This window comes from Dipteris shenzhenensis, chromosome 3 (genome assembly GCF_047967505.1).
Source record: "Dipteris shenzhenensis isolate YYH24624 ecotype China chromosome 3, Dip_SZ_1.0, whole genome shotgun sequence".
Taxonomy (NCBI): Eukaryota; Viridiplantae; Streptophyta; class Polypodiopsida; order Gleicheniales; family Dipteridaceae; genus Dipteris; species Dipteris shenzhenensis.
In genome coordinates this window covers 46,968,403-47,107,074 of record NC_141598.1, presented here as the reverse complement: position 1 = coordinate 47,107,074, position 138,672 = coordinate 46,968,403, and the positions used below count along the sequence as shown (strand labels likewise).

General features: G+C 43.4%; 1 protein-coding gene across 2 annotated transcripts; it reads left to right on the top strand.

Annotated features, from left to right (window-relative positions):
* The first annotated feature begins 33,452 nt into the window (after window positions 1-33,452).
* On the top strand, window positions 33,453-131,311 carry ATKRS-1 (lysyl-tRNA synthetase 1). 2 transcript variants are annotated; one of them, XM_087402000.1, is made up of 18 exons: window positions 33,453-33,511; window positions 33,694-33,906; window positions 35,835-35,910; window positions 60,438-60,509; window positions 60,759-60,924; window positions 61,109-61,202; window positions 61,324-61,409; window positions 85,627-85,748; window positions 93,290-93,370; window positions 93,568-93,693; window positions 93,822-94,104; window positions 94,187-94,283; window positions 94,470-94,626; window positions 109,263-109,406; window positions 109,772-109,840; window positions 110,856-110,999; window positions 111,134-111,208; window positions 131,086-131,310. In XM_087402000.1, exons 2-17 carry the CDS (start codon window positions 33,782-33,784, stop codon window positions 111,206-111,208), a joined length of 1,917 nt encoding a protein of 638 aa, XP_087258126.1. In that variant the 5' UTR covers window positions 33,453-33,511; window positions 33,694-33,781; the 3' UTR covers window positions 131,086-131,310. The 2 variants fall into 2 exon arrangements, with proteins under 2 accessions (XP_087258126.1, XP_087258134.1); XM_087402008.1 differs by having other exon boundaries at window positions 33,469-33,605; window positions 131,086-131,311.
* Window positions 131,312-138,672: the final 7,361 nt, after the last annotated feature.

Genomic DNA, 138,672 nt, shown 5'->3' with positions numbered 1-138,672 from the left:
TGGCTGAATCACCTATCCAATGGGATTCACAAGATAGGGATGTACATCCAAGACAGAGAAGTGTGCAACAAACTCAGCAAGAATTTGAGCAAATGGTACGCACTTGTATACAAGAGATGGAAAATCTCAGAAAGGATCCAAGGGCTCAGCATTTGTTTCAAGCAGAAGCTATGCCTAATGGAGCATATGACGTGCCAATGCCAGCGGCGCACTCTCGTGTACAGCCAGAGAAAGAGAGATCTCATAGGGGACGGTCTCATAGCAGGAAGAGATCGAGGCATCATTACCGATCTCCCAGTCCTTCACCGTCTCCTCGAGCTCGACTTCTGTATCTTCTTCTTTATCAGATAAACCATCCAGGAAAAGAAGGAAACACAAGAAGTCTAGGAAGAGTAAGTCTTCTAGAGAGACCAAGGAATTCAAAGAGGGAGGTAAATCTGTCAAGTTTATGACCTACAATGGACAATATGGTCATACAAACAAAGCATTGCAGTTCATCAGGCAGTTTGATGCTGCATTTGGTATAGAAAAGTTTTCAAAATTCTCCAAATTAAGAATGGTCAGTTTGCACTTGACAGCGACAGCTAGTGCATGGTGGAGTGCACAGACCACAGATGGATCAGCTCCAAAGAAGTGGAAGGACTTCAAGAAAGCCTTCTACCAATAGTTTATGCCTAAACAGTTTAGAGATCATGTTCTTCAAGATTGGGACAGTTTGCATATGGATGCAGGAGATACAGTGGATGTGTAAAACCAAAAGTTTTGGGATGCTTATTTGTAGGTTGCACCTTTCAAAAAGATCTCCAAAGGAACTCAAATGAGAAAGTACAGAGCAGGTCTCAGTACAAGAATCCAGGCAGTAGTGAATGCTTTGGGAGCAAAGAACATTCAAGACCTTATGCATTCAGCTTCAGTAGCTAGTCTTGTGCCGTTACAAGATCCATCTACAGTACTATCCTTGCATGCAGGACATGCTGAAAGAAAGAAAACTGATTTTTAAAAATCAAAAAAGAAAGAGTATCCCAAGGTTGAAAAGAAAGGGTTTCAGCCTCAGAAGCCGAGGGGTACTCAGTTTTCAAAGTCATATAAAGGCAAATCTCCATTCACCCCTGAACAGATAGCTGAATTCCGTAGAGATGGGAAATGCTTCAAGTGCGGCAAAGAGGGGCATGTGGCTGCCCAGTTCCCAGAAAAGCCTTCAACTTTGAAGGGAAAAGAGGCAGAGAAGCCATGGGGACCGCAAAAGCCAATGGCAGGAGAAATTCCTGATATACTGGGTCATGTTTCAAACCCAGAAGAACGAGAATTGTTGCTATCATGGGGCAAAGTCAGAGACCAGCAAGCGCTAATTTTATTTGATCCAGGGGCTATTGATAATTTCATATTAGAGGACCTAGCCCTGAGCCTGGGAATAAAGATGGAGGAGTTGGGCAGGGCTTTGGATGCCGATCAGATGTTCTATGGGAATCCTGTGCCAGTCACTCCCTTGATAGGGAAGCTCCATCTTCATGTACAGAGTTATGTGGATCAGGAAGACTTCTTCATTTCTCCACTGAAACATCATGATGTAGTCTTGGGAATGCCTTGGTTTCATCGCAAAGCAGTGAAGTTGACTCTTCCTGAAAGAGTGCTGGAGTTTGTGCATAGGGGGAAAAACCAGCGTTTAGTTGCCAAGAATAAAGGGGAGACTATCCCCATTGTATCTGATGTTACATGTGGTAAAGTTTGCAATTTTTGCGTATATGGTTTTTGTAAAAGAAAAAGAAAATGATATGCATGCTGAAATGAATGATGCAGACAAAGATAAATTTCAGTTTCTTGTAAACTTTAAAGATTGCTTTTTCGATGCTTTGCCAGGGGACTTACCCCCAGAGAGACCAGAAGATCATCAGATAGAGTTAATGCTTGGTAGTGAGCCACCAAACAGACCACCTTATAGAGTAAGTGTGACTCAGAGAGAGGAGATTATGGCTCAGGTACAGGACTTGCTGTCCAAAGGGTTGATTCAGCCCAGCTCGTCTCCTTTTTGTTCCCCTGTACTGCTAGTACAGAAGAAAGATGGCTCATTCCATATGTGCGTCGATTACCACGCACTGAACAAAATGACCATCAAGAATAGATTCCCTATTCCACGCATTGATGATGTGCTGGATCAGTTAAATGGAGCTTCAGTTTTCAGCAGGATAGACTTAAAGAGTGGCTATCATTAAGTCAGGATACAACCACAAGATGTGCATAAGACAGCTTTTCGTACTACATTCGGGTTGTATGAATACTTAGTGATGCCTTTTGGGTTGATAAATGCTCCAGCCACATTCAATAGAATGATGGATCGCATCTTTCGAAAGTATAGGCATTTCACGGGTACTTTCTTTGATGATATCCTAGTCTTTTCAAAGACAGAAGAAGAGCACAGGGAACATCTTTCTTTGGTATTTCAAGAACTTCGAAATCATCAACTTTTTACCAATAGCAAGAAAAGTAAATTTGGGGCATATAATATCCAAGAATGGGATACAAATGGATCCTGCAAAGATCCGAGCCATCCAAGAATGGCTTGAGTTGAAAACTGTGCATGAAGTCCGTAGTTTTTTGGGACTTTGCTCCTATTATAGGAGATTTATCAGGGATTTTGCTAATATCACAGCTCCATTACATGACCTTACTTAAAAAAATGCAGCCTTCACATGGGGAATATCATAGAAGAAAGCATTCAATACACTCAAGGAGAAGTTGACTACAGAGCCTATTCTTGTAGTCCTGGATCTTTATCAACCTTTTGATGTTGATTGCGATGCTTGTGGAGAGTGTGTTGGGGTTGCATTACATCAGAATGGTCATGTAGTGGCCTATGAGAGCAGGAGACTCCGGGATGCAGAGAGATATCTGGGAATCTATGAGAAAGAGTTATTGGCTGTAATTCATGCCATCCATACATGGAAGCATTATCTTTTGGGTGCAGATTTTACTGTTAAATCAGATCACCAAAGTCTGAGATACTTTTTGACTCAGACCAAACTTTCCGAGAAGCATACGAAATGGGCAAACATGCTGTCAATGTATCATTTTCATATTGTCCATATCCCAGGAATTCGGAACAGAGTGGCAGATGCCTTGTCCCGAAGACCCCAGGTCAATAATGAAACTATTGCTTATCATCAGGACCTAGAAGGCATGAGGAAGCAATATGCTAGTGATGCAGATTTTGGTCAGATTTTACAGCAAGTGCAAGAGGGGCAATCCACCAGTCACTATTCCCTGAAAGATGGGTATTTAATGAAAGATGATTGCCTATGCATCACCCAGGAGATGAGGAAAAAGATTTTGGAGGAATGCCATGCACCTCCCTATGCTGGACACAGAGGAATTACAGCAACAACTCTAGCACTAGAGAGGTATTTCTTTTGGCCAGGGATGCGAAAAGATATACATCAGTTTGTTACTGAATGCCTTACGTGTCAGAAAGTGAAGTATGATAGACGGAAGGCACCTAGCCTACTTATGCCTCTTCCCATGCCTCAGGCACCATGGGAAAGTATTACAATGAACTTTATTTTTGATTTGCCAAGATCAAAGTCAGGGAATGATGGGATTTGGACTATCATTGATAGATTCAGCAAGCAAGCTCATTTCATTCCGGTTCGCAAAACCATAAAGGAAGATCATATGGCTAATCTTTTCATGGCACAGATCTTTAAGCACCATGGTATGCCTAAGTCCATTGTCAGTGATCAAGATCAGAATGACCAGTCTATTCTGGAGAGCTTTATTTGATAACATGGGGACGAATTTGAATTTTTCTTCTTTCCATCCCCAGACAGATGGTCAAAGTGAAGTAGCAAATTCTACAGCATTGGATATGCTGAAATGCTACGTGGGTGACCAAGGTTCATACTAGGAAAAGTACCTACCATTGGTAGAGTTTGCTTACAATAATACAGTACACAGATCTACAGGGAAAGCCCCCTTTGAGGTCATTTATGGGACAGTATTTTGCCACCTATCCTAAGGACCAAGGATGAAATATTTACAGCCGATCAGTTTGTGAGAGACCTCCAGACAGCTTATAGCCAAGTCCGAACAGCAATCGAAAGGTCTCAAGAGAAACATAAAAGAGCTGCAGATAAGCATAGGAGATAGATCTCAAGGAAGGGGATTGGGTACTTTTGAAGTTTGAAAAAGCTAGGCTCCGTAAGTTTAAAGGCAAACGGAAAGTGTATGCAAAGTTATCTCCCAAATACTATGGCCCTTTCAGGGTTACAGAAAGAATAAATGAGGTTGCATACAGGTTATCATTGCCAGAGCATTGGAGGATTCACAATGCATTCCATGTGAGTCTTCTACTGAAATTCCAGGGGCCATACCCTACAGAGCCAGTATCAAAGGATCCACCAGAAGTGGATGAGCTGGAGGAGGTCCTTCAGCCAGAGCAAATTGTGTACCAAACTGTACGGAAAGGACCTCAAGGCAAGGAGTTTTACAGGTATCTTGTAAAATTCAAGAATTATATGGCATTAGATGCCAAGTGGATGGACGAAGACATGTTATCCGATCATCCACAGCTTTTGGATGTTTACAAGGAAGCTTTTCAGTTGAGGTCAACTGAATAGAAGCTGAGGGGATGTCACCACATTGTAAATATCCTAAGTCAAAGAGTTCTTTTAATGGTCAAAGAATTGACTACGGTTAAAGATACTTGACTCTAGTCAAGTAAACATGACTTCGGACAGGGAAGCTTGGTTTATTACCAAGAGGGTTAACTACATTTAACCAGAGAACTACAGAGCTAACTATGGTCAGAGAGTGTTGACTTCGGTCAACGAGACTTGGCATGCGCCAAGAGAGTTAACCACGGTTAACCAAGATGTGCCAACTTTGGTTGGAGAGTTGTGCCAACTTCGGTTGGAGAGACTTGGCTATAACTAAGGCGCCTCGACCCTTGGTCAAAGCCTCTTAATTATAATCAAGAGCGTTGACTTCGGTCAACCAGAGAATAAATATTTTTTTTTATATTTGTTATGTGTGCACATGTATTGAGTGGGGACGCCCATCGTGACTAGAATTAGTCCACAGTGTGTTATTTGCATGCAAAGCGCTAACAATTAATGGGTGCCATGGTGGTGCGCTTTAATTAATTGTTGCAGGTACTAGGAAGAGTTATTTTCCTAAGCGCTACGGAAGCCTAATCAGAGTCTAGGAGGCGGTTCGCGTGACCAAGTGCTTCGAAGACTCCAGAGTTGTCCTTAGTGGCATGTAATTAGGAAAGTAATGTAGAATTGATAAGTGGCTTGTTGCCAAGAAAGGGAGCCTAAGAGCTCATGTAATGATTCATTCATTCACGTTTTGGATTTTCATGTATGTACAGCTTCCACGTTGAACTCTTGTAACAGATTCTCTCTTCAAGAAATAAAATACCTTCCGGGGGGTCCAGCCCGACATGTTGTCTCGGGCCCTAGCTGTGTGTAGAGAGAGAGAGAGAGAGAGAGCTCTTATGAGTGTTTCTGCAGTAAATTATGAGCGTGAGGTTCCACGAGAGAGCTAGCGATTGCATAAAGAAATGAGAGTGTCTCTGCTGTCTTTTATGAGGGAGGATTACAAGTAGCATGACAATTTTTGTGTTCTAAGCTCTCTCGGTTTGGGCTCTGAGAATCTAGAGACAGTGTAGAGATTGTGCCATTGAAATAGGAGCATAGTCCCATGTTTTAGATCTGTCAATTTCTCCTACTTCACCTTCTAGAACACTCTGTTTACATTACTTTCTTTCGATGGGTAGGAGGCTTGAGCTCCACTTGAGAGTTTTTCCCGGAAAAAACTCACAACACTAGCATCACAAGTTAGCTTCTTTGAATTTACCTTCAATTGCTCATGTGCAAAAGCTCTCTTCACAACAGCCCCTGCCCCATCATACTCACCCTTTCCATGCCTAGAGCCACAAAATAATTCCATGCAATCTTCAAGCTAGTTATGAAAGGATACTTTGCGAAAAAGAAAAAAGGCCTCTTTGCTTTAAACTGAGAAGCTACACCGTTTGACCAAACCCAATGTTCCCTTGTCTCACCAACCAACTATGATGTAGCTTTAAAACAATGCTGAACAAATAGAGTGTCATGCACCTTATTAATCAGATATGTAGAAATGGATATCTTTTTGGATTTCACCTCATGTCCAAGTATATTTTATTTGAACAAGTATAGTGACTTGGTTTGAATGCCAGTGCATGGACTGTATCTCATTTTGTTCCTTGAATGAGTCGTTTTCAGCAAAATCCACCACAGACACAACTACATCTTGAGGAAACCTTTGCACACTCTCTTTAAATTGTTCATTTTGCCACTTGTATATGAATTTGTTCTTGATAAACTTCTTCAAGTGATTCTTAGACATCCATAACAAAGCACTGCAACTCATTTGCTTGATTGTAAGTACTTTTCTTCTCTCTGTCTCCCTCGTCTTACCAACATTTACAGACACATCCTCAAAAACCTTAACGAAAACACAGTGGGTAGAATCAACAATCTCTTGTGGACAAGCTTTCTTTTTTTTTTGCCCACAACTAGCACATTTCCCCATGAGACATTCCAATTAATGGAACACGCTTCCTGAAGGCATGCGACACAACACACTTTTCCACCACGATGTAATGCCACTGTATGTATGGTTAGAAGCATTGCAAACAGATCCATTATTGTCCCTTACACATAGTTTACATCTACATTTACAATTGCTCCATGCAAACCCTTGGTAGGATATGGAATTGATTGACTCTTTAAGGAAGGCCATTTGGACATGCAACATGTATATCTGTCACAAAAATGAGTCACTGCTATAACACTAATGCAGCACTAATCAAACGATGATTGACTCACCTGCCATAGGGATAACGCAACGACTCCTCACCTATTGCGCTAAAAATAAAGCCAGTCTCGCTCCCATAATAACACCACCTATTGCTTTATAGATAACACCCCCATCTCTAATGTTATGACATGCTATCCCATTAATGCTAGTCGTTGCTTTAATAAATCTACCCGTTGCTATATTAATGCTACCCATTGCTTTACTAATGTAGAATCACTACTATATTTCTCTACTAACGCCAGCTGCCGTCATTGCTTTATTGAAGCCAGTCGCTCCACCATTGCTAAAATTGACCCACTACTTTAACAGGTCCCCTATATAAATAGTCTACCTCATTCTCCAGGATCTTACTCTCGTACTGAAACTTTGTGGGATTTTTGTTTGAATTTCCATAGCCTTCAAAAGCTCCCAGATTCACTCTCGCACAGCATCAATCTACATTTCCACCATCTCCTCACACTCCCTAAGCGCTCACGACCTCTTCTCTACCGAGGAACTCTCCAAGGAAGTTTTCTTTGCTCTTCCTGATTCCATTACCCCTTCGGTGCCACTCTCCGATCAGATGGAGCAAGAGCAATTCCATGAGTGCAAGTCCTCCACTCAACAATCCACTACGCACACCCTCTACAAATGTCATATCTAGGACACAACAAAGGTCCTCAACTTCTCTAAACATGCAGTACAGGGCACAAGGCATTCTCCTCTTGGCTAAGAATGGCTAAAAAAGCTATAGGGGTTGGTGTTGCATTCGCAATTCAAATGCAATGCAAAAGACTACAAGCTTTACTACCATAATGCACCAACGTACAAGGTACTCCAAGACCCAGAGGTGGCACCCTACATCCAATCGATTGGCTTGCAGTCAGAGGTTCCCATGCCACCTCAACCTCCACCAAGCCGTAGAAATTATCGATCGCTCGCTACAATGAGGCAACCCACACCACGAGCTGGCTGCATGCAGATGAGCAATACCATTTCTACCAGTTTACGGTAGAAACAGTCCAATGGGCATTTAACCTCACAACTATCTCCCAACCTTTTGCGATTTTGCGGGCAATAGAAAAGCAGTTGGTAGTAGTGATTCCCTACAACTCAAAGATCCATCGAAGCGGGGTACCCATCAATAGTATAGATAGTAACCGCAGAATCAATCACTGGCCAAGGCAACATAGGCAATCACACTACTTGCCCAGATTCAAGTGTCAAAACACCATAGTGTGGTACTCCCCAACATCCTACCATGTCTCATGAAGCCTGAAGAAACAAACCGGCTTGGCTATTTCTACGAGGAGATACTCACAGTCTGTGAAAAGATTGGGAACCCCATGTTCTTGATGCTAGTAGGCATGACATGACAATTTATTTATGCATCAACCCTAAAGAGTCTTACATCCAATCCCTCCAAAATCTGGACACTTCACCTTTGCATGATTAGCTAACCTGATCTTATAGACCAAAGCACCATCTATGCCAAGACATAACCTCTCAACACATGATTGTATAACCACACATACTTGGGCTCCACTTCAATGTATGCCTCACTAATGGATTGTCCTTTATGCCAAGCATCAATACAAGATAGATATCTTGCAACTCTTCAAGTGAATGGGTCTTCACGTTTTAATTATTTTCGTACCTAGGTGGAGTAATCAATATTTTCCATTCTCCATTAGCTGCCCCATATGAGATATCCACCTTTTTTGTTAATCAAATCCTTTTAAAAAGTAAGTCCCTTCCTATGGCAAATCCCCTATCTAAAAGTGCCTCTGAGGCCTTGATTTCTTCTTATGGTGTAGAGTTTCCCTGTTGTTTATCTTTGGAGCACTAGGCCCATTCTCTAGCTCCTTCTCCCTAGCTCTCTTTACTGGCATAACTTCAGGCTCATCCAAATAGATAGGTGAGACTACAGGCTGTTCTTCACACACCTTTTGCTTCCCTTTCACTTTAGATGCCAGTCTACTTGTACTAGGTTTTTCCATGACCTCCATATCATAACCATCGGCCCTGTTATTCAGATTACATGGCAGTGGGAACATATCTCTTCCTCTCCGAAGTGTCTTGTCATGATTAGGGCAAGTATGACCTCATTCTCCACAATTGAAGCATTGATTTCTTGCAATTAGGGATCTCATAGAAGAAAAAAATTTATTTATGAAAACAAAGTCTGTGAAGTCTCCAGCAATGACCCACATGTCGTTGGGGATCTTGGGGGAATGCCATCAAAGCCTCTACTCTCGAACAACTCCTTGTGGAAGCTCTGTATGTACAAACCGTCCGCTTGTGTCACCCAAGCGTCTAACAAATCGTGTGCAAGTGATTCCACGAGGGGAGGGAAGAGAGAGGGGAAGGGAGGGAAAGGGGAATGAGAGCATGGGGAAGAGAAGATGGGTAGGGGGAGAGTGACAGTCACAAGACAACTTAGAAAGAAAGAACAAGAAGCCTCAATGCAAGAGAATGAGAAGAAGAGAGAGCTTTTATTGCAAATCTTGCAAGTACATAATGAAGACCAAAGTCAAACTTTTGGCCTTATATACACATCCACCTTTTGAAGGGAGGGCTAACCCTTATGCTCTCATGTACCTCTCTTCTTTCATTTTACAACCACTTGGTCCCATTCGGCTCAAAGGGAATTATCATCTGCTACTCCTCGTGCACTCTCCTACATTCTCGCTTTCTCATCATAGTACAAGAACTGTTAGCTAATGTGGCAGTTAACAGGCCCTCCTTCCTGTTCAGGATTGTGTACGGTGCATGATGTCAGAATTGAGTGCATTCGTTGGTCGAATGTTCTGTGGGAGATGCGATAAAATGGATGTAGCGGCTTCCAAAAATGTGTCTCGAAGATGTGTATTTAAAGGTCTGGATGTGATGACCATGAAGATTTCGGACACGTGCATATAACTGCATCACTTGAGGAAATAAGGGGCCCTCATTGAGGCCGCTGGTGATGCTCTTGCGCTGGCAGGTTGATAGCAGGCAGGTCCAACAGCAAAATGATGAGCAGTAAAAAAAAAATGCATGGTCACCACAACTGCTGGATCCACTGATGCGAATGTTGTGTTGAACTCTTCCATCTTGGCGGCCGGAGTGGGTGAAGAGCTAACTTCCAGGAAGTTGAAGGGAGGAAATTTGTATGCAATATTGGGATCTGCTTCCTTAATCTTCTCAAAATTTGGCCAACTCCATTATCGCCGATCATGTATGTGGGGTCGATCCGTCATTCGAGCCCTGCGCAGCAGTAAGTCCTCCAAAACACACTGTGTTTCAAAAATGGAACCCACCACTTTGGTTGGAGATTTGCATCACCATCGGCTTGGGGTACTTGGTCGTAGTCAGATCGTCTGTAACCTCCCTGTGTTCACCGATCATTCTCCTGTCGCCACTTGCGAAAACTTCGTTGGATGAGCTTAGTGAGAGCTCTCACTTCCATTATGTCCTTCTGGGTGAGATGAAAGCTCTACATCTTTCCTTTGAAGCAGCTTACATATGTGACATCCTCGACCGTCCTGAATGAAGTGATCACTTTGTACCAAGTGTCATGATCGGGAGTGGATTCCTGAGACGGTTGGTCTTCTTCATCTAGTGGATGCTGGGCGACTTCTTCTTCAGGTTCCTCTTCATTTGGTCACTCCGGGTCGGCAAAGAGCATGGGCTAAGGATGTTGTACCACTACTTGGTGCCCATGTCTTCCTATCCTTCTCGAGAGAGAGGCTGTTTGTTGCATGTCCCGGTGCCATGTTGTGAGGTGGAGGGCTGTGTGGTCGGGCCTGTGCTTGTGTGAGTGCTTGTGACTGTGGAGCTAGGGCCTATGCTAGATGCTGTGTCACGATATGAGGAGGGGGTGATTGTGGGGCTGGCCACACGCAGTAAAAGCACTCGGCATCGAGAACTACACAATCCTCAATCGGTCAAGTCTGCTCCAACAACCAATTTTCAATAACCGTGTCATAAACATAATGCCAGGGGAAGTGCCAACACACAACAAGTGATCGCAACAAGATAAATACTCTTTCCGCACAGAAAGTCCTCTACTATCTTTGTTTATACATTCTGTTTACATATAATTCTATCATAAATCAGTCCAAGAATTCCGTCCTGAATCATGTTTGTATACTAATACATGTACTCCGCCTCTCATGGCCTCATAACTCTAGTGTGATAAAGACTCTCCATTTTCGTATAGGCCAAATTATGCAAAAGCATTGTATAGATGAAAAACGCTCAAAAAATAAAGTGTGAATTTTTTGTGTGAAGAAGTGTTCATTCTCAACATACGTTTCAATTTTCTTCGTCTACGAGTACCGCACTGTTCATTTTTGAGATACGTTTCAACTTTCGAATCGCGCGACATCACCAAAAACGCCGAACATAAAGAATGACACCAATTTTTTTTTGTTCATTATTTAGTCGTTTCTCAGTAAACCACGGTTAGGAGGTTAAGTTAGGAATGGGACCCTCCATGTGCCCTCCACATGGGGGAAGAGTGGGATTTGGGGAAGGGGCTCCTGAAGGACAGACCTCGCAATATGGATCCCGATATGGTAGGGAAGGGCCTGCTTGAGGACTTTCGTGCTCGGAAAGTCCTCGCAATATGGCTCGCGATATGTAAGGGAAGGGCCTGCTGGAGGACTTTCCTAGTCGGAAAGACCCCGCCAGATCGTGAGCTATATTGCGAGGACTTTCCGACCCAAGAAAGTCCTCGAGTAGCCCCTTCCCTATAGATAAAATACCCTCAACAGTAGAAACAGTAATCGTGAAACTGATGGAAAGAAGATCAAACAAGGAATGAGAGAGCAAACTCCACGAAACTATACAATAGATCTGGGTCTTAGATCTGGGTCTGACGTTCGCCATCGAGGCTTTATCTTGGCCCAGAAATGTTTTGCAGACATGCAACGACAAGGTTTTCAGCCAGATGGTACAACTTATGGGATGATTCTCACAGCCTGCAGTCATGCAGGCAAAGTGGAGGAAGGGTATGAGTATTTCACATCTATGAAAGACATCCATGGCATTGAACCAACCAATGAGCATTTCAACTGTATGGTAGCTCTTCTCAGTAGGGTGGGACGTTTAAATGAGGCAGAGCGATTGCTTCAATCTATGCCAATGTCACCTGATCTTAGTGGGTGGATGTCATTGCTGACTGCTTGCAAAAAATATGGCAATGTACAGCTAGGGAGAATGCTTTGAACAAGCTGTCCTGTTGGATCCCATCATGGCAGTTGGGTATGTATTCATGTCAAACATTTATGTCAATGCTGAAATGTGGGGGCATGTTCGCAAAATACAAGAACTGAGGAAATGTGCAAGGGCATGGAAAAAGCCTGGGAGGGCTTGGATTGAGATTAACAGAATAGTGCATGATTTTACTGTAGGAGATAAAACTCGCTCACGTGGTGATGAAATATATGCCAAGCTGAAGAGGCGAAGAAGACTACTGAAGGAGGAAGGGTATGTGCCACAGTTGGATTCCATTGTGGAGCCAATGCCAGAGGAGGTCGAGGAAGATTGTGTTGTTTGGACACTGAGAGGTTGGCCAGACCTTTTAAGCTAATAACTATGCCAGGCAGGTACAACCATCAAAGTGACAAAGATTGAAAAGCGAGAGATATCATTAAGAGATTAACATTGCTTTCACTGTTTGTGGGTGATGCATGCTCTTGTGGGGACGATGGTTCATATGAATAGTTTCTTCTGTAGTGATTGCAAGTTCTGCTCAATGGTATAGTTGTTACAGGCTGCAGTCAGACTTGGTCTCTTGCAAGCTTTATCTGTGAGACCTACCTCTCTTGCTTTCCTGTGTATACCTGGAATGATACAACCTTCCCTAGATTACCAGTGTACAGGTTGCCCCTCAGTACCAATGGGCATGCATTGTGGTTACAGAACACTGCAAGCGGCAAGTAGCCCTCGCTTAGAACGAGATGACCTGTATATTAATTGGTCATTCTTTACTGCTTCCCTAGGTGATATGAAGGGGTGGGGCTAGCCATACGGGCTTGGGCTTTTCCAATGGGAATAAGTTAAGGGTGAGGGTTTTCCCAATGAGCATGGGAGGCAGCAGAGTAAGAGGGATGCAGAGCCGAGCAGGCAGGAATGCCACAGTGTTCCTGCAGGGGTGGTTTGTTGAGCAACTGTTTCTGTCACATCCTCTATCAGCGTATGGCTTTTTGCTTAACCCAAGGAGAACTACAGGACCTGCCAATAACCCAGATGGCAGCAGCTTCTCGGCAGCAGGTGCATGGGGACAGCTCTTCAGCCTGCCACATCAGCCAGGACTGGCAGCCACATGGTCTGCCATGTCAGCTCTGTTACAGCAGGCTGACACATTGGCAGCACCTGCAGTCTGCCACAGAGCGGCCATACAGGCCTTGCAGCAGATCAGCCAACAAGGGGGGCAGCTGATCCAGCAAGCCGCCATATGGCAGCACTTAGCGGGGTCAAAAACACTCACAGGCTTGTTGGCCAGCCTGTTACAGGTCAGCTGTTCTCACCGCGAGGTTGGCATGTATCGCGACGAAGAGCCTGTAAAAGGTCCTCCACGGCATCAATTTACTGATGAGCAGTCTAGCCTTTAATCCTTAGCATCAGCCGCCCCTTTCAGCAGCCTCTCCAGCCCTCAGCCTCAGCCCACCAGCCTTGGCCCATCATGTTGAATCTAGCCTCCTCTAGCTCCTACAGCCAGCCCTAGATTCAGCCTCTCCAGTGAGGACAGCTGAGATATATGCAGCCCCCTTAAGCGAGGTATGTGTACAGATGTATTCTTGCCCTTGGTGATTGCCAAGTCCACAAGCAATAACATAGAAGTAAGCACAGAAGTCTTCCGCTATGTACCAGTCTGTGTTTTTTATCATGAATCTTATATATGCACGGGAATTTTCTCTCTCTTTCTAGTTAGCACTCACGCTTCCATATTCAGTAGATAGCATTGTCAAACTAATGAGAGAAATTGGTGTTTCATGCCCGCTATATTGGATCAGAGCGTCAAAAACTTTCTTTTGGAGCAGTCGTCGTGTTGGGAGTGGAAGAGAGATTGGATCAGAGCGTCAAAAACTTTCTTCAGGAGCAGTCATCGTGTTGGGAGTGGAACCAAGACACCTCAGGTGTCCTCTACATCAGGTGGCCTCTCCATGACTCTGCCCCTTCAGCTATGGTGGGAGATCCATAATATCTAGTGGGACCAGTTAAGGTAAGGCAATGACATGCTCAAGCACGTCCACCATGAGCACTGAAATGAGAACACCAGCTAGGAGGAAGAGGGGTATCCACAGCGACAGGTTGACCAGCACCAAAAGCCCCATCACACTATCTGCCATGTTAGAAATGCTGCAAGCCATGATGCAGATGCAAGCCCAACAGTCAGAGATCCTTATCACACATGTTATAACTCCAACATGCCTGTGTCACAGGATAACATCGAGATCGGAGGCTAGAGAAGAACGCGCGGCATTGCCTAAGCAGTCAAGTAACATTGAGACCATGCTATCCGAGAGGTCAAGGAAAAGGAGGACTGCAGAATTCAGATAGAGAATGAGTCTGCACAGCTCAAAAGGCCAAAAAAGAATGAGATTGTCTAATGGGCCAACCTTCACACGTTCCGAATAAGAAGTCTCTTGACTGCATGCGCGGATGAACTTTAGAAGGAATCTTATCGAGTCTCTTCAAGATTACAATCCAAAGATAAGAAATAAGCTTGCGCTTTGTGGCAAGTAGGCTATCCAAGTGAGCTTGCAATCCATTGGCATTGTTCATAAGCTCAATGAACAAATTAGCTAAAATTACTATTAGTACCTTTATCACAAGGTCTATGTGTTTGTAAGAGGCTATGTTGATGAGATGGTTTTTTCGCTAATGTGAATGATCAAAGAATTGTGATCCTTGTAGACGAAAGTTGTAATTATAATCTTATTAGTGACCGAGTCATTAAAACACATCCATGCAAAACATCAAACATTGGATGGAGCATCAAAGTAATTTCTTATCATTTCCTACACACTGTCATCCTCATTTAGTGCATCCTCCTCTTTAATGCTTTTATTTTATTGCTTCTCCGGGTCTTCCTCTTCCCTTTGAGAATTTTGATAGCCTTGGGATAACATTTACTCTTGAGGACAATGATACAATGTGTGTGCTCTTAAACTTTTATTTTCCTACATTGAAAGAATATAGTAAATCAGCTCAAAGGAGTCACATACAAGAAGCATTGCAATCACAATTTCATACATAGCAAAAATGGATTTTGTACCTTATCATTTAACTCAACCTTACGTAAGGCTAGAAGTGACCATATTCTTTATGTGTTTCATTGGTATGGTGCATAGTCTCCTTATAACACCTTTACACTGTGCACAATCACACGAGACCTATTGATAAAGATAGCCTTTATTATTTTCTTCTTCACGAACCGATGACCTTGAAGACATCTCCAAAAAGAACACTAGACTTGTTACAATCTATCAAACCATCCTAGTTAAATGATTTAAAAATCCATAACATGAATCCAAACAGTGAAAAATACTAGTCTGTTCAATTGATATTTCCATCTGTAAGGTCTATGAAAAATTCAAAGAGTCAATTATGTTTTTCATACAATCATCAATAAAAGTGTTGATAAAATGGTTCACTATTTGGAAACTCTAATCATTCTTTACTGATCAAACACGTCAAATTACCTCATAAAACTAATAGGGAAACATAGCATATATATACTCACATAATTTGATGTAGATTGGATATCATTATGTTCTCCCTCAGCAGAAAAGGAATACGTTGATTGTTTTTCAACACGGCATCCTTGTGTGATTTGTGGGTTTTCTTTTGTGACATATTGTAAGAACAGTGCTTTAAGACCAAAACTTTATTCTTTCCAAACCTAATTTAGACCATTTCTCATTGAAAAATGGCATCCAAGAGCAGTTAGGCATAGAGATATACTTCATAAGCCAACAAAACTATAACAATATCTCAACATGATCTACCATGGTGAATTAATCCCCAAGGTTTATCTAACAACACCAAATGTAAGAAATGCCCTAAATAATGTTGGTACAAAGATTCATGCTAGGAGTTCTTGCAATTGGAGGAGATCAAGGCCTTGTTTTAGGGTGCTTATTCTTTCTCTTACTACACCCTAAGCTAATTAGTTCTCAAGAGGGTAACATTGAATCCATGGATGTATTCTTGTAAAATCAAACAAGACTTGGTGTGCTTCTAGGTCACTATGGGCCTAATCACCATGTCAAATCATGTTCCATACAAATATGAGAAACATATGCTAGAAGCACATCAATGAAAAGCATCATACCAATCGGAGACACACACAATGGCTAAAAGCACACCAATGCATTTTTTTAACACTGCGTGATGCACGGTAAGAAAGAAGGAAATATTGCATGCCAAACGATGCAAATGATATCCAATGGGTATGACACTTTACATAGGCCTTAATATTACTCACATTAAGGCCTATATAAAGTATCATGCCCATTGAAGACCCGCACATAAGCTAGAAGCATAACGATGCATATTTCTTAAAAATCATGCATGATGCATAGTAAGAAACAATGAAATATGCATGCCCAACTATGCAAATGATATCTCGTGGATATGATACTTTTCATTGGCCTTCAAATTATTCACGGTAAGTCATGTGCAAAGCACCATACCCGTTAGAGACACACACATAGGCTAGAAGCACATTGATGCTTTTTTGAAAAACACTAGAAAATAAGCATGTCAAACCATACAAAATAATGTCTAATTTAGATATTATACTTTTCATAGGCCTTAATCTTAGTTATTATTTAATATGTCAATGTTGGTAGAGGAGAGAGTGGAGAAGAGGATGAGCTTGAGGAGGCTAAGAAAAAGAAGAGGAGGCTGAGAAAACAGAGAGGAGGCTAAGTTCAAGAGGAGAGGAGGCCAAGTTTAAGCAGGGAGGAGGTTTCATAGAGTTAAAAAACATACATCAGTGTGCTTCTAGCCTATGTGTGTGTCTCTGATGGGTATGATACATTGCACAGGCCTTATGTGAATAAGATTAAGGTGTTTGCATGGCTAGGCATGCATATTTCCTTGTTTGTTACCACACATTATGCATGAGTGTTCAAAAATATGCATTATGCATTGGTGTGCTTCTAGGCTATGTGTGCATCTTTGATGGATATGATATTTTGCATAGGACTTAATGTAATTAAGGCTTGAGCAAGGAATCATACCCATTGATATCATTGTCAAGAATTTGCCATGGTATTCTAGGAGTTCTATCATGGAATTTGGGATGGAGGAGTGTATCGACAGCAAAGAGAAATATATATCAAAACATTGTGGATAGTATCCAATCTTGACAATGATATCCGATGGGTATGATTTTTTGCACAAGCCTTAATTACATTAATTCCTCTGCAAAATATCATATCCATCAGAGACGCACACATAGCCTAGAAGCATACCAATGCATAATGCATATTTTTGAACACTCATGCATAATGTGTGGTAACAAACAAGGAAATATGCATGCCTTACCATGCAAATACTTTGGAAACACCTTGATCTTACTCACATAAGGCCTGTGCAAAGTATCATACCCATGAGAGACACACACATAGGCTAGAAGCACACTGATTGTAGCAATGTAAACCCTCAAGAGAAGAAGGGGGGAGAAGAAGGAGAGAGGGAAGAGGGAGTGGGAGAGGAAGGGAAGAGGGAAGGGGAAGCATGAATCAAGAAGGGAGAAAGGGGCTAAGAGGCATCCACAAAGGCAAGAGCATGAGAAACATGAACAACACTCCTTTGAAAAAAAGAGAGAGCTTCTATTTCTCAACATTGCAAGTTTACAACTGAAGACTAAAGTCAAACTTTTAGCCTTTTATACATAGCACCTTTTGAAGGGAGGGCCAACCCTATTCCTCCTTACCACTCTCTCTATTTCTCATTTTACAAGCACTTAGACTGTATGCCAAGGTGAAATTCCATTGTTTTTCTCTCATCATTTCCTTCTTCTTCACTCTATCTTGCAAGATATCCTATGGAACGGCTCCACTGTCCCATGGGGTTAACGTGCCCCGCTTCCTCTAGTTGATCCATCCTTGGATCAATTGGTGTGGAGTAAGTCGGAAGTTTGCATGGTTTGTTGGACTAAAAAGTGTGGATCAAAAAGCTGCAAGATCAAAATCTGCATGGTTTGGACTAGGAATTTTTTATCAAAAAGCTACAAGATCCAACAGAATGGAGCGTGTCATGCATGTCCTCAAACATGCAAATATGATGGGCATGGAGATTGCAAATGCGAAGTTACATGCAAATGACCTGCTTGAAGGGGGGACCCTTATCCATATTAAAAATGAACTCGTGGCAGATGTTAAAGTGCCACTCTTCTAGGGTCAGCCACTATTGTCCCTTAGCCAAAATGATCAAGAGTCAGAAAAAATGGATAGAGGTCACGACTACTAGATCAAGGACTTTGGCATATCTGTCAATGGATTCTTGAAAATTTGTATATTATATTCGAGTCACTTAATGCAGAAAGAGGCTCCGATTCCATCAGTGAGGTAAGGGCATGTAGGTAAGATGGATCTAATGAAAGTGGCATGCATTACTGTAAGTGGTCCAGTAGTCAAGCTTTTTCAAAAATGGGATCTGCCAATCAGGCTACAGATTAGCATATACATCGATGTGAGGCACAGCTTGGGGATCTAGATCCATGTATCCTCCATGGGCCTTTAATTTGTTAGCTGCCTACCACTTCTGAAATGTTCGTTTGATAAAACATGGTTAGGGCACGGACCTCCATGATGTTGACCGCCTTGAGGTTAAAATTGTGCAACTTGCCTTTCCACAAGCTGAAATTTGTTAGGTCCTCAAATGGCCTGCACTTGTGAAATGTCCAATACCACCTCAGATCGTCGGCTAGTATTTCTTCAGCCTATTCATCTCCTTTGGTGGGGAAGTTGCCTAGTTCTGTGGAAGGCTAGTCCTCTGAAAGACTTTCTAAAGACAAAAATCTGGCCACAAAATCCTATGTACCTGCTTAGGGGTGAACTCATTGGGCAGGTCTTGAGCAGGTTGTCTCCATTGACCCTGTATGTGCAATGGCTAGGATAGTTGGGAACTGGAGGGCTATGTAGAGGAGAGGAGATGGTGGGATTAGGAAATTTTAAGTAAGTATTTAGAGGGAAAGCGGCTAGGTGGTTAGTATTAATGGAGGGGTGGGGAAGTTGAGAAATATCGGGATGGGCCATGGAATTAAAAATGGCAATGGTTGTATCAGCTTCTTCTTCAGATAAGAATCAGGGGTAAGCGACATGTTCGGTTTCAAAATGGCGGAAACCCTCCTCAAGCATATGTTGCATAGCTTCTAAAATTATATTATACAATAGCATGATGTTAGCCAGATGATACTGGGGGTAGCTTTGTTGGCAAGAAGGTAATTATAAGTATTGTGATCTTCCTCCTGATAGTGTTCTCACAATCACTTGAGGCCTTTGGCCACAAAATGTGGAGTGCAATCTCAAGTTGGGAGGTTGTTGGGCTCCGAAAGTTCCAAAATTTTAGCACCTACCTATTTTGCTGGAAAAAGTAAGGATTCAATAATGGACCTACACTAATTGTGGAAATTTAGGATAATAAGATGGAAGGCAAGTGCTAGATACAATGATCCTCAGCAAATTCGAGATCACCGCTAAAGAAAGACATGGCCGACATTGGGTGTGCATGGAGGAAATGGCGGCGCATGTCATCAAAAATATAAGTGGGAGGAAGAGGGTTAGTGAGGTCAAGGTGACACAAACTCTAGGATGTTAAAGTGGAAGGTATCTTCCAACGAGTAAGGCTCTAGATCATGTGTGCTAAGGTTAAGGGAGGCCTCCACAACCTGCTCATACTCGAATTCCTGACTATTGAGCTCACCTGGCTACTTGTGGGCCATTTCGAGATGGTGGTATACCTGGTTGTACTTGTACAAATGTTCGCAAAGAGCATTGTGGAGGGCCTCAATTTGCCTATGCATGGCTGCCTAGGTCTTTTCAACCTCCATCCTATACTATTCTAGGGCATGCTCGACTTCGGATAAATAGTGTATCAATCCTTGCCGTTTTGTTTGAGAGCTTCGTTGTGTCCTTGGAGTAAGGTGGCTAGTTCCCACTCCATTCTAGTGGCCTCTTCTAGGGGTTTCCCAATCGCTTGGATGCTTAATACATGGCCTCTCTCTAGCTCATGAGTGAGCTGATGGATCCTTTGTTGGTCTTGTGCCTTGGCTGCAACTTCTTCCGCAAGGGTCTCTTGAAGCCGTTTGAAAATATTGTGGGCCATGTGAGTGCCCTTCATTGAGGAAGTCCATGAACGTCTCCTCCATTCAAGGCAGATTCCATGGGTGCCTACTCCCTTAGTCACTTGTATTCTGCAGTAGCTGTGTTGTAGGTAAGGTGGCAGAATTCTTATACTTTGACCCAATTGGTGGAGGGTGGTTCCGATTTTGTTAGCAGAGCCTTGCCTTTGAAGGAGGACAACAGGGAGGCGAGTTGCTTTGAGAGGTCCGAAATATGTTGCTAGCTGAGTCATCAAAGTTGATAAAATATCATTGTAGAGCTTGTTCTCAATCGACTTGGACTGCCCTGGCCTGTGCTGCTACTATTGTTGCTGCTCTTGGGTCTATCTTGGTTGCTGATCCAGTACTCGAGTGGTCATGAGAGAGGAGGTGACCACTTGTGTTGTAGTGAGTGACACCATTAGGCCCTGCTATACTGCTATGGTGGACTTTTGCTTGGCTCTTTCTAGCTTGTGATCTGCCTAGATGGAGGCAGCACTAGACTCCTCCTATTGCCTTTGGTATTTCTCTTTTTAGTCAAGAGAGCTAGAGCTAGTACTGGCTAGACCTATCGTGAAGTGCAGTATGCTACTCCATAATGATTTGTCAGCTATTTTTTGGGCTTGATCATATATGTTTGATGATAGGCATGAAAAGCAGGGGGTTGCCTATCTTCTACTGTGGTTTATGGCACTAGAGATCAATCTCTTGGTAGAAGTAATCTTCCCAGTTGGTGCAAAACTAAACTGGCTTGAGAAGACATTGGACCGTAAGAGTAATAAATTGCAAAGAGGTCACTAAGAGAATTATTTGAGCTTTTAGAGCTGGTGGTACTCATGTAGATGGGGCAACTTGGGGGAGATGGGAGGTAGTTTTGGAAGCTCAAAGATTTCTAGAAAAATTTTGGAAGCATAGGACATCTTTTGCGAACACTACGTGGATTGCCACATGATTGTTGCAATTTTGGTGAGTTCACACCTATTTCTTGCATTTAAGCCTTTGTCAAGTCAACCAATTGCTTGCTCAAAGATGACCCAACACCTTTGCTATAAAAGTATACCATCATGCTAGCCATCCCAGGGCCACATCCTAATCTGATTCCTTTTAGGTATGCATTATATTTCACACTTTGAAGGATTGCCAAGGACAAATATGACCCTATAGCCTCAAACAAAGAAATTTGGTCCTTATATGCCACACTTTCCCTCATGCTTGCATGCTTAGCCTCAGAAAGATTTGGGTAAGGATAGATTCATCCTGTGAAACAAACTAAGAACCCATGTGAAAAGCTCTTATATCCCACCAAGCCACCATGTTTCCAACACTAGAATCTTGCCTTACATGGCATGGCCAGTATGCCCAAAATTTTTTAGCTTATTCTTGCAAACCTCGGTAGCATTTATAGATGAGACATTTCTCCATTTCCTACACAGCAACTTATAGTCCTCTTGAGAAGAAGATTGAATACATTTTTGAGTATGGTGCACCATGCTTTGCTCCCAATGGCGAACACAACTTCTTTCTTTATTTGGCATTGTCTTTTTTGCAACCTCAAAGTAGACAGTGGGCACCGCAAGCTAATTAGCACTAGCCTCATCAGCCCATAAAACCTCTAAACTCGTGATTTTCAAACCCTTTTTCCTACCACATCATTAAGCATTTTCCAAAATTCTGCTTGCGCAAACCTATCTTCAACCTTGAACTCACAAGTTGCTATAGTCAAAAGAACACAGACATAAGGGTCATACACATGCATTAACAGTGTGGGCCAACCAAGGACTCTATGAACTCACATTTCCTAAAAAATTTCCCCTTTCTCTCATGTTGTTAACCAAGTCCAATCCACTACCAAGATCCTTGATAGACATTTTGAACACATGGGGCTAGTGCTCAATACCCCATTGTCCTAGAAACAAGACATTGTGACTAAAAGGGTACCTACATTTCTTCTTGAGACCAAGAATAGCCTCAAGTCCCTTGGATTTCATGCTCTGGGCTGCCTTTGCATGCTCTAGACGTTTTTCAATTCATTTTCTATTGGATATTGTGATGCCGAAATTGGATATCTTTTATTTGGCATTGGTGTTGCTTTTCTTTATGTTTGATAAGAGTGTGAGTATCAAGTGATAGCCTAGTTACTCTCACTTATTTCCATTTTCTAAGGTATTGTATGGGATTGAGAAGATGAGTGGAATGGATCATTGTAAATACCATGTGTATGAATGATAAATACCTTGGTATGGGGTGAGAGTTATTTGTGTATGGGATATTATGGGATTTTTAGAAATAGGAAGAGAGTCATATACAAAGGTGGGTCTCATGTCCATGTGTGCTCAACAATGTAACAAAGAGCACATGCCAAGTGTGTGGAAGGCATGTGGGGGAGTGTGGAGTCAAGAGGAATCTTTCTAGAATTCCTATGTAGAATAAGGAGGATGTGAACAAATGGAAAAGAGAGGGTCCCTATGGGCTCCATGTGGGGAGACTCTTGATTTTCTCAATATTTTAAGAGTCTTGAGCATCTTTTGATGGGACACATGTCAAGAGTAGCCAAAAAGGACATGGATGGTGGCCTACTAGCTTATGTGATTGATAGGGAAAGGGCAGCAATTGTAAATGGGTGAAGGAGGGTGACAAAATCTCTATAAAGGAGCCCTCCTCTCCCTTGTTAAACCCCTGAGTCCATGTCTCTTTAGTTCCTTCTCTTTCTATGAGTAGTCTTGGAGCTTTAGGTCCCTCTTGTATGTATGAAACCTATTCTTCTCCCTTGTATTTGTAGTATTTTGAGTTGCATTTAAGTGGAGTCTCACTCTATTGGTAATGAAGGTTAATTCAAGTTCTCTCTCTTGAGTGTCTCTCCCCTTTTCCATTGCTCTTATTCGGCCGCCATCGTGCATACATGGTTTATCTATATCTCGATCCACGAAGGGGAGATCTTCCTTCTCTCATGACCTCTATGGGACTTGGATCATTGATGAAGTCTAAGCATGGAGGGAGTATTCTCCCATGTCGACATCAATAGAACGATTTGTAGAGTGTTTTGAGCTACTTGTAGAGGCATCTATGAAGGAGGAGCAATGTTTCCCTGGAACGTACCCATCCAACCCAATCAGTCCCTTTAAACACCTCGATACATATCAACTCATGTCATATTGAGCCACAAGATCTTCTTTCAACAATGTATCACTCTTCTCTTTGGTGCAGACCGCCTTGGTGAGATTATGGCCTCCACTGATCCTTTCCTTCTCCCTATGTTAGACTCTAATATCACTTGGGATGTTACCTCTTCATTCTCATCTAAGGAAAGAAAGGGAAGAATGTGGGGTGATCTCTTTGCATAAAAGTTTCTTTTTTATCTCCCCTTTCCCATGATGAAGATCTATGTCAATAGTTTGGAAGCAATAGGAAGCCAATAATTATCTCCAACTGCTTTGGAGTGGTAATAGGATTTAGCTTTGCACTTGAAACCCAATGTTTCCTCCACATTCGCTCTGATAAACTCTTCATAAGGATGGGAAAAGTTGCCAAGGTATATAGTGCATTGATCCTTGAGAATGAAGTAATAAATCATAGTTGGACATATAGACATACATTTAGGGGCTTTTCCACAATGGCATCAAGCAATATTATCCTTCCTTTCAACTATGTGTCATTCTAATAATGCTTTCTAAAATAATAAGAGCATTCCAAGTTGTTGCATTGCAAATGCCTAGCACATCTACTGAAACAAACCCCTACAAAACTAGCACTGCTACCTACAGGTGACATATTTGGTCCATGGATGACAATTATTCTTGCGCTCCATTCTAGACATAGAAAACTTTAAAGCAAAAGGGGGAAGCTCAAAAGCTACATACCCATCATAGGACTTCGAAAGCTGATCAACATGCAAGACGCTAGCAATGTTATGCAACAATATATGCAAACTAGCATTCAAAGGCAGAGCGTGAATCAAGTCGAACACACTAGTGAAAGAATGCTTGTTCTTACCACTATCATCCTTGAAAGTTAACTCCACTCTGGCACTTGTATGTTCTCTATAAGTTGTAGTATTTGTTCACATTGGGATCTAGCAAAAATCCAATCTCACCTCAAGATAGCTTCATAGGCTCAATCTTTATTTCAATAAGATTATCAAAGGCTTCAATGCCATAGACACACCTTGCAAGTTGAATGCTTCTTTCAAAGTATCTAGACTGAGCTCCTCAATGTCCTCTTTGAAAATCAGAATTATCTTTTGTTCAAGTTTAGGTGTGAAAATAGTTATCGGCTTGCTCATCTTACAAACAATAGGCAAGCAAATAGATGCTACAAGGAAAAGCACGCAAGGCAAAAGCATAGAATAGAACTAAGAATAGCAAGCTTCCAAAAGATAGCTAGAGAAGAGCTGCAGGAAGGAAAAGCATTTGGTTGAGGAGAACTCAAAGCTTTTGGTGTCCATCAGTTGGTCTCCACATGGCAATGCTTAAAACATTTGGCCAGCCTTGGGGTACTGGCTCCTTAACTATCATCCCATAAGTGCCACATGTCTGCATAATCATTTTTAATAAATTGGTGGCCATATCTTGCAAAAACAACAATCATGTAGCTGCATGGCCATCACACATCTCTCTCTCTCTCTCTCTCTCTCTCTCTCTCTCTCTCTCTCTCTCACACACACACACACACACACACATGCACATGTGCTACTCTCTTTTACTCCTACTCTTTCTCACCTTCTCTCTCCACTCTCTTACTCTGTCTCGTGTCTCATGTCTCTCTCCTTTCTTGTATGAGGTTGCCATTGGATTCTATGATGACTACATCAACCACATCAAGAAAAACAAGCACAATGTTGCATGTCTTCTTGATATACAAGGAAGGATATGATATTGATAAAGTGATTATGGGCCCTGGCACTTCTTGTCTTAGAGCTTACTTAGTCTATACAAAGAAGAAGAAAATTGTTTGATTGTGTCCCACGGTTTAACTAGATTTCCCTTTCTTTTTCTTGAAATGGCCTGGGCCCTACTTGCAAAAGAGATTAAGCCTATAGGAGGGTTTCCTCCTAGCTCTTCACTCCAAACTATTGATTTCCTAGAAGGTAGGCCTCTCCTCTCTATTCTTTCCTTGACCTCTATGGAAGGACCTTCATCCTTCTTGTTAACAACCTTCAGCTATTCATCAAAAGTTGAGGTATTTGTTACTAACTCAATAGAGCCATCCTCTAAATCCGAGTCCTTTTCATGCTTTGTAGAATGGATTCCTTGTTTCTATTACCTCTATCTCCAGTAGGAGAAGTGTTTCCCTTTATTTCCACTCCCTTAGCCTCCCCTCCCCTTGATTGATAGCTCTCTTTCTTCCCATCCCTTGTCTCCCTACTATATTGTATTTTCCAATCAAAGTGTGATGCTCGAGCAATAAGTATTTTGATAGTTGAAAATTTTTAATCAAAGTTTGTGCTACTCCTATGCATAACATTTGGCAACAAGTCTACCTTTGTGCTTATCACTTGAAGACCTTAATTCAATTTTACTCTATGATATGCACTCAATGGGTTTCATCTTTGCTAGAAGATCAGCAAGCTTGATGAGAGCATAACACCCTGGCATGCTGCCATTTAGGTATTTAATCTACTTCTTGGAAAGATGCAGGTTTATTCATAACTTTTGCCATGAAAACAAAATTAGTTATGTAAGTTCAACTTTTTTGTTATTTCATCTCATGGAAAGATCTTTTGAAATTTTGCACCATTTGAACTTTGTGGCATGTTAGTGATGATGACCATGGTGGCTGTCGATCATTTCTTGGATATTTTTCTTGCCTTTGCTTTGTGCATCCTTGAGCATTGTTTGATTGCATTGGCAAGGTGGTTCTTTGCATTGATGGAGTTTATAACAACAAAGCTACTGTGGCCTTGCATTAAATATATTTTGAGAGCATAATCTTCCATTGATGTAGTAGCCTCTACCACCTCTGTCTTTAGCGCTAAGCCCTTGTAGTTGCTGAAGACCTTGACTACATCTTTACTTTGTTGCAACCTATTTCTTTCATAGTCTTTTGTGTGTCATTCAAGTCTTAAAGCCTTTTCTTAAGGTGTCTAAGGTCTTAAAGAAAGCTTCATGTGTGTTGTGAGCTCTCTTGATCTCCATGCCATTCCTTTGCACTATGATGTGTCTAGAACAATGAGCTAAATACTCGAACTATTCCTTGGTAGTAGGTTTGGGAGCTTGGTGATATCCTTCCTAATGAGCATTCCTTCCTAAATGGCATGACTAGCATGCAGTTTAGAGTAGCTACATAGTGCAGAGTGGGTTGTTCATAGATAGAATGGGATTGAGTGCATCAGGAATCGCATTGATTTCAACGTTATTTTTGCAGCATCTATAGGTTTTCTTGTGTAGATTCATGTCAAAGAGTCAGATTTCATAGGCCAACATGGATACCAGAGCACTAAGGGATTCAAGGCTAAGGGCCATACCTTTGCAGGGCTTAAGGTTGTAGAAGTGAAGGGCCTTGAACAATCATCATAGTGCAAATGATGGAATTCTTTGAGATCTATATGGATGTCTGAAATCAAGTTCAGTGTTTTTCGAAGGCAAATGTGACAAAATTAGGTGCTCATGGTGGGTTTGGTAAAAGGAGTGGGCAACCATGGTATTCAAATTATTTTTTGAAAAATCTATGTTAATCGCGAAAAACAACAAAACTTTGGCAAACTATATCTTTCAATTGACAAAATCCAAATTGGCTCATGTGCATATTAAATCAAATACCAAGAAGTGATTCTGATAATTATCATGTTTTTTGTAGCATTTACTAAAGTAGCATGCATCAAAATAACCATTCAATGAAGTTATTGCTAATTTTTTCCTCCAAGTTTATATGAGGGTCACCCATTTTGGGATATCATTTCTCAAGGACAACGATAGTAAGATAGACCGCTTAGGTTCTCCTTTTTCAAGTGGGTCTTTGAAAAAATATATGTTGATCAAGTTAAGAAAGATCTAGTTTCAATTTAGACCTTCTGTCTCTTTGTTAATTAGTCTTTCCCATAAGGAAAAGACTAATTAACAAAGAGACAGAAGGTCTAAATTGCTTATGGAAAATTTAGACCTTCTCTCTCTTTGTTAATTAGTCTTTTCCTTGTGGAAAAAACAAAGAGTTATATATGACATAACTTTTTAATCCTCATACTATAGTACCTCACACTTGAACAAGACTTAAAATGGTTGTATGAAACATCAAACATTGAATAGCCTCCCCAAGATGATTTGGAAATCAAGGAAGAAAAAGATGATACCATGATTGTGGAACTCAAAGTAGAAGTTCGACAATTAAGAGACATTATTACCCTTGTAAATGCAAATCATCAATTGCAAGATGTGCTTGGGATCCCTCTTTCATCCTTGAGATGTGCTTGGGAACCCCTCTTTCATCTTTGAGATGTTTGTTGAGGAGAAAAGGGAGAATCATGCAAATTATGTAGAGTCATGGCTGAATTATTGGAAGAGTCACTTCGACTTTAATAAAGTTAATGACTAAAGGAGACTAGCTACCATGCAGGGGGCGGATTTGAAAGGCAAATCTCTTATTAGGTGGCAAGGTTTGAAAATAAAACCCCTCACATGGATGAAGAGTTCATCCAAGAAGGTCATGAGTTCAACTGTTTTAATAGGTTAACAAGCTTGCAAATGGAATCACAAGGTTTGGATCACTATATCCAACAATTTTGATACCTAAGTGATAAAGTTGCTAGTATGGATCCACTTAAGATTTGCACCATGTTCATAAGAGGTGTTCAATGGGACTGCCAAAATGAAGTCTAAAGAAACAAGATTTTATCATTAGAAGGTGCAATATGGTTTGTAAGCATATATATGATGACACGATTGCAACCATCGGCGGATAGAGAAAAAAATGGAAGCATTAAAAAGAAATGAAAGATTTTCTCTACCTTTAGGAAAGACAAGTTGAACCTACATGTCAAAACACAAATAAGGTTTATGTTTTTGATGTATGTAGCACAGCCACTTTAGTAAAGATTTCCCTATGAAGACTAGTAAGATAGTTCAAATGATGGAAGTCACATGTGACTCAGTGATTTCACTCTCCAAATTTTCCATTCGGAATCTTTCCAATGTTGTGATTATAAACTTAGCCTAGTCTGTTTGCATGATGGATTCCTGGCCTGATCTCTACTCGCACATGTAGTTGCACCATCTAATATGGCTAGATTTGGTATACATTCTGGTCCCTTTGCTTTGTATATGCAAGACCTACTGTGAATCATGTAGATCTCAAGACTTGTCTGCTCTAACAACTAGTGGATTGAAATTTTGTATAGCCTTATGGTCTTTGATATTTGCTCAAGACAATTGTGCAGTCTATTAGTTAGCCTCGATGACTCTAAATGACTTTTCAACCTAGTGTCTATTTCTCTCTTGTGATTAATAAGCACCTTAACAAAAGCAAAATGTCCCATAAACGAGGCGCACGACAACAACACAAAATAAAGGACTCACCTTTCATCATCTTTGCAATCACCTTCTAACAGCACAAAGTCTAAGATCCTGATAGCTCGGAGCTATCGCATGCAACCTCTATCTGCTCAAGGTCTTTGAGATTACAAATAGTTGGAGCTTACAATCTCTTATCTCTTCTCTTATAGGCAATTCAACTGCAATAAAGCTCTCCTTAGCCTATACAAAGCCTTCAAAAAGCCATAACTTTCTCCTTGAAAGCTTACAAAAGCTACATTTGTTTTTCGTCCTCCTCCTCAGCTTTTTCAAATCCTCACATAATGGAAGACTCTCTCTCTACCAAGAAAAAGAAACCAAAAGGCACCACAAAATTTTCTCAAAGCAAACACTATGACTAAGAAAACACAACCACTCATGAATCAAAAGCATCTTCGTTCCATCATGATTCTATGCAAAGATCTCTAGTGCCACTATGACAACTCTTATGCTGAGTCTGCTACTAAACTCATCTTCACTAAACCATAAACTATAAACTAAACTATAGAATGCTTCATCTGGAACTCATTACATAGCCATAGAGCAAAACTAACTCACCCATGACTAACCGAAGAGGTCATAGGGAAGACACATGGCATGACCCAGGGTCAATAGAACTCTACATTCCATACTAGGGAAGCCCCATCCACAAGGGATGTATCAACCTACCTTGTCAAGTACAATTGTGCCTCTAGTAGGAATTATTATCTAGGTTTTGATCAACCTCTTCAACATTGAGGCCCCTGAGACAATATGTGGCCATGGCGCATGGCTATTATTTGTTTATAAGTCCCATTACCTTCTAGACCTCCATGTACACATAACATTTTAGTTAGGAATGATGATTATTCATCTGAACCTCTATTGGGGTTTCCCTTGATGGTGAGTCACTAGTTAGTTGAGGTTAGCTAGGGATGTTACACATGTGGGTAGAGGAAAAGTATGCCACGAGGGTAGATTTGAGAGCAAATAGAGGGCCGCCATACATGGGCAACATGCAAGATGCCATATGGTGTAACAAGAATGGTAGATGTGCTTGATGCACTATTTATAGGCAACATAGGGCCTTGGACAAGGATTGAGGTACTTGTAGTAATCGGCTCCATAAGGGCATAGAGAGGCTGATGGTCATGAATTTTGAAAGAACTTCAAATTAAACAAATCTTATACTCACAAAGTTTTATAAGAATTGTACATGATTTGTATGGTGGACATGCAAACTTTCTCATTTTCAACCATGTATGGTACACTCATGGTACATAACTATCAAAGCATTGTGCACAATATGCTTATACACCGTACCTCTATGTGTTTCATGGTCATAAAAATTTGCAAACAACTTCAAGATTTTAAGGTCCTTAAAATGATAAATTTTCATAAGGATTGGACATCACTTGTATGGTGGCACATGCACATTTTTCCAGCTTCAACCATGCATGGCACATAATTGCCATAACATTGTGCATCAATATGCTTATACCATACCTCTATGTGTTAGTCACATGAAACTATATAAAAACATTGAAACAAGATAGTCCATTACATTGAGTTTCAGAAGTATCAAACATGAATTGTATGGTGGAACATGCCTATAACAAGGGCTATCAGGGCCCAGTTATAGGGCATGCAATGTGTCCTAGTAGAGGTTAGAGTAGGTTGACAAAGCTTGGATCAGGATAGTAAGGATAGGGGACATTTGGCAATTTGCATATAAGTGCAGCAAGAGCTTTCAAAATTGAGAGCAAGGGCGATGGGAGCCTCACTCATGAAGAAGGCCAGAAGGGTAAAAAGTTTGGGGACAAGTGGTTGTAGATTGAGGACGTAAGGTAGAGAAGTCCAATAGAAACATAGTGATCGAGGAAGACACTTTGTGGAAAATTTGGCTCTTCATGTGAGATCCTTTCATGCCTGGTGATTAGATGTTGCTGCCTATTTTGATGCCATATGGGATAGTTTCCCTGCCAAAAACTATGTCACAGAAGAGTTATATGACTTTAAGATCAAGAAAAATTCATTATTGTGCTGCTTAGGAGAAATTATATTACTAGACCTGGATCCCTGCCTCCCTCAAATTGTTTTCAGCTGGTGAAAAGTGAAGCTATTCAAAGCCAAAGCAACCGGGGTTGCATAGCCATCTTGCAAAGTCACATATTGTTGCCGCTTGGTGAATGAATATTATCTTGTGCGATAGATGGGAGAGATGACAGTCACACAAGCTTACGGAATTGAATCATAAGATTGATTTTGCTAGCGGAGCGCTCACATGACAATCGATCAAGGGAAAGACGTGATTCATCATTCTGATGCGGATAATTTCATGGTGTGATTGCACAGATTAGACGAGAAAGTGATGAAATCAGAGGAATTGGAGGAAACTTCGATGAGGTAACAAGCGAATTGGGAAGCACGAAGGATATGCAGTTGGGATGGTGTGTTGAAAAAGCGACAGAGATGGAGGGTGGGAGCTTCATGCTTACACGATCTTTAATCTTCCTCCCTCTATTGTTTTTTGCAGAGCTAGTTTCAATGAGCCACAGGCTAAAGCCTCATCGATTGTTGTTTATGAACAATCCGCTTTTTAGGTGATCTCTGCTATCTTGTTTGAGACACCCATTTGTAATGAGAACTTTGTCTTTTGGCATGAGCCGTGATCTTGTAGAAAATATTTAAAAAAAGAGAAAGTAGATACGTAGAGAAAAACAAGGCCCTTTCCTCCTCTTGTAAATTTCAAGGGGCATGGAACACTTGAATAGTTTGGAGTGCTCCACATGTACATCAAACCATGGAACATAGTGGAGACTCAAGCAAGATTAGTTCATATCAGAATTGGTGATTTTGATTGAGAGACACACATGTTTATGACCTTGCCTTGGAAATGTCGTTTACATTCCAACACACTACATGTAGCAATTTATATATAAAATTTTGATAAAAGCTAAACTAATGATTTGTTGTTTAATAATACCATATTCTAATATTGTTTCCATTTTAGATGTGTTTTTGGCATCTTTCCAGAAATTGAAGCAAACGTACATACTTGGTGTGTACACGAATTTGGATGTTCAACTTGGAATACAAACACGCCCATTGAGATACATATTCGCGATACTCAATCTCGGCACTAATATTCTCGACGATTCTAATCTCGACGCATGAGAAAGGGCCCGTTCCCTCGGATTATAACTCTTTAGGGAAGGAAGTGCGCTGCCTCCTCGCCTACACTATGTGTGGTTATATAAAGTATATTATATATATGTATATATATGTTTTAAATTTCACTTTATTTGTTGAACTTTGCTTTTGCATATTCTAAATTCTTATATGTTTCTGTGTTGAGGTACTCGCAAGAAGGGAATGCTTAAACACACACGACATTTGCTCGGACTTACTATTGCCTGCTTAGTTTATAGAAAGGTATTTTTCTTTCTTGACTTTCAAAACTTACAGAAATCATATTCTTCGGTTTTCTTCGATCTCCTTGAGTCACGTGTAACGAATATGAGCCCCTAGATTGATTTTAGCCCTTATAAATATGAGCCCTTAGATTGATTTTAATTAATGTCAATCATGAAGGTTTTTTTCAAATAGCATAAAAGCTCGTGAGTAAAAGCATGTCTTTGCTTTTCAAATGTCAATTATGAAGGTTTTATTCAAATAGAGTAAAAACTCACGGGTAAAAGCATATCTTTGCTTTTTAAATGCAAATAAGCAAAAGGCATACAATTCTGATATTCTCAGCTTACTTTTTTTATTTTAATTTAAAACATTGTTAATTTAAATTGAGTTATTATAAATTTCATAATTCATCATGTCTTTCCCCTTAGGCGGCCTACTGCATCCTAGTTTTTGTTAGAAGGAAGTTTCAAGAGCATAAGAGGAATGATTGCCAATAATGGTAAGCAAGATTCAAACAAGAAAGCATGAGAGAGAGAGAGAGAGAGAGAGAGAGAGAGAGAGAGAGAGAGAGAGAGAGAGAGTTCTATTCATTAGTCGCCTTCGAATTCATTAAAAGGGCCTTTAACCTAAGTTAATAGCTAAATTGCTCCATCCTCCCTTGCCTCACTCCTGCGTGGCTCCTTCTCTCCCATGCTTCCATCAGTGTTGAGACAAAAATAATTTTCCCAAATCGATACAAAACCCTCTGACTTTGAAATTTAGAGGTTTTTTTCAATTTTTTTCATTGAAATATAACTGAAATGGCCTCAAAATGTACAAATTAAACAAGGTGAAAATTTCACTAGGCGTGCCAAAGGAGATGGGACAACCTCACTCTTAGATTAGGAGAATCTTTTAAATCCCCTCTCAAGTTAGGAGCATTCATGTAAGGCACTTGCATAATCTCCATAGATGGAGAAAGGCTAAGCATGACTCAAACCAGCCCAGAAATTAAAACCAAACTAATTTAACTACTAGAAAAATAAACTAATTTCACTGTTAGGAAACACAACAATTTGAAGCACTAGTTTGGTCATCAATTATTTTGGTTGCAAAATATATTTCTGTTTGTGGCGTATACCCCCCTTAGTTTATATCTATAAATTGCAATGATTACTTTAGAATCTGGTAGGTTGTCTTGGCCTTTGGTATAAGCTATAACAAGCTGGGGTGCACATGCATTACCTGTTTTCCCTCACAAATCTATGATGTTCTAACATGTGGGTTTGTTTGGATGCACTTAGGCATGCCAAAAACCCATCTTTTAATTTAAAATTTGGACTTGAAATCGAAAAAAATGGAGTTAACATTACATTAAACCTAAGGTTGTGTATATATGAATGTGAAGCTTCGATAGTGTTATGTAGGATTGGAGTTTGATCTTGCTGGTCTGGATTCCCTCTCTGCTTTGAAGGTATTCCTTGGAAGGGATTTATAGGTGCAGCATTGCCAGGGTTTTGGGTTTAGTATGCGATTCCGACCAACGACGGACCAATCTTTTGACGACGGTCGATTTTGCAAGCTTGGTGTTCAACATGTTGCACATGACATTGCTATTGATTTTAACGGGATCGCTGGCTTCTGTGTTTTTTGCAGTTTTTATCAAAGCTTTCCTCCCTCCCTTCCCATCAACAAGGTTACTCGTTGTTGTTCAAGTTCTCGCGCACACTTTGGCCTGCCATCAATGGGGGATTCTGCCCGGGCCTCTTCCGACCCTTGTAACGACGATGGCCCTATAGCTCAGCCGACCTCTTTCCCATCGCCCGCTCCTCCGCCTCCTGCTGTCGATGGACCGACCATCAGCAAGAAGTAGGTCTTCATCGCAATGATTGTTCTATTCCCGTAACGTTTTTAGTGTTTTTCTCATTTCTAGCAGGAGAGAGAGCCTTCTAAAACTTAAATAATAATTGAAGTTATGGACATTTATTTTTGGGTCTATGTGAACTAAGTTAAAAGACCGGTTGCAGTGGCTATGGGATTTTCACGTATGTAATATCGAAGAGACGCTGATGTAGGTAGAGATGTCCTGAATGACGCGAGACTACAATGTTGGAATAGCTCATTGATGGGTTCCTGAAAACCCCGACTTCTTCGGATCTTATTTTCTTGGCATTGATACCATGTGAGGAAACCTAAGCATGCACCAGATAAAGCTATGATACCATGTTAAGCTAGCTTGCTACTGCCTAATCTCAATAGCGGAATAGTACCAGGATAATACAACACTCCTATAAAAGATGTGTGCACACAGATCCTGAAGAGAGTGTATAGCCAAGTAAACAACCAAAAGTGACATGTAATATCAGGCTTCAAATACGACAAATTTGGTACCCTTGATGTGTCGGCACTTGCTGCCCCTACAAACAGTCTCCCTGCTGCTGCTTTTTGCTCTCACAATGAGCTTCAGTGGCATTGCTGGTTGTGGAGAATGAAGCCATAGGCCTTCTCTCATAGAGGGTGGAGGCTAGTCTGCCCCTACTCTAAACTGGCTGACCCAGTCTGTGGCCGACCTACTTTGGGCCCACTGACCTGTGTATGAATGGCCGACTTGCTTTAGCTTGTCCAACGAGTTCTAGGTGCGTAAATGGCCCACATGACTGCACATTTAGCCCTTAGCCTGCCCTTTACCAGGGACACCCAGCCCACTTGTCTGGGCATTCTATGCAGCCCATGTGGTGCCTTTATTGGTGCCCACATGGCTGTGCATCATGGACGGCATGGTGCTGCGCATCAGCAGCCAATTTGGCTGCCCTCTCCACTCCTACGTGGCTTCACATCTTGTGCACAATGGCAGCCTTTGGACCCATTCCTAGTGCAGATGTCTTGGCCCCAGGTCCTCATGCGGGTCTCAGAAGTGGGGCATTGACCAACATTCTACTCCCTCAAATCCTGCTCTTGTTGGAATTGAAAATTTCATTTGAGGTATCAATTGCAGCGCTGCTCCCTCTTTCTTCCCACCGAGCTGGCCCTGGGATCACTCCTCACTAACCACCACCTTTGGCACCTTCCTGTTCCTGGTCCAAGCATCCCTCAACATGATGGGTAGTCGGGGCCTTCTTATTCTGCTCCCCACCTTGTGAAGGGGAGCTTCTGTACTTGCATTCTGCTGAACCTCTATGGCCTCTGCTTCTGGCAGAGCACAGCAGCTCGCTGACAGCAAATATGAAGTAGCAAGCCATGTGCCATCGTCAATATCCCCTTCTGAAAATTGACCTTGTGCAAGCTCAAGATTAAGTACAATGTATTGCAAGCATTAAATTATGCAAGTAAGCTCAGAGATGTTGAGACACATTTACAATGTTGAATTAAAAGCTTTTGGGCCCTTAACGGCAAGGCTGCCTTGCTTGTAGGTTTGGATTAATTGTACTCTCATGAAAGTTTTTCTGAAATTTGCTCTTCTTTGTAACAGAAAAATTATTAATTGAAATGTTTTGTTGCCAAACTATGAAGGTAAGCACTCCTTGCTTCAAGGTAACTTATTTTGAGAGTACTTACATTCCGATTTGGTAAAAATTGATTAAAAAACGGTCTTTGACCAATTGAGAGTACTTACATTCCAATTTGGTAAAAGTTGATTAAAAAATGGTCTTTGACCAATTTCTTTTTTTTTTTTTTTGGCACGAGGATTATATATATATATATATATATAAAATATAGTATGTCTTCTTTGTGGCTCTTTTGGACGTTGTAGGCAAGTTAACCTTAGTTTTTTTTTTTTTGGGGTGGTTTTGTTATAGTGCTTTGAAGAAGGCACAGAAACAGCAACAGAAGGAGGAGGAAAAGAGACAGAAAGAGGAGGAGAAGAAAAAGAAGGTAAAGCCAGAATGGACAATCTACAGTAGCACAATGGTGTGTAAATTGCATATACTCTGTTGTACTGTGGATAAAAGAATGAGCGGCAGTTTATTCTCATGAGGCCTTTGTTTTTTAGTCTCCCCATTCTTAATGTTCTAAAGAAGCTTTGTTTCTTAAGTTTTTCTAGTGACATTTTATATAAGATGCTACTCTTGTGTGTATTTAATAGAGAGCGCATCAAGAAAATAATTGGACACATCGACAAGTAGGTTATATGAGTGGGAAACATATTGTATGTCATTGCACAGCTTCCTGCCAAGCTCCCTGCTCCCCCCCGCGCTTCAACCTGCCTCTCGCACCGTTGTCCTTGCTCCCCGCCTGCAGCTAGTAGTGCGTGCTTCCACACTGCTCCAGTCTTGTCTTAGCCTTTGGAAGCCTGCACCTTTGCTTCGCATGGAGCCGCTGCTCCAGCCCGCCCTTGTGTAGCAGCCGTGGGACTTAGGCGCTGCCCCGTGGAGCAGTTTCTGTACCTCCAGGTGGCCGGAGCACAACCCGCAGTCAGATCACAAGCAATTCGAGGCTGCTCCGCGCCCGTTACAAGGGTCTTGGAAGCGCTGGGGTCTTTCTTGAGCTTCCTTGCCTTGCTTAGGCTGGGCTGGAAGCTGCCTTTTGGTTCGAGATTTCTGGAGCAGATGTGGGCTTTTGGTCGGAGTCCACGGATTTTGTAGTGGCAGATGATGGTGTCCCTCGGCTCAGGATGGTCGTAGAGAACCCAAAGTTCTTCTGGTGGTGATTCTCTTAGAGACTCTTGAGGGGGAAACACTCCGACAGAGATTAGACGTTTTTGGGTTATTGGGACAGAGTCTTCGTTGTAGGCAAATGGGCCACCGAGCGAGGGACTGCACTAGAGGTCAGAGTCGAGCTCCCCCCCTCCGTTGGTCAGAGTCAGTAGAGGGAACCCTAGGCGAATAGGACCCAGTAGCCCCACAAGCAGTAGTAGCAAGCAGGAGTCCGAGATGCCGTGGGTGGAGCCCTCCGAAGGAAAGTGGACCAAGGTGGAAAAAAGGAAAAGAAAACTGAGCAAGTGGGCTGCAAAGAGCCCAAGACGGCGGGCCAGTGGGAAGAGAGCGCAAGAAATTATCCACTCTCAGGATCAGTCACTTGCAGGTTGCCCTTCACCTTTGGAGGGTGCACCTGTCGCTCCTCCATCAGGCCCTCAGAGTACATTCAATTACAAACTTGTGGATGTCCCACCGCATTTCAGGCGCAAAAAAGTACCTTTTTGTAGCTCGAGTCATTGAGGGTATACCTCGGTGGCCTGCGGAAGAAGGTGCATTTGCATGTCTTGGGTAACACATAGGTGATCATCCTTCAGGAGATTCCCTTTCCATAGGCTTGGGTGATTGGCCTTCTTGGACGAACTTCACGATCTACTCGAAATTCGGTAGTATTCCTTCCTTCTTGATAGGGCATTTGCCACTCTATTCTGCGTTCCCCTAGTATGCACGGTGTGAAAATGAAGCATGGACAAGAAATTTTCCCATCTCATGTGCTCTTCTAAAAGCTTAGTTTGGGTCAAAAAGTATCTGAGATTTTGATGATCTGTCTTAAATGCTGTAAAATCAGCTCCCAGATTGAATTACAGCCAATAACTCTTTCCCATAAACCAGCATTTCTCTTTCAGCATTGCACGGCTTTTGACTCTCGTTGGCCACAATGTGGTTGTCTTGATGAAGAGAAGCTCTAACACACTCCCCGCATGCATCGCAGTCCACACCAGAGAGTTTATGCAAGCTCGGGACAATAAGAATTGGCTCTATTGTCAACTTTTCCTTGAGAGTGTTGAAGGCTAGCTTTTCCCGCTCTCCCTATCGAAAAACCGCAAACTTCTTGGTCACATCATGAGTTGGTGCAGCTATATCCGCAAAGTGTCTGATGAACCTCGTGTAGTAGGAATGAAGACCTAAAAAGCTGCATACTTCATGCACCGTTTTCAACTCAGGCCATTTTTGGATAGCTTTGATCTTTGTGGGGTCCATCTGTACTCCATCGTTGGAATCACATGGCCAAGATAGTGAATTTTTGTGAGTGTGAGTGGAGAGAGAGCAAGAGAGTGAGCTGAGAGCTTGAAAGCTTGAGAGCTTAGTTGCAATAGAAGAGTGTAAGAGTGTTACAATTGAAGGAGCGAGATAAGGTTTTGTCCTAGTGACAAAACCTTAGTAGTCACTAACCATAGTTAGTGGACTAACTGCGGTTAAGAGAAAAAACCTCTTAAAGAGGGAAAAGTGCCCCTAACTAGCTTATTAAATTACATTGGTCACTGCTGAATTATATCTATAATTCTAACACCCCCCTGCAGTGCCAATGTCATGTACAAGGATGATTAATCACCAAACGGATATAAGTTTAGGGCATTGCGAAATGCCTCAAACTTTTCACGTGGAAGTGCTTTGGTGAAAATATCTGCAACATTGTCATGTGTGGACACAAAGATCATATTGATCTCTCCTGCATGCAACTTCTCTCTGACGTAGTGATAGTGAACCTCAATGTGCTTTGTGCGAGCATGAAACACTGGATTCTTTGCCACTGCAATGGCACTCTGACTATTAGTGAGAACCCTCCAATGATAGATGAAGATCAGCAAATAGACGACACAGCCAGACACATTCAACTGTTGCTGTGAAAGCTGCCCTGTACTCAGCTTCACATGATGAGGTAGCCACTGTAGATTATTTCTTGCTCAGCCAGGAAATGCAAGCTTTACCCAAAAAGAAACAATTGCCACTAGTGGACTGCCTAGTGTCATAATCACCAGCCCAATCTGAATCACTGTAGGCATGCATCTGCAAGTTACCCCCCTGGGAAATAACAAGCCAAAAAACTTTGTGCCTTGCAAATAACGGAAGATGCGCTTAACTGCCTGCCAATGCATAGTTTTTGGGCTGTGCATATACGTGCTCACCTGAGATACTGCAAACTGAATATCAGGTCTAGTGTTGCAAAGATAAATGAGGCATCCAACAGCCTGACTGTAAAATGTGGCATTAACCGATTCTCCTGCATCGTGCATTGTAAGTTTCAGCCCCGGCTCCATGGGAGTGGCTATGGGCTTACAATCATGCATGTTAAATCTGTCCAAGAGTTTCTGCACATACTTGGACTGAGACATAACAGTGCCACGTCTCTCTTGAGAGAACTGGATCCCCAAATAAAAGTGAAGCAGCCCCAAATCTGACATGTCAAAGTTGGTCTGCAAATCAGCTTTGAAATCTGCAATATTATCTTCATTGGACCTTGTGAGCAGTAAGTCATCGACATAAAGAATGATGACTAAAATTTCCCCCCCATCCTTCTTGATGTAGAGGGTGCTCTTAGTAGGACTATTGTGCAGCCCCTTGCTGGTCAAAAAGGCATGAATCTTGGCATACCATGCACGAGGGGCCTGTTTCAGCCCATACAAAGCTTTATTTAGCTTGCATACCTGAAGTGCATTTTTTGAAATTTCAAATCCTGGAGGTTGTTTGACATAAACCTTTTCCAACAAGTCTCCATTTAGGAAGGCTACTTTAATGTCTAACCGATGAACATTCCACTCAAAATGTGCAGCCATTGCAATAACAGATCGGATGGTGGTCATCCGGAATGTAGGAGCAAAAGTCTCCTCATAATCTATGCCCTTTTTGTGAGCATAGCCTTTGGCAACCAGCCTTGCCTTGTATCTGTCAATGGAGCCATCTGGCTTCCGTTTCACCTTGAAAACCCATCGTGTGCCAATGGCATGTTTACCTGGTGGCAAGTCTATGACATCCCAAGTCTGATTTTTCTGAATGGACTGCAATTCATCGTGCATGGCATTCATCCAATGCACATTGTCCTTTGCTTCTTCGAATGTTGCAGGCTCCTCCTCATCGAGAAGAGTACCTGCATATGCTGATTCCATTGAATTAGCACCTTCCATGTGCCTTATTGCACTGCGAGTCGTGCCAGGTAATGGAGCATCAATCTTACTCTCCTTGAGAGTCTGTAACAGCCAGTTTGGGACTATTTTTGCTGCATGTATGTTTGCAATTTCTTGCTGAACCACCTGTTCCACTGCTTGTGGAGGTGGCAAGACATCCTGTGGCTGAACTGGAGCATCAAGAGGTGGTTGTAAATTCTGATTTGCATCGGAAATATCAGCAAGGGAACCCAAGGCAATGGGTAGCAACCCCTCAAAAACATCCTCTGAAGAAGAATGCATATGAAATTCAGCCTGAGTGTGAGCTGAATTTTCTGCAAATATCACATCTCTACTGACAATGATCTTGCGTGTAGCAAGATTGTAGAGACGGTACCCCTTGCTTTCTGCACTGTACCCAACAAATATGCACTTAATTGCCTTATCTGACAACTTATGCCGAAATTCAACTGGCACATGAGCATATGCAAGGCATCCAAAGATGCGGAAATGATCCACTGAAGGCTTTCTCCCATTCCAGACTTCATAGGGAGTTTTTGTTTTCAAAGCCTTAGTGGGAGACCGATTTAAGATGTAGTTGGCACACATTAGACCTTCAAGCCAGAATTTGTGAGGCATGTGTTTGCTTTTCAGCATACATTTGTCCATCTCCATAAGAGTTCTATTCTTCCTCTCAGCTTTGCCATTTTGCTGAGGGGTTAGCCTCACTGTGAGCTGATGCACAATACCCTTGTCTTTCAGAAAAGCATCAAAACCTGCAGACAAGTATTCCCCACCTCTATTTGTGCGCAATGTCTGTATCTTGAGTCCAGATTCATTTTCAACCATGGCTGAAAAGTGTTTAAACACCATGAACACTTCTAATTTGCGCTTTAGCCCAAAGACCCAAGTGAAATTGGAGTAATCATCAATAAAAGTAACAAAGTAGAGATTACCACCCAATGATGGAGTCCTCATGGGACCACATACATCACTTTGTATAAGCTGTAATTTTCAGACAGCTTTAACTGAACCATCCTTTTTGAAGGGGAATCTGTGCATTTTGCCTAAAATGCACCCTTCATAGGCATGTGGAGGAGGTATCTCAAGAGGTGGCAATGCATCAACCATAGAGTGCTTCTGAAGTGTCATCAAGCTGTTGTAATGCATGTGGCCATATCTGGCATGCCATAACTCTACATTCTGCATGGCAGTAGTAGGAGTAGAAACTGCAAGAGCATGGGCTGCTCTTTTCTCAAAAAGATCAAGCTGAAAAAGCCCACGCAGCAGAGTACCAGATAATCTCAAGGCATAATCATTTTCTCTGTCTCGGACAGCACATTTGTCATCCTCAAAGATGACCTGAAATCCAGCTCTGTTAAAAGTGGACACTGAAAGGAGATTCTTGGTGATACCAGGCACATACAAGACATCTGAAAGTCTGAAAACTGAGCCATCAATGGTGGTAAGCTTAACTTCTCCTGTACCACGTACTAAATATGACGAGTTGTTGGCACAAGTGACTTTCTTACCAACGGGAGGTGGATGCAAGGAAGTGAAGAGACTCTTCCTAGATGTGATATTCTTGGAGGCACCGCTGTCAAAATACCAAGTATTCACTGTTTCATTGACACTGAAAGTTGATGCATCCGTGGAGGGATCATAACTGCAAGTCAAAAAGGCATAGGTATCATCATTATAAGTGGCTGCACTATCCTGAGCATCTGGAGCAGCCAGCCTAGAATCTGAAATGCAAGATAAAAAGGCATAAACCTGTCCAACAAAGTTGGCTGCAGCATCCCCACTGTCAGATGCATGAGGAGCTGAATCTGAAACAGCCATACCGGAGCTGTTTTTCTTCTCTTTTGCAAGCCTTTTCCTGCATTCTGCAATGTGATGCCCTGGCTTTTTGCAGTAATGACAAAAACCCTTCTTCTTGGGCTTACTTGCATCATTCTTAGCCATTTGGGAAGGCTGTCCTGATCCACTGGAAGGCTGATTTACTGATGTCTTTGCCTGTCCCTTTGTTTTTGACTTGAACTTTGAGAGCATAGCTTGTTCACCTGCATGTGAAGCCAAGTTTTTCCTAGTCTGCTCTTCCTGAAGCAGAAGTCCTATCAACTCATGAAAAGTGAGAGGATTTGCACCCCCCCTCAATGATAAGTTCAGCGAGGTATGAAAACTGAGATAAGTCTTAGGAAGAGAGTTCAGAGTGGTGGTAATCATCTCTGAATCATGAATAATCTCATCAATGTTCAATAATTGCTCTCTGAGATTCTGTAGCTTTGTGAGGTGGACTGACATGGAGTCACCCTCTTCCATATGTATATTACTTAACTCTCTTTTTAAGAAAGATACCCTTGCATCATTCCGGGCTGCATACATGCTTTAAGAAAGATACCCTTGCATCATTCCGGGCTGCATACATGCTTTCTAAGATATCCCACGCTGCCTTCAAGGTCTTACACGACTGGATATGTGGAATGATAAATCTTTTCACTGAAAGAGAGATGCATGACAAAGCTAAGGCATCCCGTGAATCCCATCTCTTTTGTTCTGGAGTGGCTACAGTTGCAGCAACAACCTGTCCTGTAACTGCACCCTGTGCACGACCTCTTCCACCTCCTTGCTGGGGAGGGGTATTAGGTGCAATACCTGTTGGTCGGATCTCACCCCCATTCACATAATCCCATAAATTGTGAGAATTCAGAATATTGCGTACCATAAAACTTCATAGGGAGTAGTTGGTACCATCCAACTTGTCTTCCTGTGAAAGACCACCTAACTGGAAATCATTCTGATTTTGCTGGGCCATATCTGAGAAAGAGATTTTAGGAGATACAAAACTGAATTCCCTTACTGGGAATGAAATGCACAACTCCCAAAAAACACAGCCAAGCACTGGCTGTAAATGCAACTCAGATTTCTGCACTTGCACTGTCAGAAATCTGTCCAAGCATCAAAAACTCTCCAAAATCTGCCAAAAGTGCTGCAAAACACTTCAAGAAAGGCAGTATGAACTGAAATCTCCAAAAATTGCTCTCCCAACACAAAAGCCCCGAAATAGGCCTGAAATTGCAACCAGAAAGGGGCAAATTGATCAAAAGCCCCAAATGTTGCAAGAATTGCACTCTGTCTGCAAAAGCCCCAAATTTCACTACGAAATTGTAGTGTAATCAAAAAATCCCCTAATTTCTGCAAGAAATTGTACTGGAAAACTGAAAGCCCCAAATTTCGAGCTTGAAATTGCAACCAGAAAGGGGCAAAAGCACAGAAAGCCCCAAAATTTTGCAATTTCAGCAGAAAGCCCGAAATTTATGGGCTAAACCTTTGAATCTGCCTGCAAATGAACCTTGCAAGTAGATCCCTGCTCAGAAGTCCTGCAAAACTGTAAATTTCCAAACCCACCTGCAATCAATACGGTGGTTTGTGCGGAGCTGTGCAACTCAGCCTGTACTGTCAGAATCCGTACGGTTGTACGGATGTGTACGGCAAGCTGGCACAGATGTACGACGAACGTACGGACTAGCTGCAGGTGTACGATCGGACAGATTGCACGAACTACGAGGTGCCACACGTGTGGTACGGTCGACGATGTACGGTTGACGCAGGCTGATAGTACGGATGGAGCGTTGCTACGGACGACGAGCAGATATTGTACGTGCTGGAGTAGCAGGGCCGTACAGACCTGTACGAAATGTACGACTGCAGGCTGTACGGCGCAGGTACGTACGGGGCCTGCATGCTGTACGGCAACGAGTTGTACAGCCGTACTGTCGCGCAGTACGAAAGCAGCAGGTATGAGCAGATATGCAGTTGACAAAGCAGTACGGGTGTACACATGTGTACGGCAGGTACGGACGACGAGACTGCAGTAGACAGAAGGTACGGCCAGCAAAGGGAGCTTGCGGGAGCTAGAGTCCAGGAGCAGGGAGCAGGTCCAAGAGCACGATCTGCTCTGATACCAAATGTGAGTGTGAGTGGAGAGAGAGCAAGAGAGTGAGCTGAGAGCTTGAAAGCTTGAGAACTTAGTTGCAATAGAAGAGTGTAAGAGTGTTACAGCTGAAGGAGTGAGATAAGGTTTTGTCCTAGTGACAAAACCTTAGTAGTCACTAACCATAGTTAGTGGACTAACTGCGGTTAGGGGGAAAAACTTCTTAAAGAGGGAAAAGTGCCCCTAACTAGCTTATTAAATTACATTGGTCACTGCTGAATTATATCTATAATTCTAACAATTTTATCAAGAAAGAGTTCACTTTTCTTTCCATTGATGTACCAGCTTATTATCTCGCAATTCTTGAATCAAGTGTCTCTTGTGCTCCTCCTTTGACCTCAAAAACATAGGAATATCATTTAAAAAAAGCACCTTTTGAAGTACTTATGAGGTTTGAAGATCCGGTCCATCATCCTATTGAAGGTAGCGGGGGCATCCGTTAGGCGACCAAGAACTCGTACAGCCCAAAGGTCCTCCGAAAAGATGTCTTACGAATATCTTGGGGATGAATCCTTATTTGATGATAGCCACTCTTTAAACCAATCGTGGTGAAAAGTAACACATCATCTATGTGTGGAAGAAGGAGTGTTTTGGAGAACAAAAGGGAGAAGGAGTGGGTTTGATAAGGTTTTTGGACAGCAAATCTGTATTTGTTGCATGATCTCCTTGGTTTGGGCTGCACTCACCCGATAGGGCGGCCGATTTGGAGGTTCACTTGCTGGTATGAGCTCAATGGTGCGATCATCCGATCGCTTTAGGCTTCCCTGCAATGACTTTGAAAAACAATCCGTGAAAACATCTAAAAGCTGAAATTCTTCTTTATCTTGAGGATCCAACTTAGCATTTGGTTCATTCTCTTCTTTCCCAACAAAGACCATGTAAGCGAAAATAGAAGACTTTATCGCTTTTCCAACAGGATCACTAGACAACTAGAATTGCTTCTCTTCTTCCTTTACCAACAATCCGATGCTTTTTGTTTTTATGATGCTTCAATGGTGTGACACACTGGCTACGTCAACAATTGCGTAATAGTTCCCTAATCGGAGATTTTGTTGTATGCTGTGACCCCTTTGTGAGCCCTTGTCCAGAGACAGTCAGGCACAAGCTACATAAGTCAGTCTCTCAGCCTTAGGTCAAGTCAGAAGATCAGTCCTTGTTCATTAGTACCCACTTGAGAACCATAGGGTAGTGTTTCTGTCTTAGGTTTAGGGATAGGTTTAGGTTCTAGCCTAGGATAGGAGCCCTTCTGGCCCCCCTTAGGGCTGGAACAAGTCAAGAGAATGGCAGGGGAAGGGCTGCCTTTATAGGCTACCTTGCATCCCTCCCTAGGGCTGCCTTTATGGGGCCTAGGGCTGCCTTTATGGGGCTAGTCAACCAGCCGCAAAAGCCCTTCTGGCCCCCCTCAAGGCTGGAACAAGTGAAGAGAATGGCAAGGGAAGGGCTGCCTTTATAGGCTACCTTGCATCCCTCCCTTTCCCTAGGGCTGCCTTTATGGGGCCTAGTGCTGCACTTATGGGGCCTAGGGCTGCCTTTCTGGGGCCTAGGGCTGCCATTTATGGGGCCTAGGGCTGCCTTTATGGGGCCAGTCAACCAGCCCCAAAAGCCCTATAAATAGGGGCCCTCTAGGCCCTCTTTCCTCATTCAGTTCCCCCAGCACTTCAGCCTCCTACAGCTCCTCCTCAGCCCCCTCTGAACAGCCTTACACTCACCCCCAGTGGCCCTCTGACCAGCCTCAGCCTTTGGCATCAGTTCAGCTCTTTGGGAAGGTGTTCACACGGCGCATCAGACGGGGAGTCGGGACAGCGAACGGAGTAAGGTTTGGGGTCTGTTTCAGCAGCAATGGACTCCATCTAGTGTTTCTAGCAACATAGCTCCGATGGGGTTCATTTTTTTGACTCTATAAGGTCCTTGACGTAGAAATTTGACTTTGCCTTTCTGGACTTTGGTATTGTACAGCAAAACCAGGTCATCTTCCTTGATGTCTTTGGCTTTAAGGTTTCTATTAAACCATGCCTTCCTTGTGAGTTTTTCTGTTGTCATGGCATGATAGGTGACTAGTGTGGTCTTTGTATGCTTCTCTAATTGATAGAGTCTTTCTTTCAAGCATGCATGATCTCCCATGCGTTCTTGTACTGCTATGCGTAGGCTTGGAATTACAATCCTAGTAGGATCACAGCTTCAAGGCCGTATACCAATTGAAAAGATGTATTCCCAGTGAGTTTTCTGTACTAACCTTGAGTGTGATTCAGTATGCCCATAAGGTTGCATTTATTTTCTCTGCCCAATCAGAACGCTTTGGTTCTACTACCTTGGTGAGGACAATGCATAATATTTTGTTGGTAGATTTGGCGTGTCCATTCCCTTGGGGGTAGCAGAGTGTGCTTCCTTTTGAGTTTTTCTGTGGTCATGGCATGGTAGGTGACTAATCTGATCTTTGTATGCTTCTCTAATTGATAAAGTCTTTCTTTTAGGGATGCATGATCTCCCATGCGTTCCTGTATTGCTATGCGTAGGCTTGGAATTACAAATTCTAGTAGGACCACAGCTTCAAGGCCGTACACCAATTGAAAAGGTGTATTCCCAGTGTACTGACCTTGAGTGTGGTTCGGTATGCCCATAAGGTTGCATTTATTTTCTCTGCCCAATCACAACGCTTTGGTTCTGCTACCTTGGTGAGGACAATGCATAATATTTTGTTGGTGGATTTGGCTTGTGCATTCCCTTGGAGGTAGTAGGGTGTGCTTTTTCTATGGATGATCATAAAGTCAGACGAGTTCTTGGATAACCTCATTGACAAAATGCATGTCTCTATCTGACACAATTTCAATGGGACATCTGAATTGGGTGATCACATTCTCATATAACAACCTTGTTGTGCTTTTGGCATCTGCCTTTCTGACTAACATTGCTGCTTTTATTGCCACCACATCGATGGGCATGGTAAGAAGGATTGTCGAAAGTGGCTTGTAGAAGGCTGTGAAAGCGCCTACTTCATCCTCAGCTATGAATGTCGTCTTCCTTGCTTTGAACGCCGTTTCCAAGGTGGTCTTTCAAGGTAAGAAGGAGGGCGATTTCTTAGATCAAAAGAAGGCGCTTATTCAAGCGTACGGCACAGCTGACGGGCATCAGTTTATTGTCCTATTCGATATGGGGAGTTCAGAAGATGCCATCTTCCCTTAGCTTGCTAAGATAGTGGGGTGCACCTTGGTGCCTCACGAGCATGCAGTGGACAGGTTCACGCTCGGCTTGCGCACACACATTACGCATAAGGCCATCCATTTTACTTTTTTAGTTTAGAAGGTCATGTTTACGCGGGATTTTATTTTGACTCCTTTGATGGGGTGCGACATGATCCTTGGGATTCATTGGTTTCGTGAGCATGTACTGACGCATGATTGGCGGCAAGGCACCTTCACTATTGTGGAAGGTTTATCTGAGGCCGCTTTGATACGCGGTGATTGGAGCATAGCGGGAATTCCATTAATCTCGCATATTCAAGTAGGTCGCGCGGGCCTGCAAGGGTGCCATGTGTGCACTTGCCTATGTCCAGTGCCAAATCACTACAGTTCAAGCCGCTCCTCCAATGGAGCAAGCAATGGTGGATCTACTCCAAGAGTTCCAAGACATCATGCTCCGGGATGATCTGCCACTCCATCTTCCTCCCAACCGACGGGAAGACCATCGCATTGATTTACTTTGGACTCGACACCTCCAAGTAAGTTTCTGTATCGACTTTTCAAATCTATGGAGGGGGAGTTAGATCGCAATTATTGCGCGCAGGGTTTATTAGACCTTCTTCGCCTTTTGCTGCACCCATTCTATTGTGGCAAAGAAGGATAAGTCCGCACGACTATGTGTCGACTACAGAGCACTCAACAAGCTTACAGTAAGCAACAAGTTTCCTATGTCCCGCATTGAGTACATCTTAGAATGACTCAATGGTGCAAAATTTTTCTCAAAGATTGATCTCAAGAGTGGCTACCATCAAGTCCATATTTTTGAAGTTGACATCCTAAAGACAGCTTTTCGAACAGAGCGAGCTCATTACGAGTTCGTCGTCATGCCCTTTGGTTTGAAGAATGCACCACTAATATTCAACAAAATGATGTCACAGGTATTTGCAGAGTATATTGGGAAGTGCATGTTCATCTTTCTCGATGATATCCTTATCTTTTCCGCTACAACTAAGCAGTAGATTAAAGTTGTGCGATGTGTCCTACAGTTATTACGTGATAACCAGCTATAAACACACAACACAGAGTTCTTTAAATATATATTTAAAAATACATATATAGAAAACTTTCAAAAAACATATACATGCATACCAACACGTGCACACCTACACACACACACACACACACACACACACACACACACATATTAAAGATTTTACAATTGTCTTTCATTAAACCAAACTTCCAAAGACACACAGAGTTGTTTAAATATATATTAAAAAATACATATTTATATATAAATATACATATTTTTGTTTTTACATACATACATACATACAAACATATATGTGTGTGTGTGTAGTATATAATCTCTCTCTCTCTCTCTTTCTCTCTCTCTCCCTCACCCCCTCTCTCTCTCTCTCTCTCTCTCTCTCTCTCTCTCTCTCCATCCATCCATCCACCCACACACCCGCCCACCCATCCATCATTTATATGTATATATATATAATATTTAGATTTTAAAAAAACATATATATAAATATACATTATTTTCTAGTATATAGATACATAAAGATAAATATGAATTCTCTCTCTGTCTCTCTTTCTCTTTCTCTCTCTCTCTCTCTCTCTCTATATATATATATATATATATATATATATAGAGCCCAGGGGATCTTTGGTATTGGGGCTAACAGCCAGGTGGGAGGACTATACAGCCAGTGAATCCCTCGCAGAGTGAAAATGTAAAAAACTTCTGTAGGCCAAGCCTTGCAGAATCGAGCACGCCTTGCGACAATTGCCCTAGAGCTTGGGGTCCCATGCTCCCAAGTGGAGTAGAGGGTGTAGATGATATCTTGCTAGATGGCAACCATGGTAGTTGAGGGTGGAACCGGATGCTTACTCATCACCAGACTGCAGCAAGCATAAATGTTCCACGCAGTGGTATTGGCTACTACCTCCCAAACGCTGTCCTTCGGAGGAGTAGTAGGAGCCAGGCTATCAGGGGGACCGCCTCATGGAGCTCTATCCTTGGAATACTCTGACCCTGTATCCCCAGTAAGTTGGGGAGATCTTATGAATCTGGAACGCGTGACCTCCCTCAGTCAACTAGGCCACCATCCCGCAAGTGCAGTCCATCTGAAGACTGCATACGGGTCATAATCCTGAGGGCTCCCATCCAAATCCTCATTGCGCTATGACAGCTCTAGAGGCAGTGTGGGATCGTCTCAGAAAACCACAGTGGCACTGCCCCTCCACCCGCATCTGCTCCAACCACGGGCCGATGGGCAAGCCTCCGTAGGCGGCCAGCTAGAAGAAATAGGATATCTTCCTCCATCGCAACCTAGACCATAACCGCATCCAAAACTTGGAATAGACATCGCGGGGCACTTTGTGGGTCACCGAATGCGTCTCCCTCAAGGGGTCCACGTCGAAAAATCCATCTAAAGCCTCTTGCCAATCCGTGTGGTGTAGGGAAAGAAGGGCACCTTGTCCGCTTGCTCGGCAAGGCTGCCCCTGAAGGGCGTGAACCACACTCTCGAATCCCATTGGACTTTCCTCAAGGGCCTACCCTCCCAAAGCCAGAGGCGCCATCTGAGGGCTTCAGCTCTGAGATATTGGAAGAGTCAATGTGTCACTCCTTTCCCAAACGTCCCACCACTCTGATCATCTGCTAGTGAATCCCATCTAGACTCCCATCCATCTCTGGGTCTCTCTTAGTGAGTGCCTGGAGTAGGCCTCCGGGTCCTTCACGGAAAAAATCGGGCTGCGTGCTGCCTCATTGCATCATCATCCTCAAGGGATCACCTGTCCAAGAAAACTGGCCTAGCCATCTATTGTCACGCGAAGTCCCTCCCACCAGGACTTAGGGATAGCTAAGTCAATCTCTCTCATCCTTTGCCCTGCCCCTCGCATATGTGCTACGTCGCCAAGTCTCGCTTCCGTCTCCATGGGTAATCTGCTCCATCTGCCAAAGGACCCAACGGGTCCACTGTCCCATTATGTCCAACCAATGTGAGTCTGCTGTCCGAGCATATGTCCCTCTTGATCCCGGATCTTTGGGTGCCAAACAAGGGGTTGACACTCGAACTCCTCTCTGCATCTGGGCTGAGCTCGAATGAGGCCCCTTGCTAATCTTTGCCAGACCCTATGGAGGCTACTCATCAAGGGGGAACCCTTCCCCGTAAGGGAAGCCTCTCCCGTAAGGGGGGCCTCTGAGAAGATCCATCTGTGTGAAAGCTGCCACTGCCTCCCAAGAAGCGCTCGCAAGAGGAGCTTCCAAGGCTCTGCACCTGGTGTGAGGCCGCGAGCAACCCACTTGCCCAAGTGGGCTCTGCTTTGCATCTTCGGATCAATGATACCCAAGCCTCCCAGTGCTTGCAGCACGATCACCGTTTGCCAAGGGACCTGAGCCCTAGTGTTCCTCATGCCGTTCGAACCTGCCCAAAGGAAGTTTCTAACCAACTGTTGGAGCTACCCAATGCATCCTCTGTGAAAACATCACTAGGAGGCAATATACCAAGCCGTGGCAAGGAGTACCTGGTTTGCCACTAAGGCACGATCTGCTAGGGAGAGTTTGGCCGAGCTATAGTAGAGAAGCTTGTGCCAAACACTCTCAAGGACCGAGGCAATCTGTTGCTCTACTGTAATGTCAATACTAACCTGGCATCCAAGGTATCTCGCTGTGTGGCCCCGCGGTGTCCATCTGAAGCCAAAGTGGCTCCCCCACTCATGAATCTCCTGTGTCTCCTCAGAGCTTGTGAAGAAACCTATGGACTTAGTCCAGTTGATCCGCGCACCCGAGGCCTCACAGTAGATAGCCTGGGCTCCCCTAACTCTCTCCAAACTCACTGTGGTGGCCTCTTAATACAAGGCCGTGTCATCTGCAAACTCGAAGTCCAACAGATCCCTCTCCTGCCTGATTGGGAGTCCCAAGCCTGAGAGGCCCGCCACCTGTGATCTGAAATAGTAGCCCAAAGCCTCCGCCACAAATAGGAAGAGGAAGGCCGAGTGCGAGAGAGAGAGGAAAGGCCTTGCCTGTGTGTCCTCCTATAAGCATCTGGCTACAGCTCCCCGCATAAAGCGCAGAAACTCCTCTAACCCTTATGTTTGAGAAATCCAATCTTTGCATAGTACCCTCCAGGAAGGACCACTCCACCCTATCATAGGGCTTCTCGAAATCCAAGAGGAGGACGACAAACGGTTGTGACTCCTCTTTAGACCAATCCACTACCTCCTAGAACGTGAAGATGTTGTCCAAGATGCTACGCTCCTAGATGAACCCAGTCTGTGTGTTGTGAATAATGTCAGTAAGATGGGGCCGTAAGAGCAAACTCAAGACCTTGGCTAGGATCTTGTATGCGGTATCAAGCAAAGTAATTGGTCTCCACTGCCGGATATCTGACTTATCTCCTCCTTTTGGGATCAAACAAATCCACCCCCTGCTCAGGGATTGAGGGAGGGAGCCCGTGTCAAAAATCTCTTGGCAAGCTAGTCGGAAAGGGGTGGAGATGATCTCCCCGAAGTTCTGGAAGAAGGCCGGGGTCAAGCCATCCTCGCCAGGACGCTTCGGGTCGGAGGGCTTCCTAGAGCTCCTCATTCGTGAAGGGCTCCTCCAGATTGCTGCACAGATCTTGTGAGACTACTGTCGAAACGTGATCCCAAACTACCTCTTGGGCCACAAGACTAGCTGAAGTCATCCTCTTTGTCTGAAAGAGCTGGCTGTAAAAACCTATGGTCAGGTCTAAAATCTCTTGCGGGTTAGTGTGCATAATGCCATGAGGATCTTGAAGACGCTGCAGCTGCATGCTTGTTGATTGGGGCCTAGTGGTATGAAAAATTGATTCGTCATCTTGTCCCCCGGTTGTACCCAACGGGCGCGGGAAGAGTGATAGGAAAACTCAGCCCGCCTAATCTGCGTGTCCTGAAGCTGAAGGCGAGCGCTCTCAAACGTGCCACTAAGCCTTTGAGATCTTGGGCCGTGCTCCCTGAGCCACACTCTCCTCAGTGCCCGCTCACACTCTTGAGGAGTCCTCCTCCGCCTAAGGGCATGAGCCTGCAACTCCTCATTGCTCTTCTAGATCGCATCGACCACCCACGAAGCGCAGCCCTCGCACGGTGCCATCTCTGACTGTTGCCAAATCCTTGCCATGACCTGTTGAATCTCCTCGTCCTGCAGGTCCTTTGGAATGCAGACCTCTTTTTGGGGAAGACCTCGATGGGGCTGCTCTAAGTAATCCAGAAGTCCCGCGGTAAGGGACGTCCAGGTTGCTGCTAATCGGGAGGACGAGCCCCTTTCCTCTGGCTCTCTCCTTGACTGGATCGGATGCTGTGGTGAGGAAGTGGGAGGGGACATTGTCTTACCCTTTCCTGTTGGCAGGGTGTCGAGGCGGGGGGGTGGGAGGCTGAAGAACCTGCTGAGGAGGTGGAGAGGGAGGCGGAGGGGGAATGGGGAGGGAGGGAGGTGAAGGGAGGGGGTGGGTGGTGAGGGTGACCATAGCAGGAGGGGGCGAGGGGGGGGGGAGGGGGCGGGGGGAATCTAGGAGGGAGGGAGGGTGGAGAGGGAGCGGGATTTGGAGGGGGAGGGGGGCGGGGGGAAGTAGGAGCAACCACAGGTCCCCCTTGCTGATCAGGCTTGTCGATGCTTTGGACATGCTCCTCCTCAGCCACTACCGAGCCGTAGCTTTCGCTATCGCTGTGTTAGGAGCTCCTGGGGCTCGTTGCTGATGCAAGGGTGAGTGTTGACGCTGAACCTCCATCGCGGGAGGATCCTCTGGCTCGGCAATGGCTCCTTCCGTTGGGGGAGGTGGATCTCCACGTAAGGGCTCCTGCTGTTGCTGCTCCTCCTCAAGTGCTCTCTCTCTTTGCGTCTAGCCCTCTGCTTGCGACGCTTGCAGGCCTGTTCGCTTGGTTTCTTTTTCTTTTTAACTTGAGTCCAATCCCCTTGTGAGGGGGTCACCCAGGGGTCTGAGACTCGTGCTGCTCTTGTCTGGGGGAGTGTTGGGCTCTAGCCTACTGACTTGGTCTGCTTTGCGGGGGTGGGGGGGGAGGAGCGCGGCCTTGGCTGCGGGGGTAATCTTTGGCTAGGTGATCCATTTGTCTGCAACGAAGACTCTGGCTTGGTAATCCAGAAATCTCCACTCGTTGGAGAAGTGTCCCCCCTTCAAGGGTCTCTAGTAGGATCAACTATGGGAGGGAGTTTGGGCTCTCAACCAGGAAAGAGGTACACCAGATGCGGGCCAAGGAGAATGGGGCTCTGTCCACGAGTGTCGAGGAAGTGTCGGGGGAGCTCAGCTGGATGAGGAATACGCCTCTTCCATAGATGGTGACCTATTGAATGTGGTCTCCCTCTAGTGCCAAGCTCGCTTGGATCCACTCATGCACGTTGTTAGAATTATAGATATAATTCAGCAGTGACCAATGTAATATAATAAGCTAGTTAGGGGCACTTTTCCCTCTTTAAGAGGTTTTTCCCCCTAACCGCAGTTAGTTCACTAACTATGGTTAGTGACAACTAAGGTTTTGTCACTAGGACAAAACCTTATCTTTCTCTCATTGAGTTGTACTCTCACACTCTTCTATTGCAACTCAGCGTTCAACTTCCAAGCTTCTAGCTCTCACTCTCTCTTGCTCTCTCTCACTCACCATCTCCTCACATTTGGTATCAGAGCGGGTTCAAGAGCTCCGTGCTCCCTGCTCCTTTCAGCTCCTGCTCTTTGCCTTCAGCTCCAGCCTCCCCGTCCAGCTCCAGCTACAGTCTGCGACACCTCGTCCGTACGACTGTACGGAATCCTACCGTACTGCACCGTACTGCTCGCCGATCTGCGCCAAAGAGCATCGTACAGTTCTGCGCCAAACAGCACCGTACAACTCTCCGTGGTCGTCCGTACAAAGCGTACCGTATTGCTCGTCCGTACACCCGCGTACTGTACAGTTTCGCCGTACAACGCAGTACATCGTGTACTGCACTTGTCTTTGTACCTGCGTTCTGTACCTGTTGCAGCCGTACTTGCGTCACCTTCTGTACGAAGTTGTACTTGCAGTACTTGCTATCGGTGTACTTGCGTGTACACACTGTACAACAGGTAGTTGTACGTGTTTCCGTACAGGTTCCTCTTTTCGTACACCTTGTCATCACCGTACGGTTCTACGTCATCAGTACTTTGTCGTACATCCGCACGTGTGGCAGATTTGTACCTGCAGATCCGTACAGGATTTCCTTCATCTGCAGGTTCACAGTTACTTGCAAAGCAAACATTGCAGATAGATCTGCAAATTTGGGGCTTTTGTTCAGAAATTGCAAATTTGGGGCTTTTGGTGAATTTGCCCCTTTCTGATTGCAATTTCAAGCACGAGATTTGGGGCTTTCAGTTCTGCAGTACAATTTCTTAAAGAAATTTGGGGATTTTGTGATTACACTGCAATTTTGCAGTAAAATTTGGGGCTTTTGCAGACAGAGCACAATTCTTGCAACATTTGGGGCTTTTGTTCAATTTGCCCCTTTCCGGTTGCAATTTCAGGCCTATTTTGGGGCTTTTGTGTTGGGAGAGCAATTTTTGGAGTATTCAGTTCATACTGCCTTTCTTGGAGTGTTTTGCAGCACTTTTGGCAGATTTTGGAGAGTTTTTGATGCTTGGACAGATTTCTGACAGTGCAAGTACAGAAATCTAAGTTGCATTTACAGCCCGTGCTTGGCTGTGTTTTTTGGGAGTTGTGCATTTCATTCCCAGTAAGGGAATTCAGCTTTGTATCTGCTTCAATCTCTTTCTCAGATATGGCCCATCAAAATCAGAATGACTTCCAGTTCGGTGGTCTTTCACAGGAAGACAAGTTGGATGGTACCAACTACTCCCTCTGGAGTTTCATGGTACGCAATATTCTGATTTCTCGCAATTTATGGGATTATGTCAATGGGGATGAGATCCGACCAGCAGATATTGCACCTGCTACCCCTTCTCAGCAAGGAGGTGGAAGAGGTCGTGCACAGGGTGCAGCTGCAGGACAAGTTGTTGGTGCAGCTACAGTCACTACTCCAGAGCAGAAGAGATGAGATTCACGGGATGCCTTAGCTTTGTCATGCATCTCTCTTTCAGTGAAAAGATTTATCATTCCGCATATCCGGTCGTGTAAGACCTCCAGGGCAACGTGGGATATTTTGGAAAGCATGTATGCAGCTCGGAATGATGCAAGGGTATCTTTCTTGAAAAGAGAGTTGAGTAATACACATATGGAAGAGGGTGACTCCATGTTAGTCCACCTCACAAAGCTACAGGATCTCAGAGAGCAATTGTTAAACATAGATGAAATTATTCCTGATTCAGAGATGATTACAACCACTCTGAATTCTCTTCCTGAGTCTTATCTCAGCTTTCATACCTCGCTGAACTTATCATTGAGGGGGGGTGCAAATCCTCTCACTTTTCATGAGTTGATAGGACTTCTGCTTCAGGAAGAGCAGACCAGGAAAAATTTGGCTTCACGTACAGGTGAACAAGCCATGCTCTCAAAATTTAAATAAAAAACAAAGGGACAGGCAAAGACATAAGTAAATCAGCCTTTCAGTGGGTCAGGACAGCCTTCACAAAAGGCTAAAAATGATGCAAGTAAGCCCAAGAAGAAGGGTTTTTGTCACTACTGCAAAAAGCCAGGTCATCACATAGTAGAATGCAGGAAAAGGCTTGCAAAAGAAAAGAAAAACAGCTCAGGTATGGCTGTTTCAGATTCAGCTCCTCATGCATCTGACAGTGGGGATGCTGCAGCCAACTTTGTTGAACAGGATTATGCCTTTTTATCTTGCATTTCAGATTCTAGGTTGGCTGTTCCAGATGCTCGGGATAGTACAGCCACTTGCAGTGATGATACATATGCATTTTTGACTTGCAGTTATGACTCTTCTACAGATGCATCTGCTTTCAGTGTTAATGAAACACTGAACACATGGTATTTTGACAGCGGTGCATCCAAGCACATCACTTCTAGAAAGTGTTTTTTTACTTCCTTGCATCCACCTCCCGTCGGTAAGAAAGTCACTTGTGCCAACAACTCATCATATTCAGTACGTGGCACAGGAGATGTTGAGCTTACTGCCATTGATGGCTCAATTTTCAGACTTTCAGATGTCTTATATGTGCCCCTGGCATAACCAAAAATCTCCTTTCAGTGTCCACCCTTAACAGAGGGGGATTTCAGGTCATCTTTGAGGATGACAAATGTGCTGTCCGAGACAGGGAAGATGACTATGCCTTAAGGTTATCTGGTACTCTGCTGCGTGGGCTTTTTCAGCTTGATATTTTTGAGAAAAGAGCAGCCCATGCTCTTGGAGTTTCTACCCCTACAGCTGTCATGCAGAATGCAGAATTATGGCATGCTAGATACGGCCACATGCATTACAACAGCTTGATGACACTTCAGAAGTTTTCCATGGTTGATGCATTGCCACCTCTTGAGATACCTCCTCCACATGCCTGTGAAGGGTGCATTTTAGGCAAGATGCATAGATTCCCCTTCAAAAAGGATGGTTCAGTTAAAGCTGTCCGCAAATTACAGCTTATACACAGTGATGTCTGTGGTCCCATGAGGACTCCATCGTTGGGTGGTCATCTCTACTTCGTTACATTTATTGATGACTACTCCAATTTTACTTGGGTTTATTGGCTGAAACAGAAATCTGAAGCTTTATGGGCTGAAACAGAAATCTGAAGTGTTCACGGTGTTTAAAACACTTTTCAGCCATGGTTGAAAATGAAACCGGACTGAAGATACAGACATTGCGCACGGATAGAGGTAGGGAATACTTGTTTGCAGAATTTGATGCTTTTCTCAAAGGCAAGGGTATCGTGCATCAGCTCACAGTGAGGCTGATCCCTCAGCAAAATGGCAAAGCTGAGAGGAAAAATAGAACCCTTATGGAGATGGACAGATGTATGCTGAAAAGCAAACACATGCCTCACAAATTCTGGCTAGAGGGTTTAATGTGTGCCAATTACATTTTGAATCGGGCTCCCACTAAGGCTTTAAAAACAAAAACTCCCTATGAGGTCTGGAATGACAGGAAGCCTTCAGTGGATCACTTCCGAGTCTTTGGATGCCTTGCTTATGCACATGTGCCAGTTGAATTTAGGCACAAATTGTCAGATAAAGCCATCAAATGCATATTTGTTGGCTACAGTGCAGAAAGCAAGGGGTACCGTCTCTACAATCCTGCTACACACAAGATCATAGTAAGTAGAGATGTGATATTTTCTGAAAATTCAGCTCACACTCAGGCTAAATTTCAAATGCCTTCGTCTTCAGAGGATGTCTTTGAGGGGTTGCTACCCATTGCCTTGGGTTCCCCTGCTGATTTTTCTGATGCAAATCAGAATTTACAGCAACCTCCCGATGCTTCAGTTCCGCCACAGGATGTCTTGCCCCCTCCACTGGCAGTGGAACAGGTGGTGTAGCAAGAAATCGCAGACATACATGCAGCAAAAACAGTCCCAAACTGGCTGTTACAGACTCTCAGGAAGAGTAAAATTGATGCTCCGTTATCTGGCAGGACTCGCAGTGCAGCAAGGCACATGGAAGGTGCTAATTCAGTGGAATCAGCATATGCAGGTACTCTCCTTGATGAGGAGGAGCCTGCCACATTCGAAGAGGCAAAGGATAATGTGCATTGGATGAATGCCATGCACGATGAGTTGCAGTCCATTGCAAAAAATCAGACTTGGGATGTTGTGGACTTGCCACAGGGTAAACATGCCATTGGCACACGATGGGTTTTCAAGGTCAAACGGAAGCCAGATGGGTCCATTGACAGATATAAGGCAAGGCTGGTTGCTAAAGGCTATGCTTAGAAAAAGGGCATAGATTATGAGGAGACATTCGCTCCTACATCCCGGATGACCACCATCCGATCAGTTATTGCAATGGCTGCACATTTTGAGTGGAATGTTCATCAGTTGGACATAAAAACAGCCTTCTTAAATGGGGACTTGCTGGAAGAGGTGTATTGCAAACAACCTCCGGGCTTTGAAATTACAGCAAATGCACTTCAAGTATGCAGGCTCAACAAAGCTTTATATGGGCTGAAACAGGCCCCTCGTGCATGGTATGCCAAGATACATGCCTTTTTGACCAGCAAGGGGCTGCACAATAGTCCTACTGAGAGCACCCTCCCCATCAAGCTGGATGGGGGGGAAATTTTAGTCATCCTTCTTTATGTCGATGACTTACTGCTCACAGGGTCCAATGAAGAAAAAATTGCAGATTTCAAAGCTGATTTGCAGACCAACTTTGACATGTCAGATTTGGGGCTGCTTCACTTTTATTTGGGGATCCAGTTCTCTCAAGAGAGACGTGGCACTATTATGTCTCAGTCTAAGTATGTTCAGAAACTCGTGGACAGATTTAACATGCATGAGTGTAAGCCCATAGCCACTCCCATGGAGCCGGGGCTGAAACTCACAATGCATGATGCAGGAGAATTAGTTTACAGTCAGGCTGTTGGATGCCTCATATATCTCTGCAACACTAGACCTGATATTCAGTTTGCAGTATCTCAGGTGAGCAGGTACATGCACAGTCCAAAAACTATGCATTGGCAGGCAGTTAAGCGCATCTTCCGTTATTTGCAGGGCACAAAGTCTTTTGGCTTGCTATTTCCCAGGGGGGGTGACTTGTAGATGCATGCTTACAGTGATTCAGATTGGGCTGGTGATTATGACACTAGGCAATCCACTAGTGGCAATTGTTTCTTTTAGGGTAAATCTTGCATTTCCTGGCTGAGCAAGAAACAATCTACAATGGCTACCTCATCATGTGAAGCTGAGTACATGGCAGCTTTCACAGCAACAGTTGAATGTGTCTGGATGCGACGTCTATTTGCTGATCTTCATTTGTCTTTGGAGGGTCCTTCTCCAATTCTCACTGATAGTCAGAGTGCCATTGCAGTGGCAAAGAATCCAGTGTTTCATGCTCTCACGAAGCACATTGAGGTTCACTATCACTACGTCAGAGAGAAGTTGCATGCAGGAGAGATCAGTATGATCTTTGTGTCCACACATGACAACGTTGCAGATATTTTCACCAAAGCACTACCACGTGAAAAGTTTGAGGCATTTCGCAGTGCCCTGAACTTATATCGGTTTGGTGATTGATCAGCCTTGTACATGACATTGGCACTGCAGGGGGGTGTTAGAATTATAGATATAATTCAGCAGTGACCAATGTAATATAATAAGCTAGTTAGGGGCACTTTTCCCTCTTTAAGAGGTTTTTCCCCCTAACCGCAGTTAGTTCACTAACTATGGTTAGTGACTACTAAGGTTTTGTCACTAGGACAAAACCTTATCTTTCTCTCATTGAGTTGTACTCTCACACTCTTCTATTGCAACTCAGCTTTCCGCTTCCAAGCTTCCAGCTCTCACTCTCTCTTGCTCTCTCTCACTCACCATCTCCTCACACACCTGTCTCCTTGTAGGCGTGAGGCCCACAATTCTATCCTCGATCACCTTGTCCTGAAGGGACCGAATTGCATGCTTCACATGTTGCTTGTCAGTTGGGGAAAGAAGAATCTTAACGGTTGTGGAATTCGAGGGTGCTGCCATAGAGCCCCTCTGCTCAGACCCAGGGTCACCACCAAGAAGATGTTCCCCAAAGACAAACAAACTGCTCACCGCTGCCCAGAGGGTGGGGAAGAAACCAAGGGCTAGCTGTGGGGGAACACACCCCTGCAACTGGCTTCCAATGGAGAGGGAGAGCCCTCAAAGAGGAGAAGGCGAAGGGGGGGGGAAGAGGGGACGAACGGGAGGCGAGGTGGAGATAAGGGGTTTGAGGCGAAGCGAAGGATGCGAGGTGGAGCGAGGATAGGGCAGAGGGGGGAGAGCGGGGTGTAGGAGGAATGGAAGTGGGGAGAAGACGGGGAGAAGTTGGGCGGAATTAGGCGGCAAGGAGGCGGAGGGGCGGAAGGAGAAGGCGGGGAGGCAGCAAGGGCGGAAGGAGAGGGCGGAGAGAGGGAAGGAGGTGAGGTGGAGCGGGGGAGGCTGGGAGTAGGCGGAAGGGAGGCGTGAAGGAGTGGGGCGGGGGCAGAGGCTGCTGGAGGGAGGAGGCGGAGTGGGCAGAAGGGGAAGTCGGGGAGCGGCGGCCTGCGGGCGGAAGGAGGCGAGGGAGAGGTGGAAGTAGGTGGGAGGAGAGGATGCGGGAGGGAGGTGGAAGGGGGAGGCGAGGCGAAGGTGGAGGCTTGAGGCGGGAGGGGGGGGGCTGAGGCGGGAGCTCAGGGAGCTGCAGTTCGAGATGTTAGACTCTTTCTTTTCAAACGGTGGAGGCACAAATGCCTTCTTCTCTGATCATCCTGGTACAATGTTCTTCTTTTCTCATCCCCCTTTCTTCGATATTAACATAATCAAACCAAGCAAATGGTGCTTCCAGAGGAACTGAATTTTATTTGACTGTGCTGCAGGCAGCTGCATCTGGAGAACGATCTGCCAAGCCTCATGCAGTAGAGGAAGATGATGATGATATGGACCCTCGGGTTTGAAAGACTTCCCTCCTAGTGTCTTTTTGTCTATTCAATCTCTACCTTCAATGTTATTCTTCCTCAGGCGATGGGTTGCAAAGGTTTACTGTAATGCACTGCGCTGCAAAAACATACCTGACAATCTGCTACAAATTAGTGAACAAGCTCAGACTTGTCTAGGTTATTGTATATGGAAACATGTTTGGGGCTGTGGCAGGTTTACATGGCTTTCCTTAACTGATTTTTGTGTCTTGCTTTGTGCAGCTATATTTCAATAACAGACTAAAGGCTTTATCATTGTTGAAAAATAGTGGTGCAAATCCATATCCTCACAAGTTTTCGGTATCATTGGCAATTCCTGAATTTGTAAAAGAGTATAGATGCCTGTCAGATGGGGAAAATAAATCAGAAACAACTGTATCATTGGCTGGTGCGTTGTTTACCATCACCTTCCTAGTATCTTTCCTGTTGTGTACTAGTAATTCTTTAAATAGTTATTTTTTCTGTCATCGAGTGGGCTTCAGCCAGGCAAATAAATTAGGCCAGAAACATGGCAGGGCACATCGTAGATCTTCGTGCCGTGAAAGTTTTATGCTATCTTGTTGGCCTGCTAGGAAGAATCATGAGCATAAGACGCTCAGCAGCTCTGCTCCTGTTCTATGATCTATGTGGAGATGGTGCCCAGATTCAAGTTATGGCTGATGCAAGGTGGCCAGTATTGCTTTACGTACTGATGATGAAATTTCTTACATATAAGAGTAAACAGTGTGCTCTGCCATGATTCATTTGAGGGCTTTTAGAAATTGATTATCAACTTGATGCACGACAGATTTTCTGGTCTGGAGGCTGCTGACTTTGTGAAATTGCATTCTGGTATCAAGCGTGGTGATATTGTAGGAATACAAGGGTTCCCAGGTGGGCAGCAAACTTTGAAACTTTGGTGCTCAAAATAAATGTGGAAGCTATATATAATTACATCCTTCATTTTGTGATTGGGTTGTGGATGGTCTGGTTTTAAAGTTTTATAGCTTTGCCGAATGTTCTATTTTAATAGCTATGCTTATTGCTATGGCTATCAGGAATATTATTTGCTTCACCAGTTTATTTTTATCCATAGCTAGAAGCATTCATAAAATTGCAGTCTATAATCATAGTGTTCCATTTTGTCCTTTGTTACATCTCTAGCTCACCCAAGTTTGGTAGTGAATTAGGGGAGAAGAGTATTATTGCTAGGCCCAAATACCAAGTGTATATCTGGAGGGAGATTTAGAAAGGAATGGAGCACATATGCTATATATAGTTGAAGCTTGAGGCTATATATTGGCACAGGGACTTGAAGCGGACAATTTGATCAGGTTGCATTGGCTGCATTTCATGGATGGAATATCCTTTAAAATCTTCAGGAGGAAGTATATGTTACTCAGCCTGCCGTACTACAACAGGTGTTGCCGGATAGTTTAAAGAGGTACGAAGGAAGAAAAGGAGGGGGGAAGAGCTAAAGACAAGGCAAAAACTCCGTCAATCTAGCCTTCACACACACCACCTGCTCGCCCATTTTCCCAAAAAAACTTCCTAGCTTGCTGGTTCTACATCCTCACCACATCACAGGTCTTCTTAGCCAACCTTTGGCTCTAATATCATGCAAGAAGTGCAGCGGAACTAAACAACAATGGAGGGAGAGAGAGAGAGAGAGAGAGACCAAACTAAACTGAAAACAAAGAAGACAAGAGAGACTTGCATAAGGATCTCAGGAGAAAACCCCTCTACTGCTGGGGGAAAACCTCAGCTCTGATGTGGATCAGTGCTGTTGTACACTGAGATGAAGAGAACGGGGGAGAGGGGCACTATACATAGGGTCTCCCCCTGCCCTAGGTAACCAATAGAAGGGAAGAGGAGTAGCATACTGGACAGCCGACCTAGGGTGGGTTTGGCCGACTGGCTGGTCGGTGGGCATGGCCAAGTCTGGGGGCATAAATGGCCCCCCAACTAAGGCGCCTCCTAGGCACCATAAAGGGCCCTAGATAGGCCCCAAAAGAGGGCACAACAGCCTCTCTTACCGCCCCGACCTTCTCTGTTCAGCTCCCCCGACGGACATGGCAGAGAATAAGGTGAAGATTCCAGTGTTACCCACGTTGCCTGTAGATCGTCAACTGGATGGAGACAACTATGGCGTTTGGCGTGTCATGATGGAGTCCGTATTGCAGTCCTATGACTTAGCAGATGTCATTCTAGTGGTTGTCAATTGGCCAGACCCCCTTGCAGAGATTTTAGGGATCCTAGATTAGAAGGGCCCGAGAATTTGACTCAGCTCTGGGATAGAGTCAACGCAAGGGTACGTTCCTTCGTTTTTCTGAACTGTACTCTTCAGGTTATAAATCATGGTTGCCAAAAGTATTTGGGAGCACATATAATAGTACTTCCCCCATGAAGGTTTCTCTCAAAGTCTAGATGCAGTTGTTGGATCCGCCAAGTCTTCATCGATGCACGAGCATATCAATAAGCTTCAGGAACTTTTACAGGAGATTCTTTAAGCTGGGAAGGAGAAGGATATGGCCATTACCTTGATCTCTCACTAGACTTCTCGGTACTCTGCCTTTTGCTCGTTAATCACTAGTGGCAAGATGAACACTTTAACTGGGGAAGAATTGGTGCCAATGGTGCTAGATCAAGAGGAGAGGTTTTAGAGTCCCTCCCATGGCGGTGGCTCCGAATTTTGGCAGCTCCACATGTGAGACTACGTTGACAGATGTCTCTGAATGGCTAAGCTACTGCTTCAAAGCCATGTTGCCTAGTGTCAATGAACTTTGGAGGGACTATTAAGGGAGGTAGATGTCCCCTCACACTCAAGCTGGATTATGAATGACTTTGTAGGAGTGATTCATGTTGTAAAATTTTTTAAACTCCTCTCGAAGCATTCAGGAAAAAGAGTATCCTATTCTCCTTCAAGCCTATGATTTACTACTCTTTACACAAAGATCGAGTTGGAAGATCTGAAGTTTAGAATAAAAAAGCTAGTGGCTGAAGTTTTCAAGCTGAGATTAGACAAAGATAGATGCAAGTCTTCGGAAGACCGATGGGTCTATGAGACTGTGACAATCCTAATACAAACAAACTGTGAGGGTGGAGCTACTAAACAAGCATCCACACCAATGCAGAATGCAAAAAGCTAGTGCTCACATCAATATCATCATCATCATCAGCTCATTCAGGTGGATGAGACGGAGGGAGCATGAAGTCGGCGATAGAGCGTTGTCGGCTGCTCATAGGCGTGGTCCTGTGTCGTCTCTTGGTCATAGCTCTGCGCCTAACTAGGGCTACACACACACACACACACACACACACACACACACAGAGGTGTATTAACGTCTTCAGGAGACCTCGCGGGTCTATGAGACAAGATACAAGGTATATGTAACCCAAACAAGCAAAGCAAAGGGCTCACTAAGGCCCTTTCTGAGTACTAAGTGCTAAAAATGGAAAAAGCTAGTACAAAAGGAGCAATCAACTGCTAAGAACCTGAGCTCCAAGTACATGTGGAGGCTCTATATAACCCGGCTCCTTGATGGTCCTTTGATGTGATGCAAAGAGCTTACGTATTTGTGTTTGTTGAGTTGTCTCCCGTGGTGGGAGGGACGTGCTCTCTTGGATCTCTGTATCCGATGGGCTACATCGAGAGTAATGCCTCGTCTTTGGTGGTCCCCTCTGAGGATGGCTGAGATAGGTTGAACCTCAATCGTGCGTGCTCTGGTTGTCCCACGTGTCGTGTGTGGTCTCCGTGTCCCTCGTCCAGCCACATCGTGGTGACGGCCTCACTGCTGATCCATAGTGCTCTCGTCTTGGTCTCTCTGGAAGACTTTCTCTTCCTAGACTTCTTGTGTTTCCTTCTTTTCCTTGATGGTTTATTTGATGAAGAAGAAGATACAGAAGTCGAACTCGAGGTAGACGGTGATGGACTAGGAGATCGGTGATGATGCCTCGATCTCTTCCTGCTATGAGACCGTCCCCTATGAGATCTCTCTTTCTCTGGCTGTACACGAGAGTGTGCCTCTGGCATTTGCACGTCATATACTGCATTAGGCATAGCTTCTGTTTGAAACAAATGCTAAGCCCTTGGATCCTTTCTGAGATTTTCCATCTCTTGTATACGAGTGCGTACCATCTGCTCAAATTCTTGCTGAGTTTGTTGCACACTTCTCTGATTTGGATGCGCATCCCTATCTTGTGGATCCCACTAGATAGGTGATTGAGCCATCTTCTTACAACTTGTCTGAGATCTGCAAGTTTCTCACACACACTATGTATGCAACTGATGCACGCTGCCTTTGCTTTTCAAAGAGAAAATTTACCTCAACAAGAGGTGTCTTGCATTCACAATCTATGCCAGTACCGGCTGTCAATTCAAGGCATATACCCACACAGTTGCCAAAGCATCAACAACTATATTGCCCTTTTTCTGGCTGCTGCAGATGGCTTCACAAAGCATCTGTTTTTCCCTCTTTTCATTGCTCAAAGGCATGCATACTCTTTTTCTGCAAATCTCTGTTTTCTCTGCTTTTCTGACAGTAAAAGTCTGACAGGCAGGTGAAATCTGCTAGCAGAACAGTCTCTGCAACTGTCCCCTTTTTTTTTTTTTTTGGTGGGTGTGTGAAAAGAACAGTAACCAGATGGAGTAACTGGCTAGTTACTCTAATCAGACTGACTGGTTCTGGTTTGATCAGTCTGCAACTAGACTAACTGGCCTGGTCACAGTCTAGTTACAGTGACCAGACTGGTCTGGTTGGGTCAACTAACTGGACCTTTAACCAGTCTACTAACCAAGGTTAGGTTAGATAAACCCAGGGTCTGCCACATCAGCTACCTGTCTGCCACGTGTCATTGCCATGTCAGCATCTGGACTGGCTGCCACGTGTACTGCCATGTCAACACCAGAACTGTACACTGCCACGTCGGCTCGCACGTGTCAGCGCCACGTCATCATGTCTGCTTACCTGAGTGCCACGTGTATACCTTGGCTGAACACCCTGGCCACATCAGCAAAGATCCTCCCGGCTGCCACGTAAGCCTAAGGTTTCACACGTTCACTTGGCTGGTCGACGTCGTGCATCGCGCCTCAGAAACCGTCGCGCCTCGCTAGAGCCTTTTGTGTGCAGCGCAGTGACCTCCCCGATACCCCTTCGCCGTTCGACGGAAATATTATACCCTGATACCCCTTCGCCGTTCGACGGAAATCTTTCCTTTGCTTTTTGTGCATAGTAGATAGTACCGGGTAGAAGTAAACTCCTTGCTGGGTCGTCACAGCCTTTAAACTTTAGATCGTCACCCAAGGACCAACATAGGGAGAACGAACTAGGAAGCCTCCCATACTCCAATCTTATTGCGCAGGCTCAAATATTGTGCCCTCATCATCACACATCAATTCCTTGGATCGTTAGTATCTAATAAGACAATATAGCTATGCTCTGATACCAATGCAATTCACTAGTTCTCTCTCTACAGATCCTCGCACTTTGAATTTACTGCAGAAATACTCAGTAAAGTTCTCTCTCTCTCTCTCTCTCTCTCTCTACACACTGCTAGGGCCCAGGACAACATGTCGGGCTGGACCCCCCTGAAGGTATTTTATTTCTTGAAGAGAATCTGTTACAAGAGTTCAGCGTAGAGCTGTCTGATACATCCCAAAATCGAAAGCGCGAATCCTTCATTACAAGAGCTTCAAGCTCATTTCAAATTGGCAACATGCCACTTGTTTAAAATCTAGACTAAGTCCTATTACATGCCACTAAGGGCCACTCTGGAGTCTTCAAAGCACTTGGTCACACGAACCGCCTCCTAGATGCTTGTTAGGCTTCCGTAGCGCTTAGGAAAAATAACTCTTCCTACCTGCAACAATTAATTAAAGCGCACCACCATGGCACCCATTAATTTTTAGCGCTTTGCATGCAAATAACACACTGTGGACTAATTCTAGTCACGGTGGGCGTCCCCATTGAACACACGTGCACACCTAACAAATATAAAAATATATATTTATTCTTTGGTTGACTGGAGTCAACACTCTTGATTATAATTAAGGAGCTTTGACCAAGGGTCGAGGCGCCTTAATTATAGCCAAGTCTCTCCAACCGAAGTTGGCACAACTCTCCAACCGAAGTTGGCACATCTTGGTTAACCATGGTTAACTCTCTTGGCGCATGCCAAGTCTTGTTGACCGAAGTCAACACTCTCTGACCGTAGTCAGCTCTGTGGTTCTCTGGTTAACCGCAGTTAACCCTCTTGGTAAATAAACCAAGTCTCTCCGACCGAAGTCAGGTTTACTTGACTAGAGTCAAGTATCGTTGACCGTAGTGAATCCTTTGACCATTAAAAGAATTCTTTGACCATAATTAACACATATAAAACTCTTTAATTATGATCAAATAAATGGTCAACTGTACTTTGACTTAGGATATTTACATTGTGGTGACATTCTTGGTCAAAGCTCCTTAATTATAGCCAAGTCTCTCCAACCAAAGTTGGCACAACTCTCCAACCGAAGTTGGGACATCTTGGTCAATCGTGGTTAACCCTCTTGGGGCATGCCAAGTCTTGTTGACCAAAGTCAACACTCTGACCGTAGTCAGCTCTGTGGTTCTCTGGTTAACCGCAGTTAACCCTCTTGGTAATAAACCAAGTCTCCCCGACCGAAGTTAGGTTTACTTGACTAGAGTCAAGTATCTTTGACCGTAGTCAATCCTTTGACCATTAAAAGAATTCTTTGATCATAATTAATACATATAAAACTCTTTAATTATGATCAAATAAATGGTCAACTGTACTTTGACTTAGGATATTTACATTGTGGTGACATTAGTGGTCCATGAAGCTGCCACCAGATCATTCCCCATGATCAGATCTACAGCTCACTCCCCAGTTGGAAAGATGCCACAGAATCCTTGGTATGACGATGAGAACCGCGAAATGAGATCCTACCTTATACTGGAGCATGCCTTGGGACACTTGACGAGATATGAGACACAATGGATTTCACGACTCCTGACACGGTGTAAGAGGCATGTTTTCTCTCACATAGGATGGATGAGTTGATCCGATCGTTTCGTGGAGGTGACCCCACTTTTGCATGGGGGCTTCTATTTGAGGGGAAGCGGCAAGTGAGCTATACCCATTATGGATCTAGAGGTATGGCACACGTACGCGACATCACGATGTCTTGGCTCAGAGACCACTTGAAATGTTTGCTCTCCCCCGACCTACCACCTGCATCCTATTCACCCACTGAACGTGAGAGTGGCATTATGTCGGCTCCACAATCGGAGAGCCTAGTACTATGAGGGCCTACGGATTGAGCACATTGCACATGGATAGGAGGTCTTGGCCCCGATCTTAGCACAAATGTTCAATCATGCAGTATGTCATGGTTTCCCCTCTACTTGGAGTACCACTACCATTGTACCGATACACACAGCAAGAGATCGCATGGACACAGGGAACTATTGCACTCTTATGATTCACCACACGTTGGCTAAGATCTATGGGTCGGTACTAGAGACAGAGATGCATGGGCAACCAGCATTGGGGCAAGCTGGCTTTAGGAGACAACACTCCACTCTCGATATATCCTTACTCTGCGGGCAGTCATTGAGGAGGCACGATTGCGACACCAAAAAGTTTACGCTTGCTTTGTAGACTTTCTAAAGGCATTTGATACCGTCCCACCAGCTCGTATGATCAGACGACTACAGGAAATGCAGATCCCCGCTTCCATGATTGGTGGGGGTGATGAGTCTACATGAGTCAGTTAGAGGGAGAGTACGTGCCCTGGAGGTTTGTCAGACTAGATCAAGAGTACGATAGGGGTGAATCAGGGGTGCCTCCTCTCACCAGGGCTAAGATCACGACAATCATCGACCACCTAGGTGGCGAAGAATCACGGCTGGCTGACCAGATGATACAGATATTGTTGTACGCATATGATATAGTCCTCTCCTTCTCAGCAGCAAGGTTACAGGGACACATAGATGCCTTAGAGATGTTCTGTAGAGAGTGGGATTTGACGGTTTATGATCTTTAAGACCTCTCGAGTACCACTTCATCGTTTCACCTACAGAAACTGCACTATGTTGTGTTTTTAGAGGATGAGTTTGGGAATGTTCCTGGATTCATCTAGTTATATGCTTCTGCTGTATTAGTGGACATGCAAATTTCACCTTGTGAAGTTTTCGTCCAAGTTGCGGCTTGCTGGTATTGCGATATTTCTTTCTATCTTAAATGGTGCGTTGCCCTATCAGCTAGATTTAGATTTAGATGCTCGTTTGGGAGAGACTAAAATGAAATCGTTTAGACTTCACAAGCAATTGTAGCTTGAATGAAGAGATTTGGACTACTTTTTGATTAGCCTTCTCCTTTAGTGCTAGCCTTCATCATGTCTGAGTTTGCCCTTCACCTTCGGAGTGCCGACAGAAAATCAGTACGAAGACTTTGTATAAATGGATGCTCAAGCATGTGTGGGTTTGTGGATTTGTATGCGTGAGAGCATACTTTTATACTATGGTCTACACCCACTGTTGGGCGTTGATGACGTCAGTGGGGATGTCATAGTAGCTAGTCCCTGCTATGCGTGATGGTTTATGGTTTTCAATCTTATGAGTGACTCTCGTGAGATTGAAACTGCACTATGTTGTGTTTTTAGAGAATGAGTTTGGGAATGTTCTTGGATTCATCTAGGTATATGCTTTTGCCGTATTAGCGGATGTGCAAATTTCACCTTGTGAAGTTTTCGTCCAAGTTGCGGCCTGCTGGTATTGCGATATTTCTTTCTATCTTAAATGGTGCGTTGCCTTATCAGCTAGATTTAGATTTAGATGCTCGTTTGGGAGAGACTAAAATGAAATCATTTAGACTTCACAAGCAGTTGTAGCTTGAATGAAGAGATTTGGACTACTTTTTGATTAGCCTTCTCCTTTAGTGCTAGCCTTCGTCATGGCTGAGTTTGCCCTTCACCTCCGGAGTGCCGACAGAAACTTAGTACGAAGACTTTGTATAAATGGTGTTAGAATTATAGATATAATTCAGCAGTGACCAATGTAATTTAATAAGCTAGTTAGGGGCACTTTTTCCTCTTTAAGAGGTTTTTCCCTCTAACTGCAGTTAGTTCACTAACTATGGTTAGTGACTACTAAGGTTTTGTCACTAGGACAAAACCTTATCTCTCACTCTTTCAGTACTCTTTTACACTCTTCTATTGCAACTCAGCTCTCAAGCTTTCAGCTCTCAAGCTCACTCTCTCTTGCTCTCTCTCTCTCCCCAAACTCTCACATTTGGTATCAGAGCAGGTTCATCCTCCTCCCTGCTCCTTCCTTCTTGTCCTCCAGCTCGAGCCCACAAGCTCCCGTGCCAGCTTGCCGTATCGTCCGTACAGATCTGTACGGACTGATTCCGTACAGTCCCATACAGTACATGCGTGGTCGTCGTACAGCTCGTCGTCCGTACAAGTGAAGTGTCGTACACTCTGCAGCTCCATTCCGTACAGCAGATCTTCAGCCATACAGCCCGTCACCAAACTGTATGGTTCGCCGTACAGTTCCGTACGGTTTGTTGTCGGCAGCCGTACACCTACGTCGACCGTACTGCTCTTGAGTCATTTTCGTCGTCAGTTCATGAGGCGTCCGTACTGTTCCGTACAACCTTCCGTACTTTCTGCGTGCAGCCCATCCGTACATTTGTTGTACCCACAGTACACATCCGTACATTTTGTACAACCTGCAACAGATCTGCTCGTCCGTAGTGCACGCACATTTCCGTACGACCGTACAGTCCACGACTGTACAGTCCAGCTGCAAAAATCTGTACTTGCAGGATCTGTACCTGCAGATCCATACAGGGTTTCCTTCATCTGGAGGTGATCTTTGGCAGGCACATTTTGCAGACAGCCATTGTTTGGCTCAGTTTTTTGGGAGCACATTTGGGGCATCCTGTTTGTTGCAGACATTGCAATCAATTTGCAGCTGTTGAAGAAATTTGGGCTGCACTTGGAGCAAACATTGCAGATTTGGTCTGAAATTTGGGGCTTTCTACTGAAATTGCAAAATTTGGGGCTTTCTGAGCTTTTGCCCCTTTCTGGTTGCAATTTCAAGCTCGAAATTTGGGGCTTTTGATTCTGTAGTACAATTTCTTGAAGAAATTTGGGGATTTTGTAATTACACTGCAATTTCGTAGTGAAATTTGGGGCTTTTACAAAGAGAGCGCAATTCTTGCAACATTTGGGGCTTTTGATCAATTTGCCCCTTTTCCGGTTGTAATTTCGGGACTATTTTGGGGTTTTTGTGTTGGGAGAGCAATTTTTGGAGATTTCAGTTCATACTGCCTTTCTTGAAGTGTTTTGCAGCACTTTTGGCAGATTCTGGAGAGTTTTTGATGCTTGGACAGATTTCTGACAGTGCAAGTGCAGAAATCTGAGTTGCATTTACAGCCAATGCTTGGCTGCATTTTTTGGGAGTTGTGCATTTCATTTCCAGTAAGGGAATTCAGTTTTGTATCTGCTTAAATCTCTTTCTCAGATATGGCCCAGCAAAATCAGAATGACTTCCAGTTCGGTGGTCTTTCACAGGAAGACAAGTTGGATGGTACCAACTACTCCCTCGGGAGTTTTATGGTATGCAATATTCTGATTTCTCGCAATTTATGGGATTATGTGAATGGGGGTGAGATCTGACCAGCAGGTATGGCACCTAATACCCCTCCTCAGCAAGGAGGTGGAAGAGGTCCTGCACAGGGTGCAGATGCAGAACAAGTTGTTGGTGCAGCTATAGCCACTACTCCGGGGCAGAAGAGATGGGATTCACGGGATGCCTTAGCTTTGTCATGCATCTCCCTTTCGGTGAAAAGATTTATCATTCCGCATTTCTGGTCGTGTAAGACCTCGAAGGCAGCGTGGGATATTTTAGAAAGCATGTATGCAGCCCGGAATGATGCAAGGGTATCTTTCTTGAAAAGAGAGTTAAGTAATACACATATGGAAGAGGGTGACTCCATGTCAGTTCACCTCACAAAGCTACAGGATCTCAGAGAGCAATTATTGAACATAGATGAGATTATTCTTGATTGAGAGATGATTACTACCACTCTGAATTCTCTTCCTGAGTCTTATCTCAGCTTTCATACCTCGCTGAACTTATCGTTGAGGGGGGGTGCAAATTCTCTCACTTTTCATGAGTTGATAGGACTTCTGCTTCAGGAAGAGCAGACCAGGAAAAACTTGGCTTCACGTGCAGGTGAACAAGCTATGCTCTCAAAGTTCAAGTCAAAAACAAAGGGACAGGCGAAGACATCAGTAAATCAGCCTTTCAGTGGGTCAGGACAGCCTTCACAAAAGGCTAAAAATGATGCAAGTAAGCCCAAAAAGAAGGGTTTTTGTCATTATTGCAAAAAGCCAGGTCATCACCTTGCAGAATGCAAGAAAAGGCTTGCAAAAGAGAAGAAAAACAGCTCCGGTATGGCTGTTTCAGATTCAGCTCCTCATGCATCTGACAATGGGGATGCTGCAGCCAACTTTGTTGGACAGGATTATGCCTTTTTATCTTGCATTTCAGATTCTCGGCTGGCTGCTCCAGATGCTCGGGATAGTACAGCCACTTGTAATGATGATACATATGCATTCTTGACTTGCAGTTATGACTCTTCTACAGATGCATCTGCTTTCAGTGTCAATGAAACACTGAACACTTGGTATTTTGACAGCGGTGCATCCAAGCATATCACTTCTAGGAAGTGTCTTTTTACTTCCTTGCATACACCTCCCTTTTAAGAAAGTCACTTGTGCCAATAATTCATCATATTTAGTACGTGGCACAGGAGAAGTTGAGCTTACTGCCATTGATGGCTCAGTTTTCAGACTTTTAGATGTCTTATATGTGCCTGGTATCACCAAAAATCTTCTTTTAGTGTCAACTCTTAACAGAGTTGGATTTCAGGTCATCTTTGAGGATGACAAATGTGTTGTCCAAGACAGGGAAAATGATTATGCCTTAAGATCATCTGGTACTCTGTTGCGCGGGCTTTTTCAGCTTGATCTTTATGAGAAAAGAGCAGCCCATGCTCTTGTAATTTCTACCTACTGCTGCCATGCAGAATGCAGAATTATGGCATGCCCGATATGGCCACATGCATTACAACAGCTTGATGACACTTCAGAAGCACTCTATGGTTGATGCATTGCCACCTCTTCAGATACCTCCTCCACATGCGTGTGAAGGGTGCATTTTAGGAAACATGCATAGATTCCCCTTCAAAAAGGATGGTTCACTTAAAGTTGTCCGCAAATTACAGCTTATACACAGTGATGTCTGTGGTCCCATGAGGACTCCATCATTGGGTGGTCATCTCTACTTTGTTACCTTTATTGATGATTACTCCAATTTCACTTAGGTCTTTGGGCTGAAGCGCAAATCAGAAGTGTTCATGGTGTTTAAACACTTTTCAGCCATGGTTGAAAATGAAACCGAACTCAAGATACAGACATTGCGCACAGATAGAGGTGGGGAATACTTGTCTACAGATTTTGATGCTTTTCTGAAAGGCAAGGGTATTGTGCATCAGCTCACAGTGAGGCTGACCCCTCAGCAAAATGGCAAAGCTGAGAGGAAAAATAGAACTCTTAGGAGATGTATGCTGAAAAGCAAACACATGCCTCACAAATTCTGGCTTGAAGGTCTGATGTGCGCTAACTACATTTTAAATCGGGCTCCCACTAAGGCTTTGAAAATAAAAACTCCCTATGAGGTCTGGAATGGGAGAAAGCCTTCAGTGGATCATTTCCGAGTCTTTGGATGCCTTGCTTATGCTCATGTGCCAGTTGAATTTAGGATCCATTGACAGATACAAGGCAAGGCTGGTTGCTAATGGCTATGCTCAGAAAAAGGGCATAGATGATGAGGAGGCATTTGCTCCTACATCCCGGATGACCACCATCCGATTTGTTATCGCAATGGCTGCACATTTTGAGTGGAATGTTCATCAGTTGGACATAAAAACAGCCTTCTTAAATGGAGACTTGCTGGAAGAGGTGTATGTCAAACAACCTCCAGGCTTTGAAGTTACAGCAAATGCACTTGAAGTATGCAAGCTAAACAGAGCTTTGTATGGGCTGAAACAGGCCCCTCGTGCATGGTATGCCAAGATTCATGCATTTTTGACCAGCAAGGGGCTGCACAATAGTCCTACTCAGAGCACCCTCTACATCAAGATGGATGGGGGGGAAATTTTAGTCATCCTTCTTTATGTGGATGACTTACTGCTCACAGGGTCCAATGAAGATAAAATTGCAGATTTCAAAGCTGATTTGCAGACCACCTTTGACATGTCAGATTTGGGGCTGCTTCACTTTTATCTGGGGATCCAGTTCTCTCAAGAGAGACGTGGCATTGTTATGTCTCAGTCCAAGTATGTGCAGAAACTCTTGGACATATTTAACATGCATGATTGTAAGCCCATAGCCACTCCCATGGAGCCGGGGCTGAAACTCACAATGCATGATGCAGGAGAATCAGTTGATGCCACATCTTACAGTCAGGCTGTTGGATGCCTCATATATTTCTGCAACACTAGACCTGATATTCAGTTTGCAGTATCTCAGGTGAGCAGGTACATGCACAGCCCAAAAACTATGCATTGGCAGGCAGTTAAGTGCATCTTCCGTTATTTGCTGGGCACGAAGTCTTTTGGCTTGTTATTTCCCAGGGGGGGTCACTTGCAGATGCATGCCTACAGTGATTCAGATTGGGTTGGTGATTATGACACTAGGCAGTCCAGTAGTGGCAATTGTTTCTTTTTGGGTAAATCTTGCATTTCATGGCTGAGCAAGAAACAATCTACAGTGGCTACCTCATCATGTGAAGCTGAGTACAGGGCAGCTTTCACAGCAACGGTTGAGTGTGTCTGGCTGCGACGTCTATGCAGCACCTTTCTGGGGATGTGATTTGACAGTGACTGAGTCGCGACGCTTCGAGAGACTACAAGTGACTATGGGATCCAGGATGATCGGAGCAAGTCTTCAGTGCCACTAGATCATACAGGCAAAGCTCGCTATGACATTGCTCGAGATTGATGCTATCTTCTAGGCAGTTACCTATCTTGACAGGATCTAGACCTTACTTAGAGAAAGGCTACCGAGGGTGGTACTAAGTCATCTATGCAACTAGCTGAGAGTGGAGCCAGCATGGCCTGGTATGCACATATTTCTAAGTGGTTTGACATGCATGGTATTCGGATGGTCATCTCCCCCCTTTCTAGTATAATTTGGATGATCTTGATTCTCTTGTCCCATGAGATGAGGTCAACCGCATCATATGGTTAGACCTGCTCCCGTGGACATGGGGAGGGGATCGGAAATTCCCCACCAAGATCAGATTTTGTCATGACCACTTTTTGACAGATTAGAGAACGGAGTGATCATCAGGCCCCAATATCTAGAGGGCAGGTGAGTGTCACATGCCCTTAGGATTGCCAATGGGTAGATACAAGTCTCATCCCATCAGCTGCTGAGGATTGAGGTAGGAAGAGCCGCAGGCATTAGCTAGGGAGCAATGGATCTGTAGATTGTGCACATTGGGTGAGATAGAGATGGAAGAACATTTCCTATGCACCTGCCCAGCTTACTCATTGCGTCTTCGAGGAGGGCCTTGGGTTCGGGCCTCTCTCCAGATTGTTTCACTTCTAGTACCAGGTCTGCATTGGTCTCTTACTGATGGAGATGAGATGCCACAAAGAAACCCCCAGTGTCAGATCGCAGAGCGAGATAGAGTTGCTCAGTAGGAGATTGAGATGGGTCGAGATCAGCGACACGTAACAGAATTCTATACATTCGAGTTTGCTCTTGGACTTGTCGGGTAGATGAGGAGGAGATCGATGACATGAGGGCAATATGGACCAGTGAGATGAGACGAGGAGGAGAAGGAATACAGCTAGAGACGCTGGAGCTACGCGTGACGCAGCGACGGACCAGAGTACGCACGATGGAGCAATGCCTAGAATTTTTCATGGAATTTTCAAAGTACAACTTCTGCCCCTACTAGCTACAGGTGGCACCATAGCTACATTTTTCAGGGAACTTTCCAAGTACGACTTCTGCCCCTACTAGCTACAGGTGGCACCATATCATGAGCAGCAAGAGGCGACACAAACTCCTGTATCACAATCAAACATAGTGACTTTAGCTTTAGGTATTGAGAGCTCACATACATCTATGCTGATTCCACCTACCTCTTTCCAATTGGTTGCTTTTGATCATGATCTTCAATGTAATGGCAGCATCGTTCGAGTCATTTTTGACTCTTGGTAAGCATCATTTGAGTCATTTGGATTCTCAGCCTTGGCATTGCCTAAAGTGATGTATATATTTCTTTCGGCTGGAGGAGAAACTGGTCCCGATTTGCTATCCGGGTGGTTAACTCCCCTCGCAGGCTTTTCAGAGGGCAACAACAATCCTGAAAATTTGGTACAATTGCTTATAGATTCAGCAGGTTCGGTTGGTCTATCACTAGCCGGAATATAGACCGCCCGAACAGAGGCTTGTTGGGGTAAAGGCACATTGCCACCCCTTTATTAAAGATAGGACACCTATGACTGTCTTAAGACAGTCATAGGGTAAAACCTAATCCTAATAAAACTAATGAGTTTGTGGTGTGGCTCATCACTTCACACCCGCACATTTGAGTCTCTCTCTTTCTCACACTCTCTCCCTCTTGCTCTTCTTCCCCCTTCCTAACCCTTCAACTGGTATCAGAGCCAGCCTCTCCTATCCTCCTTCTCCACTCCCTAGCCCCTCGGGCCTTGTGCCCTCAGCACCCTCAGCAGCGAGCAAAGCAGCGGCAGCAGCAGCAAGGGCGGCGCATCGCGGGCCAGCGGGACAGTGCGGTCAGGACCGTAGGGCGCGGGCAGGAACGCAGGGCAAGTTGCAGCAGGGCGGCGCCGAGCCGCGCCAGCAGCTGCTAGCTGTTACAGCCTTCGGGCTTCGTCCAGGCGGCGCGCAGGTGTACGGCCGTACGGCCATCCGTACCGTCGTACGGACTCCGTACAGGCGTCCGTACAGTACGGATGTCGCCGTACTGTCCCTTGGTAACTGCGACAGGGAGGTGTTCCCTTTTGTCTGCAGGAAGCAGCGTTAGGCATCTAGGCACGCAGGCCTAGGTGGCATTCGAGGAAGAAGAAGAAAATTCCGATTTTCTTCAAAAGCACAGCAGGTACATTTGTACCCTGCACAGGTACACAGGTACAAAAGTATAGCAGGTACACCTTTTTTTTGGGGAAGAAAGAGAAGGAGAAAGAGCACTCTGCTCTTCATTCAGGATCATCTTTCAGTTCTCAAAACTGTGTTTTCTTGAAAGTACAGCAAGTACCTTCATCTCCCTCGTGCTTGAGGTGAACAGAACCACAGTGTGTGGTTGATTGCACAGTTATCTGTTTTCGTGAAGGAAATGCCTTGATTTTGCAGAGGACTCTTATGCTTTTACTGGGTTTGAATCTCAGTTTACGGGTGAGCAGATCATAGGGCTTTTGCCTGGCAGTTGATGCTTTGTATGCCTTGAGGTAGTGTGGTGCCAGAGAGCACACATTTGTCTCGATTTCCGCAGTGTGGAGGTGACATTTTCATGCAGGTCACATTTTTTGTGCAACACTCAGAGAACCTCAGTTGAGCCACGCTTGGCCAGGGCGCATCGAGTTTACTTGGTCCCTAACTGTCCATCGTTGACAGTGCTCAAAAGGTTCCTCATTGAGTGTTTGTACGTTGGGATCTGTGTATGCCTTTTCTACACAGGGCAGTATTTGCATTACACTGTTAGTTGATTTTGTCAGAGAGATTTGCACATTGTATGCCTTATCCCTCATTGTTGAGGTTGTTTTCACTTGGTACAAGTGTCAGATCAAGGGGCTTTTGCCCAGATTTTGCTTGAGAACACTTGGGTTACTGTCAGAGATCTTCAGATGCCTTTTATTCCCTTGGCAGAAGGGTGATTGCTTGGGATTTATCCCATTTTCTGTTACAGGTTTGTGACAGGCTGAAGTGTCTGATTTTTTTTTTGGTGAACAAATCAGTGTATGCCAAGTGGTTTATGCATATTAAATCAGTGCAATACCTCATCTGAGGTGGGAGAAGTGATCAGTACAGCAGTGTTTACAGCAGTGTTTTGTGCTTTGTCAGCTGATGATGCACTGTTAAAGCACTTGTGGAGCAACTGCAGCATTCTGAATTTTTTTTTTTTTGAGAAATCAGAATTTTATGCCTGTTTGAGCACGGTACAGTGTGTCAGAAGGTACAGTAACTGGAGGAAATTTACTGTTTTTGCTGCAGATTCTTTTGACAGTAAAAACAGCACTATTGTGAGTGCTTCTGGCTCTTGATAGAGCAGGTCTTTTCTGAGAAATCAGAATTTTATTCAGTTCTTTTTACTTCCAGGGAATCAGGCACTTTCCTTATCTGATATGGCATCAGGGGGAAGTGAATCATCAATTCTGAACATAAAGAAGTTGGAAGGGGCACACAATTATGCATTATGGGCAGAACAGTGTTTGAATGTACTTCTGTTAAAGAAGATTTCTAAGCCCATAAGGGTGAAGGGTGTCAAGCCATCTGACATGACAAATGATGACTGGGAAGAGCTTGATTTGTCCGCAAGGGCAGCTATCATGCTCACTATTTCTGATACTCTTGTGTTCAATGTTCAGGCTGAAAAGACCTCTTATGGCCTATGGCAGAGGCTAGAAGAGTTGTATGCCCAAAAGAGCTCAGCCAGTAAGGTTTATTGGTTGAAGAAGCTGGTTGATCTTCGCATGAAGGAAGGTACAGCTATGACCTCACACTTGAGTGAGTTCAATGCCATTTTTACACAGCTTATTGCACAGGGATTGAACCTTGATGAGGAGTTCAAGGCTACTTTCTTGTTGTGTACCCTCCCTGAGAGTTGGGACACTTTCAAAACCACCCTGTCAAATTCGAATGTCACTCTTATGTATGCTGATGTAGAGAGCTCTCTCCTTATGAGGAGATGAGCAGGAAGAATAATGCGAGCAGCAAGTCTTCAAATGCCTTGCAGGTACAGGATAGAGGCAGGACTCAGCAGAAGGGCAGATCTGCTGGTAAGTCCAAATCCCGCAGTCAGTCCCGTGGTAAAAAGGATATTGAATGCTTTTACTGTGGCAAGAAGGGACATGTGAAGTCTAAGTGCTTTAAGTTCATACGGGATCAGAAAGCCAAGAAGGCTGAAACAAAGGATGCAGGCAATGGAAGCAAAGGCAAAGGCAAGGCCAAGGCAGATGACTTGGATGCAGTGAATGTTGCAGCAGAGAACAGTGACAGTGACATACATGATGTTTTATGCTCTTCTGCTGTAATAGCACATACTTTGGTTATTGATGGCCATGACATGCACACCTGGCTCTTGGACTCAGGTGCTTCTTTTCATGTTACTCCTCATAGGGAGTGGTTTACTTCCTACACAGGTACTTATGGAGTTGTTCATCTTGGGAACAACTATGCATGTCAGATTGTAGGGATTGGCAGTATACAGATAGTATTCCCTGATGCACGCATATTTATGCTTGATGGTGTCCGCCATGTGCCGCAAATCAAGAAAAATCTGATTAGCACTGGCTTGTTGGATGACAGTGGTTACCACACCACATTTGGGGATTCCAAATGGGTGATTACTGATGGCCAGGTTGTAGTGGTTGAGGGATATAAGAGTGATACCTTGTACCCTCTTTATGTTTCCAGTGTGGGTAATCATGTTGTTGCCATAACCGAGCTGCCAAAGGTTTCATTGTGGCATAGCCGGTTGGGACACATGTCTGTTAAAGGAATGCAAGAACTGTCACGTTTGGGTTATCTGCCGTCTCTTTCTTTTTCAGATTTGCCTACTTGTGATCATTGCATATTTGGCAAGCATTCTGTGACTCCTCATAAGAGGAGAACTCCCCAGAATAGAGCACCGCTTGATCTAGTGCACACTGATTTGTGTGAGATGCCACAGTTATCACTACGGGGTGTAAAATATTTTATTACTTTCATTGATGATGCCACACGCAAAGTGTGGATCTATTTCTTGAAGCATAAGGGCGATGCCTTAGATGCTTTCAAGAAGTTTGTCGCTCAGGTTGAGAATCGGACAGGTCGTAGGCTGAAATGCCTCAGATCCGATAATGGGGGTGAGTATGTGTCACATGCTTTTGTGCAGTTTTGCGAAGCTAAGGGCATCAAACAGGAACTCACAGCTCCTCATAATGCATCTCAAAATGGTGCAAGTGAGCGGATGAATCGAACTATTCAGGAGAAGGTTCGATGTATGTTGTCTTATGCTGCATTACCCCATGGCTTTTGGGCAGAAGCCGTGCAAACAGCAGTTCACATTATTAACAGGTCGCCAAACAAGGCTTTGGAGTTGAAAGTGCCAGAGGAGGTGTGGTCTGGCAAGCCACCTTCATATAAGCACTTACGTGTATTTGGCTGCGAGTGCTTTGCTCATGTACGCAAAGAACTGCGCACCAAATTGGATCCAAAGTCTATCAGATGCATCTTTATGGGTTATGGTGACGAAGGTGAAATGGGGTACAGGTTATGGGATCCCGCTAAACGGAAGATTATACGCAGCAATGATGTCATCTTTAAAGAGGATAGTGTACACAAGGAACCCGTGCAACCTGTGGAATACAGGAGGGTTATTTATGATGATGTTGGACAGCAAAGAATGCCCATTTATATGCAGCAGCAGGCTGCTGCAGATAACCCTGTTCAAGAGGGTATACAGGCTGAAAATCAGCCAGATAATTTTGCCAATGATGCACCACTGGATATGCCAGCAGATGGGGCTGTAGAACTGCCAGATATGGTGGTACAGCCACCCGTCATGCATGACGAACAGGCTGGACAGCAGCCTAATCCGGAACATTTTGTTAGGAGGAGCACCCGTGTACAACGGCCTCCTGCCAGGTTTGTTCCAGGAGCCAATAATGTGGCTGATTTTATCATGCTGACAGATTGTGGTGAGCCTTCCAGCTTCAAGGAAGCTATGGGAAGAACAGAGAAAAAGAAGTGGGAGAAAGCCATGCAGTCAGAAATGGACTCCCTACTTCAAAATGATACATGGGACTTGGTGCAGCTACCTGCAGGCAGAAAGGTTTTGCCATGCAAGTGGGTTTACAAAGTCAAAGTGGATTCAAATGCTTTACCGAGGTATAAGGCCAGATTGGTTGCCAAGGGATTTAAGCAGGAGAAGGGCATTGATTTTGATGAGATCTTTTCCCCTGTAGTCAAGATGACTACTTTGAGAGCAGTGTTAGCTCTTGTTGCTCATGACGACATGGATTTATGTCAGATGGATGTGAAGACAGCTTTTCTTCACGGAGATCTCCATGATGAGATCTATATGAGTCAGCCAGAGGGATATGCTGTTAAAGGGAAAGAGCAGCTTGTGTGTAAGCTCAAGAGGAGCTTGTATGGACTCAAACAGGCGCCAAGAGAATGGTACAAGAAGTTTGATGCCTTCATGCAGTCCCAAGGGTATCATAGGTGTGAGACCGATCATTGCTTGTACACCAAACGGGCAAAGGATGGCAGTTTGATGCTACTCATTCTATATGTGGATGACATGCTTATTGCCAGTAAATCTCAGCATGAGATTAGTGCTTTGAAGAAACAACTGCATAAGTCTTTTGACATGAAAGACTTGGGTGATGCAAATCATATTCTTGGCATGCGGATTACTCGTGACAGGTCCAAGGGACTTTTGTTTCTGTCACAGAAGGAGTACATTGACAAAGTACTGCAGCGGTTTAAAATGGAGGGGGGGAAGTCTATTAGTACCTCGTTGCCTCCACATTTAAAACTCAGCAGTAAGGACAGCCCCAGATCAAATGATGATAAGGCTGAAATGGCCAAGGTTCCGTATGCATCTGCAGTTGGTTCTTTGATGTATGCCATGGTTGCAACTCGTCTGGATATTGCTTTTGCGGTGGGAGTCATCAGCAGGTATATGGCAAATCCAGGCAAGAGGCACTGGACTGAAAAGACTAGAAATGCCTTGAGAAGAGTGTAGACAAGACACAAGCTAGACTGATAGATTACAATGATGTGACCCATTGAATATATGGGCCAAAGTACAAGACATAAAGCAAGAGTGCTTATGGGATGATTGTAGAAGTGCCACATGGCACACACTCAAGGCATAAAGACTAGACTTAGACTTAGACTTAGACAAATGTAGATTAGGAAATAGTACACTTAGTGTGCACTTATCTCCAACACCCTCCTTAAGTGGACACTAGGAGTAAGACAGATAGACGAGACTAGAAGACAGACATAAAGACTGATAGACTGAGAGACAAGATAGAAGACATGACAGAACAAAAAGATCCTGAGACACCCCTCCTCAAGTGATATCCTCATATGGGTCCACAAGGGTAGGGACAAGATGGATCTAAAGCACAGTTAGATTGATAGACAAATAGACAGACAGACAAGACTAGATAGACAGAAGACTGACTGTAGACAAATAGAAAGACCAAGACACTAGAACCCCTTGACCTACATCATCGGTGGTCAAGGTGGTAGACAAGACATAGAAGTAATCAGAAAGCCCACTTCTCATCATGTGAGGAAGGAACAGCAGGATCAACTGATGGAGATATTGCAGCAACATGGGCTGAGGTAGATGCAGGAGCTGATGTAGAGGTTTTGGAGTAGTAGTCCCTCTCCCGGTGATTATCACGGCCACAAATGGTGCATGGATGAGCCTTGAAACAATCCTTCTGCACATGATTAGTTTTGCCACAATGGGTGCAAGGCTTTCTTACCTTAGAACTTCCTTTCTTTGCTAAAAATGCAGTGTCAGTTACCTTTCGTTGTTGAGTTCTTTTTTCCTCTTGGAGAGCATTGATGATACCCTCAAGAGAAGGATTATTATGATACTTGAAGGTAGTGACAAGAGTATCATAGGAGTCAGGTAAGCTTTTGAGAAGCACAGCAATAGCAATATCTTCGGAGATGGGAGACTTGACTGACGCAAGCTGAACCATAAGACTGCGAAGATAATTGACATGAGAGGCTATAGTAGCTCCTTCCTGCATATGTAGATCAAAGAATGAGATCATAAGTGCGATTTTAGAGTTTTTAGATCGGGCTCCAAAAAGAGTATCCAGAGTGATCCATGCTTGAGGAGCAGACTGTATGTCGGAGATGTGATGAATGTAATCATCTTCAAGGCCGAGCAATATGATAGCATAGGCTTTGTCGTTCTTGGCAGCAACAACTTGCTCAGATGGACCTTCGGGAGCATCACGGTGAACAATGTCCCAAAGGCCTTCTTTCATAAGATGGCACTTGATTTTGATCTGCCAAGTATGAAAGTTGGACCCATTGAATTTGTCGATAGATATGAGAGAATGAGAGGAGGATGCCATGTGGGAAGGTCTTACCTCTTGCTAGGATGCAAGGGCAGTGTCTATTCCCTTACAGTATTGCAGAAATAAATGAGAGGAAGAGATCCCAGAAGCCATTTCTCTCGCCACTTTGTCAGGGCCATAGCATATGACAGCCCATCGAAGCAGGAGGAACCAGCAAAAAAGGAGAGACTGTTCATCAAACTGAAAGAGGCAAAGTGTAGTACCTTAAACCCGGGCAGAGGTAGAGGTGCAGAAGGATGCAGATCTCTGTGAAGATGGAGCTGGAGAAGTCAGTCTGTGCAGGTACAGTCGTACGGACTGTACGGACGACGGCGCAGAGTACGGACGAAGTACGAACGATGTACGGCGTCGTACGGAAGAGTACGGATGACGTACGAAAGTCGGGCGACGCTATACGGATAGCAGAGGTGGATGCTAGACTGCGCAGAACTGTCGGTGACAGCAGGTGCTGCGCAGATCTGGCGCTCAGATCTGCGCAGAACTGTCGGTGACAGCAGGTGCTGCGCAGATCTGGCGCTCAGATCTGGCTGAGCTGCGCAGATCTGAAGCGCAGAGATTCGGAGCGGGCGCAGAAATTCGGAGCAGGAAAACATGCAGCAGAGTCACGCAGATCTGGAGCGCAATGGCGGGGCAGAAAGAGGGGCAGATCTGCAGCAGGGGAAAGAAGAGGCAGATCTGAGCGGGGGGGGGGAGATCTGTATCTGAGAAGGGACAGACTTGAGAAGAGAGAAGAGGGAGAAGAGGGATCAATCTAGCTCTGATACCATGTTGGAATATGGAAGCAAGAACTAGAACTAGAAACTAGAAATGAAATGACAAGACTGAAAAGACTAGAAATACCTTGAGAAGAGTGTAGACAAGACACAAGCTAGACTGATAGATTACAATGATGTGACCCATTGAATATATGGGCCAAAGTACAAGACATAAAGCAAGAGTGCTTATGGGATAATTGTAGAAGTGCCACATGGCACACACTCAAGGCATAAAGTCTAGACTTAGACTTAGACTTAGACAAATGTAGATTAGGAAATAGTACACTTAGTGTGCACTTATCTCCAACAATTTTAGTCTAGTATGGTATATTGCTGAGCCCTTTGCTTCAGCCCTTTGTGGCTTGTATGAGCATGTGTCACTTTGTTACTGCACTTTGTCTCATAGGCCTGCGAGGCCTTTCGAAGACGTTAATACAGCTTTCTTTCTTTCTTTCTCTCTCTCCATCCATTCCACATGTATATAGAAGCACACACATACAAGATCTTGAAGGACCTTCAATTGGAGAAGACTTTTAAAAGCTCGTACTTAAATACATCAAGAACTATAAAAGGCTTCAAATATGGAAAGAGGTCAAGGTAGGTTTGAGTCTCTTAAACTCCAAGTTTTCCTCCATAAAATAAAATGGGAAACATTGATAAAGTTCAAGCTTCTTTCAAATTTGGTACAACCATAAGGCAAACAACTTAATTTATCTTGAAATATTTCATCTCAAAAGTGCTATGTTTCGAATAGCAACCATGTGGAAAGGCAACATTAAGATAACCTTATGTATTATACTTTGCATTAAGTCAGCAATAACAAAGGGTTGAAAATGTAATTTTTCTATCAATAGTATATAATATAGGGCAAGATGTGCAATTTACGGTAGCATGTTTAAATGATGTTAAAAAAAAAAAAATCACAAATACTTGTTTGAACCGCCACATCTTATAGTATTTGGTAACATGCATGCATGCATGCTTACATACTTGCGTATATAGAAGAATGGAAATGCACGCATCAATGCACACATCCTCGCAATCGTATGTGTACATGAATGGATGTAACTATTCATTCTTATTTAACATTGAAAGACCATGTCTCAAAGAATTGGTAGTTTCATAGACATTCATCATGGTACCATGTCTTAAGAAGGGATTCTAATTCAAAATAAAGCATGTTTTAGCCTAGGGAAGTATCAAAGGCAAGTATAGAATAAAAATGCTCCACTTGTAGTCCATCTATTTGTGAAGAACTAGTAAGGATTTCTAGCTCTAAGTTTTATTGAAGAATATGGGATCTGAATTGCTGGATATAAGTATGTTGATATAATGTACAAGCCATGTAAATGGTGCTAGCCTTCATCATGGCTGAGTCTGCCCTTCACCTCCGGAGTGCCGACAGAAACTCAGTACGAAGACTTTGTATAAATGGATGCTCAAGTATGTGTGGGTGTGTGGATTTGTATGTGTGAGAGCATATTTTTATACTATGGTCTACACCCACTGTTGGGCGCTGATGACGTCAGTGGGGATGTCATAGTAGCTAGTCCCTGCTATGCATGATGGAGTTTATGGTTTTCAACCTTGTGAGTGACTCTCATGAGATTGAAACTGCAGTATGTTGTGTTTTTAGAGGATGAGTTTGGGAATGTTCCTGGATTCATCTAGGTATATAATGAAAGATTTGTGTGAAAATTGAGTCATGCGCACTTAGACAATGCTTTTTAACTTAGTCCATATTGTCATATGTGACAGAATTGAAACATTTGTAACAACCAACATGTGAGATTATGTTTGTGCAAGAACCCGGCACCCGCTTTGATTTGTATATAAAAGGTGATTGGGATGAGTGCAAATGTGACATTTATTTAAGCTAATTGTCAATACTTATGACGAGTTCCAACTTACGGATTCTCTTTGTCATGCAGGTAGGACAAAAAGGGGAGAGCTTAGTATCTACCCAAGAGAAATAGAAGTATTGTCACCCTGCTTGCACATGATGCCAAGGCCAAAAGCTCTAACAGTTAAGGGGCTCCGTGATCTTTCAAAGGTATCTTATAATTTTTTGACAATCATGTTGGTCAGCTAGGTTACTAGTTTTTGTCAATTGAATTTGTAAAAGAAATGTATCAGTCTTGCTTGACAACATTAAAAACATTTTATTTGTCAACTTTGAAAGCAAGGGTACAATAATTTTGAGAGATTGTGAAAGAATTGATGATATCGAGAAGGATATAAGAGCGATTAGGTAACGTTGTGAATGATGATGGCAAATTAGAGTTCAGTCTCTTGAATGTATAATTATGACATTAACACATACTTTTTGTTTTGTATAATGTTTCAGATTGCCCTTGTCTAGCATCAATGGCCATGTGGTGGACATATTTAGGTGCTTGTGTTTTGCTAGTTAAAGAAACAAAAGGGATGGAAAATTGACCTAGTTCAATGTCTAAGAAAAAACTACTTCGAAATGCTAGTGTAGGAGAGACTGTAAGGAAATGGTATAGTCTTCCCAAGGAGTTGTAGCTTGGATGAATTGAATGTGGATGATAAAAACGTGGTGTGTCAGTGGATGACACGTGTTAGCCGCATGTGGGGTCCCATCCCACTGCTCGCCGCATCATCAGGCCACATTTTTTGCAGCTCTAGCCCTCTGGCTTGCTCTGCGCACTTTGCCATTTTTTCCCACTACAGTCCATGTCCACCTAGTCTTGGTCCATGTGTCGCGCCTTGTCCCGTGCTGTCCTATTGCACATCTGCATCTGTCCACCGCCGTCATCTGTAGCTAGAGATAGACTATCCTCACTCTCTCCCCTGCTCAATACTAACTGCAACTGCAAGATGATGCACTCAATACACAAAGTGATGCTGTGGATGTGAGTGAGAGAATTAGAGGGAGAGAATGTAGTGGATCTCCGAAGAGGAAATAGATACAACCGAATAATGAATGCCCAATGCCCAAAGGGCTGAATACAACTGTATGAAGGGGCTGAAACCCTCATTGCAAAACTGGAAGACTAGACTACCTAGAGGACACTGGATCCCTGAAGAGGTTGAGGCTACCCTGCTGGTCTGCTACGGGGAGACGTGGGCTCTGATGCTTTGAAGGCTTGAAGGCCTGAGGAGTGGATGAAGAATGAGTGCCAAAGGCTGCCCTTTTATAGTTGCTAGGTCAGCCTGGCTGACTTGGTCAACACCAGTTGTTGACCTTGGTCGGATGGTCAATATTGACTACCGACCAGGTCAGGCAAAAAGTCAATGTGTTGATTTTTAACCAAAACTCAACTGTGTTTTTCAACATGCGATGATGTGGCGTTGACTGTGTGCCGATTGTTGATTGCATAGGGCTTCCTACATGGTTGTACGGATGCTTGCGTGGTAGTTGACCTGGTTGCCTACGTTGACACCAGCTAGCATGGCCACGGGCTTGTGGATGCCCATGACATCATCGACACCTAACAATGGGTATATACCATAAATACATTGTTTTATAGCCTCAAGGGCTTGGTGGAAACGGTCCAAGGCTAGCACGCATTTGTATTTGTATCAGGTCGAGTGCTGGAGGGTGAGGTGCACCAATTGTGACTTGATTCTTGCTCGAGAAGATATGGCGCTCTTGTTTGTGAACAAATACACATCTAGGAAGGTGGGGCACTCTTGTCTGGAGGCTAGGAGCTGAGGCGCTCTTTCAGGAGGCACAAATTCGTGTCTCTCGTCTCTCTATCGCCCTATCTCTTGGGCTGTTTTCTGTCTCGTGATCTATCAAGTGGGAAAGACGTGATCTTCTCTTCTCTGTGATTTATCAAGTGGGAAAGACGTCCTAGGATGAGAATTTCTATCGAGAACTATTGGCTGAATTGGCAAAAGCAAGAGATAACCACTTCTTAGTTGAAGCTTGTCCTTGGACAAAGTGGCTTCAGAGATGTAATGGGGCATCTAAAGATAAGTATTTCCTTCATGTTTATTAAGCTTGCCTTATTTTGATTTAAAGATCTAACCCTTTTGTCTTATTACAAGGAAAGAAGTGTGTGGAAAGAAGTGTGTTGTTTCCTTGATTGTTTCAGGAATCAAATGTCAAGCACACAAGATTGCTTATACATACATATGTGGTCCTAAAGTATTTCTTGATGGGACAAGCTAAGGTATTCCGAGTTATATTTCAGTTTTGGAGGATTCCAAGTTATTGTACACGAGTGATATAGTCTCTTTTATGGAATCAGTTTCCTGTGACCTATGTGGTCAAGGCTAGGGACTATCTGTTTAGTCTCATCAAACTTTTGTATACATAGTATCAAGACAAAAGAAACTCAAAGTTATTATATTGAGTTTATGGGTTTGAGGAGCTTATGCCAAAGAGGAAAAGTGTCAGAGACTACTTGAATATCTTTTATGAAGTGAAGAGTTAGAACCAAAAGTTGGCAAAGTTGATAGTCATGCGCGTGATTTTATGATCTTCAATTAGGAAAGTGAGTTATGATAACCAGTCATGATAATCAGTTATGTTCTTATAGAGGATGAGATGATCAAGAATCCGATCCTTTATGGTGGGATTTCATGTGGTGATTATTGACCAAGTATTTCAGTTTCAAGCTATATTATCTCAGTTCCAGAGGAGTTTCAGTGATATTCAGTTTTGTTGTTTTCTTGTTATGGAGCATGACATGCTCAATATGGCAGCATTTTATGGTCATTATTGACCCAATATTTTCTTTAGGATTTTATTATTCAATAGTTTCCATTGGGATTTGTTTTATACAAGAACTCTTATGGTTTCTCATGAATTATTATGGCCAAAATGTCACAGTTTTAAAGTTCATTTGACAGTTATATGTAGTTTTGGAAAGTTTAAGAACCCTCCAAGTTTATGTCTGACTAGCATAGTAAGTGTTTGGTAGGAAGATATTTTATGTATCAAAAAGCACCAGATCAGTGAATAGTATTGGTATGGAGTTTATCACTTCATCCAATAAGATTTGAGTGGATCCTCAAAGAAAGAGGATAAGGAAAGATTCCAAGAAACAATTTCATCAAGGCTAAGTATCTCTTTTATGTTGATAAACTTTGCCTTATGAAGATCTAACCCTTGTAAGGCAATACAAGGAGAAAAGTGGATTGTTTTCTTGAATTTGTTTCAGGAAGACACCTTTCATGAATGAAAAGTCAATGAGTATGATATTCCCAAATATTGGCCATGTGATTTATGGCTTTCTTTTTATTCGGATGTAAAGATGGAGTTACAACCAAAGAAGCCGAGGGGAATACATAGCCCTTGAAAGAAGCAATCATTTCAGAATTATCTCTAGTCCGTCTTGTGAAAGTGAAAGAAGAAGCAGTCAACTCCAAGTGAAAGGGGCATGGATTTGCCAAGAAAGGACATATAAGTACTTGTTGTCACTGTTTCTCCCAAGTGCAGCTTTTGAGGGTGTCGGTCACCTATAGTCGTGTTGTTGCTCGTTGTAGCATAGGTGTTCACAAGTGTAGCATAGGTCCTTGGGTCGTGTTCCAGTGAGACGTGTAGGCCAAAGCCTGGAAGCAAATCTCATGCGCGCGTGAATGAGAAAGAGAGCTTTATCATACACGATTGATGGAGGTTCTCGCCTCCACAGGAGTTCAAGGGTTTAGAAGGGGATTTCAGGATTCGAAAGGGGGACAGGGTTGAGAGAGCTAATTAGGAGTTCCAGGGTTTAGAGGGGGTTACAGGGTTTAGGGGAGTCCAAGATTGAGGAGTGGAGAGCTAGTCTCCTTTGCGGATTCGAGGGGTATGGGTTGAGGAGGAGAGACAAAGGAAGGAGGAGGAAGAGAGAGGAGAGTGGATGAGGAGGGAGGGAGGAGGAGGAGGAGAAGGAGGGAGAAGGAGATAGAGGAGGAGGAGGAGGAAGAGGAGGAGGGAGGAGGAGGAGGAGGAGGAGGAGATAGAGGAGGAGGAGGAGGAGTGAGGAGGAGGAGATGGAGGAGAAAGAGGAAGGAGGAGGAGGAGGGAGGAAGGAGGAGGAGGAGGGAGTACAAGGGTAGAGAGTGTAAGGGTAAGGCCATGCTAGAACACGATAGTGTAAGAGAGCATGGATGCAATGGAGATCAATCGCATGAATACAATAGTGAGCTTGAACATTGAAACCCCGAAGAGTGGGAGCTTCATTCCATTGAGAGATATTTATACATGTTGGTCTCTACACAATTTGTAGGTCCCTCCATGGTGGGACCTCTTTTGTAGGCGACCTTTTGGATAGGAGTCCCTCCACTTTTGGGGGGAACCTTTTGGGTCTTTACACAAAGTGGTGGGACCTTTTGGATCTCTACACAAAGTGGAGGGACCTCAAAAAGTGTAGGCTTTAGTATTTCTCTCTCTAGATGCTGATTTTGCAAGTATGATTGGATCTTTTCTAGAGAGGATTTTGGCTATCCTCATCCTTTAAGATTCATCATACCATCTTTCAGGCTCAAGATATTACAAGCAGAGCTTTGCCGCTACTCTACATGAACAATGCTCTCATAGTTGTTGTCCTAGACTGCACTTCTGGCTCTTGTTGCCACATGGTTAACAATATTGGATGGGAAACTTCTCTGAGTGTATCTCTTAGAAACTGAGATGTCAAGAGCTTTGTCATTCCAAGGAATTCGGACCACGAATATTGATATGCTCGCGAATGGCACAGATCGAAGGACTCAGGTGGGTTGATCATAGCAAGAGGATTATTGCATAGTAGTGGCATGGAAAATGCCTGGATGAAATAATCAATCCGAGAATTAGTAAGAAGGACCTATGGCTGCCTAGTGCTCTTAAGAGCAGGAAACGCCAAGAAAAAGAAGGGCCTATGGCTACCCAATGCTTTTTTCTTGTTTTTTTTCTTTTTTTAACAAAGAAAAGAACCTTCTATTAATGCTTGAAAAAACTTCATACAAAACAGCAGCCCCGAAGGTGCTGAGTATGGAAAACTGGATCAAGGTTGAAAGAAGTAAACTAGCCTGTTCCAAAGAAACCCAGCTCATGCCTAGGGAGTCTTTGGTACATGGGCTAACAGCCAGGTGGGGGGACTATATAGTGAGTGAATCCGTCGTGGAGTAAAAGTGTAGAAAACTCCCTGCGGCCAAGACTTGCATAAACGTGCGTGCCTCGTGACATTCGCCCTAGAGCTCGGGGTCCCACGCTTCCAGGTGGAGCGCAGGGTGTAGATAATATCTTGCCAGATGGCGACCAAGGTAGTCGAGGGTGGAATAGAATGCTCGCCTATCACCAAACTACAGCGAGCAACCCAAATGTTCCATGCTGTGATATTGGCTACTACCTCCCACATGCTATCCTCCGGAGGGGGATGAGGATCCATGCTATCGGGAGAGACTGCCTCATGGAATCTATAATCTAAATGCCCTGACCCTGTTCCGCGGTAAGCTAGAGAGACCACATCAATTTGGAATGCGTGACCTCCCTCAGTCAACCAAGCCACCATCCCCAAGGTGTAGTCTCTCTGAAGGCTCTGCATGCGGGTCATACTCTTGAGGGCTCTCATCCAAATCCTCACTGCGCTACGACAGCTCTTGCCCCTCGCATATGCGCTAATGCTCCAAGCCTTGCCTCTGCCTCCATGGGTGATATGCTCCATTTGCCAAAGGAGCAGGCGAGGTCATTGTCCCACTGTGCGCATCCAATGTGAGTCCACTGCCTGAGCATACGACCATCCTGATCCTTGATCTTCTGGTGCCATGGTGCTCGAACTCCTCTTTGCAACGGAGCTGAGCATGGATGAGCCTTCCTTTTAATCTCTGCTAGATCCCATGGAGGCTCCTCATCAAGAGGGGACCCTTCCCCCTCTGAGAAGATCCGTCTGTGTGAATGTTGCCATTGCCCCCTAGTGCGTGACAGGTACGGTAGTATGGGAAGTAGGAGCTCAGGTGTACAGGATGTACGAGTGATGCAGGTACAGGAGCACGCACGATTGATGGGACTGGAGCTGCGCAGATGTACGGATGTATGGGCGATGCAGGTACGGAAGCACATATGGCCGACGGGACTGGAGCTGCACATGTGTATGGATGGGCAGGACTGTATGGACAGGTCTATAGACTTGTACGGGCGAGCTGCAGGTGGCGAGTGTATGGGGCAGCGTGCAGGCTGGGCGACCGTACAATGTACGGATGGGAGCTGAGGCTGGTGCAGACGAGGATGATGGCGGGTTGGTAGGGCAAGAGTGCTGGTCCAGGAGCTGCCTGCTTTGATACCAAATGAAGGAATGGAGGTGAGAGCAAGAGAGCAGAGCAGAAGAGAGCAAACCACATGAGTGTATTGAAAAGAGATAAGAAACAAGATACAAGACTAAGGCTTTGTCTTAGTGACAAAACTTTATCCTAACTACAGTTACTAACTACTAACTGTAGTTAGGGGTCCTAACTGTGGTTAGGAGGAAAAACCTCTAATGAGGGAAAAGTGCCCCTAACCCACTTATTGGTCATACATTGGTCACTGCCATAGTTCACTATTCTAGTTTTTGGTGCCTCAGTTTGGAAGCAGCAGGGAGGTCCAGAGAACCTGGTGATAGAGCTTCATTGCAGAGCAACAAGGATGCCATGAATCAGGAAGACTCGTGCTTCGCCCACGGAAGCAGCGATGAGTTGAAGGATCAATTTACGAACAGTACCTCACCTTCGGGGTGTCCGTCGGAGCAGCAAGGAGGTCTGCTTGAAGGGCATTTACTCAGCCCACTTAAGCTCTTGGAGAGTATTTAGGCTGACAACACTGAAGGTACCAGGAGGTAGGACAACCGTTTTATGGTGCTAGGGGTCCACATTTAGGCAGTACCTTAGCTGCTAGATGGTGGCACACTGTGCACACTTTTGTACAAGGTTTGTTCTTCTTTGGAGCAATACATATGTACTGTTTCCACTCTCATGTGCATGGTTCATTAACTGTATCCATCTATCTATATTCACTTGTGTACACGATATGGAAAAGGAGTGAGATTTGAGTTAGCACTGTGTGATTTCTGGGTAGTGTTGGCTACAGCAAGAAACCTCCATCTCTGTTTTCTAAGAGAAAGGAGGGTGATGTTGCGGCGGGGAAACAAGAGGTTCATTGGGGAGCTTCACAACCACAGCATTACGCTTTGCACCAATCATTATCAGCATTGTAAGATTTCCTTTGGGTATGTATCTAGCTTCGTTGATGGTAACTTCCTGAGTTCTTATATTTGGCAAGAAACAGAGGTGAGGCACTTGTTTCATATCATAACTCCAGTCTCCACTGTCATAGTAAGATAATTAGGTTAAGATTGGATTTCAGAACAACAAAAATCTGAATTTGTATGATTGGATATATTCTAGTCTTACAAAGGTATATAAGATTGCTACCAAGTTGATGGCCATGATTAGTTCGTTGTTTTGTGCCTGGTCTTTGATGTGCTGCTAGCTTGAACAGTGATGTGGCAGAAAAGTAAATAATTGCATTGCAGGTTGTAATAATGCTCGCATCACCCTGTCCAACCAGGCAATCCAACAGTTATGGAATCTTCTAGGGGCTATATTGCTATCAAACACATACTTACTATTTCTGCCTGAATGGTTATCGTTAACTGGTCTGCTGAATGAGGTTTCTTTTTTCAGGACACAGAGAAGGAAAAAAATGCAGGTATTTGGGCTCCTGGTCAACCAAGAAATCCAGATCTCTATTCTCTGAAAGATCAGGTTTGATGGTCCCTTTGATTGAATTGACAGCAAAAAAGTTGCAGTGTGATCTCTATAATATAAAATGTTGCTAGGATGATTTAAGTGTTAATCTGCTTACAGGGTTAATGTATCTTTTTCTAAAGAAACATGCACTCATGCTCATTTGGTTTTACTTGTTCTTGTTTTTACTGAGATTTGACCTGATCAAACTACAGGAAACTAGGTATCGGCAACGCTATCTTGATTTGATAGTGAATCCAGAGGTGCGGCATATATTTAAAACAAGGGCTAAGATAGTAACATATGTACGGGATTTCTTGGATAGTCGCGGTTTTCTGGAGGTTATTCTTCTGCGAACCTTGTTTGGATGGGCATTGACTTTCACAAACAGTATGTTTTCTTAAAACAGATTAGGGTAATATTTTCTCATTTGCTTTGCATTGATGTTTTTGTGCTTCTGGGACTGCAGGTTGAGACACCTATGATGAATATGATTGCTGGCGGAGCTGCTGCAAAGCCTTTTATCACTTATCATAATGACTTGAACATGCAGCTTTTTATGCGTATTGCCCCAGAGTTGTACCTGAAACAGCTCATTGTAGGAGGCTTAGATCGTGTTTATGAGATAGGGAAACAGTTTCGCAATGAGGGGATCGACCTGACTCACAATCCCGAATTCACAACTTGTGAATTTTACATGGCATATGCTGACTACAATGATGTCATGGTCTTGACTGAGGAGATGCTTTCAGGTTTCATCCTGATCTCCATAATAATTGTATTGATATTTTCAACGGAAATTAATGCTAAGGAACTGCTGATTTGCGTGTGTAGGTATGGTAAAAGAAATTACTGGTGGCTACAAACTGAAGTATCATGCAGAAGGGGTTGAGAAGGACCCAATAGAGATTGACTTTTCCCCTCCCTTCAGGTGAACTTTAACGTCAGTAACCTCTATCAAGAGAGAATAAAGGCCTACATTTCTAATCTTACTCTCACAGTTACATTCTTCTAGGTGCTTTAATAATTAGATTAGTTTTAAAAACAGTGAATGCATGCGTATGTGTCTTTAAGGGTTAGGGTCTTACTAGGGTTTTCGATTTCCTTCATTTACCAGGAGAATAGATATGATGGAGGGTCTTCAGGAATTCGGGGGACTTACTATACCTGAAGACCTCTCCTCCGAAGAGGCTAACTTATATTTAAGAGAAGCTTGTAAGAAACTTGAAGTACATTGCTCGCCACCACAGACAACGGCTCGTCTCCTTGATAAGGTTACATTTTATTTTCAAGAGTAAAGCCATTCATTATACAATTGGGTACTTTTCTCAAAAATTTTGTCAAAGAATTTTTCCAAATGACAGAAAAAAGTTTATGTAACTCTGTTTGTTTATATGCTTATTTATCTGTTTCTGCTCTGGAACTCTATTTCAAATGCAAGAGGTGCTTCCAAATTCTGTTTTAAATGCAGTCCCTGTGATCTGTCACCCAGCTGCACAGTAACCATCTGATTCGAGAAGATCTACGTATAGAGGCAGTATATGGTGATGTCATACCATGGGGGAGATGTCCTACTTGTATCCAAGAAGATGTGTGATAGTTGAGGTTTCATTTTTATCCTGCCTGGTGTTAGCGTAGCTCAGATTCTTTTGACATTGTCTATGGAGATTGCCGAAGGGAAGTAGCTGTGTAGACTTTGCAACATAGGGGACCTCAAGTCCAAGATTTGTTTCATTATGTAATGACTTTGTATTATGAAATGTAAGGACAGCAATGTGGGTTTCTGCATAGCACATGAGAGCTATCTTTGGTACTTCTGATGATGTGACATAAACAAAGCCTCCTTTTATCTTTAAGATACTTTGATTGGCACTCTACAGTCTCTTCGTTGGATTGAGCTTCTCCATCAATGGACGACATTGTGCTTCTCACAACCGGCCGTGCCAAGACTTACCACAGTACCAAATGCATGTTGACATGGGCTTGGATTGAGGGGATGGCACTTAGATTATATGATAGTGCTCTTCACCTTAGCTCGTAGGGTTCTTCACCATCAAAGGACAACATTATGCTTCTCACAGCCAGCCCCCTGAGATCTACCGCACTGTGAGAGCCCGTTGACTATTTTTCCCAGTGGAGAATCTTCAATAAAAAAAAGGAGGGTTTGGGGGGGGAACCCTAATAAGAGCTCATAATCAGCTCTTGATGAGAAGGGGAACCTATTTTGAAGGCGTTGAGATATACCATCTTCCTTAGCATATTCCTTAGCATATCTACTTTGTGGAAAGAAGCACTCAGGCTTACCTTGTGTGAGCGACATAGGGGGGGCTTTCTTTGGCCCGGGTGTTCCTTTGCAGGTCATTGGGCTCATGTGAGGCAGAGCTGGAGACACCCTGGTGTTCTAGTTGTAGTTTGGGAGCATATTGGTTAGATTTTTAATTGACGATGTTATATTCGATACACATCTTGAGCCAGTCATAGTGCTGGGCCATGTGAACTAATGCGTGTGTGCTACAAGTTGACCCTCATTTGGAAGGCATTACTTCGGGTATTTGGAGGCTTTGGCTTTATTGAGGTGTTTCCATAAAGTTTCTTCAATGGGCCCTAGGTGAATAATGTAGGCCATCTTCTCCCAGTTCTAGCGATGCCCTATGGGCCCTGGTATGTGCCTTGTAGGCATAGGTATAGGCACTTAGTTTATTTTGTGCCTTTTATGCCACATAGGATACTTAGTCCTATGTGACACCTAGGACACTAAGTCCTAGGTCTAGAAGTACTATGTACTTCTTTTTACACAATACAAAAGATTGACGTGACGGTTGTGACTCTTTGACTCTTTGTACTTGCACTCTCTTTTCATTCAACGATCCTACAGTGGTATCAGAGCCACGTTTTGACTCGTTTCTTGCTCTTGGACTCGCACCAGCTCCCTTCAGCCTACCTGCTCCTCTATCCGTACAGTCCGTACGACTGTACGGGGCGCCTGTATGCATAGCCTGTACTCGCTGTACCTGTGCTGTCGTACATTGTACATGCGTTTCGTACTCTCCCGTACACTTTGCCCAATCGTATGCGGTACCTGTTTTCGTACATACTTGCACTGCACTTGCGATGTACATTGTACCTACGTTCCGTACAGTGCTCAGTATCTGCACCATACATCATACTTGCTTCTTACATGCATCCGTACAGCAGACATACAATGCTCTGCACAGCAGGCGTACTTGCTCCGTACAACTTCCGTACAGCGTACATGTTCCGTACAGCTTGTACCACTCCGTACAGCTAGTACTTGTCCCGAGAGTTCCGTACATGCTTGGCACGTGTGAAGTCTTTTGCAGGGCATTCTCAGAATTTGGGGCTTTTTGAGTGCTTTTGCTGTCCTTATCTTCCTCTTACTGTTTGAAATCTTCTCAAGTCATTTCAAGAGTTTGGAAAGCCTACATCTTGAGGTATATATTTTGGGACAGGTGCACGTTTGCAGTCAATTTGTGGACATCAAGTTCTAATTTTGCAGTTGCAAGCCTTGAGGCTATTTTTTGGGATTTGATCTGCAATTTCTTATTTGATTGCAAAACATTGGGTTAGATTGGAGCACATTGAATCACTTTTGCAGGACATTGAGTCAGATTTTGAGAAATTGAGTCTTTTCTGTAGGACATTGAGTCAGATTCTCATACATTGGGTCACATTTGCAAAAATCTCAGCAAAATTTGGGGCTTTTCTGCATTTGCCCTCTTTTTGGCCTAGTTGCCCTCATTAAATTTGGGGCTTTTGCCAGATTTGCTGTTTTTTGCAGTGAATATTGCCTGACACAGTGACATTTGGGTCAAATCTGCATTTGCCCTTTGAATTGGGTTGGAAATTTGCAGAATATTTATTTGCAGATATTTGCTGTCATTTTTGGACTGCTAGCTTTTTGCAGCGATAGCCTTGAGGCTTTTGGGTTTTCAGGTCTTTTTCAGGGTATCCCATTTGCAATGGCTGGCAACAATCAAGATCTATTTGGCATTCTTCGTGAAGATGATAAGTTGGATGGCACCAACTATCCGATGTGGTCTTATCTCATGAAACATATTCTTGTTGCAAAGCATTTGTGGAATATTGTTTTTGGGGTTGATCTCAGGCCAGCCAATGCTACAGTGGTTGCCTCTACTGCTGGTCCCTTTGCAGGGGGTACTCCTCCTGATGCCTTATCTTCTAGCACTCCTGCTACTGCTCCCCCAACTCAGGAACAATCAAGATGGGATGCAAGAGATGCGAATGCACATTCCTGTATTGCTTTATCATGCAAGAGAATCATTATTCCTCACATCCGGTCTTGTAGGACAGCAAAGGATGCTTGGGAAATATTGGCTTCTCTTTATCAGATTCACAATGAGGCACGTGTTGCATTTTTAAGAAGATAGTTGCAGGAAGTCAGTATGAATGAAGGTGATTTTATGGATGCATATCTGACAAAGGTAAAGGACCTCATGTAACAACTTGCGAATATTGATGAGGTGGTGCCAAATTCTCAGCTTGTCAGTACCACATTGAATGGATTGCCAGATACATATCAAGGGTTTGTTACAACCCTTCGGTTAGTGGCCATGGGTAATCTAGATCACTACTCTTTTGATCAGCTAGTTACTTTGCTTTTGCAGGAAGAGCAAAGTCGAGCTAATAGACAAGCCATTATTCCTGATCATGCATTTGCTTCATAGCAGACAGGAAGAGGCAAGGCTTCCAAGCCTAAATTTGCGCATAGCAGCTGCAATTCCTCCCATGCATCTAAAAATATAGCAGATAAGTCAAACAAGAAAAGATGCAACTATTCTCGCAAGCCTGGACGTGACATTTCAGAATGCAAGAAGCGCATTGCTTCGGAGAAAATGAAAGCAGGATTGACAGTTAATGCCTCACATGCTATTGAATCCCATGAGCCAGCAGATGCTTCACATGCACATGCTCTTCAGGATGATTGGGCATGGCTGAAGGATCAGATAGGAGAGAGAGTGCAGATAGCAAAAGGTCGCAGAAGAACACCCGCCACGTCAAACTTGGATTATCCAAAACTAAAGAGTACAAGGTACAAGTACCTACACCTAGGACTAAGTGTCCTAGGTGTCACATAGGACTAAGTGTCCTGTGTGGCCTAAAAGACACTAACACTATAAGTGTCTATTTATTTATGCCTACAAGGCACATACCATGGCCTATAGGGCATCACTAGAACCACCAGAGGATGCCCTACAAACCCCCCTCCATGGGATGAGCTGAAGTACTCTGGAAACGTCTCACAATACCTGGTATTTTCTAGTCATGGTGGCACATGTTCATTCAAAAGGATATAGCCACCTATGAATGTAAAAGGGATGTCAGATCATCTAACAAACGGAACCAAGTGTAAAGCCCTTTGAAAGATTTCGAACCTGGGACGAGGAAGTGCCTTTGTAAACATATCTGCTATGTTGTCGTCTGTGGGAAGATAGCACAACTCTATGTCTCCTGTTGACAACCGCTCTTGAACATAATGATAGTGAACTTCAATATGCTTGGTACGCGCATGAAACACTGGGTTACGTGCGATGGCCAAAGCACTCTGGCTGTCAGTGTAGACAATAGTGGAGGATGTCTGGCGAATACCAAGATTTGTAAGTAACTGTCGAAGCCAAACACACTCTACTGTAGCGGTGAAAGCTGCCCTGTACTCAGCCTCACAGCTAGATGTGGAAACTGTTGGTTGCTTCTTGCTGAGCCAAGAGATACATGAATTGCCAAGCAAAAAACAATTGCCAGTATGTGACACTCTGGTGTCGGAACATCCTGCCCACTCACTATCTGTGTAAGCATGCATGGTAAGCGAACCGTGATCACCATAGAAGAGGGCTAAATCGTGAGTGCCTCTGAGATATTTGAAGACTCTCTTCATTGCCTGCCAATGATGTGAACTGGGCATGTGCATGAATCTGCTGAGCTGAGATACTGCATATTGCAAGTCAGGTCTGGTGTGACATAAATAAATAAGGCATTCAATAGCCTGTTGATAAAGAGTGATATCAGATGGTGGGCTCCCATCATGAGCTGAGAATTTGAAGCCAGGGTCCACTGGAGTAGAGATTGGCTTGCAATCCTCAAACTGAAAACGATCAAGGAGCTGTCCAATATACTTGGACTGAGACATCATGATACCCCCCTCAACATGAGCAAACTGAATGCCCAAATAATAATGGAGCCGTCCCATGTCTGACATGTCAAAAATCTGCTGCAAATCAGCTTTGAAAGCTGCAATTTGCTGAGTATCTGGGCCCGTGATGAGCATATCATCCACATATAAAATCAGCACTAAAAAATCAGATCCACTCCCACGGACATAAAGAGTGGGGTCTGTGGGACTCTGAAAACCAAGGGATAGTAAGTGTGCATGAATTTTGGCATACTATGCCCTGGGTGCCTGCTTCAAACCGTAAAGGGCTTTTCTAAGCCGGCATACCTTATTTTCGGAATTAACAACCTCAAAGCCAGGAGGTGGTGTGACATAGACTTCTTCCTGCAGATCCCCATGAAGAAAAGCAGTCTTGATGTCAAGTTGGTGTACTTGCCAATGATGATGGGCTGCAATGGCAATGACACATCTAATGGTAGTAATCCTAGATGTGGGACCAAATGTCTCCTCAAAGTCAATGCCTTGTTGTTGGGCATACCCTTTTGCAACAAGACGGGCTTTGTATCGATCTATGCTGCCATCAGATTTCCTTTTTAATTTGTAGACCCATCGCGTTCCAATGGCATGCTTGCCGGGAGGGAGATCTACTAATTCCCATGTGTCATTTTTGGCAATAGATTGTAACTCAGCTCTCATTGTATCCATCCACTCTTTACTGTCAAAAAAAGCTTTATGGCACAGAGGCTCTTCATTGCAAGCTGTAGCAAGGAGTGCAAACTCAAGAAAGTGACCATGCTGTCTATTCCGTAATCTTGTCTGGGCAGCAAAAGGCTGATCTTGTTTGCTGTCCCTCAATGTATCAAGAAGCCATCTGCGAACTTGCCTTTGCTGTCTATTGACAGCTCTTTCTTCAATGACTGCATCATGAATAGTGGGATCATTTTGTGCCGGAAGAGAAACTTGCAAATTAGCATGAGGTTGTGGGTGATTATTGCTTAGTGGAGGGCCTGCAGGAGGCTCATGTTGCTGGTCAAAATCTTGTTCTGATGATGGCAGAGGTAACCAAGATTCAAAGGCATCAAACCTGTCAACATCTGGCTTTGCTTTGCAATCCACAAGAGGAGAAGCTGAATGTTCAGCAAAGATTACATCTCGACTGACAATCATCTTCCCAATATTTGGTTGATATAACCGATACCCTCTGCTCTCTTGGCTGTAGCCAATAAATATGCATTTGATTGCCTTGTCATCAAGCTTATGTCTCAGCTGAGATGGTACATGAACATATGCAAGGGACCCAAAAACTCTCATGTGTGAAAGTGAACGCTTCCTGCCTTTGGGCCAAAGAGGTCGTGGTGGATGGCAGAGAGGCCAAAATGCAAACAACAATGTTGAATGCTACTACTATGGTAAAATGGGTCATATGGTTATAGACTGCTATAAAAAGTAGAATGACATCATGACTGGAAAATTGCAGCAAGGCAATTATGCATCCTCTAGTAGAAGGGGTGATGATCGAAATGAGCATCTGTTTATGGTGCAGCACATGACCAATTCTGTGACAAGTGCAGAAGAAAGCAATGATGTGTGGTATGTTGACTCAGGTGCGTCAAACCACATGACAGGTCATGCAAGATGGATGCAGGATGCAAGGAAAATGGAAAGACTAGGATTTGTGGAGACTAGTGATGATACTGCACATCCTATTGTGTAGATTGGTAAAATTCCTTTGTCTATGCAGGATGGAAAAAAGAAATGCCTATCTGATGTATTTCATGTCCTGAATATGACCAAGAACCTGGTTTTTATTGGTCAAATGGTTGAGCAGGGCTTGCAGGTCAGATTTAATCCTCATGGATGCCTTGTTGAGGATATGAAAAATAAAGGTTGCTTGATAGCAAAAGGGAAGAAGAAGGGCAGGATGTTTACATTGGATGCAGACATCCATTGTGGACCTGTTTTTTCTTTCAGAAACAGGATTCTCCTGAGGAGAGCAAGGAGTACCAGCAATATCTTCTGAAATCATCAATGAGAGTCATGAAATACTTATACCCCCCAATGGCATTTGTCCTCATTGGGCCACAGACATCAGTGTGTACTAGCTGCAATTCTCTTTGTGAGAGTTTTGGACAGTTCTTTTGAAAAGGAAATCGATGCATCTTACCCAAAAGACAACCCTCACACACATGTTTGAAACTGTGTGAGTCTGAGGTACATCATTTGCCATCTGCTGTGAATGTAGCTTTGCAAGAGATCTATAATTGAGATGGCTCATTCTTTCATGCTAAAGATGAGTTTTAGCAAGCTGTGAATCTTAAATAACCAATGCTTCAATAGAAAGTGCAGCTGAATGATGATCAAGGTGATAAAGTCCTTTTTGTAAAGTGCCAGTGAGAACTATGGCATTGTCATCACGAAGATCATAAACTAGACATCTGTAGCCATCAAAAATAACTCTGAAACCTGAAGTGGCGATTGCTGAAATTGAAATCAAGTTGACTTCAATTCCAGGCACAAAAAGAACATTTGTCAGAGTAACAGGATGGCTTGAAATGGATGTGAGTTGCACATCTCCAATTCCTGTTACAGCATATGAAGCATTATTAGCACATGTGACAGTCCCCCTCGAGGTGCATCAGCTAAAGAATGAAACAACTGTTTGCAAGATGTGACATGCTTGGAAGCACCACTATCAAAGTACCAGGATTGAGCATCATTAGCAGTAAAGAATGCATCAGCTTTGGAGGGATCAAATGAGCAATGGACAGACCATGCCCAATCATCCTGAAGAGCATGTGCATGTGAAGCATCTTTTGGATAATGGGATTCAATAGCATGTGAGGCATTAACTATCAATTTTGCTTTCGTTTTCTTCAAAGCAATGCGCTTCTTGCATTCTGAAATGTCATGTCTAGGCTTGCGATGATAGTCGCATCTTTTCTTCTTTGACTTATTTGCCATATTTTTAGATGCATGGGAGGAATTGCAGCTGCTATGCGCAAATTTTGGCTTGCCCATAGGCTTGGAAGCCTTGCCTCTACCTGTCTGCTGTGAAGCAAATGCATGATCAAGAATAATGGCTTGTCTATTAGCTCTACTTTGCTCTTCCTGCAAAAGCAAAATAACTAGCTGATCAAACGAATAGTGGTCTGGATTACCGATGGCCACTAATCGAAGGGTTGTAGCAAACCCTTGATGTGTATCTGGAAGTCCATTCAATGTGGTACTGACAAGCTGTGAATTTGGCACCACCTCATCAATGCTGGAAGCTGTTCCATGAGGTCCTTGACCTTTGTCAGGTATGCATCCATAGACTCACTTTCATTCATATTGACTTCCTGTAATTGCCTTCTCAAATATGCAACATGAGCTTCATTGCGAATCTGATAGAGAGAAGCCAACTTATCCCAAGCATCCTTTGCTGTCTTGCAAGACTGGATGTGTGGAATAATGATTCTCTTGCATGATAAAGCAATGCATGAATGTGCATTTGCATCTCTTGCATCCCGTTCTTGAGTTAGAAGAGCAGCAGCAGGAGTGCTAGAGGAAGAGGCATCAAGAGGAGTACCCCCTGCAGAAGGACCAGCAGTAGAGGCAACCACTGTAGCATTGGCTAGCCTCAGATCAGCTCAGAAACAATATTCCACAAATGCTTTGCAGCAAGAATATGTTTCATGAGATAAGACCACAGCGGATAGTTGGTGCCATCCAACTTATCATCTTCACGAAGAACTCCAAATAAATCTTGATTGTTCCCAGCCATAGCAAATGTGATACGCTGAAAAAGACCTGAAAACCCAAAAGCCTCAAGGCTATCACTGCAAAAAGCTGGCTGTCCAAAAAGTGATAGCAAATATTTGCAAATTTCTGACCCAAATCAAAGGGCAAATGCAGATCTGACCCAAATGTGACTGTGACAGGCAATGTTCACTGCAAAAACAGCAAATCTGGCGAAAGCCCCAAATTTTAATGAGGGCAAATAGGCCAAAAAGAGGGCAAATGCAGAAAAGCCCCAAATTTTGCTGAAATTTTTGCAAATGTGATTGAATGTATGCAAATTTGACCCAAACACCAATTGAAATTGAGCTTTCAACACAAAAGCCCCAAATTTTGTTGACGTGAGTGATGAGGTGGCACAATGTGACAGTCTTGAATCTGAAATTAACTGAAAACTTTAATTTTTGGAAGGATTTCAGTTGTTAACCTTGTCAAAAGTATTGTATTGACAGGTTGAAGGTCCAGATGTCAAAAGCCCTAAATTTTTCTGTTGGAAATTAGGGTTTGACAGTAAAAATTGTTAACAAACAGTAAAAGACTGCAAGAGATTTGACATGTGCCAAATGCTGCACCAAATCTCGGAGTAAACTCAACTGCACGGATGACAGTACGGAAGCAGTTACTATGCCTGTACGGAGGTTGTACGATGCCTGTACGGAGGCTGTACGATGCCTGTACGGAGGGCTGTACTAACGGGTATAGTGCTGGTACGTTGTACGAAAACTGTACGACGCAGTACTGTCTGTAGGTACGGAGGTACGGAAGGTGTAGCACAAGGGAGTACAGTACGACGCAGTATTGTTTGCAGGTACGGACGTGCGACGTAGGTACGTTGTACAACAGTGCTTGTACAGTAGGTACTGCGCTACAGGTACGGACGTGTGACGCAGGTACGTTATACAACAGTGCTTGTACAACAGGTACGGTGCTGAGCAGGTACGGCGCATGTACAACATGTACCACTGTAGGATCTCAGGTACGACGCTGAGCAGGTACAAGAGATGTACGGGGCAGTTGGTACGCAAATGTACGAGCAGCTGGTACGCAAACGTATGGGGCAGTTGTAGCGATTGTACGGGGACAGGAAGCAGATCCGGGTTCTGATACAACTGAAGGATCGGATAGGAGAGAGAGTGCAGATAGCAAAAGGTCGCAGAAGAACACCTGTCACGTCAAACTTGGATTATCCAAAACTAAAGAGTACAAGGTACAAGTACCTACACCTAGGACTAGGTGTCCTAGGTGTCACATAGGACTAAGTGTCCTATGTGGCCTAAAAGACACTAACACTATAAGTGTCTTTATTTATACCTACAAGGCACATACCATGGCCTATAGGGCATCACTAGAACCACCAGAGGATGGCCTACAATGGGCTGTCCATTGCTCATTTGATCCTTCTAAAGCTGATGCACTCTTTACTGCTAATGATGCTCAGTCTTGGTATTTTGATAGTGGTGCTTCCAAGCACGTCACATCTTGCAGGCAGTTGTTTCATTCTTTAGCTGATACACCTCGAGGTGGGATTGTCACATGTGCTAACAATGCTTCATATGCTGTAAAAGGAATTGGAGATGTGCAGCTCACATCCATTTCAAGCCATCCTGTCACTTTGACAAATGTTCTTTTTGTGCTTGGAATTAAAGTCAGCTTGATTTCAATTTCAGCAATTGCCACTTCAGGTTTCCGAGTGATTTTTGATGGCTACAGATGCCTAGTTTATGATCTTCGTGATGACAATGCCATAGTTCTCACTGGTACTTTGCAAAAGGGGCTTTATCACCTTGATCATCACTCAACTGCACTTTCTATTGAAGCATTTGCTATTTCAGATTCACAGCTTGCTGAAACTCATCTTTGGCATGAGAGAATGGGTCATCTCAATTATAGAGCTCTTGCAAAGCTACATTCACAGTGGATGGCAAATGATGTACCTCAAACTCACACAGGTTCCAAACATGTGTGTGAGGGTTGTCTGTCGGGTAAGATTCATCGGTTTCCTTTTCAAAAGAATTGTCCAAAACTCTCACAAAGGAAATTGTAGGTAGTGCACAATGATCTCCGTGGCCCAATGAGGACAAATGCCAATAGGGGTACAAATATTTCATGACTCTCATTGATGATTTCACAAGATATTGCTGGGTATATCCTTTAAAAGCCAATTCTGAAGTGTTCTCATGCTTTCGGAGGTGGCTTAATATGGTTGAGAATGAATCAGGATGCAAGCTTGTCACCCTTAACACAGATGGGGGGGAGAGTATATGTCAAAGGAGTTTGATGCATTTTTGTCTTCACGGGGCATTGTTCACTCATGCACTACTCCTTACACTCTTCAACATAATCCTGTTCCTGAAAGGAAAAACAGGTCTACTATGGAGATGGCTAGATGCATGCTTAAGGCCAAGTCTTCGCCCAATAAATTTTGGCTTGATGCAGTGATGTGTGCCAACTATGTGCTGAGTAGATCACCTACAAGGGCATTGAAGACTGTTACAGCTTATGAAGCATGGAAAGGCAGGAAGCGTTCACTTTCACACATGAGAGTTTTTGGGTCTCTTGCATATGTTCATGTACCATCTCAGCTGAGACATAAGCTCGATGACAAGGCAATCAAATGTACATTTATTGATTACAGCCAGGAGAGCAGAGGGTATCGGTTATCTCAACGAAATACTGGGAAGATTATTGTCAGTAGAGATGTCATCTTTGCTGAACATTCGGCTTCTCCTCTTGTGGACTGCAAAGCTAAGTCAGAAGTTGACATATTTGATGCCTTTGAATCTTGGTTATCTCTGCCATCCTTAGAAGAGGACTTTGACTAGAAACATGAGCCTCCTGCAGGCCCTCCAACAAGCCATGATTAGCGAGTCCCCATCTGATTTGCAGATTTCTCTTCCAACACAAAATGATCCCACTATTCATGATGCAGTGATTGAAGAAAGAGCTGTCAATAGACAACAAAAGCAAGTTCCTAGATGGCTTCTTGATACATTGAGGGACATCAAACAAGACTAGCCCTTTGCTGCCCGGACAAGATCAGGGAATAGACAAATGCATGGTCATTTTCTTGAGTTAGCACTCCTTGCTACAGCTTGCAATGAAGAGCCTTTGTGCCATAAAGATGCTTTTGACAGCAAAGAGTGGATGGATGCAATGAGAGCTGAGTTACAATCAATTGCCAAAAATGACACATGGGAATTAGTAGATCTCCCTCCCGGCAAGCATGCCATTGGTACACGGTGGGTCTACAAATTAAAAAGGAAATCTGATGGCAGTATAGATCGACACAAAGCCCGTCTTGTTGCAAAAGGGTATGCCCAATAACAAGGCATTGACTTTGAGGAGACCTTTGCTCCCACATCTAGGATTACAACCATCAGATGTGTCATTGCCATTGCAGCCCATCATCATTGGCAAGTGCACCAACTTGACATCAAGACTGCTTTTCTTCATGGGGATCTGCAGGAAGAAGTCTATGTCACACAACCTCCTGGCTTTGAGGTTGTTAATTCTGAAAACAAGGTATGCCAGCTGAGAAAAGCCCTTTATGGTTTGAAGCAGGCACCCAGGGCATGGTATGCCAAAATTCATGCACACTTACTATCCCTCGGTTTTCAGAATAGCCCCACAGAACCCACTCTTTATGTCCGTGGGAGTGGATCTGATTTTTTAGTGCTGATTTTATATGTGGATAATATGCTCATCACGGGCCCAGATACTCAGCATATTGCAGCTTTTAAGGCTGATTTAGAGCAGATTTTTGAAATGTCAGACATGGGACAGCTCCACTATTATTTGGGCATTCAGTTTGCTCATGTTGAGGGGGGTATCATGAGGTCTCAGTCCAAATATATTGGACAGCTCCTTGATCGTTTTCAGTTCGAGGATTGCAAGCCAATCTCTACTCCAGTGGACCCTGGCTTCAAATTCTCAGCTCATGATGGGAGCTCACCATGTGATATCACTCTGTATCAGTAGACTGTTGGATGCCTTATTAATTTATGTCACACTAGACCTGACTTACAGTATGCAGTATCTCAGCTCAGCAAATTCATGCACATGCCCAGCTCACAACATTGGCAGGCAGTGAAGAGAGTTTTCAGATATCTCAAAGGCACTCAGAATTTAGCTCTCTTCTATGGTGATCAGGGCTCACTTACCATGCATGCTTACACGGATAGTGACTGGGCAGGATGTTCCGTCACTAGAGTGTTACGTACGGGCAATTGTTTTTTGCTTGGCAATTCATGTATCTCTTGACTTAGCAAGGAGCAACCAACAGTTGCCACATCTAGCTGTGAGGCTGAGTAAAGGGCAGCTTTCACCGCTACAGTAGAGTGTGTTTGGCTTTGACAGTTACTTACAGATCTTGGTATTCGCGAGACATCCTCCACTATGGTCTACACTGACAGCCAGAGTGCTTTGGCCATTGCGCGTGGACAAAAAGGGCTAAGTTAGAGTGTCAGCTCTTTTTTCCCTTCATTAGATGTTCTTCCAGAAATTCCTAATACTCTGATCTGTCTTTAAGCATCTTTGCAATTGACTGGTGCCTCTCCTCCCTTCTGAGCTGTCATCCTTGGCCAACCTAGTGATTGGAGCCTCAACATGTCAGAAATGATCATCAAGAGCAGTGTAACATTGATTCCGCAAGCACTGATCAGAAGATAATAGACGTGCAAGATATATTTGTATAAAGTTCATATAGGCAGTGCATCTTAATTGGATGACTGCACCAATCTTAAAATGCAAAGCTGGTACTCGTACTTTCTGCATGCTCTAGCAAATCCTTTATTTATAGGCTTTAAAGAGCCTCACTATGCATCCCTGTATGGCTGGTCAGTCGACCAGCAAGTCGTGTGTGCTGTGCAATCCCCCTGACTAGTACCAACCAGTTTGCTTCTTTGTCAGGCCCCATGCAAGGCTCTTAAAGTCGGCACCTTGCATGTGCCCTTTCTAGGTTCTGCCCAGAATATTGACTTCTCCAATAGAGTCTCAGAGAGGTCTGAGAGTGCATGTTGAAGCCTGTAGTGCACGGGCAAATCGTAACATTGGTTACGATATTAGTTATTTTGTGATTTCCACCACTCTTTGGTTCAAGGGTACTATTGAATTTAAACTTTGGTTCACTAGGTGAGCTATTGTACCCCCGATAAGTTTTTTACCACACTCCTTGCTCAAGAAAAGTGAACCACGAAGAGGAGGGAAAAGTCTGTATTTCATCGCAGTAAAGATATTTAAGCTATGCAAGAAGGCATCTATAAGCAGTATTAGTGAGTGTGCTCAGATTGGAGATATGAACACTCGGCGTAGTGGTTGTAGCTTAACAACTTCTTAAAAAATAATGTGGGTGAGCTGTGGAGAAGTAGCGTATGACTTACATAGAGATCTTGATGCATGGCAAATGTCTTCCTGCACAGCATCACCGATAATATAGCCTCATCCCTTTCTGCAGCTGAGACTAGCCTCTTGAATTGTATACTGAAAAGGCATTGAATCTTTTCCCGAGTTTCTGGGCATCATTTTCATTTTCCAAGCTTTGTAAGAACTTAGCAGTACTTGACTAGTGCTGGTGTTCAAAGCCCATAATGTTAGAAAGCATGATTTTGTACTGGCATGAGTTGTGGTGGAGAGATCAATCTTTTTTTCTGATATAGTCTTACATATCACCAGAAAGAGATCATAAAGTGCTATTGCAGCTCCTGGTTTCATGGGCCCTGTATTCTGTTTCTTTCTAGAGGAGTGGGAGGCAACTGCAGCTGAGGAGGGATTTTTCTGTGGGATCAAGGAGTAACCGTTATAATGCTCTGTTGTGGATCAAGGATAAGTGTAGTATCCAGATGTGCCTTAGGTTTCTGTGAATCTTTAAATATTATGCTTGTTGGCACTGTAAAGATTTTTGGCATAAAGAGACTAGAAGAGGTTATTTTTACTGGTTAACTGTCTTTATATCATCTAATCAGACTGGACTGTGCTGATTTATTGCAGTTGGTTGGTCATTTTTTGGAAACACAATGTGTCAATCCAGCTTTCATCATCAATCATCCACAGGTCATGAGTCCACTGGCAAAATGGCATAGGTCCAAGCCTGGACTCACAGAACGATTTGAATTATTTGTAAACAAACATGAGGTATGCATATTTGTAAAGAAACATGAGGTACGCATGTTTTTTGAGCTACTTCGCTAGATTTGCCATCCATAGAGTATTTTTGGCTTCTTGGATCTTTATATAGTATATGTAGTCTTTGATTATGATTTTTAAAGAATGGCATTAGCGGTACTTGATGATATTGGTGCCATATTTTGAATGAATGAATTATAAATTTATGTCGGGTTTGACATGTGTGTGTACACACGCGCATGTTTCTTGATGTATTGCAAACATGCAAAAGTAACTCTTTCTGTTAAAATCGTCTACAAACCCTGAGCTCAATCATTCACCCTTGGTGCTTGTTTAATGTACCCAGAAATTCTAAGCACAATGTTTCTGTGCAGGTTTGCAATGCATACACCGAGTTAAATGACCCTGTGGTGCAACGCGAACGTTTTGCAGAGCAGCTAAAGGTACGATGCCACCATAGGCTTCTATCATTCCTGTAAAAAGGTTATTTAAAGGCATTAAAGATTTCAGAAACCCTCAATCCAGATCTCAATATTCTTTGAGATGGCACATAGTCCTTGGCATAGGTTGCAGGAGGATTTTGATTTCTGTCCTGCAATTCTCAATGTTTCCAAAACCCATTATAAATACTAGTATGAAAGTCTGTGTTGAAGTTTGTGGACGTATGCTAGCATAGCATAAAGCAATACTATCTGTATGGATGGGGACAAAATCGGTATTGTGTTGGATAACAAATATGGACTTATTAAGGTGAAGAAAGAAGCTACCCCAGGATGAATGTGCCTCTGGACACAGTCTACATGATTATCTCCTTTCCTCATAGTACACAGTGCTATCACACATTGTTTACATTCAAGATTTCATTATAGCCATGGGAATGATAAGAACCACTGAGTGCATGCATTGCATGCCTTAATGTAAAAGCAAACTTAAGGGCAAACCGATGGGGAGACATTAAAAAATTCTCCTGGAGGGATCTAAAGCCTTGTGTCAAAGAACACCACCTCTTATTTATTTTAGAGTTAAAGCTCGTGCAAGTTTATGGTGAAGCTCTTGTATACTATACCTCCTCAGCATTCATATCGTTTCGAAGAACTTCAAAGAGCTTTATTATCCAATCATGTTCTCCTCATAAACTTAGGTCCCAGCATCCGAAGACCTGTCCATTGGGCTGTCAGATATCTCCCGCAACAAATCTTCCTCCTGTGATGCCAAGCATAACCTATAGGCTTTTGGTCTAGGCATCACCCTAGGCAAGAACCACCCAACTTATGTGGAAATAGCTGTATCTCACATTCGTTCCTTGCAACTCCAAACAGCTACACACACAATCCCATATGCACAGTCAGTCATTGCGAAACAATAGGCCAAGAGTTGAATTCAAGTGTTGTCTAAGCTCAATTGATCTATATAATGGTCATTATTCAGAAAGCTCGTTTGATATTTTTTATATTGCAGGATAAGCAACTTGGAGATGATGAAGCCATGCCCATTGATGAGACTTTTTGCACAGCATTAGAGTATGGTCTACCTCCGACTGGGGGGTGGGGTATGGGGATAGATCGGATTGCAATGCTTCTCACAGATTCTCAAAATATCAAGGTTGATAATTGTTTGAAGACAGTGAACTCTCTTTCCTTTGCTTTCTTTCGATGATGCTCAATGGTTTTATTGGTTGTTTAAGGTTGATTTTAAACTTGATTTAATGTTGAGCTGACATTGTTTATCCACTGCAGGAGGTACTACTGTTCCCTGCCATGAAACCTCAGGAAGAGACAGTGCCATTTAAGGCAAACGGGGATGCAAAATAGGTATGGCTGGTCTCAGTGAAACAAGTTGACACAATCCAATTACCAGAGCACGTAGATCTGGGAGCATAATTGCCATGTAGTAAACGTTTATTGTGCAATTTTTGTAGGGTCCCCTTCTTTCATCTTGAATAGAATTGCCAAGCCTTACAAATCACTGATGTTCTGACGTCTCTTGGAGCCCTCATTACTTTGCTCATAGATTGATCACAAGTCATAGATAAATATTGATGAGGTTGCTGGTAGTCAAGTCTGCTGCCCATCAATTACAAGTCTGCATCTGCATGCTGGCCATTGCCAGCTGCCCATCAATTACAAATCTGCATGCTGGCCATTGTCTCCAAGACCTCGTTCTCCGGAAAATGAGAAGAGTGCTGCTTAGAGAGGGGTGTGATATTTGCACTTGATTGCCTCTCCACTTACGGTGCAAGGGATATCGCCTCAATATGGAAGTCATGCCACTGCTTTGTGAACCAAGCTACCATCGTGTGTTGTGAATATGATTTTGATTGAACAATGCCAAATCCTCATAGTCATGGGCTGGTCCTTAATTAGTGACATCATCTCTTGGATCTCAGAGCTGCAACAATGACAAGTGACATCTCTTCCTATCTACTTGAAGCCTCAGATCTAGGAGGAGACCACATGTGCTTCTAGTGTGATTGGCCTAAACTCGTGACCAAATCATGGAAAGGATGACTTGTGGAACTATTGCTCAAGCCAACTTCAAGGAAAAGCCACTGGTTGCAATTCACCTACTGATACGAGTGGTGTAGGACAATAATGGCTTGAGTATCAACCCCGTTTGGGTGGGCCATAACTACTCACTAGGGTCCCACTGCACCCTTCGATAGGGAAAATCTCCCACAATCGAAGTTGCCATCGTGAATGGTCCCGTAGTTTACTTGAATGAGGATCAATAAACCATTGTTTGCCTTATCGACTGACCATTATGATCTTTCATTTTCATATCGTGTGGAGAGTCATCATTTGTGATATCTCAATGAAAGATGGGGGATTTTAGGCCTTTGCATACTAGATGATGCCTAGTCCCTGAGCAACCATTTGGTAAGCCACCTGTGTGCCATCAAAACTTGCCAATAGAAAGTGGCGCACAATTTGCCAAATCTGTTCGCTACATCCTTTCGTTAGGGCCAACAAGATGCAATCCCATGAGAGAGTTTGATAGAGTTGTAGTATAATACTCTTGAGGGCTAATAGAAGGTTCCTTTCTTTGGAAAAAAAAAACTCTTGAGGGCACCACCTCTTGCTTAGCTGAGATATCAATCCCCCATGGGGATCCATAAAAAACCTAGGGGATATTCTTTAGGTGAGGGAGCTCGTCTTCATGAAGAAGCCAATGACTAGTGCTAAGCACCTAGGGCCATGCAATGTTGGTCCAACAGGAGTCTTGCTCTCTCCAAATGAACAAAAGATTCCTCCCTAAACAAGGCTATGCCATTTGCAATGTGAACAACTAGACTTCTTGAGAATGCGAATGTGTGCCATGCATGCAGAGTTTGAATGCCAATTGGCCCTCCAATGGGGGAAGAGCGCCATCGTGAGAGTACTTGTTTTTCTTTTGGGAGAGAGATGGTGGATGAATGCAAGGTGAATAGAGAGAATGCTACATGAGATTCACAATGAAGGGTGATACGCTTTCATAAATGTCCCTTGAGATCACTCAAGTTCCATCTTCCCATTTACACCTACCCTTACCCTATGACCCATGCATCTACCATTCAATGCACCTTAATGCACTCTTCCCTTCCTATTGCCCCTAGGACCTAGACAACGTGTGTGCATATCTTTATTAATAAAATAAGTATCACATGTCCAAATTTGATGCTGTTTGAAGCAGCGGCTCCAGCTCGACTAGTCCTATCTACTCAGATGATCCACCGCCATAATAAATCGGTCGGTGTCCATCATAAATACAAATACATGTTACACCATTGGCGTATAATATATAACAATGTTTTATGTCTACTAATCATGGATTAGTGATTTCACTTGTCATGACATTCAAAGTTGGAGTGTAGTTGTTGTCTAAGATGGTATGTGCTGAGTGAAAACCTGTTTGTGTGTCATAGATAAGATTGAGGAGGAGAGGCTACGTGTGAATCTCTTCTCGAGCAGCCTTTATTTGTGACGTGGAGCCCTTTGCCTACAACAATTGTGTGCAGAAGGAAGTAGGCATATGAAGAAATCTCAAGGGAGTTGTGTGCATCTTGCCCTCGTCATCTCGCAAAGGTCGGAATCTACTTACGTTTTGATGTCGGGTCCATGGTTTGGAGGAACTAGCAAGTCATACTATTCGCTTGTCGCGTCAAACTAGTTGCACTCTGTTGTCTCAGTCTCTCAAGCATCTCTCTCAAGGAATTTTATTTAGTGTTCCTCGGTTCTTTGTACAGAGGCGGGATCTTGTCAAAGAGCTCTCTTCTTATTATTTTTTAAAGGAGGGTTATTTATGATGTCATCTATGTCTCTTGACAAGACACATCTAGATGCACTATCTTGCCACCCCCAAGCCTCGTGGCCATTTTTTGATTGGGTGTTTAGTCCTTGTAGGACACGGAGCACCTTCGGGACTACTAGAAGTGTTCTAACATGGTAGAGTATCCTTAAAGCCAGTTAAGCACATTATTGCTCAACGCTAATGACCATTTTCTTTTCTAATCCAAAGCAACCCTCTACGAAAGATCGACTCTGTTGGATGCGGGGAGCAAAGGATCTAAGCTGGAATACAAGGGAGCATGTAGGCCATTCTATGGGCTATCCGTAGGTGCCACTCATTCCTTGGTATGTGTCTAGTCAATTGGTACAGTTAATACACGTACCTCTTAGAACAGCTAGGACACTTAGTTCAGTTAGGGCACTTACCACTAGGGTTTTGTTATATTGGCTCTCTCTTGAGCCTCCACTCAGTTTTGCAGCAATTCATTACAGCATCTCGTTTTTGTCTTCTGTCCTTCATTTTGAGCTTCCATTGCTTGCCATAGCCTACAGTGGTATTAGAGCACGTCGGGGATTCATTCCTACAGCCCTTGGCAGCTTGTTGAAGCTGTTTGGCAGCCCTTGGATCTATCATTTCTGTTGGTTTGCTGGTTTTCTACACACCTGTGAGTGTTTTAGGCCTCTCCAAGAACTTTCGTTGCGAAAGCTCTACATTTAATGCGTGAAGACCGCACTTTGGAGTGCCTATTGCGAAGCAGGTACATTTTTGCTGCATTTTGAAGCGTTTTATGCTGACATCGGTTCACACGTGCAAATTTTTGCTGCTGTACGGATTCCGTACAAGAGTATGGCTGCTGTACGGATGCATGAAAGCGTGTATGGACATATTGCGCCTCGGAGCTGTACAGACCTGCAGTGGACCTTTTGCACCCACATTTTTTGCTGTACGGACAGTTTTCAATCAGAGTCGGTGCATTGATTACCTTCTAGGCTTGCCTCAAAGCTTGTGCCAGCGTTTTGAAGGTGTTTCCCTGGTTGTTAAAGATAGTTGGAGATTGCTGAAGTGATATGGAGCTCCCTTCTTGAGCCCATTCCTCTTCATTTGGCTTTCCCTTGCCTCGGGCTGCGAGTTCCCCTCCAATGGATCACCTTTCTCTCATCTCCAAGTGCTCTCCTCCTCGTTGAGCACTTTCTGTTGGCTCTCCTCCTCATTGGGCACTTTCTGTTGCTGTAAATCTCATTTCCAGCCTTCTCTTGGCATCCTTACTGACATTTACTGTCTTTTTCACCCCTCCCTCAAGGGTGAAACCCTCTGTTCACATTTGGAGCCTTGTCCTTAATATTTTTCCGAGCTACTTGGTTGGGTAAGCCTTTGTTTTGCATTGGCTTTTTCCAATTTCTGCAAATCAGCCCTCTCTTTGCTTTATTGGCATTTTGGAAAGGCCCTGGAAGGCCTCGTCTGATGGGATATCTCAAGGTGTATGCCCCAGGCACACCTTGGTTTCTATATGTGTGTGCTAGAGGCACAGTTAGGTGCCCATAAGCACTGTTAGGTGGTGGTAGATGCCACATAGGATGATTGAGAGAATCTAGGAGCAGATTGAGGAGATGATTGTGGAGCTCAGAGGTCATCAGTGATGTCAGTGATCATGTAAGAGGTGCCTACATAAGGACCTCACCTTTCTTCATTCTATAAGCAAGCATTCTCATTTTGTGTTCACTTCATGCTTTCCCTTCAGTTCCCCAACATGGTATCAGAGCACTTTGATCCTCCTTGAGCCCATTTGTGCCACATCATCTTCTTCTTTTCCATCTTCACCATTTCTTCCCTTTCTTTCCAAATCTTGCTAGAGCTTGTTCTCCCTCGTTTCTCCGCCATTCTCCAAGCCCTTCCTGCTGGAGATACCTCTCAAATGGGCGAACCTTCACCTGCAAGGAATTGAAGAAACGTCGCTGTTGGTCGCCATTTCCCGAAAATCGTCGAACCTTTCTTCTGCGTTTTCTCTGTTTCAGCTCCATCTCTCTCTAATTCCTTTTAGGGGAAGCTTCTCCATACCTTGGGCTATCTTGTGTTGAAATTTGAGCAGGAATGGCTGCATATTCAAGAAGAAAACAAGGAAAAACCAGTCGACTTTGAAGCAACTAGCTATGGCGACGTGACGTGGAATTGCGCCTCTCCTCCTCAGTGGATCTTCTCTGGTATATGAGCTTTCTTTTGCTTCCGTAAGCCGTGTTTTCCTTGCTTTGAAGAGTGAGATACAAGCCCTCCAAGTTTAGGCCTCTTTTTTGGATAGTTTTGACAAGGTTGTGTATTTGATGCTACTTTAGCATTTCTAATGTTTTAAAGTGTTGAATAGCATCAGTATAACTGTGGCTACAGCTTTGCTTTAAGTTGCTATACCTGGATTTGCTTGGAATGCTTTCATTTAGCCACCTCTATGAAGCATGCAAATGAAAACATCATTTCCATTATGTTTTGTAGCATGGAATTTGGTTGCAAGCCTTTGCTACTCTAAATGCTTGTATTTTGAAGCTCTTCAACTCTTTCTAGCCTTGTAAGAGAGTAGACATTGCCCATTCTGGGTTAGACCCTCTCATGGCTACCATCTTGAATATGGATAAGTTCAATGGTAAAGGCTTTCACACATGGCAGATGAAGGTTAAGTTTGCATTGATGAGGGAAAACCTCTGGGGGCTTGTCAAACCGGCTTCAATTTCTTCTTCAACAGCCTCTAATGCTAGAGAATCCTCAACTCCAACACACCCGGCAAAAGATCCTGCTAGAGAGGAGAAAGCCTATGGCATCATTGCTCTTGCCTTAGGAGATGACTATATTCATCATATTTCTGATTTGGAGTCTCCTTTTGAAGCTTGGCAGAAGCTTGATATTATTTTTGGTGCTAGCTCTCACATCTCAAAATTGTCACTTAAGATTGCTTTCTTTGAATTGAAGATGGCTAGTGGCACTCCTTTGGCTGCACATGTCAATCATATGCGGAGTCTCATGACTTAACTTGCTTCTATCAACTCTTCAATCACTACAGATGATGCAATGGCAGTGTTGCTCAAGAGTATGTCTGAAGATTATGATCATGTTGTTACCACTTTGAAAAACCTTCCTAATCCTAATCTTGAAGGTCTTATTTCTGCTCTTCAAGAAGAAGAAAGGCACATGGAACTCCGGAGAGGCAATGACACAGCCTATGCCATAAAAATCCAGAAGAGCAAGTTTTCACCTTGCAAACATTGTGGGAAGACTAATCACCTCTCAAAAGACTGCTTCAAGATCAATCCATGCAAACACTGTGGCAAAAACAATCACCATGAAAAGTTTTGTAGAGCAAAAAAGGAAGCAACTACAAAGTCAGAAACTGCCAATCTACTTTCAGTTGATGTGTCTCCACAAGATGAGGCATCCTATGAAGATTATGCTTTTTGAATCATCTCCATATATGCTCCAGATCTCCCTTTTTTATGTGGAGTCAAGGTACTCAGCCTGGATAGTCCTAAAGAATGAATGAAATAAACTATTGTGTTTTGTAAACACCTCTGGTCACCATATGATGTAGGCCATGTGTATGTGTTTTGCTCCATGGTATCTCTTGCAGACATTGTGTGCATGTATATGCAGGGGAGATAACCATTGAAAGGTCTTTTGTATCCCTTTTGTTTACTTCACTCCCTTGGGAACCCCTTGCTAGCATGAGAACCTAGCCATAGATTTATCCTTGACCACCATGAGATGGCATGAGAAACTATGAGACTAGATGTATCCTTGACATAGCCTGAGGCATTCCCTTGAGGGGAGGTATGATGGGATATCTCAAGGTGTATGCCCCAGGCACACCTTGGTTTCTATATGTGTGTGCTAGAGGCACAGTTAGGTGCCCATAAGCACTGTTAGGTGGTGGTAGATGCCACATAGATTTATCCTTGACCACCATGAGATGGCATGAGAAACTATGAGACTAGATGTATCCTTGACATAGCCTGAGGCATTCCCTTGAGGGGAGGTATGATGGGATATCTCAAGGTGTATGCCCCAGGCACACCTTGGTTTCTATATGTGTGTGCTAGAGGCACAGTTAGGTGCCCATAAGCACTGTTAGGTGGTGGTAGATGCCACATAGGATGATTGAGAGAATCTCGGAGCAGATTGAGGAGATGATTGTGGAGCTCAGAGGTCATCAGTGATGTCAGTGATCATGTAAGAGGTGCCTACATAAGAACCTCACCTTTCTTTATTCTATAAGCAAGCATTCTTATTTTGTGTGCACTTCATGCTTTCCCTTCAGTTCCCCAACATCGTCTTGTCTTTTGGGAAATTTTTGCAACAAGTCTACCTTGAGACAACACAGTCTTTTGCAATGAAAAGCTTTGAAGCTTGAGTAGCGAGGTTACCCTTCTCTCATTTGCCTTGCCAGTTGATGCATTTGCCTTGAATTTCAGTACCATGACTAGCAGCAAGGATGATTTGTTTGGGATGCTTGGGGCCGAGAATAATCTTGATGGCACAAAATACTCCATGTGGGCATACATGATAGGACGTGTCTTGGTTGCCAAGGATTTGTGGACATCGTTTCAAGCGTTGAGGTCAGGCCTACACGTAATGTAGCTTCTGGTGCTGTAGCTCTTGCCTCTGGTAGTACAGGTATTGCTTCAGGCTCATCTAGTGATGGGTCTAATGCTACCTCTTGAGTAGCTGCATCTTATACTACAGGTACTTTGCCTCCTACGTAACATCAGATTCAATGGGATGGTCGTGATGCCAAACATAGTTACCAGAAACGGTGGTTTTTGGCTTGGAAACGGAAACGCCGAAACGCTGTTTTGTAATCCTTGTTTCTTTGTTTTTTTTTTTGGCTGTGGTGGCCCTCTTTTGATTAAACTGTTTTTGCCTTCTTTTGATTAAAACGTTCTTCGCCGAGTCGTCGCCTCATGTCGTCGTTTCCACCGCCTCTCGCGTTGCTGCTCTCCATCGTGCTGCTCTGCAGCCACTCCATCTTTGATTCCTAGGCCTTGGCACCCATAGCTCGCTCTCCTCTCCATCCCTCCATCCTGTAGGTTGGTAGCTGCCCTCCATCCTCAGCCTGCTCTCAGCTCTGCATCCCTCCACTACCTCTTCTCTCTTACCTCTCCATCCTCCTTCTACCTCTCATCCTTCTCCGAGTCCTTCGACCTCTCCATCCTCTTTCACCTCCCGATCCTCCTACTTCTCCATCCTTTCTCACCTCTCCATCCTCCCTCTCACCTCTCCATCCTCCCTCTCAAACTACAGATTGTTGTAACTTCAAACTTGTTAGAAGTTAGAACTTAGAACTTAGAACTAGTTTATGACACATGTTGATTGTTGAAGCGTCATTCATGGATAATAAATGATACTAGATAGATCAATCATCATAGAAATTTAGAATCAAAGAAGCATGCATGATGCTTCAAGTATAGATAATTGTATTATGTATAATTTGCACTCTATTGATAATTGTATTATGTATAAAAAATAAATTTTTATATATAAATTGTACCATATTGCTGTTTCTTCCGTTTTCATTTTGACAAGGGTCGGAAACTCCGTTTCCCCGGTTTTTCCCGTTTCTGTTTCGGTTGGCAACTATGATGCTAAAGCACATGCCTTGATTGCTCTTTTAGTTAAAAATGTCATTATCCCTTATATCCGGTCTTGCAAGACAACAAATCAAGCGTGGGATCAGTTTGCATCCTTATATTAGGTGCAGAATGAGGCGCGGGTTGCCTATCTCTGCAAGCAGTTGAAGGACTTGAAGCTTGAAGAGGGTTTTAATATGAATGTCTATATTACCAGTGTGAAGGATTTGAAAGAGCAGTTGGCGAACATTGATGAGGTGGTGCGTGATTCTGAGCTTGTTTCTAATACCCTTGATGGGTTGCTTGACTCTTATCAGGGCTTTGCTACTACATTGAGGTTGGTTGCAAGTGGCAATGCCAACCATTATTCCTTTGACCAGATGGTTGCGGGAACACAGCCGTGTAAACGGCAATGCTTCTATGGCTAGTGATCAAGCCTTTGCTGCCCGGCATAAAAACAAAGGCAAAGGCAAGGTTTCAATTGGTGAACCCCCTCATTCACATGCTTGTCACTCCCATGATGCTTCTTCTTCGGGGGATAAGAAGAAGAAGAAGAGATGCAACTATTGCAGGAAACTTGGGCATGATATTTTTGAACGTAGGAAGAGCATTGCATCTGAAAAGAAGAAGAAAGAGTCTGGTCATGTAGTATCTGGTTCTCCTAGTCTAGATGATCGACATGAGTTAACTAACTTTGCACAAGACTAGTGTTGGGCTTCTCTTGTTAGATGAGGCGTGGGTTGCCTATCTCTGCAAGCAGTTGAAGGACTTGAAGCTTGAAGAGGGTTTTAATATGGATGCCTATCTTTCCAGTGTGAAGGATTTGAAAGAACAGTTGGCAAACATTGATGAGGTGTGGCCTGATTCTCAGCTTGTTTCTAATACCCTTGATGGGTTGCTTGACTCTTATCAGGGCTTTGCTACTACATTGAGGTTGGTTGCAAGTGGCAATGCCAACCATTATTCCTTTGACCAGATGGTTGTCCTTTTACTTCAGGAGGAACAAAGCCATGCAAATAGCAATGCTTCTATGGCTAGTGATCAAGCCTTTGCAGCCCGGCATAAAAACAAAGGGAGAGGCAAGGTTTCAGCTGGTGAACACCCTCATCCACATGCTTGTTACTCCCATGATGCTTCTTCTTCGGGGGATAAGAAGAAGGAGAGATGCAACTATTATAGGAAACTTGGGCATGACATTTCTGAAGGCAGGAAGAGAATTGCATTTGAAAAGGAGGAGGAGTCTAGTCATGTAGTATCTAGTTCGCGTAGTCTAGATGATCGACATGAGTCAACTAACTTTGCACAAGACCAGTATTGGGCTTTTCTTGTTAGATGTTAGTATAATCCTGATGTTCACGATGTTCATGATATCTGCATGACAATTTTTGATGTAACTGATGCCTGGCTCTTTGATAGTGGTGCCAGCAAGCACATTACTTCCTAGAGGAAGATATTCAGCTCACTTGAGCATGCATCTAAGGGGGGGACAGTCACATATGCCGATAATGCATCATATAGAGTGAACGGCATTGGGCAAGTTGCTCTTACTAGTGTTTCTGGTGGTCTAGTCACTCTAAAGAATGCGCCTTATCTTCTAGGCATTCGGAAGAATCTCATCTCTATTTCAGCCATAGCTACTTGTGGCTTTCAGGTTCTTTTTTATGGTGTTTGGTGAGCGGTCTATGATGCTACACATGCCTTTACCATGGTCTTGATTGGGACATTGACTAGAGGGCTATATAGACTTGATGCCTATAGGCTATGAGAGGTGCTTGGATGATGCTGGACTTGCAGATGCAGATGCCTTTGTTGTTGATTCTTCTACCATGGTAGATATCCATTTGTGGCATGAGAGGTTTGGACACCTCAACTTTGGGGCTTTGGTGAAGCTACATAAGGATGGTATGGTTGTTGATCTTTCCAAAATGCATGTGCCTTCAAAGCATGTTTGTGAACCTTGTTTGCTTGGTAAGATGCACCGTTCTGTATTTCCCGAGGATGGGAGAGTTGGTGCCTCACGCAAGCTTTATTTGGTTCATAGTGATGTTTGTGGACCCATGCGGGTTGTAGCTCGTGGGGGATTCTATTATTTTGTCACATTCATTGATGATTTCACCATGTATACTTGGATTTTCACATTGAAATCCAAGTCTGAAGTTTTTGCATGCTTCAGGCATCTCATTGCCTTGGTTGAGAATGAGAGTGGGCTGAAAATTGCTCACATTAATACCGATAGAGGGGTGAATATATGTCAAAGTAATTTGCTGATTTTTTTGGCCTCCTATGGCATACACCATCAATCCACTGTGGCTTACAATCCTCAACAGAATCCCATGGCTGAGTGCAAGAATAGATCAGTCATGGAGATGGCCGGGTGTATGTTGAAAGGCAAGTGTTTGCCTAGTTGGATGCCGTTATGTGTGCAAATTACATTTTGATTAGATGTCCCACCAAGGCATTGAAGATCATCACACCTTATGAGGCTTGGACAGGTCATAAGCCCAGATTTCTCACATGAGGGCGTGCCTTCTCAGACACGCAACAAAGCTGGATGATAAAACTGTCAAATGCATTTTTATTGGGTGTAGCTCAGAGAGCAAAGAGCTCTACCAAACTCGCACGGGCAAGTGTTTTGTCAGTAGGGATGTTGTATTTGATGAATCCTCCTCTATGCCTTTGCTGGGCTGTCAAAAACAGCCCATTGTTGATGCCCTAGATCTCTTTGACAGCTTGATGCCTGTGTTTTTGTCCAATGCTCATGATGATGTCACATCTGAGGTTGCTCCTCCTACATTTGTTGGTGATTTGCAGCCACATGTGCAGCATGATATTCAGCCCCATTTACAGCCTGATATGCTCAGCTTGATCAGGACGTTGTGCACAGGTCTCTTGACAAGGAGAGAGCTGAAATATAGGAGCCCAAAAAGGTCCCTTGTTGGCTCCTTGACACATTAAATGACAGCAAACAAGAGACTCCTCTGCCAACTTACACTAGAGTAGCTGTTCGCAAAGAGCATGCTAATTCGGTTGCTTGTGCATTGGTTGCTACAGCATGCAATGAAGAGCCATTATGCCATAAGGATGCCTTTCTGAATGAAGGTTGGTTGAAGGCTATGCAAGCTGAATTGGATTCTATAGATGAGAATAACACTTGGGAGTTATGTGACTTGCCTCTTGGCAAGAATGCCATTGGGACTAAGTGGGTTTATAAGATTAAGCGAAAATCTGATGGTTCAGTGGATTGGTACAAAACCCGTCTTGTTGGCTATGCTCAGTAGCAAGGCATTGACTTTGAGGAGACTTTTGCCCCTAATTCCAGGGTCCTACTAGTCGCATTGTTACTGCCTTTGCTGCCCACTTTCATTGGGAGGTACATCAGCTTGATATCAAGACAACTTTCCCACATGGGCATTTGCAGAAAGAAGTCTATGTTTCCTAACCTCTTGGCTTTGAGGTTGCAGGTTCTGAAAGTAAGGTATGCCGCTTAAAGAAAGCCTTCTATGGATTGAAGCAGGCACCTCGGGCTTGGCATTCCAGGATACATGTTCATTTTCTTACACTGGGCTTTCAGAACGGCCCTACCCAGGCTACCCTTTACATCCACAAGAGTGGGACAGATTTGCTGATTTTAGTGCTCCATGTGGATGACATGCTTGTGATTGGGACACATGCTGAGCAACATGCTGAGCAAATTGCAGCTTTTAAGCTTGACTTGCAGAAGACATTGGTATGTTTGATCCTGGTCTTTTGCATTACTATCTGGGCATTCAATTTGCTAGCAGTGAGGGGGGATTTGTTTTTTTTGCAAAAAGTGAGGGGGGCATTTTGATGTCACAATCCAAGTATATTGGACAGCTTTGCAATGTTTTCAGTTTGAGGATTTTAAGCCAGTATCCACACCATTAGAGCCTGGTTTTCACTTCTCTTCTGAGGATGGCAGCGGTGCATGTGATGTCACTCTCTATAAGTAGGCAATTGGTTGTTTGATTTACTTATGCCGTACGAGACCTGATCTTCAGTATGTTGGCTGACAATTGAGCAAATCTATGCACAGCCCCTCTACGCACCATTGGCAGGCCGTGAAGTGTGTCTTCAGGTATCCGAAATGCACTCAGCATTTGGGCCTCCTTTATGAGGCTAATTCTTCATTTGTTATGCATGGATTCACTGATAGTGATTGGGTTGAAGCAGACTACAATTACTACTTGTAGATGTGAAGCTGAGTACAGAGCAGCTTTGACAGCTATAGCGAAGTGTGTTGGCTCCGGAAGTTACTTGCTGATCTTTATGCGTGTCAGACTGCTCCTACCATCATCTTCACTGATAGTCAGAGTGCTTTGGTGGTTGCACAGAATCCAATTTTCCATGCTTGCACAAATATTGAGGTTCACTATTACTATGTCAGAGAGATAATTAGCAGGTGATATTCAGTTGCTTTATGTTCCCATTGAAGACAACTTGGTAGATCTTTTTATGAAGGCTCTTTCTCGACCTAAGTTTGAAGCTTTCCGGCAAGCTTTAAACTTAGTACCTTTTGTGATTTGATCTGTTATACTCTATACAGTCATATGGTGCTATCAGTGTAACAAGAAACGTTTCTAGATTTTGCTAGGCGTTTCGTCTAGAAATGGGTTAAAAAAGTATTTTTTTTATAAATTATAAATCAAACATAAATAATTATTTCCAAAATCTTTCTCTCTCTCTCTCTCTCTCTCTCTCTCTCTCTCTCTCTCTCTCTCAAAAGAGCTCTCAGATACACACATACGCATTGAGCACTCTCAAAAGACTAAAAATAGTAACAGTCTGGCACCAAGGCGTTTTGCCCAATGCATTGGTGTTTCACCCGTTTTGGTGAAACGTTTCGCCTAGAAATGTTTCTACACGTTTCGCTTGGGTGAAACACGTTTTCTGGTTACACTAGTTGCTATATCCCTACATGATGAACATGTGCAACCATGACATTAGAAATTCAGGTATTCTGAGCCGTGTCCAGGATACTTCAGCCCATACCATCGAGGGGGGGTTGTAGGCCATTCTACGGGCTATCCATTGGTGCCACTCATTCCTTGGTATGCGCCTTGTAGGCCTAGTCACATTCAGTTAGGTTGTTTGGGAGAGTCTAAAATGAAATCATCTAGACTTCACAAGCAGTTGTAGCTTGAATGAAGAGATTTGAGACTACTTTTTGATTAGCCTTCTCCGTTAGGGCTAGCCTTCGTCATGACCGAGTCTGCCCTTCACCTCCAGAGTGCTGACAGAAACTCAGTACGAAGACTTTGTATAAATGGATGCTCAAGTATGTGTGGGTGTGTAGATTTGTATGTGTGAGAGCATGTTTTATACTATGGTCTAAACCCATTGTTGGGCGCTGATGACGTCACTGGGGATGCTTTAGTAGCTAGTCCTTGCTATGTGTGATGGAGTTTATGGTTTTAAACCTTATGAGTGAGTATCATGAGATTGAAATTGCACTTTGTTGTGTTTTTAGAGGATGAGTTTGGGAATGTTCTTGGATTTATCTAGGTATATGCCTCTGCCGTATTAGCGGACATGCAAATTTCACCTTGTGAAGTTTACGTCAATGTTCGGCCTGCTGGTATTGCGTTAATTCTTTCTATCTTAAATGGTGCGTTGCCCTATCAGAGAAATTCAGATGCTCGTTTGGGAGAGACTAAAATGAAATTGTCTAGACTACACAAGCAGTTGTAGCTTGAATGAAGGGAAGATGGACTACTTTTTGATTAGCCTTCTCCCTCCTTTAGTGCTAGCCTTCATCATGATTGAGTCTGCCCTTCACCTCCAGAGTGCCTACAGAAACTTAGTACAAACACTTTGTATAAATGGATGCTTAAGTTTGTGTGGGTGTGTAGATTTGTATGTGTGAGAGCATGTTTTTATACTATGGTCTATACCCACTGTTGGGCGCTGATGACGTCAGTGGGAATGTTATAGTAGCTAGTCCCTGCTATCCGTGATGGAGTTTATGGTTTTCAACCTTATGAGTATCATGAGATTGAAACTGGCACTTTGTTGTGTTTTTAGAGGATGAGTTTGGGAATGTTCCTGGATTCATCTAGGTATATACATTCAGTTAGGTCAGTTGTTATAGTTAGTAAACGTACCACTTAGGACAGTTAGGACACTTAGTCCAGTTAGGCCACTTAGCCCTAGGGTTTTGTTATATTGGCTCTCTCTTGAGCCTCCACTCAGTTTTGCAGCAATTCATTACGACATCTCGTTTTTTGTCTTCTCTTCTTCATTTTGAGCTTCCATTGCTTGCCATAGTCTACAGAGCAAAGAACAAGCTGAAGGAATTGAGGTGTACTTGCAAATGGATAATGATAAATTACAAAGGGTAGTGTCCTAAGTGAACTAGGACTAGTGTCCCAATAGGACTAAGTGTCACGGGGATGTGGTGGTGATGGTGAAGTGTCCAAACTAACTGTCACCGAATTTGGCCTAGGGTACCAGGCTAGGAGCCTTAGTTAATGCCCACAAGGTACCTATGATTTTATGTGCAACAAGTGCAACTCCTGGTGCTATTAGAGTGGTTTCATTTTCTAAGGTCATTGGTTTGGTTCAGTGGGGTCATCCTTTAAAAACTGACGCCCTAGAGATCCTTCAAAATAGGGTCATTGGTTCCTTTGCACTAGGGTCATGGTGTGCCATCTGACCCCCTAGGGGCATTAAAAATCCCATGCCTCATTTTGCCTAGGTGTCTGTTGGTGGCCTATCTGCTTGCCTTGTGTCACCTCTGGAAGTCCCTGGAAGTCCCTGGAGCCCTCCCATTCCCTTCCTTGCTGATTTGAGACTTCTCCCCTACCAGAGCAGCCTCATTCTCTTCATGGCGGATTTCTGCAGCTCTCCCTTTGCTTGCTGAACTGGAATTTCATGCTTTCTTTGTGATAGTTCTCCTCCCCTTGGTGGCCTCTGTTGCTGGCATGCTTCTGGGACTTGGACGCCTTCATTCAGGACCACTTTTGAGGCTGTTTTCGACTTTCTTCGTGACAGAACTTCTTCTTTTCTGCATCTGAAGCCATATTCATGGGCGCCTCTCTTCGTGCTCCTGCCTGGTGCAAGGCATTGAAAACGGTGCTGTTTGTGGGCTGTAAACTCTGTTCTGGTGGACGCATTCTTGGCTGATCTGCTACACTCTGTTCTGGTGGGCGCATTCTTGGCTGATCTGCTACAGCTTGCTGGACACACTCTTCTGTGATCTTTTCTGGTGCCGAAAGACACTCCTAGGCAGCTCCCTCCTACCAGAGTCTGCTGTTCACTTCTCATCCTACTTCTAGAGCTGTTTCGGGCTGAAACAGGCTATTTCTGTTGGCTGGATTCTCATCTTCCTTCTACACTCTTTGCTACAGCCATTCCTACTGAGTTCCTGCTAGGTTGGATGCCCTGCCGTTGGCCCGGGAGAGGATTGGGGCACTGGTTGTGATACTCTCTTCCTGGGGGTGCAGTGGTTGGCCTTGGGCTCGGTAATGGCTTGGAAATGGGTAATGCATTGCTTGGCATGTTGTCAGACTGGTCTACTTGTGATTATGCATGTCTGCTGAAAGGAACCAAGGTAATAAGACTCGGAGTTGGTCACTAGCACAACCATGGATTGGCGTTGTACTGGGTTGCACCTGCGGGTGAACTCATGAAGGGAGTCCCTTCGTATCTTTGAGCTAACCAGTATAAATAAGTACCGCAAGGGGCGCCAAATCTTGGGGCCAGCAGGTGTCACTCTCTATGTTATTGAGTAGGGGCATTCTAGCCTCCCTTGTCTTGAATGGTTCCATGATGCTGTGCAGTGAAGTTCTATGCTTTGAGTTTGGTTTGTGAACAAAGGCAATCAATTAAGTTGGCTGTATTTTCATCTTTGTGAGATAGTAGATACATGTACAGTGCCCTTAGCGATCTAAGGCCGGTTACACTAAGTGTCCTAACTAGCCTACACGGTCATACCAGGGCTAAGTGGCAACAAACCCTCCATGGCATGGCTGAAGTATACTGAATGCATCTCAGGTATACATGGAAGCTAAATTATGGTTGCACATATTCGTGTGTGATGGCTATAGCAACCTATGATCGTATATGGAAAGCATAATCACGTGACAAAAGGTACCAAGCGTAAAGCTTGCCGAAAGATTCAAACTTGGGTCGCGATAGAGCCTTTGTGAAGAGATTATCTATGTCTCCAGCTGACAATTCTATGTCTCCAGCTGACAATCGCTCTCAAACATAGTGATGGTGTGCTTGGTACGTGCATGAAAGACAGAATTACACACAACGGCCAAAGCACTTTAGCTGTCAGTGTAGATCATGGTCAAAGATGCCTTGCTGAATCTGAAAGTAACTTACGGGGCCAAACACACTGTACAATAGTTATGAAGGCTGCCCTATACTCAGGTTCACAACCGGAAGAAGCAACTATAGGATGCCTCTTGCTGAACCAAGAAATGCATGAAGAGCCAAGCATGAAACAGTTGCCACTGAGACATGCGGGTGTCGTAACAACCAACCCAATCACTATTTGTAAATGCATGCATGTTCAATGAATTATCATCATATGGCAGTCCCAAATGTTGCATGCCTTTTAGTTCAGAAGACACGCCTACCAATGCTGTGTGCTAGGCTTGTGCATGAACCTGCTTAACTAAGACACTGCATTTTGCAGATTAGGCTAGGTTCGGATATATAAATAAGGCAGCTCACAACTTGCTGGTAAATGGTAGCTTCATATGGGGCACTCCCATCCTTAGAGCAGAAACGGAAGCTAGACTCCAATGCAGTAGAAACCGGCTTACAATCCTCGAATTGGAAGCGCTTTAAGAGCTGTCCAATGTGTTTGGATTGGCTCATCATTATAGTAATGCAACTTGCCCATATCTGACATTGCAAATGATTTCGGCAAATCATCTTTGAAAGCTACAATATGCTATGTATTTGGATTCAGGTCCAAGAATGAACATGTCATCCACATACAAAATTAAAAACAGAAATTCTGATTGACTCTTCTGAACATATTTTACTCCCCTAATCTTGAAATCGTGGCATACAAGAGCTCCTCACATATTCTTGGAAAGCCTGATTTGGATTATCTCTCCAACTTCCCCAAGTTGATAGATGAAGTGAGCATGAAGGATGGATACATTGTCTGTCAAAGTCAGAAGATTAACATCAATGAAAGCATGATTAAAAAGGCCCTAGGCATTCCTAGAGGCAATTTGCAAGCACAATTCTTGGAGAAGTCGTGGAAGAGTTCATATATTTTAGATTTATATCCGAACGATCAGGTTAGTGTAGATGGTGGAGTCAAGGTTTCGAGCTTGCCAACTGCTGTTCAAGATGTGTTGAAAGAGACAAACCTCTGTGGGGCTGTCCTGAATTCCAAGGCATACCAAACATGAATGGATTTTATACCCGCAATGCCTACTTCAATAAAGGTCATTTTTCAACCGGCAAACCTGATTTTCAGAACCTTGGTTTCCGCTGATTTGCAGAGGGTCTTCTAGTAGAGGCTTTGGAGATCCTGAAGAAATAGAAAGATCACTCTATTTTTTTGGCTTTCTATTCATGGAGGGATTGCAGTGAACGGGTGGAGGTCTAGATTTGGGGTAGAGCCCACTTGTCCTAGGTGCTCGTTTGCTGCTGAGTCGATTCGTCATTGTCTATGGGACTGCATGCATGCAAGAGCCATTTGGATGGGAATTGCTAGGGTCCTCAGTACTTTTGCTGCTCCTCGTTTCTTCATGACGTGGGGATGTCAGGGCCTCAAATCTTCTTTGAGTGGTAGGATGCTTCTTGGGCCATGTCGATTCAATGTCACCTATTCGAAACTCTCTCAGGAGGATGTGCCTATCTCTTGCTATAGACCAGTACATGCTGATGGGGATACGGCTTGGGAGATACTGGCTAGCATCACTGCTTGGCAGCTTTGGAGGGCCAGATGCACAGAGGCCTTGGACGGATCTTAGGTCCATTCTTCGCACACCTTGGCGAGTATTTGGGCTGACACTGTTCACACATTGATGGCCAGTTGGGTAAGCATGCGGGGTTCTTTGCAGGCAGCCTCAGCGAGGAGGGTTATATTCCATAGGGAATGGAGGGGTTCCCCCCTTTTTCTTAGAGACTACAAGAAGGTTGAGGTGGTACTTTCAGCCTCTACCTTGGTTTCTTTCTAGCTCATTTTGAGTTTTCTATTCCCTATTTTAGGGGGGTTTCCTCATGTATAGCATGATGTATTTCCATTGTGAGCTTGCTCACGCGGGTATTTTTCATACTTTATAGAAGTCTTTTCCAAGGAAAAAAAAATCTTGGAGATTGGGTGACTTAGACACACTGACTTAAATCGTGGAAAGCTGAACGACCCACTGGCGATGTCAGTGGGTCGTTCAGCTTTCCACGGCAGACAGCTTCACGTCTATCACTAGAGCATCACATTTTTTCTGCAAGCCTGCTGTCCATGCCTTCCTAGAGCCCCAAACTGAATAGCAATCGTCTCAGGAGCCTTCTAGGCTAGGCGTCTACCAAAATCGCACCTCTTCAGGCTGTTTGAAGCTTCCAGGCAGCTCGATTTGCTTCCAGGCGGGAGGATCTACTGAGTTTCACCTGCCAAAAGCTTTCCAGGGCTGCAAGACCTAATTTCGCTGCTTCTAGGACCAATCCAGGGCTACCAGACAGATCGTGTCCAGGTTTCGTACGTGTTTGAGCTGCTCTAGGCCTTCAGAACTGGACGAAATCCCTGTTCCAGGCTTCCAAGGTTGCCAGATTGCTACTAGATTCATTTTGCCTCTCGGGCCAGAAGGGTGCCAGAAGGAAATCGTTTTTGCTGTTTTCCACCTCGCCAAGGCTGTTGCTACTGATTTAGATTGCTAGACTTTTTGGGAACTGCTTCGGATCAATTCGTCTACTTGCTTGCTGCTGCTACGGGCTTGCTGCTCCAGGCTTTCCAGAGCCCTGGAATCAGTTATGTCTGTGAGAAGCCCTACAGCTACCTCCGAGACTTCAGCATCTCTTGCCTTTCTACAGCTGACCTTTCAGTGAGCCAGGAACAGCCAGGATTGGCTGTTTTGCTGGCCTTTGCCCGCAATAGTTTGCATAGTAGGACGGAAGTGCCTGTGATCAGATTATTCAGTTGGCTGTTTATGGTTGGATGCACTAGTGTGCTTTTATTGTATTTTTTATGCCGTTTGAATAAAAGATAAAGAAATACTGAAAGTGGAGCTAAGTTTAGGGCCAACGTGGTGTCTGCTGCAGACAGTGGCAATCTAGCTTCTGAATATTGAGTCTGGAATTATTTTGGGTGTTGTGGATGTTTTTCTAAATGGCTGAAAGTTTAGTATTTGTGGGTTCTTGTCTGTCCACCACCCTTTGGATTTCCCGAAGGCCAGTTTTATAACGGGGGGGAGAGAGAGAGAGAGAGAGAGGTCTTGGAAAGGCCTTATGGGCCTATGAGACAGTACAATATCAAAGTGACTCATGCTCCTAGAAGCCACAAAGGGCTGAGGCAAAGGGATTGCCAAGACCCGTTGCTGAGTACTATACAAGACTAAAATCATAAATACGAAACATAAACTCGAAGTCCAAAACTAGGTACTAATGGAGAGAGAGAGAGAGAGAGAGAGAGAGAGAGAGAGAGAGAGAGAGATGATAATGTTCGTGATAATTGTTGTTTTAAGTAGTGGAGAAGTATTGTTGTTGTTTATGATGCAATTGGAAGGCATATTGGGGGGGGGGGGGAGAGAGAGAGAGAGAGAGAGAGAGAGAGAGAGAGAGAATGTTTGTAGCTGTGAAGTAGCTGTGAAGTATTGTTGTTGTTTATGATGCAGTTGGCAGTCTTGTTGTGACAATTTATTTTTAGAACGTTACAGTTGGAAATTCTCAAAGTTGGAACTTACCGAGCTTTGTACGATGCAAAGAACTAAGTTTATATTTTAGTGTATTGCCTTTGCCTTATGAAATGGGTATTGGGGTGCATCATCTACACCCACATTTTTTTGATGCTGCGAGATCTTTCTATGCAGATAAAAGTTGTCACCCATTCAAGAAAATTCTTTTAGAATGTTTAGTTTTGGTTGTTTTGCATATCATCAGATTCAAATCTTTTCTCAATTGCGGTTTTCTTTCTTCAAAGGAGAGAGCTTGTTTTTATCAAAGCTATTAGAACATGGTTTTTGTGTATGAGGTATAGTGTTTTGGAAAAGCTTCATCTAGTTGTTTGCATCTCGAGAGGATATGATTAAGTCAAAAATTCCTTTATTGGAAAGCTCATTGGCAATCCTATCTTTATGCATGCAAATCTAAGGAATGGAGCACCACGTGTTCAAGCACGATGGGGGGGTGTAAGTAATAAAGATGGACAAGAACATTGGTAGCATGGAACATAATCACAAATGAAGTGAGATGTGTCTTTACCCAAGAGATAGTATGCTAATATTATAGGATGTAGGTAGGCTTCTAGATACCTTGAATGTAACACCTCGTGTTAAAGCACGATGGGGGGGTGTAAGCAATAAAGATGGACAAGGAATGTTGGTAGCATGGAACATAATCACAAATGAAGTGAGATGTGTCTTTACCCAAGATATAATGCTAATATTATAGGATGTAGGTAGGCTTCTAGATATCGTCATATTCTTGGGACGTGTGCCATTTCAAATTATAAACTTAGGCATTTCAATTGAACTCGATATTGATGAACCAATAATAATAATGAGGGCATCAGGACAACCCTGTAAGCATTTGTTCAAATAACGTCAATTACAAAAGTTGTTCAAAAATAACGTCAATTACAAAAGTAATAACTTTGTAATGCAACTACGATCTTAGAGAAGCTTTCGATTTGAGATGTGTCTACGAGTGTTTCCTTAGGACCAAGGCACTTGCGAAATGGCTTTCCTTCTAGTGGCGAGGTGCTTGACGATAAGACGTGTGTAGGAAACTAGAATGCTTGGCCAACTGTCTAGTATATGTAAGTAGCTAATAATAAGCCAATTGATCTAACGGCTTAAAATGTGCCACATGGTTTCTTAGGATTTTAGAGTTTCATAAAACTCTCTAGTGCTTGTCGAGTAAACAAGAGTTATTAACTTGCAAACTAGTTTTGGGTCGTGTCTCCTTTTCACATTATTGAAATTGTGCTGTGTATGGAGTTTGTTGCCTTGAACTTAAACGGGGGTGTGCCTCTAAGTGCGAATGTCTTGCAAGAATTAACCATATATATGTTGGAGTAGCATGGTGACAAGATAGAGGCAACAAGATGAACAATGAAGCTTGTTTATTCATTGAGAGAGTGTCATTCTATAGGCACTAGGTACATCCATAGATTTCATCATATGTGACACGACACTCCACACTTAACTCATTCACACACGACACTCCTAGATTCACTCATTTACACTGACACATCATCAATCACACCTAATTCAGGCACCTACACACGTGTTCACACAATCATATGATCACGCACAACCATAGAACTTGGTATGATCCATAACATCAATTTGTCTTTCATATTCTCCTACAAATTGATGACCTCAACCCTAGTAGTAGTCCATGGGAAACTTCGTGGCTTGCCTACCTCTAGTGGCAACACACATGATCCACAACCTGGTACTCACTTTAGTCGCATCAATAGTAGACTCATTTGGGCATTCTCATCCCAACATGATCTCATTTCGACTTTGGTCTCTTGATTTACAATTGGAAGACCGGACAATGAACAATCATTTGAGGGGGACATCCCAAGGTAGAGAACCCTATTGACCGCACATAAAAATTCTAAGTTGAAGATGGGAAATTTCCTCCCTTGATGGCAATCTTTTTTTGGTGTTGTTTCCAAGCCACCATTGTATCAGACTCATAAAGTTGCTTGTCCATTGCATTGTACGTGGTGTCAATGAAGCAAAGCTTTCTTTCTTTGTGTATCTTCTTGGGATGTTTAATCTTCATCATGGATAAGAGGGTCTTACCACTTGTCATTGTAACAAGGGCAGTGTCTACTCTTGTAGAAGGGTAGTAAATATCATGAGGAATATCCAATTTCAAAAGATCATATTTGTAATTCAACAACTTCATAGTGATGGTCAAACAAGAGTTAACAAATAGATTCAACCAAGACATTCTCCGAAAGCATAAGCATAATCTTAGATCATCCCCATAGAAATAGAAAGGGGTTGCATACATCATTGAACTAGTTTGAAGCATCATGAATGATGCATCCTTGTGACCAGTATAACCTTTAATCTAAGCATATGTCTAGAAAAACATGATTTGCATAAGCATTAAATACTTTAGGCATCTACTCGTATGACCAACACCCATCAATGTCAAGCTAAAATAGTAAAATATTGAAACTTTTGAGCATCTAACCACTTTGCAATGCTTCAGCCCTGAAGGAGATTTGAGAGAAACGACCAAATCGAATAATCAAGAATTGGAGGATTAAATTCGTATTGTTGGAGTTGGCTTTCAGAGGGCTTTTAGCAAGGAAAGGAAGCTCTATTATCAGAGAACTTTCACCAGAGAGTAGAGGCGAAATGCCTCGTCAGGTCGCCATAGCTAGAAGCTCAAAAGTCGATTGGTTTTTTTGGGTGATAAGATAGAGGCAACAAGATGAACAATGAAGCTTGTTTATTCATTGAGAGAGTCATTATATAGACACTGGCTACATCCATAGATTACATCATATGTGAGCTCAATAGTGAGCATCTAGATCCACAATCATCTCCATGAATCTCTCAATCACACACCACACTCCTAGATTCACTCATTCACATCTACTAACTGATACATCATTAGTCACACCTAACTCAGGCACACCTACACACGCACATGTGTTCACATTCTCAATCACATGATCACTCACAACCATAGACCTTGGTATGATCCATTATAGTTTGAAAGTATGAGATCTTAAATGTATCTTTCTTGAGCTTTATATTCCATGAGTATGCCAAGAAGGAACAACCATCGCTCATGTATAAGATCTTGTTGATTTGGAAAGGCCGTATGTATTGATTGGAAGATAGGTCAACTTTCAAGCTAGCACTTGGCCTCGTTTTTCCTTTTTTTTGATATGTGTGCTTTTGCTCATCCTTTGGCATTGATATGTAGCTATGGTGTTGGTATTTTCTTTATCCTCTAATATTTGAGTTGGGTTCAAAGCTACATTAATGACTAACGATGGGGTGATCTAGTATGCCAATCATGTTTGTGTTGCCATGTATATTCTACTTAAAATTTGGATTTTTACTAAGCTGTTCTACTTTGTTTACTTAAATCAAATTTGTTCTCATATAGTTTCTTTTACTTCACAAATACTACAACATTAATAATTGGGTGATCTCTAGGCTAACTAGTATCTCAATCATGTTGGTATTTCCTTGTGTCTTTATGTCATATTTTCATTTTAAAGAAGCAATTGCAATTTGTTGACTTGTTCACATTTGTTCTACTTCTATAGTTTCTCTTGCTCTACAAATGCCTTATTCTCTATAGGTATGTTGGATATCTTGTGTTCAAATTGTAGACAATAATGATAAGGAACATGCCTAGGTTAATATCTTTAGGTTACACTTGTAAGCAAATTCTTCTTGTAGAAAATAGATGTTTGAAATTTGGGATCCCTTCATCTATGCCCTCAAAGAGTTGATGCTACTATCTTTGAATTTCAGCAATACAATTATTTTCACAAGCTAAGACATACATGCCAACGTCAGATGAGGTAGATCCATTGGTTGAGAGAGAGAGAGAGAGAGAGAGAGAGAGAGAGAGAGAGAGAGAGAGAGAGAGAGAGAGAGAGAGAGAGCAATTACTTAGGCTAAAATATGATCACTCAATCCAACAAAAGGGGCACTCCATGATACAACACCTTAGTGATAGTCAAATGGTCAAATCTCATATGACCACAAATAGTTTTCCATAGTGATATAATTAGATAGGGCCTCATAAGCATAGTGGAAGTAGTGGATGCTTCTATCATTTGAGATAGTATGGTTGTGATGTGTGCTATAATCAAGGATTGGAAGTGAGAAAAATGCTTGCCAATGGTTGAGATGTTTAGTCACCATGGGAATTTCTTCCCTTTCTATCTATATACTGTGATAATTCCATAGCAATATAATTAGAGAGGGGCTCATAAGCATAGTGGAAGTAATGGAGATCATACAAGTATGGTGATCTCGAATCTCCAAACACGACCCATGTGAGGTCGAAAAAAATCAAGGTTTTGATGTGAGTAAAATGGTAGGGATGTTTAGTCACCTTGACAACTTCTTTAAGGTTTCCCTTTCTATCTATCTTCCTTGACATTCTTAAGGATATAGCTTATCTTAGGCAAACATTATTTGCCATTTTTAAATTGTAACCTTGTCTACATAATTCTTACTTGTACCACATGTTGAAGAGATATGAGAGTTTTGAGATGTTAGAGGCATTTAGAAAATGATAGAAGCTCAATTCGAAAGAAAGAAAAAATGTGTGTGTGCGTGCATGTGAACCTTAAAACTTCTAAAGGGGAACTCTAGATAGGGGGTGGCCGTGAAGCTTCGACAGTGAATTACTCTCGCATGCATGAGACATGGCACCCCCATCAAATCAAGGTGGTTTCAAGGTTTAAGGGCAGCAAAGTGGTGTGGTGGCATTTTTAAGGGTAGTAGCTTCTGGAGTCATGTGGAGTTGTAGGGTTGTAAGTTGTCGTTAGTTGTTGTTAGCAAGATGGCCGCCTCCTCTTGGCTAGCTAATAATGCCCACGTGGTTTTGGTTCTCAAGTACACAGTCCTATCATGAGTAACGAGAAACATCGAGATGAGCTCAATATAGCTTAATATCAGTGTGTATTGTTTTGGTATCCTTTTGAGTTGTGAGCACACTTGCAAATTCTTTTATTTTGTTGTGTGTCAAGAGATTTTCTTTTTGAGCTCCATATAGTTTAATATCAAAGTGTGTTGGTTTTTGTTTCCCCTTAAGTTGTGAGCACACTTGCAAATTTTTTCATTTTGTCATGAGTCAAGAGAGGGAGTGATGATGATGAGAGCTCGAATTGTTGACCAATTCCAACAGTGGTATTAGAGCATTACAATCTGGTGAGTTTGTGACAGTCGAGGTCTAGTGAGTCTTTAAATTGTACTATGTGCATTATGGAAGCCTGGTTCCATGGACAAACTGGCCATGGTTAAACTTTTTTCTCATAAGGTTCAGTCGAAAAAACTTTTCGTCGTGGTAGTTGGTGTTACATCTATAGGCTTATGGGGCATAGTGTGCAGCTTAGAAAATAAGGCCAGCAATAATCAAGGATTAGAGAAGATACAAGCATGATAGAAGAAAAGTGATAAAGCAATTGGCATGCTTGGTTGAGCCCTAGGTTCATATTATTTTTATCATGTTGATGTGACAAAGCCAACGGCTCATCTGGGAGATGTTAGAGACATTGTTTGGAGAAAAATTGAAGAATTCGAAGATTTTATTGAAATAGAAATTGTTAAGATTGCACATGGGAGAAGGAGAAAGTATGGGTACACATCTGAATCACATGCAATCTATTATGAAGTAGCTACATGTGTTAGGTTTGAGAGTTGACGATGCAGATATGAAGGCCATTCTCCTTTCAGAGCAGAGTTGGTAACTATATTGCAAGGTAAGCTATGAAAATCTCGAGTTTTGATGCTCTTAAGCGGCTATGCATGGAAGGGAATTGGCATATGTAGTAAAAGACAAAGCAAAGGGAAAAAGCAAAGGCAGTAAGAAGATGCCTGTGTGTGCATGCTGTGGAAAGGATGGACATTCGGAGAAGTTTTACTACAGAAAGATCATGACACTCAGTGCAAAGAATCTAAGAATTCCAAGGCATGTTTGGTTGAAGAATCATCAATGTTAGAAGAGTTTGCAGGTTTGGCGATTATAGAGGAGTATGATCGTGTTGATGATTATGCTTTTTGAAGTGTTTCTTTCCTGTTTTTGATTTTGACCTTGCCCTCTGTGGATGGGTAGTCGAGATTCTTTAGTAGCTTAGCCTTGTGTGGGTGGTCGATTTCTTGATTCAGCCTTGGCCCTTTGCTATCATGTTGTTGGCTATGATGCTGGCTGTCATGCCCTTTGGTTTGACAACATGACATCAGCGAGCATCATAGCCAATAACATGATAGCTAGCATGATGGGAAACATCATGACAATGAGCATGAAAGCCAACAACAACATGATAGCCAACAATGACATGATAACTAGCATGACAGTCAAACATGATAGCCAACATGACAGCTAGAATGATAGCCAACAACATGACAACTAGCAACCAGCATGATAGCTAGCATGTTTATAGGAGGGAGGTAGGCTCAAGAGCCATAAACCTCATCATGTCGACGAGCTAATAGATGAGGACTAGAAACTAATCTTGGATCTAACTTGTGTCCTTGTGTGCATCATGCATGGTGGGTAGAGAAAACCTAAACATTGCCAGTGGATGTTGTTTCTTCAATCGGCATTCATAGACTATCATTGTTCATTTGAGCTGCGTTAGGATAATAACGTTGGCTGTGTGCTTTCCAAATTAGTATGGTAGGGTTTGTGGGATACATGGATACGAGTTTCTTGGTCCAAAAGTGTTGTTTTGAGTATTGAAAAACATGTGTTCTTGAAGAGCCTAAGTAGATTTTGGAGTGACAACCTGCAATAAATAGTACCAACACATTGCTACTTGATGATAATGCATACAAGTGCTTCAAGAACCTAAGGGACTGTTGTGTCATCCCTCCAAGATAAAATCCCAATGTCCCCAGGAGGTGCAAACATATTTGACTACAAACTTTTAAATTGGCCATTGGTAGAGAACCACATTATGTATATATGGGACAATAGCCTCTCGATACATGAAAATAATTAAATAGGGCTAAATTAGAATATTGGAATCATCTATGATAGGAGAGAAAATCCCAAGCTCACAAGAGGGAAAGATAGGTGTGATAACAAAGAGGAGAAGATAGGTGAGAGAACAAATAAGGCTTGCATGTCTTTCACCCAAACTACTTTAGTAACCTGCCTATGGTGTGTCAAGGGTACCTATTATGGGAAAACGTATGGACGAGGTCACTTACTTCTATAGGTTTAATGATGAATTAGTCTACATAGCTGAAAGAATTGGCAATGAGGCTCATGACACTACTTTCAAGGTTACAATGAAAGGTGAGCTGGGATTGCCAATGCTAATGTAGATGTCACCTTTGAAGGATTTAGACCCTACAAGTGGATTACTTGAGAGCTCTTGAATCCTTTCTCGATGAGCGAGTATTCAATTATCTCAAAGAAAAGATGATAGTTAGAGGTCGAAGTACTAGGAGAAGATGAAGAGGAAGCAAGTGTAGAAGAGGAGGATTGAGCTCTTGGGGATTGGCCCATGGGAGGTGGTCAAGATGAAAGAGTGG

What these genes read in the sequence shown, in the direction of transcription:
- ATKRS-1 (XM_087402008.1), top strand. Translation starts at nt 33,782, where the DNA reads ATGGGGGATTCTGCCCGGGCCTCTTCCGACCCTTGTAACGACGATGGC. An exon ending in AGGAATACAAGGGTTCCCAG is followed by an intron (nt 61,410 to 85,626) that starts GTGGGCAGCAAA and finishes TTTGTCATGCAG; the next exon opens with GTAGGACAAAAAGGGGAGAG. An exon ending in CAGATTCTCAAAATATCAAG is followed by an intron (nt 111,000 to 111,133) that starts GTTGATAATTGT and finishes TATCCACTGCAG; the next exon opens with GAGGTACTACTGTTCCCTGC.